This window comes from Ictalurus furcatus, chromosome 1 (assembly GCF_023375685.1).
Source record: "Ictalurus furcatus strain D&B chromosome 1, Billie_1.0, whole genome shotgun sequence".
In the NCBI taxonomy this organism is placed as follows: Eukaryota; Metazoa; Chordata; class Actinopteri; order Siluriformes; family Ictaluridae; genus Ictalurus; species Ictalurus furcatus.
Genome location: NC_071255.1, coordinates 24,385,979 through 24,530,157, shown reverse-complemented (window position 1 = coordinate 24,530,157; position 144,179 = coordinate 24,385,979). Strand labels below are relative to the sequence as shown.

Genomic DNA, 144,179 nt, shown 5'->3' with positions numbered 1-144,179 from the left:
AGAGAATCCTTTTCTTCTGCAGGCATGAAAGACTGATGTCCAGATCTGCACATTTACATTCATTTGATATCCTCAAATATACTACTGATAATATATTCTCAATTGTGGAAAAAAACGTTAAAAATCTATGTTGAATCAGCATTAATTTTCAACCATTATATACATGACTGCCAGAATAAGAGTAGCGATGGAGTGTAGCAGTGGAATATCCTAATATGTCAGAATTTGCATGGTTATGGGAGAATTACATGGTGCCTGACTTAAACAGCTGGATATAACTGGGTGTTCTCTGGCTGAGTGCAGTTCACTCCACAAACCAAGTGGCTGCATCTGACTGAGTGCTTTTTATGTCTCTGCTACTAGGTGAAGGACACAGAGGTGTTAAATATGAGGATATGAGAGTAATATGATAAATTACATTGCAATACCTCACCCTCTCTATTGACGACTGCACTATACCATGCTCCACTCAGGTTAATAGCCTTGGTGTCATTTTAGATAGCACGCTCTCCTTTGCTGCACACAAACATGTTTCTCGGAGCGCCTTTTTCCATCTACAGAACGTTGCAAGACTACACCCATCCCTCACTCAACACAGCACAGAAGTCTTGGTCAATGCTTATGTTACATCCCACATTGACTACTGCAATTCCATCCTGTCTGGCATCCCTAATAAAACTACTTCACCAGCTCCAAATAATCCAAAACTCTGCAGCAAGGATCATTATATGCTCCAAATCAACCAGCCATGTAACACCTCTGCTCATCCAGCTTCACTGGCTTCCTGTTGCCTATCGAATTAAATTCAAAATTCTGCTTCTCACATTTAACGCCCTACATAATCATGCTCCGGCTTAAGTCTGACCTCTTGGGAACTACACCCCTCCCCGCTTACTGCAATCCTCCTCAGCAGGTCTACTAGCAATACCGGACATGAACTTTAGCACCATGGGTGGAAGAGCCTTTGGTCATATTGCCCCTAAGCTCTGGAATTCACTTCCCCATCACAGCCATACCTGTGAATCCATTTCAAGGTTCAAAAGTTCTTTAAAAACTCATCTCTTCAGGCTTGCATATTCTCTGTGACATGGTTACATAATACTTAACTATTATATGTGTTTTAAGTATAATGTATATATGTGCACATGTATAATTGTGTGTGTAATATTATATAGATAGATAGAGAGAGAAAGAGATTTGTGAATTGTATTTGCATGCTATATTTGTGAAATGGCCTTGGATGTCATGAGAGGTGCTTTTTTTTTTTTTTTTTTATTAAATAAAATGCATTAATACACTATACTAAGGACAGCCCAGATATTGTCCATACATTTATATCACTGACTTACTCCATTGGTTTTCAAACAAATACCTGACTGGGAGCTAAGGTAGTTTTGCAAATAATGTGAGATACATTGTATATTATTCTTTCCTGCTCCCCCACAAATAAGGAAAAAAACCCTGAAGAGACATCCCTGTGTCTCAACATTATTATGTCTCAATATTAGACAACCCATATTTCAGATTCAGATGTTAAATGTAGGTGCATCACAATTCAGTCATGGAATACACCTTCAAAGTACACAGTTTAGTGTCTTAGTTGTGCTAACACACTCATGACGGGATCGACCATTAGCGTTCCACATAATCAGGTGTGGTAGGTCAAAGAAAACATTATTAAACTGTGTAGACGGCTCTAGAGCTAGGAAACAATAGTAACAAACAAAGCTGCTCTGACAACAGGGCACAGAGCTTACGCTGTTGCAGCATGCAGCATCATTTGCTGTGCATATATTTGAGTTGCAAATAGCAGAGTCATCCTTATTTAACTATATGGTCTGGATAGCTGATGACAGCAATGCATTCATGTACGTTACACAGGTCTTGGAATTGAAGAGAGATAAGCACAAGTAGTGTAGCACTCTGATTATTCTGCTATCCGGTGTCACTCAAAAGAGGATGGCTTCACTTTTGAGTCTGGTTCCTCTCGAGGCTTCCTCTCTTGCGAAGTATTTCCATGCCACTCTCAGCTCACCTTGTTTCTTAGGGATCTAATTATAAATCGATGGATCCGAATTACTATAAAGCTGCTTTGTGACAAGTTACTGTTAAAATTAAGCAGAACTGAACAGTGTAGAATCACAATGGCATCTTACGAAATAATCAGAATGTGTCTGTTTGCTTTCTTGTGTATGGCAGGTGAGAGGTTTTGCATCATTTATTAAAGAGTGAATAATGGGAAGGTTTACAAAGGCTCACAGACACTCATCTTTCCTTCACATAAATGCCAGAGTAGTGTTGCTTATGACTGGATTTCAGTCTCTTCAGTTCAGACTGCATATTTCAAACTATAGACTTAGACTTATATATGTACATATAAATTGTTAGTAAACACTTCTTTTCATGCACCTGCCTAGATCTTTTGCAGGTGTGGGATAAAATCAAAATAAGTTCTGACATTAGGTTAGTTCATTTAAAAATATTAATCAGTAGAAATCCAAGCTTTAATGCCATTTCTAAAAGAAACAAACCCGTTAGTCACTGCAGCTTTGTCAGCATGAACTTGAGACTTACCGTGGTGTTGTGCAGTATGGCAGTATGGCAGTATGGCAGTGCGCGCGCGCGCTCTCTCTCTCTCTCTCTCTCTCTCTCTCGACAGAAACGCATGTACCGGTGACGCGTGATAAATCACCCGTGCTATCTGCTGCACATCACCGAAATCCAAACCACTACGCGTCTGTGTCCACCTTCGAGAGATCCATGGGTGTGTTGTCGGTGTTTACGAGTGCCTGGGCGGGTTTTACACTCAGAAATCCGCAGTGCTCTGCTCCCCGTTTCCTCCAGTGAGTAGTACACGCGCACACTAACACACACGCGCGCGCTCGCGCACACCGGTCAATAATTAACTGACGCCAGATTTCTCTCAGGCTATTCCACCAGCGCTTTGCGGCTCTGTCCAACACTACATAGCCTATCAGCGTGTAAAACTGTGTGCCTGAGTACACCGTGCAGTGGCACACTATTTGGTGCTTTAGTACGCAGGTTGGGACGCATCCCAGTTTAAAGGAAAATTAAGATCAATTCGCTGGAGGCGGGGTCTGGCTGCCCTGCAAACCGGTGGGCGTGTCAGATTGAGCGGTACGGGCCCTTTTCTGAGTAAAATTTTTTTTAGGCTTTCAGATGATAAATCTTTTAAGATTCAGTCCTTCCGGGATTTCGCGATCACAGCAGTTAGCGCAAAATCAAGCAAACTTCGTAATAGTGGGAGGAGCGTGCAATTTTTCAAAATTACCGCAGAGTTGGGCCATGTGACGTCATCACAACTCACAAGATCACGAGCCCTTTTCTATTCACGTGCGTCAAACATGAGGTATCATTTACCAACAGGCATTACTGGGAAAAACTGTGCAGCAAAATCAAGCATTTTTGGTCGCAACAATCACTGTAAAAAAAAAAAAAATTCCAGTACAGACTGAAGATTATTACTGTCACACTGTACAGTCTGTTATAGGAAAATAAAATGCGGCTGGTCATGAGGAGGAGTTACTGTTACCACCTGAAGTGGATTATTTTCCTATAAAGAATTGTGTTATTCCTCTTGTACCACACCAATTTTGCCAGTGATTTCAGCTTTTTTTTATTAATGAACATCCGTCTATCCATCAATTTTCTGTACCGTTTATCCTACTCAGGGTCACGAGGAGCCTCGGAGCACAAGGCAGGGGACACCCTGGACAGGGTGCCAACCCATCACAGGGCATAATTGCATACCCATTCACACACTACAGACAATTTAGAGATGCAAATCAGCCTACAGTACATGACTTTGGACTGGGGGAGGAAACCTCAGTACCCAGAGGAAACCCCTGAAGCACTGGGAGGACATGCAAACTCCGCAGGCACAGCGCGGACGGTTAGTGTACCCTAACCCTAGGTGGGATTTTGAATCCCCAACCCCCGAGGGTTAGGGATAATCCCCTAACCCTAACCCTAACCCCCAAGGTGTGAGAAAACACGCTAAGAGGACACATTTAGAGGAAAGCATCTACCCTCTTCTGCATGCATGAGTTCACAGACACCAACGATTGGCTATTGTAGCTGTGACTGACAGGGAAGAGGGAGTATCAGATGGCTGTGGCATCATCAGGATTCAGACTCATGATCTGTTGCTAGACTCAGGAGCCGAGGTCACAAGTTTGTTGAATTTGAGGATTCCCCCAAGACAATTCGCTGAATTGTATAGAAGACTGTGTGATAATGTTCTCTCCATGTCAGATCATATAATGAAGATCCTCTAATGCTAGACTGTGATTAAGGAAAATTACTACAGTCTGCTTAAAGTCATCAGTCAGTGTGATCCAGGATCATGTAGAAAATTAAGTCACATAAATAGAAACATTCTTGAGCTTGAGGTAATAAGGATATTTTTCTGTCCATTAATATATTTCAGTTATATTTCACTACTACCAGTGCAGTATGTGGAGCAGTCCCATGAGTTTTGTGTAATCGCATGCCACCCTTTTGGTGGTTTTTAGATTAACAACTGTAGCAGTGGCCACACTGATATTTTAGAACAATTACTGACACTGCCAGAACTTTGTCATGAGCTTACTTTGGTTGCAATTGCACTAATTCTTTCACCGATGAGCATGTCACATTATGCATTCTAACTCAAGGCCGAAGAATTCTTTAACAATTGTACAACTTTTTTTTTTTTTAGCAAAATTGGGCAAAAAATTTTGTAATGTAATGCAAGCTTAAGCATTTATGAAAATTTATGAAATTACTGTTAAAATACAAAGTTCCCAGAAAGCCTGTCAAGTTAGCTCATGTTAGTTAATTGGCTAACAAGTTAACGGTTAGTTAAGAGTTCACGGAAAAGTTACAGTGAGGGAAAAAAGTATTTGATCCCCTACTGATTTTGTACGTTTGCCCACTGACAAAGAAATGATCAGTCTATAATTTTAATGGTAGATTTATTTGAACAGTGAGAGACAGAATAACAACAAGAAAATCCAGAAAAACGCATGTCAAAAACGTTATAAATTGATTTGCATTTTAATGAGGGAAATAAGTATTTGACCCCCTCTCAATCAGAAAGATTTCTGGCTCCCAGGTGTCTTTTATACAGGTAACGAGCTGAGATTAGGAGCACACTCTTAAAGGGAGTGCTCCTAATCTCAGCTTGTTACCTGTATAAAAGACATCTGTCCACAGAAGCAATCAATCAATCAGATTCCAAACTCTCCACCATGGCCAAGACCAAAGAGCTCTCCAAGGATGTCAGGGACAAGATTGTAGACCTACACAAGTCTGGAATGGGCTACAAGACCATTGCCAAGCAGCTTGGTGAGAAGGTGACAACAGTTGGTGCGATTATTCGCAAATGGAAGAAACACAAAAGAACTGTCTATCTCCCTCAGCCTGGGGCTCCATGCAAGATCTCACCTCGTGGAGTTGCAATGATCATGAGAACAGTGAGGAATCAGCCCAGAACTACACGGGAGGATCTTGTCAATGATCTCAAGGCAGCTGGGACCATAGTCACCAAGAAAACAATTGGTAACACACTACGCCGTGAAGGACTGAAATCCTGCAGCACCCGCAAGGTCCCCCTGCTCAAGAAAGCACATATACATGCCCGTCTGAAGTTTGCCAATGAACATCTGAATGATTCAGAGGACAACTGGGTGAAAGTGTTGTGGTCAGATGCGACCAAAATGGAGCTCTTTGGCATCAACTCAACTCGCCGTGTTTGGAGGAGGAGGAATGCTGCCTATGACCCCAAGAACACCATCCCCACCGTCAAACATGGAGGTAGAAACATTATGCTTTGGGGGTGTTTTTCTGCTAAGGGGACAGGACAACTTCACCGCATCAAAGGGACAATGGACGGGGCCATGTACCGTCAAATCTTGGGTGAGAACCTCCTTCCCTCAGCCAGGGCATTGAAAATAGGTCGTGGATGGGTATTCCAGCATGACAATGACCCAAGACACACGGCCAAGGCAACAAAGGAGTGGCTCAAGAAGAAGCACATTAAGGTCCTGGAGTGGCCTAGCCAGTCTCCAGACCTTAATCCCATACAAAGTCTGTGGAGGGAGCTGAAGGTTCGAGTTGCCAAACGTCAGCCTCGAAACCTTAATGACTTGGAGAAGATCTGCAAAGAGGAGTGGGACAAAATCCCTCCTCAGATGTGTGCAAACCTGGTGGCCAACTACAAGAAAAGTCTGACCTCTGTGATTGCCAACAAGGGTTTTGCCACCAAGTACTAAGTCATGTTTTGCAGAGGGGTCAAATACATATTTCCCTCATTAAAATGCAAATCAATTCATAACATTTTTGACATGTGTTTTTCTGGATTTTTTTGTTGTTATTCTGTCTCTCACTGTTCAAATAAATCTACCATTAAAATTATAGACTGATCATTTCTTTGTCAGTGGGCAAACGTACAAAATCAGCAGGGGATCAAATACTTTTTTCCCTCACTGTAGGTCTTTAGCCATTTTTTGAAGTTTTTTTTTTTAAGATTCTGTTGTCCAGCTTGAGGTTTGAAGTTCATTCTACCACTGAGGGACAGTCAGTTTGAAGGTTCTGGAAAGGGACCTCGTGCCTTGCTGAGTAGGCACTACTAAGCGTCAGTCGTTAACTGATCGCAGGTTGTGTGAGGGAACATAAACCTCAAGGAGAGTGTTGAGGTAGGGGGGGGCTGTTCCAGACAAGGTCTTGTATGTGAGCATCAAGGCCTTGAATTTGATGTGGGTGGCTACAGGAAGCCAGTGGAGGGAGATGATGAGGGGTGTGACATGGGTTCTTTTGGGCTGGGTGAAGACAAGACGTGCTGCTGAATTCTGAATCATCTGAAGGGGTCGATGGAGCTGGCAGGGAGGCCCGAGAATAGTGCATTGCTATAGTCCAGTTTTTAGATAACAAGAACCTGGACTAGTAGCTGTGAAGCCTGTTTAGCAATATATCGTCTGGTTTTCTTGATGTTGTACAGAATAAGCCTACAGGACCATGCAGTTGTTGAAATGTGGTCTGTAAAGGTCAAGTTGTCATCAAAAGTCTCCCCAAGGTTTCTGGCTGTCCTGGTTGGCTTGAGTGTGGTTGAGCCAAGCTGTACGGTGAGGTTGTGGTTGATTGAGGGGCAGCCAGGGATGACGAGAAGCTCAGTTTTTGCTAAGTTGAGCTTGGCAAGGTGGCGTTCCCTCACCCAGTTCGAGATGTCAGACAGGCAGGCAGAGGTGCATGCTGAGATGGATGGATCTACAGGCTTGAAGGAGTTTTAAATCCTCTCAAAAATCCTGTCAAGTTGGCTCATGTAAGCTAACTGGTTAGTGATAGCAGTGATGATTATAACAATTATGAATATAACTTAAAATCATCCATGTCAGTTTAGCTCATGCTACCTAGCTAGCTAACAAAAACTCGTAAAATAAACATGATTATATTGTGGCTTCAGCAAGGAAGAAAACTGACCAGGAGACATACAACAATACACGCTCTTTTATTGGCAAACTCAAACTTACACAGGCTTGGGCCACAGAACTGGCTCAATGAAGGGAAAATGGTGGGGTGACAAAGCCCATCTGGCTTCAGCAGAACAGTAACACAAAGAAACATAAATATATGCCAATATGCTGATATAACATCTAACAGCACAGACAACACATTTCATAACCAATTAGAAACACTTAACAGAACATATAAATTTTAATATTTACATTAATGGTCAGGCATGGGGGCTCACAGATGTGCAAATTAGCATCCACTGTATCAAGGCACAGCAACACTACAATAGAATACAAATACTTGAAGGGTTCCATATACAGTGCTGTGAAAAAGTGTTTGACCTTTTGGGAGAATGTTCTGTGGACTGATGAGTTGAAAGTGGAACTGTTTGGAAGACAGGGGTCCCGTTACATCTGGCATAAACCTAATGTAGAATTCCACAAAAAGAACATCATACCTACGGTCAAGCATGGTGGTGGAAGTGTGATGGTGTGGGGATGCTTTGCTGCTTCAGGGCCTGGGCAACTTGCAGTAATTCTGCTCTCTACCAGAAAATCCTAAAGGAGAATATCCGGTCTTCAGTCTGTAAGTCGAAACTCAAACGCAACTGGATTATGCAGCAAGACAATGATCCAAAGCATAGGAGTAAGTCCTAGTCCTATAAGTAAGTGAAAGACTGATCTCCAGTTATTGGAAGCATTTACATTTACATTTATTCATTTAGCAGACGCTTTTATCCAAAGTGACTTACAAATGAGGGTAATTAGTTTTTCACATTGGTGACAGGTGTTGGAGAACTTTTTTTGGCTTCAATAAAAAAATACAAACTGTATTGTGTGTTTACTCAGGTTGCCTTTGTTTTGTGTTGTATTTCATTTGAAGATCTAAAACTATTTAGTTTTAGATATACAGAAAAAAAATTTTAATACTTTTTCACAGTGCTGTATGGATTCAACAACAAACCCACCTATGGTGTTAAAGGCATAGTAAATAAATGGTAAATGGCGCACTTATATAGCGCTTTTATCCAAAGCACTTTACACTGTGTCTCACTCACCCATTCACACACCAATTGTAGCAGAGCTGCCATGCAAGGCGCTAACTTGCCATCGGGAGCAACTTGGGGTTCAGTGCCTTGCCCAAGGACACTTCAGCATGTGGAGTCACGTGGGCCGGGAATCGAACTGCCAACCCTACGATTAGTGGACAACCCGCTCTACCACCTGAGCCACAGCCACCCCAGCTGCCATTTTTGGGTTTCCATTATTTCCATATATGGAGTTGACACACCCACATTTCCACAGATCTTATGTTGATACTATGTGTTATAGTAAAAATGCTGCTACACACACTTACTTAACTCATAGGGCAAGTTATCATAGCCAATGGTAAGGTAGGAGGTGGGAGGAAACCATAGAACCCTGGCAGGAACCTAACTGAACATGGGGAGTGGCATGAAAACTCCACACAGACGGTAATCTGAGCTCAAGACTGATCCAGGCAAACCGTGTTTGCAGCAGGTCACATGTTCCTACAGCTAATTGTGGGCATTTTGTGTATGTGTATGTTTTTGATATTACTATATCTTTTTTAGCTGTCTGCAGATAATGAAATTTTTTTGGTTGAGTTGATTTCCTCATTATGGCGTATGTCATGAAGATATGTGATGGTCCCTGAGAACACCCCTTGTGTTCTCGTGTGGATTAAACAGTGGATTGGAACAGATGGATCAAAATCCTTTGTGTGCAGACAAATTGTTCTTGAAGATAGCACTCTGTGGAGCTAGACAAAGTAGACCCCTCTAATCTTGAAGATAGCATGAGATCAAACAGCTGCAAATTTTAGTTGTCTTCCACAGTTTGAAAGTGAAAATGAGCGACTGTTGGAAATATATCGGCTCAATTGGATCGTCATTGTCCAAGGGGAGAAATCCAACCAGAAATAGCATTTCAACATGTCATCTCCTTATCCTACCTGGGAGAAGGATACCATCCCATGTTTATGTCTCCCTATAGTTAAGTGAGGAACATTTGGTGCTGGAGGGGGAGTCTAGCACTGCTGACACGGGAAAAATGAGTCAGCATCAACTAGTGTAATTGCCAGAATTGTTAGTGCAGCAAAGATTGTGGGCAGCAAATGTTGATGTTCCAATTGAGGCCCAATTTCCAGGAAATGAGTTATGGGCCACAGGAATAGAGGCACATCAGCCTATCAGCCTTTATTCCTGTGGTGATGGATTAGTACCAGATGCTCAGGAAAATTTGGAACATTCCACATGCTCCACCACAATTTAGTTGTGGGTGCTGAAGATGGACAAAGGTTCAATATGCTTTTTGATGAGCAAAAGATGGATGTAGGTGACCACCTAGGGTCCTGTCATAGCCAGAGGGTGGGTTCTTTATTCCCCCTCAGTAAATTGTGTTACATATTACAGTTATTGTATTTCAATCCTAACATAGTCTAGGATGTGAAAAGAATTATTTTTGAAAAATAAAATCGTAATATACCTTACTTAATAGGTATAATTTCTGGTGCTCATAATATGAATGTATTGAGTCAGTGAATATGTCACATACAACTGAGTAGTGCTCAAGCTAGCTAGACTCTAGCATTTGAATTGGTATATTAATGGATCATCAACATCCTCATCACTGCATGTCAATTATTACCAATTTTGGTCCAGAAATGCTGGCAAAATTGTAAGTGCAGAGAAAAGGGAGGGAAAGTTGAGTTATGTTAAGATTGATGTTGGTTATTATTTTATTAGGGCTTCTGCAGTATCTCTTTGAAAAGCTGTTAGCATTAGCAAGGGTGAGCTTGTTAGTTCTTAATGACTAGACTTCCCAGCCATTATCAAGTTTGCTCTTTTTCAAACTGATCTTAAAAGAGAAATTAATGTTAACATTTGTCATATTTACTCAGTTGTATAGAGAGTTAACACTACTAACACTGTTCAAAATCATTTCAATAATATAAACGTAACTCGCTAGCATATTAGCTAAGTTGATCAAATGTATGATATTTTGCTAGCTGGCTAGGTTAGATGGTAGAGGTGGTTTGCGTCATACTTTATAATCTATCAATTAATTTTGTTAGCTTGCATTGGCTAGATGGATGGCTGTTCCTTCTTCAGGAAGAGAGAGATATTTGTGAAAAGACAAAAGTTAGCTATGTGTTAATATTGAATGATAGCTGAACCTATATGCAGGGTTCCAGCAGGTTTTACATTCTGTGATCATGAAATTGCTATAAAAATGCCATGTCTCTAACATAGTATTCTTTTGTGCTCTGTTTGTTTCAGATAGAGTATAATAATGCTGACATTTCTAAATGCATCAACAGCTGCAGAGACAACTCAACCTTTTTCTCATGATGTTCCTTGCACTAGTGGTGAAGGAAAAAGACATTATTTAATTTCCACTTAGGTTAAATCAAAACATAACTCTACTGTCAGATAGCACTACTGTTATATCCCTAATGAGACATGTAAAGGACTTCACTTTAACTACTTTCTCTCTTTGGTGCTTCAGTTATATATTGCCACCTGGTACTGCTATTTGGAGCATTGCACTGTAAAGGAAAGATAATTTAGATAACACACATCCTGAGTCACACAGGAACAATTGTCATACCTAGAGCCTGGAAAGGAAAAGGTACTTATCTAGAGTTTATAAAGCATGACAATCATGTGTACTTTGTTACAAAGTTCTGCCCCAACTAGTTTGTTTACGCCATGTCTGTTGCAGTAAATAGGAATTTCAAAATATATAAGTAAAATGTCTTTTCTATGAAGTGCTTATACTAATAAAAGAAAGAATTCTGTCATGTTGAATGCACTGGTTCAGTGTATAGTTGTGTGTTGGTGGTCCATGGTCATGATCTCGCAGGTCGGCCTTGTGGTCTCTGCTAGTCTGGTAGCCGATTCTACCAGATATTTTACCAGTTTCTGGTTGACTTTAAAGGAAGTTTCCCTTTCCGCTATCTGTCCAGCAGATCCATAGTGTCTGCTGGACACTATCCAAGTCTGATGGACATCAAAATGATAGAATGCATCTCATTTATACTTTGTACTGTTTGGCCTTTATTTCATACTGTAGGACTGACTATTACAAATCCAACTGAATGCATGTACTTTTCGTTCAAGACTACTGACAAGATTGGTTGATTGGAAGATTTAGAATATATTTCTAATTCACATCTTGCTCAGTTATTCAAATTATTACATTATTACAAAATTATTAACAAGTCGCCAAGGTCATGTACGGATTCTTGCGATAAAAAAATTATTATTCACCTCCATAACTGATATTTGCTTTGGCTTTTTGTTGTTGTCGTCACAAGTTGTCTTGCCATGTGGATTGCATTCTGTCATTTGCAAGTTGAATGGCTCTATTAAGGTTTTTAAAAATCCCATTTGTAAGTTAGCAGCTGAAAGGGCACCATGCAATAGCATGCACAGTTTTGGGATTTCCTGACTGAGTATGATTTTTCTGAGAGCGTGGCCTGCTTCAGTAGGTTGTGTAAGGTAATGCTGGCAAACACTACAATAAATGTATACAAAACGGCAGCTACAACTCTTAAAGACACAGTTACAGCAATACAACATGAACCCTATGAAAATCCAGGCTTTCTCTGCATTATATTCTATAATATGCATATGTTAAAATCATCTCCATGAGGTACAAATAAAACTATATATATATATATATATATATATATATATATATATATATATATATATATATATACACAAGAAAGGTGTGAAGGTATAAAAAATAAAAATGAAAACTGCTATTTGAAATATGAAATCCTGATTACTCATCTTTAGGCATGAAAAAAAAAATTAAACTTTATTTTACTTTTACATACATTTTTCAAAAAGTTATTGAAGTGTCCACTCCAGTGGACTGCATGTCTTCAAACCAAGAATTAGTGTCCACTCTAGTGGCTGTTATGCAGTTATTCTACTGAAATGCTTGCAATGGTCAGAAAATGGCTGTAGTGACCACTATGCATGAAAGACGCATAAAATATGACTTAGAAATGAAATGAGATAAGGGTGTCGTGATAAAGTCTTAGAAAATCTGTCAGGCATTATAATTAATTAAGGCAAACCTAACATACTGACTCCACCCTAAAAATAAGCCGCTAGAGAACCTGTATAAACTGTACATATGATTTGATTTTACCCCTCTGTAAATTTCATTCATGGTGTCTCACTCTAAGGATCAGTTAAGATTGATTTCTGAATTATAATGCAATTGATCACATTAGGACCCTTGTTGTTGTTCTGCTGTATAATCAGTAAGTTTTCTACAGGGCTTGAAAATGTTCTCCATATTCAGAGAAATTACATGACTATAGAGAAGGCAGCAGGTTATCTTTAACACTTACTAAGCACACACCCACAGATTAGATAACACACACTGATATCTAACATCAGGTAAGTGTGATAATGCTATAATGCAGGATGCAGGGACCTTGGAGGAAATGAGTAAAAACTAAGATTCGAGATTCAAGATCTTTATTTTCATATGTACTTGGTACAATGAGATTGTTATTTTGTCTGTTCCTCTCAAGACAGCAGTGTAAAAGGGCATAAGAAAACAATATTATACAAGACAAGACAAAAAAACACAATAGAATTGTACACAATACACAATAAGAACAATAAAAATAAGAAAATGGGGGTTGCTCTTATCCTGATGGCCTCGGTGGAAGTGGTAGTGGGTGATGATTGTTGATCAGTCTGATGGCTTGAGGATATACACTGTCCTGGAGCCTGGATGTTCTGGCTGCAGTACTCCGGTACTTGCCAGACTTCAAGAGGGTGAAGAACTTATGAGTGGGATGGGTGAGGTCGCTGATGATGTTGCTAGCCCATTTGTAGGTTCTTTTATTATAGATGTCCTGCAGAGAGGGGAGATTTGTCTCTGTGATTTTCTGGGCCAGCCTTATCACCCTCTGTAGTGCCTTCCTAAATGTCTATTTGTGCATGCAGATCTCCTGATTAGCTTTTCCCCCCTCTCTTAATGTTAGGAAGAGAGAAACATTGTCATGCCTCCCACCAAAATCAGGGACCTTCATCAATAGCCTACAAAGAAACAATTAAATTGATCCCAACTGTTTGCACTCTGCTGTTAACTATGTACCCTTCTTAGTCCACTATTAAGCAAGGTTTATGGCACTTTAAGACACTTAAAGGCCTCACTAGAGTGCTGGCTTTGAATGATGGCAGGGAAGAAATTCTTCCCGATCTTGACATGATTTTTATTATATATTTTTTTTATTGAATAGAATTGTTCATGCCCTACAAACTTCAAATACAAATACAAACTTCAAATACTCCTCTGTATTTGAAATGTATAAAGATTTCACATTGATTAGTTATAGTTATAGATATAGTTATTTAAGTCTGATCATTAAATTGTTGTATTTACAGTATAAAATATGTCACACGCTATACATGCTTTTACTTCATACAAAGTGTTTGTGTGAAGCATTTCCACTATCATAAAGTTAATTTTCACATCTCGTGGCATGACTAGTGCTGAAAATCTTGGGGTGTGGCTTGTCTGTACAGATCCTGCCAGTTCAGTGATTCTCAAAGGAAGTCCACTCACGCTTGCTGATCTTTGCCCTGTTCTCTTACTACAAAAACAAGTATTATACAGGAGAAAGTGGAGGACTTACCGTGCTTTTACAGCTCCACAAGTGTACTGTTCATCAAACCCCTACAACTTAATAGCACATTCTAGAATAACAATAAAAATCTGATATCTTGTTAATCATACATGACTCATTTTTCTTTTTTCATCCGTCTAGTGTCATATATGAAACCACAAATTATTAATTATAGGAATACTAGGATTAAAAGTCTTGAATATTCTAAAGGCTGGTCTGAAACACTGAAATGTACTTTGCAGCATCACATAAATCTTTTGGGGCATCTGATTTTGACACATAATATATTTGCTGAAAGATTCAATTTTATTGAATTTCTTGTTACATTTCATCAGTATTAGTTTATAGCAGGGGCACAATAGGCAAAGGTAGGCAACTGCCTTGGGGCCCCAGAAGCCAGGGGCCTGCTAAAAATGAAAATTAGATAGATTTTTAATTATTAATGCTAAATAACGTATGCTGAAAATTTAAATATCTATGTTAAAACACAGAAATGAGGTCCTTATTATTATAACTTGCGTAGGGCCCCCATATCACTAAATCTGCCCCTGGTTCATAATAAGCTGTGGGCTGGGAGTGTGTGTGTGTGTGTGTGTGTGTGCTGGGTGGGGGGTTAGGGGGTCATAAAGGAATTATGAGCCAACTGTTATCTCAGTGAAACATCATTTTGAGAAGAGGCATAGCTGAATGAAAGAAAACATACATACAGAAAGTCAGGTGGTTTGCTTTATGCTCTTCACTGAAGTGTCATGAATAAATATTATTCCTCCATTGAACACTCAAGCAGATGCACAATGCGGAATTAAACCTACAGGTACCATGAAACATTGTACATCCATATGTCATTCACTGTTCAGAATATAGCCATTTTACAAAACATTGCCCTCAAGTGGACAAATGGAAACGATTCTCCACTGTTTATGAAGTGGTGTGTGAATATTTTTTTAATTATATACTGGTTTGGAATTTATCTATCTAAAATTCAGTTCACCTCAAATTTAGGTTAAAAAAAATTCCGGTAGTAAAAATCCTGTTAAAAAATTTCAGCAGGTTAAAAAAATTCAAGGTGTCAAAAAAAAAATCTGAGAAAACATCTGGGATACTCAGAAAGAGAAAATGAGTCAGGCTGTAACAAAACTCAATCCTGACCAATCACAGTGGTGGCTCAATGGTTAAGGCTTTGGGTTACTCACAAAAAGGGGTTTAAGTCCCAGCACTGCCAAGCTGCTACTGCTGGGCCCTTGAGCAAGGATCTTAACCCTATCTGCTCTGGGGCGCTGTATCACGGCTGACACTGCACTCTCACCTCTGCTTCCTAATAAGCTGGGATCTGCAAAAATAAAAAATAAAAAATTCCCTGTGCTTTAATGTATATGTGACTTTTCTTAACCTGACAAATAAAGGCTTCTTCAACACACATCTGAGCTCATGGAGAGGGGTTTTATTTCTTGGGTTACATTTTGTAGCAGTGTTTTGGTAGTGGTGGTTCAGGTGCTAAGGCTATGAACTACAGTTCAGAACGTTGATAGTTTAAATCCTGGCATGGCCAAGCTGCCAGCACAAGGTCCTTTTCACTCTCAACTCCTCAAGTGTAAGTTGCTTTGGATAAAAGTGTCTGCCAAATAAATAAATGTAAAAGTGTAAACATGGCATGTTCGGAAGTTCTCTTTCAGTTAGACCATATTTTCCACTTAAACACATACAGCTGTATATGTTGAACAGACGCCATTATTTATATCCTGGCATTTCTATACAGTTCTACACATGTTGCAGGCAGGGGCGTGGTGTGTCAGCCAATCAGAACAGAGGTCACTTACAGATGAGTCTTAATGGCAAAATAACAGAAACAGACTATTTTATTATATATTATAAAGAGGGTAAAAAGAGGTTGGCCATGTAAAAATTAATTACAACTGGTTTTGTATGATTTAGATGTGCAATATGGGCCATTTAAAGATGTTGAAGCGTGCGGCCAGCTGCATACTCATCAGATCCACATGCTATACTAAATGCTGTTTTTCCGAATATGGTCATGGCTAGCAATGTGTATAACAATGTCATTATACCGCCTTCAGCAGTGACTTGTATATGCTCATCAGTAACAAACAATGCTCTCTTTTTTTTTTTCACTTATTTCCTCAGAATCAAATGGAGTGTTTCATTTTCAAGTCTGTCTTGAGTCTGACATACTTCCATACCACAGTCCCCCAAACCAAACCACACTTTACATAATGCACTGATGGAAACCTGGCAGTGCAAAACTCTCTGTAATTTACATAAACCTTGTGTGGAAGAAAAAGAGCATAGCCTTGCAGTGACTCATGGACTTGAGAGTGTCATCTGACTGGGCTTCACTTTAGCTAAGAGCTTTGGGTTTCAGTGTCAAGCTTCTTCAAACTATCAATAAATCAATCCACAGCTTTATTTAAAATGGGGAATCCAAAGTGAGAAAGAACATATACTGTATTAGAGGCGATCCAAGACTAGCTCTCTGACTCTGAAGATTTAGGCTTCACATTCTCATTCAAACACTTCACTCAGAGCTTTCATTCAGATGCATCACTGACAGAGTGACATTTTCCTTCACTTGTGAATGCTGATGTTTGATGGCTTGAAAGGTTGCATAGAGAAAGGTGAGAAGTCTGGATGGTGTCACACATGCACAAAGGACAAACTTTAACATCTATAAACTTTGCATGAATTATTAATGAAGTCTCTTTCTCTGTATCTCTTCTATAGGAACGTTTGCTGGGGCAGATGGACACCATCTGCTTGAAGGAAGGTCCTATACAAACATCTTTTGAATCACACACATTCATATATGGCTTCTCATACACAACGTACATACTTTAGCATTGTTGACATCTGGTGGGACTATGTTGCTCAACAGGTTTACATCCTGCAACCAAGTCTCTGTTATATCACAAAAAAGCTGCGATGTGACAATGTCTATTGTTTAAGATGGTATAGAAATAAAATGTAAATAGTGTCACAAGAACCATTCTTCATAATACATTTCCTTTTATAGGGTTGGTTCAGACCAAAAAACTTTAAAAGCGTGCAAAACCTCTTATAGTGAACAAAACTGTTATAATACACAACTGTCATATTGTTTTTAGGTACAAAGTACTGAAAAGCATGACCAGGTAATTGAGTGTTTATTTATCCTTCACCAGCTAAAAATAGAAGCTTCATTAATTCAATGAAATCCCAGCAGTGTGTGTCTAGTCCAGTAGGGATGTGATCCCTGAGCATTGCTACATTGTTTCTGAGTTCTTTCTCACAGCTTGGGGTTGACATTTAGCACGACCAAAAGTCCAGTATCAGACAGCGGTGCGGTTTTGTACTTGCAGGAAGTGGCTTCATAACATATTGGAATTGTGTTCCTGTGGTCTTGATGAGGTTCGACCACTGTAGCACTGAGTGATGAGTTTTCATTAAGCCATGACCTCTTCATGCCTCCACAGTGCTGCTATAATACACTCTAAACTTTACCACAGTCAAACAGTACTAATACAGTACTACTGTAGGAATCTTTTAGCTTGGATTAAGAGCACACGTGTCCTCAGTCATACACACCATTATCCTGGCAGTCATGGACTCATGGTTGCTGTCAAAACAAACCCAACAACATCTTTGAATTTTCTAGTTTCAGGTGACAAATGCCCAACAAATAAAATATAAGATCTATGTTTTGGAGGTGGTTTTGCTGCTTCACAGCTCCAGGTACCACAGTTCAATCCTGAGCTCATGTTACTGTCTTTGTGGCATTTCCTCCAGGTTCTCAGGTTTCCTCTCACGTCCTAATAGAAAAAACCTGGCAGTAGGTGGACTGGGTACAGTAAATTGCCGCTTGTTGTGAATGTGTGTGTGCATGGTGTCCTGTGGTGAACTGGCATCCCATCCAGGCTGAATTCCTGCCTCACATCCAGTGTTCCTGGCATAGGCTCAGACTCCGCCGCGACCCTAACCAGGACTAGAATAAAGTGGTTACTGAGGACGAATGAATGAATAAAAAAGTTTTTTGCGTGTTTAACAGATGTTCCTTTATTACCATAACAACAACAACAGCAACGATAAATGGTCAAATATTGCATATTTTTTTACTAGTAGTTAAAATTTGTTTAATTATATAGTGAGTGTTATAAATATCCTCGAATAATTTGTATGTCCACTATTTTCATTCATAACTTCGTTCTAAATAACCTCATTCATATCTTCTGCTTTACACTGCCTTTTTTTTTTGACAGATCTTTTTTTTTTTTTTTTAACTCTGCCACACACTACTTTTTTCAAATCAGGTCTGGATACTGATAGGGTGATGTTCGAGCTTATTTATGATTGCATTTATATTCGTAGAAATCTGACATTTCACTTCTCACTTCAACCACAAGATGGGGATAGCAGTCTTTCCTAGCTATGCTCGAACCTGTTACAAAACGTTCTTGTGTAACACTACAACTATCAGCTTTGAATTGCAGCGGCCTGAAGTGATGGTTCACTTACTATTCAGACAGATATGAATATATGCTGTAAACCATTCATCACGGCAATCACTTACACATGTAGCTATGCACGTCAGTGAAAAAGAGTGCATTATTTCCAACAGGACTGCCTGGGAGAAGTTTGCTTAAACCTCCTTAGTCTCTCTCTCTCGTTTTTTTCATCATACTCATTATTAGTCCCTGACATCATTCTCTTTTTTTTCTGAAACCTTTCAAAAATCTTTATGGACAATGGCAAAACAAACATATACAGTAAATTGATATTGCCAGTCACTAGAATAAAATTTAAGGTCTTAACCTGGTAAGGATAGAAAAAGCTATGGGTGAGTGCAAAAGATTTCATACCCTTAGCACAAAGTGAAAAAAAGACAAAGAAACGTAAGCTATAACCAGACATTTAGTGTGTTTTGCAGATGTTTATTATGACAAATAATACATGGCCAAATATTGCAAGTTAAATTACTGATAGTGAAAATTAAATCAGTTTGCATTTCTCTTTCTGAATTAGGTGTGTAACACAATGCCACTAACTGTATCTGTATCTGTTTAGCACCCCAATATCTGTATCTCTATTTAAATTTAAACCCAAGGTGGAAGGGGCCTTAACCAAAAGTTTTGTTGTTGTTGTTGTTGTTTAAATTATATATGAAGCCTATGGTCCCATGTACATGTGGGACTGTTTTTAAATCCCATTCGCACAGTTATTATTTTTGTTTTTACTTGCCCATGATATTTCCTAATGTATTTAGTTGTTTTCCCAAAATATAAAGTATCTATTAGCCTAATTTAAACCACCGCAACCCTGACCAGGCAGTTACTAAGGAGGAATAAATGATGTACATTCATGTTAATTAACCTGGTCTTTTGTTTGTCCTGCAAGCATAATAACATTTGGCATCATAAAGTTACGACACGGCGAAATCGGCGCGGCAGCTCACAAAGTGTAGTGCCGCCCAGGGACGTGGCGGAGGAGGACTACACTTCCCAGTCATACCCGCGCTCGAGTTCGCCGGAGTTCTAATTACGAACACCTGTAAACACCTAAGGTTATATAAGGGCCTCCCTAGCATGAGCCGCTTGCGAAGTAACCGCTCAGCAGCCTCGTCGCTGTTTGTTTACCAAGCCGGTTTCATTATAAGTGTTTTTCCTGGTGCTCGTCTTCACGCTCGTCCCTCACTACGCTTTTGCCTACGTCCCTGATATACAGCTTACCTGCTCTGTCCCGATTCGATTCTCGTCCTGTGTTCAGTCACACGCCATCTCTCCGCTCGCCCGCGCTTGTCTCCGTCTACGCTTCGTAACAGATTACTTCGCCGTACTATGGAGGCAGCGGGCACCTCGGATTGGCAACGTGTCGTCCTGGAACAAAACCGCGCGCTAGCGGTGTACCGGGATGAGATATCCGCGTTGCGTGCCGAAGTCTCGCGACTGAGCGTTTCCGCATCCACCAACGCCACGCCCCCGGCCCTCGCGTCACCACTGCCGACCGCCCCAGCGCATGTTAAGCCGATACCAGCTGCGCACATTCCAGCGCCGGCTGTTCACACTCCTGCCCCGGCTGTTCATGCTCCTGCGCCGCCGGCGCACAACCCGCCTCTGCCCACACCAGAGAGATACGCTGGGGAGCCGGAGCGATGCAAGGGCTTCATGTTACAATGTGCGCTGTTCTTCGAGAGTCACCCAGAGATGCCTGAGGTCCGTAAGTTGACCCATTTTATGGAATTACTCTCCGGAACAGCCTTGGCGTGGGCCACGGCTGAGTGGGAGCGAGGAGGTGGTGTCAGACCCTCGTTAGATGACTTCCTTGCCCGGTTGCAGCGCGCCTTTGATCATTCTCCTGATGGCTGGGAGACTGGTGATGAGCTCATGCAACTCAAACAGGGCTCTCGTACTGCAAGAGAGTATGCGCTAGAGTTTCGCACTATCGCTGCCCGAAGTGGCTGGAACGAACCAGTCCTTAAGACCGCGTTCCGCCGTGGCCTCGATCCGGAGTTACTGCATGAGTTGGCCTGTCGGGGTGAACAGCTAACTTTTGATGACCTCGTGGATCTGACCATAAGGCAGGACTGTCTGCGCCGTACCAACCGTTCCATATCACACGGTTTACTGCCAGCTGAGCCGGGCGCAGCAAGCGAACCCATGCAGCTCTTAAGGGCACGGTCCCGCGAGGAGGAGAGAGAGAGAGAGACTGCTTTGGCAATACAAAAAAAATATTTTGTCATGCCACTAAAGCACACATTGAATTGAAATTGAAAATTGAGAGAAATAAGGAGACCGACAGAATCACAGAGAGAGAGAGACAGAGAGAGAGAAGACGCAATGAGTTCCGGTGCTTCTACTGCGGTGAGGACACCCACGCCGTCCGCCAATGCCCGCACAGGAGGCGCCGAGGGAACGGGGGGCGCACTGACAACCCACCTTGTCATTCCCGGGTGAGTCCTAACCAGTCTTGTAGGTCTCACGTATTTTCTGTACCTGTCGTGATAGAACATTCAGGCCGTTCTTTTGTTCTTTCAGCACTCATCGACTCCGGAGCAGCAGAGAACTTCATAGATGAGAAGACGGCGCAGGAGCTCGGCCTTCCCATACGTCCCCTCCTCCATCCTCGTGAGCTCCAATCCATTGATGGGTCGCCTATAGGGGGAGGCGTAATATCTCACAGCACACACCCTGTCTGCCTTCAAGTTAGCGCCCTTCACCACGAAACTCTGGTCCTTTACTTCACGGTCTCCACCAGACACCCCGTTATACTCGGACTCCCCTGGCTGGAACTGCACAACCCCCAAATCTCCTGGACTGACAAGCAACTCACCCAATGGTCCCCGTATTGCTTGCAGAATTGTTTGAGGGGCCCCACGGTCCCTTTGGCCACCACGACTGTGGAGAGTCCCCTGTCGCCTGCCTCAGTTAAAATTCCGACCGAGTACCACGACCTCCATGAGGTGTTCAGCAAGGAGAAGGCCAGTTGTCTCCCACCTCACAGGCCCTACGACTGTGCCATTGACCTCCTCCCCGGGGCCAGCCTACCTCAGGGCCATGTTTACCCGCTTTCCCAAGCGGAGCAGCTGGCCATGGAGGAGTACATTCAGGAGGCTCTCTGGCAGGGGTACATCCGACTGTCCACATCCCCTGCGTCTGCCGGGTTCTTCTTTGTGGAGAAGAAAGGAGGGGGCCTCCGACCATGCATTGATTATCGGGCCCTCAACCAAGTGACTGTTAAGTACCGATATCCGCTGCCTCTCGTCCCCTCAGCCTTGGAACAGTTACGGTCTGCCACCCTCTTCACTAAGCTGGACCTCCGCAGCGCTTATAACTTAATTTGTATTAGGGAGGGGGACGAGTGGAAAACGGCCTTCAGCACCACCTCTGGACATTGAGTACCTGGTCATGCCGTATGGGCTCGCTAACGCCCCCTCCGTGTTCCAGAACTTGATCAACGACGCTCTGAGGGACATGCTAGGAAAGTACGTCATTGCCTACATTGACGACATCCTGATTTATTCGACCTCCCTGGAGGAACATGTCCAGCATGTCCGGCACGTACTGCAACGCCTCCTGCAGTACCAGCTGTACGTAAAGGCCGAGAAGTGCGAATTCCACCAGCACACAATCTCTTTCCTGGGGTATATCATTAGCCCAAGGGGAGTTGCCATGGATCAACGTAAGATTCGGGCGGTTGTGGAGTGGCCCATTCCGCGAACCGTCAGGGAGTTAAAGCGTTTCCTTGGCTTTGCAAATTTTTACAAATTTTTACGGCTCACTCCTCGCCAAGCCCGCTGGTCCTTATTCTTCTCCAGGTTTCAGTTCACCCTGTCTTACCGACCTGGTTCAAAGAATACAAAGGCCGACGCCCTGTCTCGCATTTATGCCCCAGAGCGGCCGACAGAGCAAGCATTACATTATGCCTCCCTCCTGCATAGTGGGCGCCTTGGAGTGGCCCCTAGCACAGAACTTAGCCCGTATTCCCAGTGCAAGAATCCCAGCAGCCTGTCCTCCTGACAAGCAGTTCGTGCCCAAGTGGTACCGTCTTGAACTCATCACCTGGGCCCACACGACTTTGGCCACGGGCCACCCGGGGGCCCGCCGCACTTACCAACTGCTGGCCGAGAAGTACTGGTGGCCCAACATGCCCAGAGAGGTCCAGCGCATCGTATCCTCGTGTTCCTCTTGCGCTCAGTCCAAAGGGCCACGTGCGCTCCCGGCTGGGAAGTTGGTGCCCTTACCCATACCTGAACGTCCGTGGTCCCATCTGGCCCTCGATTTCATAACCGACTTGCCAAAGTCGCAGGGGAACTCCACGATACTGGTAGTCGTAGATCGGTTCTTGAAGTCCCTGCGCTTAATTCCATTACCAGCCATCCCATCTCCCTTCACCACAGCGGAACTCCTGTTTCAACACGTCTTTCGCTACTTTGGCATCCCCAAGGAGATTGTGACTGATAGGGGGCCACAGTTCACATCACGGGTTTGGGCCAGCTTTATGAGGAAGATGGGGGTCGCCATTAATCTCACGTCCGGTTACCACCCCCAGGCCAACGGACAGGCAGAACGGGCCAACCAGGAAGTCATACGGTTCCTTCGGACTTACTGCTCTGCCAACCCAGGGAACTGGAGTCAGTACCTTCCATGGGCGGAATACGCCCAGAACTCCCTACGGCATTCCGCCACCCAGCTCACCCCGTTCCAGTGTGTCTTGGGTTACCAACCGCCATTATTCCCCTGGAACACGTCTCACACGGACTCGCCAGCAGTGGATGAGTGGTTCCGCCGAAGTGAACAGGTCTGGGAGCGTGCCCATCAACAGCTGGTGCAGGCATCCCACATCGCTAAACGAAAGGCCGACCGGCGCCGGAGGGCTCACCCTAATTATCGACCCAGGGACCGGGTGTGGCTCTCCACAAGAGATCTGAGACCCCTCACGGGCACAAAACTTCAACCGAAGTACATCGGGCCCTTCCGAATACTGAGGCAAATTAATGAAGTCACGTATCGTCTGGACCTTCCGAGACAGTCGCATCGCCCCGTCTTTCCACGTCTCACTTCTCAAACCTGTGATCTCAGGCCCCTTGGCCACAGCGGTGCCGGAGGATTCCCCACCGGAACCGTTTGAGATAGAAGGCCGCCCAGCCTACCGCGTCCGCGACATTCTAGACTCCAGCCGGAGGAGAAGGGGACTTCAGTATCTGGTAGACTGGGAGGGGTATGGACCAGAAGAACAGTGCTGGGTCCCAGCCCGAGACATTCTGGACGCAGGCCTGCGTAAGGACTTCCACGCGGCTCATCTAGACAAACCGGCCCTCCCGGAGGGGGGGGAGGCCTCGGAGAACTTCGGCTCCTGGAGTGAGCCCTTTGGGGGGGGGGGGGGGCTCTGTTACGACACGGCGAAATCGGCGTGGCAGCTCACAAATTGTAGTGCCGCCCAGGGACGTGGCGGAGGAGGACTACACTTCCCAGTCATACCTGTGCTCGAGTTCGCCGGAGTTCTAATTATGAACACCTGTAAACACCTAAGGTTATATAAGGGCCTCCCTAGCATGAGCCGCTTGCGAAGTAACCGCTCAGCAGCCTCGTCTCCGTTTGTTTACCAAGCCAGTTTCATTATAAGTGATTTCTCTGGTGCTCGACTTCACGCTCGTCTCTCACTACGCTTTTGCCTACGTCCCTGATATACAGCTTACCTGCTCTGTCCCGATTCAATTCTCGTCCTGTGTTCAGTCACACGCCATCTCTCCGCTCGCCCGCGCTTGTCTCAGTCTACGCTTCATAACACATAACTTTTTCCCCGGAATCCTAGTCCTGATGCAATCATTGGTCGCCTCAAACAATTCTCATCCATGCAATGGGAACCTTCCTATCAAGCTTTCTGAAAAAAGTATCTATATGATATCTGTTTAGAACGCATTAATTGTGCATTAATGAATGGTAATTTGCCCATAATGTATGCACGGAGTCCCTGTTTCTGAATCGCAAAAATATTCTGAAGTAATTTTGCCTTTTTAACTCCGAACTTATGTTTTCTAAACAAGTTTGGGATCATATAAGTCTAATATCTCAGTCTAATTCCCTCCTGTAGCTCTTGCATATTCTCCCTAACGTATCTGGTCTAACTCTGACAGATTGCGTGGCAGTTCTTTACCTATTCTTTTAGACTTATCTGTTATAAATCTGCCAGATGTCATGCACTGCCTTCTTTAAATGAGGTCTGGACCAGAGAGGGTCACGGAATCCTATTTTTTTGCAGTTAAGTAGTAAAATAGATGCACATTTTCTTTTTATTCAAGAATAGATGGGATGCAAATGTTTGCACGTAATTGTATAATCAAAACTCTATGTAGTTAAAAGAAACATTCACTCTGAACAACTTCAATTAATTTTCTTAATTAACATTTGATCTTCAGTCATGTCCAGGATTTATTCTATAATAAAATTCCTGTCTTGACATCATGGACATGGTCTTGACATTTCACTTTGGTCTTGGTCTTGGCATTTCATTTTCACTTTGGTTAATGGGTTCATAAATAACACGTAATGTCATTTGACTGCCCGCTGATAGTGGTGCCAGTGGAAATTAGCCCTTGGTTCATTTCTTCATCAGTAGAGTCTGCTCAGATCAGGTTTCTAAGCTTCAACTGTCATGCTAATACTGCTTTAAACACCATCATGTTTGTCATCTTGTAGATCACTGAGTAGCCGAGCCAAGTCTCTGCCATTGCATTGCATCGTACAGCAGCATTGCATTCTGGAACTTTTACTCCACTGTTTGTAGGGTCCACTACTTCTACTAGTTCTCATTTATATGGCATTGAACATCACTGGAAAATTGTGAGTGAGAAAAGAAGGTCTTGCTCTTTTGTTTTTCAGAGCTAACAGTAAAACCTGACTGTTATTATGTTAGATTGTTTAAAAATTTTTCTTCTATTCAATGCTACTGTAATTTTATTTCCTCTTGTGTTTCCTTTAATTTTATGTCCTCTTGTGATGTAAGTGCAGCAGACAGCCATGAGCTTGAACTGAAAAGGAAAGTACAGCACCAACCCACAAATTAGCTACAGAATTACTAATAATAAACACAAGAATTTCAATATGAACATATCTAATGTGTTTGAGAGTAAAGGCTGACATAAGCACTATGCATAGCTGCTCACAGTAACCATTTAAAAGGTTAAACATCTGGTCAAAATTCTTACAGGTACAGTATATTTTATAAAGTCCTTGTTACAGCAAAAAAGTGACCCAATTTTCACTGATACACAGGAGCTGTATGAAGTAAGTGTTATGTACGGTATATAACTGCAAGAAAAGGCCAGAAAGTATGTTATCTTATTGTAACTGGCTAAAACACAAAGGCTGTATATGTATCTGTTTTGAGCTAGAAATATATATATTTACCTCCACTGCACCGCCGGTGTGGCAGCTCAACCCTCACCATCCATCCTTTTGTTACTCAGGAAACTGGGATAGCTACAACCAACACCCACATTCAATTAAAAGAAGGGTAACTGAAAGGTTTGTAAATGAGGATGGTGGTGTGTAAACTGACTTTATGCACATACAAGAGCAGTGTAGATGAAACCGTGACTTGTAGCCCATTCCATGTAGTTGTATGTATGGTGCTGTGAAAACGTATTAAGATAAAACAAAGGCAACATGAGTAAACACAAAATACAGTTTGTAAATGATAGTGTTATTTATTGAAGCAAAAACGTTATCCAATACCAACTGGGTCTGTGTGGAAATGTATTTGTCCCCGTGGTTACTAATTCCCCAAATCTATGAAACTGCATTCATAATGGGGTATATAACTGAAAGAAAAGGCCAGAAAGTATGTTTTATCTTAATGTAACTTAAAAACCTTTTGGGAGAATATTCTGTGGATTGATGAGTCGAAAGTGGAACTGTTTGGAAGACAGGAGTCCTGTTACATCTGGTGTAAAACAAACCGAATTCCACAAAAAGAACATCATACCTACGGTCAAGCATGGTGGTGGAAGTGTGATGGTGTGGGGATGCTTTGCTGCTTCAGGGCCTGGGCAACTTGCAGTAACTGAGGGAAACATGAATTCTACTCTCTACCAGAAATCCTAAAGGATAATATCCGGTCTTCAGTCCGTAAGTTGAAACTCAAGCACAACTAGATTACGCAGAAAGACAACGATCCAAAGCATGGAAGTAAGTCCTAGTCCTAAGTGAAAGACTGATCTCCAGTTATCGGCAGCGTTTTGTTGCCGTTATTGCTGCTAAGGTGGCACAACCAGATTTTAAGTTTAAGGGGGTAATTAGTTTTTCACATTGGTGATAGGTCTTGGATAACTTTTTTGTTTGCTTCAATAAAATAAATAAATAAATAAATAAACTGTATTGTGTATTTACTTTCTGTATTTACGGGTTGCCTTTGTTTTATGTTGTAAAATGTTGTTTGAAGATCTAGAACTATTTAGTATTAGATATACACAAAAACAATAAACGCGAATAGTTTTTCACAGCACTATATGTATGTGTATGTATGTATGTACAGTATGTATGTAAATATTGTGTGCCTCCTATCTCTATCACATCTCATAACAGATTATAACATATACATTTTGAATAAAGTATTTGTATTCAAATACATCCATAATGTCTATAGTGGCACAGAATGTCAAATATACAGCAGGAGGACGCCCAATGTTGACAACATTTAATATCATAATCAAACACCTGTAGTGGTTATTGTCTCTTAGAGCAGAGAGCCTCAGAGGCTCAGCTGAGAAGGTAAAACCACAATGATACACAGCACAGTGACTGAAAAGTATATTTTACTTCCAAGCAAACCATTTCCTCCCTCCAGCCAGCAGAGATATAACCCACATGAGGTAATTGTGTATCTAATCCAAGAGTCCTGGTTATCCAGAATGGAATCCTGTCCTTCCCATTATTTATGTGAAGTAATAATTCAGTGAACCACAACACACACATGTTCTTGTACACTCTCGCATGCATACATTGTTAAATTAAGTTTTCCCTCCTCAGAAAGCCCATCTGCTGGCTGTATTCTTGACTTTTCCACATGGGAAATCAAGGCCATAAAGTGCAGCATGGAGGATGAGATACAGTAGCACTCCTGGGTCGAACTGCCATAACTCTTTAGAGGAGCATTTATTTTTGGATTCTCTTGTGTTGGCATGCTTCCCTGCCCTTGTTTTTGTTTGGAGGATGAGTGTGGATGATGCCACGGTCAAGCTGTCATCTTCCAGAGTTGCTTTACAGCCACAGCTGTTCTGCCAGCACTGTCTTATCCCGATGTGCAGAGAGCCCTTCGCAGGAAAACAGTCACCGAAGCTCATAAACATAAATACGCTCTGAATATTTCTGCTGTTGCTTTTCTCATCAGTGCAAGTGTGGTTTAAGTTGAGAGACAGAGAAGTTATTGTGTGTTACAGGTGGAGGAGTGCATGGAATATCTGTTTAGCTCAGATTTGTGTTATTTAATGTCATTTAAAAACGTATGAACAGCTCGGAAATGGCTTTAGCTCTGTAAATATAAAACAGGCGCACTCAAAAGCTGGCAAAAGTTACCAATAAAATTGAGGAAATGATCATTTCAGTGTAAGCAATGACTGTGTAAGTTTTAGACATGGTCAAGTCAAGTGGGTTTTTTTTGCCATTTCTCTATATATAACTTGGAACGAAATATCGTTTCTCAACGACCATGGTGCAACACAGAATAGTACACAAGGCTACATAAAGTGCAAATATACAACAGTGTGAGATGACTGCAGGACAATAAATACACCGAACAGATCAATAGATACACAGGATAATAAATACACAGAACATGGCCTGTAAACTGTAAACTATTTTGTAGTGTAGCAGCAATAAATATAAGATTGCAAATTTTCTATTAAACATATTCATTTGACTCTTTCAATTTCTAATAATTCATTTTCTAGACTGTTGCTATCACAAGCATTTAACAATTTCTATTGCACTACCTCTTTAAAGAAATGTATGACATCTGGCTTGTCAATATTATAAAACAAATGAACCCTTAATGTGTGTCTGTTCACAGTGAGTTATTGATGGCTTTATTTTGAGGAAAACAATATCATGTGAACTTATATTTGTGACAGCAATTAACGCTATTTAATTAAAGCTATGTTTTATCACAAAAACCATAGCAGCTGCAACAGGTGTGCCCACTTCTCACACTTATACACAGTTGTTTTTTCTTGCCATTCCTCAGGTATTATCTTCTGTCCGTGCCAGACATTCCAGACCAACGGGGTTTTGGAGTTGGTTGACACCTTCTTCAAACTGTTAAACCAGATTCCTCAGAGGCACTTGAGTGAAGGTTGTGTGACAGGTCAGGTCATTCAAATACACCCAGAACTACCTCCTTCCTCTACAAATATCACTTACACACCACTGAGGCATGTTCAGGGTCATCCTGCATACTCAAACATTTCTTGAAAAGTGTGAAAACAGGCAAGAGAGCCTTTTGACAGGCATTTACAGCTTTTTGTTCGTTCATGTTAAGATCAACATTCACATTTTGTTTGCCACCACATTATATATATATATATCCGTTATAGCGCACATAGTCTCAGTCCAGGCTGAAAGTGGAAACTCAAACATGATTCACTCAGAGCCGATGCATGGAATGTTATTCGCAGTGATGCTTTGAAGGCCAGAGCTAACGAAGCTTGCTTATTTAATGTGCCCCTTCCTCAGCCACAGCTCAAAATGCTGTGTGGCATATTTGACTTTGGAGGTGAAACGAGAAACATCGGCTGTCAGACATGAGCCAGATAGAGGGGCTACAGCAATCAAGGAAACTTAGTCCACCGTTAGGCAAGACTTCAATAAAATACCTCCTGCCCGCTTTTAAAAGCATTAGTCCAAGGCAAATTAAAAAGTAGAGTGCAATTAAAAGAAATCACTGTGTAAATGTTAGCATGTGGAAGTTTTCCTTTCCTTTTTTCAAAGTTAAGAAAGGGCCTGGGGGCTGGGTTGTGCAGCTGCTGAATATTACTACATACATCTGGTTTTGATAAGGCAGTATTATTATCAAAATCATAAAAGTGTAATGTGGTCGCCTCTTGTACATATAGATGTTAGAAACCTAGTACACACAAAGTTCATCTATTCACTACCATATGAATGAATAAAAGAGATGAAGTCACTGAAATGTCTGATGTTCACAGACTTTTTGAGTTGTTCTTTATTAGCCATTAGCAAATGCTTGATTTGCAATTCCCATTAACATCAATCTGTTAAAAGAACACATCTTCAGTAGTGCTTAATAACAGCTGGTCTTATATACTGTATATGTATTGTATTGAGCTCACAATAAACTATAAAGTGCTTGGAGTGGCAGAAATGAGATTGACTGACACTGTTTGGTCTTTTAATTTATTGGAAACTGAATATTCTCATTTTAGGTACTTGATATTTCATATTAGGAGCTTTCATTTGATGTCTAATCATTTATTGCTTAACTGTGTATCCATCCAATTATCTGGGGATTCTAAAGGAGGAAATCTTGCAGTTTTATCTCTCAGACTCTCCACCAAATATTTTGTCAGTTAATTCACTTTCCAATAAGATTAACTATTTATTTCTCTAAATATAATTTATTTTGTTAAGTCAAGATATTACTTATTTATTAATTTGTTTATTTATTTATTGTAAAACAAGTGTATCTGCAGTACCCAAGCTGGTAATGTGTACCATCCAAATTTCTTTAAAGACACCACATGTGCTTCCCATGACCCTTGCATGCAGACTGCTGGGAAAAGAGCAACCAGAAATAAATGAAGATATCTGAAAAGTTTCAAAGGCAAAACAATCAGTGTAAGTGCATTAGATTTGTATCTGACAGATGTTGATGGCATTTGAAGTTGGGAACCTCCAGAGCCTCAAGCTAAGGAGTTCCAAGAAACGGGGAAACGACGTGTGGCTTGAAATACGTATGTTTAGATAGCAAGGATCATGAGTAGTTTTGAATAACCTGGCAAAAATCTTCATCTCTGCTTATTCTTTAGTTCACTCCATGCTGTTTGAGGTGACAGATGTCGCTCCATATCAAATGGGCTATGAGCTTATGGGTTTCCACACACAGAAAACGAAAACGTCTGGCCAGACCGATGTTTCCCTTGCATTACAGTGGATATTTCCGAACTGTCAAGAGGGTGAAGTCTGGGTTTTGTGAATGTCCTCCTGGCAGAGCACTTCAAACCTCTATGCGGTGGCTTGTGCGTTCCTCATGGGTCACGAGCCAGTGCGACTCAGGCCATAGGCTCACTTTTCACTCAGCAGCACACATTCATTTACTGAGACCTGACACTTCTGCTGAGCCCATAATGCAAAAGCCTTTTTCAGCTGAGAAAATATATCATTAGCCCTTTACAGTGTAATACTTGCCACATTACGTTATGAAATGGTGTGTAAAGCAGTTGAAATACATGCAGTTTTCAGAGTGGCTCCCTTTCATCGCTTTCTAGAGGAGTCATCAGTGAGCGGAGAAGATGAAATAATGTGCACACCATTGACTTCTTATAATACGTCTGGCAAATGAAAATGCCCAGTTAACATAAAATGGTACAGCGATGATCCATTTTGCTTTCAAATATGACATGTATAGATTAGAATGCACAGAGGCTAGAGACATTTTCTAACTTGGTGAACTCTCGGTCTTTGATGAATGAAACATGTTCGATTTGCATTGCTCTCTCATTACACTTTAAGTGAAGGGCATTTCTGATGTGATGAGAAGGACTTTTATGGGATTTTCACTTCACAAACATTTTTACAGCTCTGACAGTCTGTAACCTATGAGGCCATGCTTCACAGTTTACTTCCCTAACAACCACCTAAGCGTGCCACATGAGACAGCCGAATATAACTGCTTCCTTCAAAATCACCAGCAAGAGATCTGCATTTGCTTCTGGTTTGGTCGTTAGGATTAATTAACCAGCACAGGACACAGTCAATGCAAATTACAGAGCAACATAATCTTCAGTAGGAGATTGGATACATACAGATGGTGACCATAATGTGTCCAAGTGGACTATTCCATGTTTGGATATATCAACACATCGGGCAATCAGCCCAATCTATTCAGCAATCCTAATCATCCAAAAATTGGCATCACTGTCCAATATTGAATGAGCGTCATTCATGTGGTTGCAATTTGGTTTGCCAACAACCAATGGTGGCTAAATTCCTGACCCCCTCAGTGCCCCTCATATTCCCTCAGCTCTCCTTTGAGTAACCACATCTATGGCTGAGGTTGGTGGAACGTGAAACGGCAGCCCCGAGCCATTAAAAAGGGCCAAACAGGTCTGTAGAGATTCTAGTCAGTGGCAGAGGCCATACCAATTCTACTAAGTAATGAGCCAGACGTTTCTATGCCACATCAAATCCAAGCCACGCCACCTTCTCTGCCAGCTCATGTTGCCACTAAAGAGAGGTAAAAAGTGAAATTTATTCGCATGAGCAGTGCTGGTTGTTTAAGTTTCACACGTTATCATGACATATTTTGGATATTACAATATCTAATCTGCACTTCATTTGCATCTTTAATTAGGAGTTTTGCAGCCATAAAACTGGCTCTGAACAAACCCAAAATCCTCATACAAATTTTATAACATCCTTAGATTATAAAACAGGAAAAGCAGTTCCACATTTGCTTTCTTGGTAGCAGAGAACTTGCGCTATTAGTGCTTGAGCTCCTTTTAAATTGCTTCATTACCACACTAAGAGCAAGCCCTTTGACTCAGAGGAGAAGGCATCATGCGCTTACAGGGTCTCACAATAAAAGTCATGCTCGCTGCAATAAGACCCGCTTTGTTTCCAATACATCCATGGTAAAACATTTATTAGACTAATTACAACAAGCTCCCATTGATTTTTTTTCCCCCTGTGTTACAGATGCCTTGGCAGAGATCCCATGTCGTGTCACAATGTCGTTTTATTCAGGGCCGTGGCAGTGAGTGCAGGGAAGGAGAACAAATTGAGGCAGTATGGTGTGATTCATGAAATGAGGTTTCCCCAGCGCTCATACAGGGCTCAGCATCAGGGCTCAGAAAAAGATGTTACGATTATGGGATCACTAAGGATTCTGAGATTCATGTATGTCACAAGGATTCTCAGATTAAGAGAGAGGCTTCTCTAGAATAGCAAAAACAATGTATATGACAAGCAGTCAGTGATCACCAGTGTGCATGAACATTACAATTAATATGTTTATCTTTAAGCGTATTATTTGGTTAAAGGATAATATTCTGTAACAAGTATGAATTATTTAGCAACTACAAATAAGCTAAAACCCAGCTTACAATTTGTAATTTTCTAAATATTACTTGGACTGAAATCCCATTAAGGGTCACACACCGAGTGTACCCAAGATAGGCTCTGGGTCCACTGCCACCCTGACAAGGATAAATCAATTAGCTTACTGAGTATGAATTAATGCATTCTGAGTAATTTGAGAACAGTTTAATATATCATAACCCCCATTAAAGTGTAATTACAGTGTAATACAGGGCTTAGCGGTTAAGGCTCTGGGTTACTGATCAGAAGGTTCTAGCCACGGCGCTGCCAAGCTGCCATTGTTGCGCCCTGAGCAAGGCCTTTAAACCTCTCAGCTCCAGGGGAGCTGTACCATGGCTGACCCTGCACTTTGACCCCAACTTCCTACGCGAAGAAAAGAATTTCACAGTGCTGTAATGTATATGTGACCAATAAAGACTCATTATCATTAATACTTGCCTCAAATATGAAATGGGGTGTAAAGCAGTTGAAATACATGTAGTTTTCATTGTAGATTTGAATTGAAAGCATTGAAACCTTATCTGCTTTTTAGAGGAGTCATCAGTGAGTAGAGGAGAAATAATGTACGCACCATCAACTTCCTATAATAAGCCTGGCAAATGAAAATGTCTAGTTTTTCTAAATGTTACCTAGACTGATGTGTCCTCTCAGGATGTATTCCCTCATTGTGGCCAGTGTTCCCAGGATAGACTCTGGATCTACTGCAACTATGACCAGGATAAAGTGATCACTGAATATGAATGACTGAATGAACATACATTACTTTTGTTTTCTGAGATCATTCAAGCTTTCAGATTGTCTGACTGATTTGAAAATATGTTTAATAACATTAATATATCATTAGCCCTTTACAGTGTAATAACTTTATTAAATATTCCTACAGTGGTTCTGCAACAGTTTTAGTTTTAAAAATATTAATTCCTGTTATTTTTGTGTTTTACTGGTAAGGTTGTGTGATTGTTTGATTATTATGAAGCAAACCATTATCACAGCAGAGGTTTTCAGAACATTGCAGTGATACCATTAAAAAAAGTTCCATTATAACCTATAAGAACTTTAATCATTGTTACATTTCTGAACATTCAGATAACATTCTCCGTTAGCTGTATAGGAAAGGTATGATGCATATACTGTACATCTGGACCTGCTGATGAGTCCTGGGTGATAAAGGGGTTAAACAACCCAATAGGCACCAAGTGCAGTTCTGAGCTCTTCTAGCAGGTTCTGGTGGACCACTTCAAATAAGAGAATGCTGTTCTTGCTGTTTTGCTGCTTTGAGCATGACATATGCCTGCATATGGGTGTCTCCGGGCCTGTGTGTGGGCACTTCCCTCTTTAAATCTGTAGTGTTTATAATCTTGTTTTGATTGGAGCTTAAACTCCCCCTGCAGAGACTGGTGCCTCGTAGCTGCACTCTCAGACACAAAAGCCTGGAGTGGCGAACTCTCCCGAGAAAGCATTCTCTTTAAGTAGAACAGAAGAGCTGGGCGGGCTGCCAGGCCTCACGCCCAGGCACATGCCCACTGTACGCCCACAGCCCAGCGCAGCCTAAAACCACACAGAGTGATGGCAATGAGTGGCCAGCTTTCTGCTCGCCTGTCTCCTATCCACTTCCATGTGGTTCATTTTATCTCACACAATGAAATCAGCCCGTAATTACAACACTGCTGCTGATGAGGCATTCAATGCAGCCCTTGAAAGTATACAGTCTGTGAAAACGTTGATGGTAGAGTTTTAAAGCTCAGCACGGGCTGGGAGTCAGAGAAGCCCTACAGGATGCTTTGCATTCACTGGTTTGATTAACACACACTGTGCTCTGTTGATCTCTTCCTGAAGGCAGTTAAGGTTATGCATCTGATTAAGGAAATACAACAGCAGCCCTCCTGCTGAGCTCTGCTTCAGCTCTTCCACAGTTCAGCTCTTCAGCAGTTGCTCTATCCCACCGCTTAATGACTGCTACTCCAGACATGTTTAATGTAGAGTCTAATCTCTTTTTCCTCCTTTTCTCTTGAAAATCTGCACATCATAAATATCTAAACGTCCCTCCCAGGAGTCAATGGGAATAGTTAATCTGTTTTAATGGGCTCTAAGAGATGTTAGCGAGCATTATTTACTCCCCGAGCCCCGTTTATGCCATAACTATTGAAAAATACAGATGTCTTGGAGACAGGCACATACACACATTCACACATAGGCACATGGGCATACTCAAAGCATAAACATGCTCTGTAAACACAGGGTAAGGACACACTGTAGTAAAAGGTTTGGAATTAGAGGGTGACACACAGCTACAGCCACTAATCTAGAGGTCTCTGATAGCAGGTATGCGCTCTGAAGGTCTTTACTCACCCCCAAACACTGCCTGTCATTGCCTTTATACACACTGATGAGAAGAAAGCTTTGTTAATGAGGCCACTGAGGCTAAGGGCAGTAAGCAGTTGTAGAAAATTGGCCTCCAAATTACCTCACTGAAATTCTGAAGATCCTCACAAACACAGTGCTGTGAAAAAGTATTTGCCCCATCCTGATTTCTTCTGTTTTGGGGTATATCTCATACTAAATAGTTTTAGATCTTCAAATGAAATTCAACATAAAACAAAGGCAACATGAGTAAACACACAATACAGTTTTTATTATTGGTTTTTATTATTGAAGCAAAAAAAAGTTATTCAACACCTATCACCCATTTGAAAAACTAATTACCCCCTTAAACTTAAAATTTGGTTGTAGCACCTTTAGCAGCAATAACTGCAACCAAACACTTCCAATAACTGGAGATCAGTCTTTCACAGCTCTGTGGTGGAATCTTGGCCCACTCTTCTTTGCAGAACTGATTTAGTTCATCCACAGTGGAGGGTTTTTGAGCATGACCTGCCCATTTCAAATTCAAGTTCAAGTTCACTTTATTGTCATTTCAACCAAATACAGCTGGTACAGTACACAGTGAAACTGAACAACATTCCTCCAGGACCATGGTGCTACATAAAATAACACATTAACCATATGAGATGACACAGAAATAAATAATACTACATATTTCTACATAAAGGGCACATGCAAACATGTGCTAACAACACAGGACATTACAGTACTACTGTGTTTAAGGTCTTGCCACAACATCTACAACTGTTTCAAGTCAGGCCAGTCCAAAACTTAAATTTTTAAGATTCAGAGGTACGTTTGCTCCTTTGCTTTGGATCATTGTTTTGCTGCATAATACAGTTGCGCTTGAGTTTCAACTTATGGTCTGATTACTGGATATTGTCCTTTAGGATTTCTGGTAGAGAGCAGAATTCATTTTTCCCTCAATTATTGCAAGTTTCCCAGGCCCTGAAGCAGCAATCCTTCCCCACCCCATCACATTTCCACCATCATGTTTGATAGTAGGTATGATGTTCCTTTTGTGGAATTGTATGTTTGGTTTTTGCCAGATGTAATGGGCCGTCTTCCATACAGTTCCACTTTCTTCCAGTCAGTCCACAGGACATGCTCCCAAAAGGTAAAGGCAAAATTAAGATGAGCCTTTCTGTTCTTCTGGGTTAGCAGTGGTTTTCGGCTTGTCACTCTACCATGGATGCCATTTTTGCTCAGTCTTTCTGTTAGTGGAGTCATGAACAATGATCTTTATTGATGGATGAGTTGTTGTGTGCTCTTGAAGGAATTTTGGAAGGACAGCCACCTCTTGGAAGGTTCTCTACTGTGCTGAGTTTTTCCCATTTGGAGATATTGGCTCTCCCTGTGGTCCTTTGGACTCCCAGAACCTTTGAAATAACTTTGTAACCCCTCCCAGACTGATGTATTTCAATCACCTTCTTCCTCATCATTTCTGGAATTTCTTTCAATTTTGGCATAGTGTGTTACTGGGTAAGACCTTTTAACCAACTTCACACTGTTGAAAAAGTTCTATTTAAGTGTTGATTTGATTAAACAGGGTTGGCAGTAATCAGGCCTGGTTATATCTAGTCCAGCTGAACCCCTTTATGAATCCAGCTTCATAGATTTGGGGAATTAGTAACTATGGGGGCAAATACATTTTCATACAGGCCCACTTGATACTGGATATACCTTTTTTCTTCAATAAATAACATTATTTCAAAACTGTATTTTCTGTTTACTCAGGTTGCCTTTGTTTTATCTTAGATATTATTTTCATTTCTGAAACTATTTAGTATGAGAGAGACACAAAAACAGAAGAAATCAGAATGGGGAAAATACTTTTTTACAACACTGTACATACATATATAATAGATAGATATAAATGGATAGGTACAGATATATTTTAACATGCATTTATAAAGTTCATTCATTCATTCATCCTTAGTAAGTGCCTGGACAGGGGTTTAAATTAGGGTAAATTTGGTTAAGGAGCTGTCAGAGGCAGAATTTACAGTTCATGCTGACAGTGCTGGAATTTCTAAAGTTTTCCACTGATTCCAAGGTCAAATTGGTAGTGTTCTTAAAAACAATAAATGTAAAAAAAAACAATTCTTCCAATTTATGCCATGCTCACTTAAATCTGAATATAGATGTGGATATTTCTAGCTCAAAACAGATACATATACAGCCTTTGTGTTTTATCCAGTTACATTAAGATAACATACTTTCTGGCCTTTTCTTTCAGTTATATACCCCATTATGAATGCAGTTTCATAGATTTGGGGAATTAGTAACCACGGGGACAAATACATTTCCACACAGGCCCAGCTGGTATTGAATAACGTTTTTGCTTCAATAAATAACATTATAATTTACAAACTATATTTTGTGTTTACTCATGTTGCCTTTGTTTTATCTTAATACGTTTTCACAGCACCGTACATACAACTACATGGAATGGGCTACAAGTCACTGTTTCATCTACACTGCTCTTGTATGTGCATAAAGTCAGTTTACACACCACCATCCTCATTTACAAACCTTTCAGTTACCCTTCTTTTAATTGAATGTGGGTGTTGGTTGTAGCTATCCCAGTTTCCTGAGTAGCAAAAGGATGGATGGTGAGGGTTGAGCTGCCACACCGGCGGTGCAGTGGAGGTAAACATTCCTGAAGTATGACAGTTTCACTACCCCTCTTTCCACATACACCTATTTCCCTCCCTAAATGGCAGTGTTGCGCGCCTTGCATGGCAATGTACCAACATCTCTCCCCCAAGACTCTTAACCGGCTCCCTTCTGCCCACAGCACAAATATGTCCCTTTTCCTCATCTGGGCCATTTGGGTCAACTATGGAATATATGTTACCCTTTAGGGTCCTCACTAGTTATATTACATTTAAGAGGAATTCTCTGAGCATAGTTTAATAAGGGCTGGTTTTGATTAATCTTTCCTTGAAACCTTTTGTTAATGCAGCTACTAGACCCATATAAAGTCCAATAAATGGGGAACCAGTGCCAAACAAATGGGAAAAAAGCAGCAATGATGGAGTTTTTCATTTTCTTTCTAGCAGCTGGCTCGATCGGTTTGCCAAACGTGACTGTTGTGCCCACACAGCACTGTCTGTCCATAAAGGGAATTCCGAGTTCCCGCTAATGTGTTTTGAGCATACAGTATTCAGATCCATTTATAAAGACCATGTGTTACTGATTCTGTGGGCCGGGCCTGAGCTGGAGTCCAGAGATGGGTGGTGATGGTGTGGTCGACTCAAGGCTTTGACCTCTCATGTGATTACGAGACCTTGAGGCCGCTGGGGAAGGAGAAAGGCCTTGTGTGGTTGTCAGACTGAAATAAAACAGGCCGCTCCAAATGGCCGAGATGTTAGCCACGATGGTGGTCACTAGCAGGGAAGTTCGCCATAGCAAAGGAAAAGATGTTAAGAGCAATACTGGAGAGAGAAAAAGCCCAGAATGACAAAGAACATCTGCCAATTCCTCTTCTGAAACCTCATGCCAGTTCAGTCCAATAATTGCTTTCCAGTTGGAGTTCATATGGATACTTTATACACTAGTGCACCTGCCTTTATGAAACCAAGAAGACCATAAAAATTAGACCATAAGTATAGTTTTATTCTCACTAAAATAGATCATTAAGAGTTCCCTAACCAGGTTGCGATATGATCGGCAGCTCTGCTCTATTTTATTGTGTAGAACTATGCAAAAAGTTCTATTTTGTTGCTCGCAGCATCTTTTATTACTCTAAATTATATGTTGACTGAGGCAAACCCTTAAAGCTGTACTGTCTAACTCATTTTCCCATTACACATTAAATCAACTCCTATTAATTCCCTGTATTGAATAAAGTAGAGCGAGTCACACATAAATACCATTCATTGGTGGTTGTATTTATATGAGTAATAAATGTAACTTAGCAACTTTTATTCCTAAATGTGACCAATTTGCTTAAATGGAACAAATACTGGATACGATCAGCCATTATAAGAATATTTGTCCATATTATTTCACTCACTAATCTGGTGCGCGTTGGGTCTTGATAGCTGACATATGGTAAGTCTGTACTCTGCACTGGCCTGAAATGTTGGAGAGCACAGTCTACATCCACACTTTCTTCAGCAGTGCTACATGCCAAGACGTCATATTCAATGAGCGCACTAATGATTCCTAATTTCCTGCGTACCAGAGGGCAACCGATATTTCATTATATGGCTGTTGCAAACAGCAAATTATTGCAGCATTTAACGTTCTGGGCAATGTTGTTTAACCAACAATGTCATAACTTCCATCTTTGCCATCTGCTTTGGAATGAATGTGTCATTCACATAGAGAGTGAAATGTGTGACAGTCTGATGGCATGAGAGACAGCATATAAACACATACAGAGTGAGAGAGAGAGAGAGAGAGAGAGAGAGAGAGAGAGAGCGAGCGAGCGAATATGGCTTCTCAGTCCTCACTTCCTGTTTGTGGTTACTAGTTAAAGCTTTGATGCATGCCATAATAATAGAACTGAATTGAACTAATGAAACTCCATGCTGTCAGATTAAAGGAATCTTTTGACTTGGTTGCCTCCCACCACACACACACACACACACACACACACACACACACACACACACACACACAGAAAATACAGAGGTCCTCCAGAATGATCCATTGCCTTTAAGCTGCCACAAAGTTTGCTGTAGTGGTTTTCTGATGAAAAGAGTAGTGGAGGAAGTGGGGTGGTGTATATATGGATGTGCGATGTCCTAAGGAGTTTAATATGTAACACTCTACAGATAAAAAGATTTAACCCTAGATTCAAGGCTAACTCTTTAGAGTTTCTGTATACAGTGTCTCTGTGGTGATCTGGACTTGAATGAATTTCCCACAGTGTAGTTCTCTTTACAAATGAATCTCCACCTCTGGTGCACTGACATTCTGGTGTTCTGAGATGATGTATGTAAGTAGTTCATTAGGTTGTAACCCACAACAGATGGCTCTTTAAACACAGTTTGTAAGTGTACACATACAGTATGTTCACTACACATTAGCATAATGGACTCCAGAGTAATATCACATATGTCATTATATGAATGCCGACCTTCATTGTTGTGTTTCGAATAAATGTGTAGTTAATATTGTTTATTTGATTTATTAACAACTTCTCTAGTTGACTAGTCTACACATATATTTTTGTTATTCTCATCTTCACTCACATTATTCAACTCAGCCTCACAATCAGCTTTTGCGATACTTTAACTATATTACACTCATCAAAAGGGAAATCCACCCATTCATCCGTTTTCTGTACTGCTTATCCTACACAGGTTCACGGGGAGCCTGGAGCCTATCCCAGGGAACTCAGGGTACGAGGCAGGAGATACCTTTGCCAACTCATTGTAGGGCACACACACACACACACACACACACACACACACACACACACACACACACACACACACACACACACACACACACACACACACACACACACCATGCCAATCAGCTTACAACACATGTCTTTGGACTGGGGGTGGATAAAGAGTACCCGGAGGAAACCCCCAAAGCACAGAGTGAACATACAGACTCCGCACACACACACAGGGAAGAGGCAGGAATCAAACCCCCAATCCCAGAGGTGATGTGAACCACTAAGCCACCATGCCCCCCATCAAGAGGGAATGTGACCTTTAATTTGTGTGTGCTTATATTCATTCATTCTCCGCAACTGCGTTGTCCTGGTCGTAGTCTTGGTGGATCCAAAACCTATCCTAGGAATACTTGGATGCGTGTTGGGATGCCAATCTATCACAGGGCACCGTGCATACACACATTCACACCTTAGGGCATGTTTTTGGGAGTTGGGAGGAAACCGGACATCTTTGAGGAAACCAGTGTAGATATGGGGAGAACGTAAAACATGCAGTCGTGCTTGAAAGTTTGTGAACCCTTTCGAATTTTCAACATTTCTGCATAAATATGACCTAAAACATCATCAGATATGAAAAGTAGACAAAGAGAACCCAGTTAAACAAATGAGACAAAAATATTATACTTGGTCATTTATTTATTGAGGAAAATGACCCAAGATTACATATCTGTGAGTGGCAAAAGTATGAGAACCTTTGCTTTCAGTCTCTGGTGTGACCCCCTTGTGTAGCAATAACTATTCACAAACGTTCAAGCACCACGGTACTGTCAGACAGACAGTAATCCAAGCTCAGGATCAAACCGTGGGACGCTGGAGCTGTGACGCGGCAATGCTATCTGCTGCACCACTGAAAAACACTGTTTACTCAGTACACTGGTAAAAGTGTTTTAGGTTACATCCCTTTCACAGAGTAATATTTAATCATATTTCATAGTCTCATTTTGTCTGTCATAGACAAGACAGTGGTAGCTCTGCAGCGGGGTCAGTGGTTAAGATGTTGGACTACTGATCGGAAGGTTGTGAGTTCAAACCCCAGCACTACCAAACTGCCACTACTGGGCCCTTGAGCAAGGCCCTTATCCCTCAACTGCTCAGTTGTATAAAATGAGATAAATGTAAGTTGCTCTGGATGAGGGCATCTGCCAAATGCCATAAATGTACTGATGATGTACTACTGATGAAATGTCTGTGATCATCCTGTGTGGCAGCTGGGACACTGCTGCACTTAAACACCATCCTGTCACACTTTCCACCTAACAACTGCTTGCTTGAGACTACAAATTGTCTCTTCTTCTTCTCATTTGTTGATTCCCTTTAATTCTGGAAATATTTTCTGACTTGACACAAGAGGATGGAAATCTAGTGTCAAATAGCCTGTCTTTAACCAGTTGATTCATTTGCTATTGTGCATTCATAAGCTGTCTGGCACATTAGGTCTGAAGAATGTTTTCTTTTTGTGTGTAGGCGGTGATTATATAGTACACTACGCTGGCTTAATTTGCCATGACTCACGGTAAACTCCTCCAGCTGTCCGGCAGTTACACTCACATACACGTCTGTCCATTTTCCTTCAGTGATGGGAGGAAGCATAAAAGATTTGTATGCATGGTAGGAGAGGCAATTTGTTCAGGCAAATGTGACACAGAGGTCATGTGACACTCCTATATTTGATGGATGATGCACACATCAGTGTCAGAAAGACTTATGGTCTAGTATGTTCTCCACGGTCAATATGTGCTATGTCCGGTGCTGTGAAAATGGGAAATGTAAAAATGCTTACATTTGTTGTGTTATGCTATGGACCTGGCTGATAAATCTTCTTAATTTAATAGAAATACAAAACAGTATCACATAGGTGGCATGAATTGCATTTTTAATAGAACATCATATATACATTCCATTGCCTGTAATATTTCAGCTGCTCTATTATGGGTCAGTTTAAAGCTTAAAGCATGGAAAGTTCTTCTAAAGAACAGTTATTAGACACATCTGACAGAAACTGGTTCCACTGGTGGAGATATCTGTATTGTTATAAGTGTTCAAAGAATATTTCAGCACAGAGTAGTAACAGATACAGAGACAAAACTGTCAACAAACACAAGAAATACAAAATCAAAATCAATAAATAAATCAAATATATACCATATAAATGTAATAGCTATGTGAAGGCTATGTTTTATTTACTTTTTTTTTTTTTAAATCTTAAATCTGTAGCTGGTATTATAACCTTTTACTAACACAATTAATGGTGAAGGAGTTCAATACTGAAAATACAGTAATGTTTTATTTTAATAATATCATTAGATAAACTCACCAACTATGTACAAATGAGTTTGTGGCCATGCTAGGTGAACAACTAAATTTTTTTTTATTATCCACAATATACAGTTAGAGCATAAAGCAGTCTGGACGTAAACATCTTGTGCCGAGAATAAAATACTTTGCAACTACACATTATACTGGATTACTCTCAAAAAATGTACAGAGCCAACCGAAAAAAGGCATTACATGGCGCACTCTGCCTCCATCAATGCGCACATCATCTTACATAAATATAGACAAGTCTTTCTTCTCAAGACATTATTCTCTCCATCCACCCTCCTTCTATCTATTCTCCTCCCGCTCTCTCTCTCTCTCTCTCTCTCTCTCGCTTGCTCGTTGCTCATCCTCCAATCTTAAAGTCCATGACTCCTTCAGTCCTCATTCAGCTCTGTTTTCCTCATCTTCCAGCTCAGACTGGGTACCGACAGCTGCTGTACGGCTTGATGATGTCGAGAAGGGTCACGCATTGGGGCACCGGCACGACGGAAGCAGCAGGAGGTACAAATACACAGCGCATGTGTGAATGTGTGTGTACAGCTTAAGAGACTGTGAGGAACTGCATTTGTGTTTGTGTGTATATGTGTGTGTGTGTGTGTGTGTGTGTATGTGTGTGTGTATGTGTGTATGTGTGTGTGTGTGTGTGTGTGTGCATGTATGAGTGTGTGTTGAGCAGCGGGTAGCAGCTTTCTGATCTTCGTTCCATGTGGAAATCTCAGTCTTTACTGGCTGGCCCTCAACGAGGCCAGGTGGTCACTGTGGTGGTTCTGAGCTCGGAAGCGCAGCCTCTGCTTGTTGGACTTCTTCTTCTGATCTTTGGGCTTGTGCTTCCCCGATCCCCCTGCAGCAAACACAGACAACAAAATACTTATATTTCACAGCAGCGTTTGTAGCAGAACCTCAAATAAAATCAACTCCTTCTACCCCCCCGCCCCCCTCGCTCTCTCGTGTTCTCATACCAGCGCAAAAGAAGTGAAATGAGAGAAACTTCATAACCTCTAAGCTACTCTTAATCCAGACTTAATGCAGCCCAGGTGTGAGTGCACAACTGCAAAGCATGTTGGGAAAATGAGGACTACTACACAGGGTGCTCCATTGCAAATAGTGGCATGATACACGCGCAGTGGTGACTCAATTCAACAGCAATCGGTTCAAATGAATGTATTTTGGTGTTTGGGTGGCTGCGAGCGTTTTTGATGAAGTCAAAGTTGAGAGTTTAACAGCCAATATTTGGAAAACTAGTCAGGCTTGAGTGGAAAAATAAATGGATATTGAGCCAGCGAGCACTTTCTATAGTTCACACTCAGAGAGAGTGCAGGGAAGAATGCTGCTGAAAATGATCTCCTCTGTAGTCAAGTTTCAGTGCTCAGCTTAATATCTCTTTATTGCACTGGTTCGGGCCGTTTAGCGCAGCAAAAATGAGGCCTGAGTAATGTGTGGTGTGTTTATCTGAAATGAGACTCTCTCACCCATGGCTGGGTGCTTTGGCTCAAGCAGCTGCCCCATTGCCCTTCCCAGCACAGCACTGTAAATTCTCCGAAAATGATTTTCTTAAGTGGAAACAACCCTGAGAATAAGAGTGTGGCTGTTTTAGCTCTTTTCAGTGGCACAAAAATGGAACGGTTTCACATAATGTTCCAAGGGCAATTTCCTGCTATTACTCCAATCACACTATTTTTGGGATTAAAATCTTCCAGTTTAGCAATTTGGCAGGATCCGAAAAAATGTTGTCTTCACGCGATCGCTTGTTATTTGTCCAGAGAGGCTTCCAAAACTTCAGCTCCCACACCATTACGTTCCCCACTTCAACTCATGCTCTTCGGGAAGACATGAAGGTTTCCATGAGCCTCATTTCAAAACACAAAAGCTGCTGAGCTTGTTTCACAAATGTCCCTTTCTATTCTAGTGAGTTACAGCAAGGTTATGACTCTATACAGTCACAGCATACTGTAGTAGAACATCTGGACCATAGGCTTGTTTTTTTTTTTTTCACTAATTGCCATTTAAAGAGGTCCTTTTCATTCGAAACAGTGTTGCTGTGCGCTTTATAAACAGACCTTTGCTGCAATCAACTCAAAAGGAATTACATTTGATGGCAATAAAAGACACAGTTCTGTTTCCACTAGAACAAAACAGAACACATGTTTCTTTCCTCCTCGAATTACAGCAAGACCCTTGTTATGATTTGTCACCCTTTTCATTAAGATCTTATTATAGTCTCTTATTCTAAACTACTGTGGTGTGCTGTGAATATGGCTAATATAAGTTGCACTCAGACTCACAGAGCTTGAATGTTTTCTGAAAACACTGAGGTAATACTTCATCATATTTCATAACTGGCAGCTAGAGGGCAACCCACACCACCTGAATGCTTCATCATTATTTGGCTGAAACAATGCTCAAAATGGAAAATCATATCAAGATGTCCTGAGTATTTAATGGGACTTGTTCTTCGTCTCAGCCATGCACAATAACGAATGAATAAACAGTCATTTGAGAGTTATTTACAATTAATTTGCCAACATTTAATCTCAGGATGCCCTCCCAGGCTGGTGTAATTTTACAATCAGAACACATAAAGTGCGAAAAATGAATTGAACTGGAAAACGACGGAGCAGAAAATAGGTTCTTCGAATGAGTTTTTATGTAAAATAGTGTGGTGGCGTTAAACAAAACCTCTTACTACTTTTCATTTGTACAGAGATGTTAATGCCTGCACTTATTCAAACAAACAATTCAGGGAAAACATATTCAATTTACTCATATACATTAGCTCATTACTCTCAGCTTGCTCAGTCTTCCTTTAGCCACATGGGTAATTGGTTACCATCCACTGGCTGGAGAGTGTGGGTTTGCTTTTGAACCTGTACATCTGTGTGTTAGTGTGGATGTGTGAGGGAGAGAGCGCTTTACGTCTCTCCAGACTGATGCCTTTCTGTATGACAATGTTCAAGTTAAAAGCATATTGTGCGCTGCTTGGTTTCTTTCCTCTTTATTGTATGTGCAGTCTGCAATTTTGCATCTACATTTACTGTATTATGCCGCTCTTGGCAGCACTCTGAAGTTTCCTTTATGCTTATTTTATTATGATGTTATTTGAAATTGCATACTGTACCTTACTCCATGTTTATTTGCCCTTTCTGTACCTTGTAGTTCTTGGCATTGCAATAATTTTTTCCCTTTTTACATCCTACAACTGTCATGCACTAAAATAGAAAATGCTTCTAAAATAGAAGCATAATCATGTAGCAAAGTTGGCTCTTGTCACAGCTGTATGCTTTGGTTGTACTTTTTATACTTGTAATACATTTATTACATTTACATTTATTCATTTAGCAGACGCTTTTATCCAAAGCGACTTACAAATGAGAAAATACAAGCAAAGCGATATATCAAGCAGAGAACAATACAAGATCCATTAATTGAGTTCCGGAAGAAGCAAAGTGCGCAGAGTAGAGGTGTAAGTGCAATTTTAAAAAAAAAAATTTTATGAGTTGGTTAGGTGTTCACAGAAGAGGTGGGTCTTTAGCTGTTTTTTGAAGATGGTGAGAGATTCTGCGGTCCGGATTGAGCTTGGAAGTTCATTCCACCACTGAGGAATAGTTAGTTTGAAGGTTCTGGAAAGGGACCTTGCGCCACGCTGAGTAGGAACTACTAAGCGTCGGTCGCTAATCGATCGCAGATTGCATGAGGGAACATAAGCATTGCGTGAGGGAATGTAAGCTTATACGTAATACACTTTGGATAAAAAAGGCTGCCATATGGAAACATGCAGAGGATTTCTGCAAGACTTCTTACTTATGAATAATATTCGTTCATCCATCCATCCATCCGTCCGTCCGTCCGTCCGTCCGTCCGTCCGTCCGTCCGTCCGTCCGTCCGTCCGTCCATACATCCATCCGTCCATCTGTCCATCCACCCGTCCGTCCATCCATCCGTCCATCCATCCGTCCATCCACCCGTCCATCTTTCCATCCATCCATCTGTCCATCCACCCATCCATCTGTCCATCCATCCATCCGTCCATCTGTCCATCCACCCATCCATCTGTCCATTCATTCATCTTTAGTAAGTACTTTATCCTGCTCAGGGTTGCAGTGGATCCAGACCCTCACCTGGTAAGGAATACACACTAGATTGGATCCATCCCTTAATGGGGCACCATGCACACACACATTCACAGATAACCCACCAACACACATGTTTTTGGGACACGAGAGGAAATCAGAGCACCCGGAAGAAACCCAGGTGGACACAGGGAGAACATGCTAAACTCTGTACAGATAGCAACCCGAGCTGAGGATCGAACTGGAGATCCTGGAGCTGCTGTGCACCACTGTGTTGTTCCATACTACTATCAGATAATGACAATTTCTGTCAAACTTTTGTTAAAACACAATCATGGTTGCTGTGATTTAAATTCACATGCAGTTGCATAAGAGTCCAACTCTCCTTCCTCTAACTCTGATGTTTGCATGCCAACCTCGCCATCCCTTGTGGAGAGCCATCTCTCTTTCTATTACGATTAAACTTGTTAGGTAAATTCACAGATTCTGTAGATGGTTATGTTGTTTCTTGCACAAAGAGAGCAAAAGAAAGAAAAGCAAAATCAACCTGTTATGAGCGAGGCCATAACCTAATGAAAAGAGAACTATCTTTTCTGCTCCAGAGAGCTATCTGGTCTGCTGTCCAACCCAAAGTGACTTCATCTGGATGACTCAAGTAGTTCAGGAATCGAAAGGCCTAATCTTATCAGTGCAGCGTGTGGTTTAAAGCAAATCGATGGCTGACCTCAGGAAAGCATTATGCGAGAGCGGTAAATGGGCCTCTCTGCAAAGACTCTCTTTTCCTTCTGTTCAAAACCTTCTCATCTTTCAGGGGACCAACAAGTAATAACTATCTTCTCCCCTCCTGACCCTTCAAAAAAAAAAGCGGCAAGCAATGAAGAGAGAGTGTGAGATAAAATGGAAGCATATTGAATAATGTTTAAAAGATTCAGGTGGACTCAGGTGGTTAAAGCCAACATTTTTTGGTGGTGCATGATTTTTTCTAAACACACCAATGCAAAGACCATTATTTGTGCATGAACGAGAGGTCTACTGGCGCCAGTGAGATTTGATTCCAGGAGCAGAAATTGGATTAGCAGCCATTAAGGGCCTCCTCACACATACATTTATAATGCTGTGAAGGGGAGTGTAGTTAGAGCCAGCTCCCCACATCTCACACTATGGACTCCTCTATCTCAAAGCAAACACATAACACTCGCAAAGCACTGTGGATGTGTGCATGTGTGACTGTCAACATCAAGGAAAAAGTGCACATGCATTTCACTCTCACACACTGTGTTTCCTTATATCATATGTTCTGTTGTGTGTGAGTATTCTCAGACACTTGACTCAAGGTCCAAATTAGAAATACTCAGTAGAATGAGAGGTTAAAGAAAAATGAACAGAACTCTAACAGAAACAAAATGCGACCAAATCGCTCAAGAGTGTTACATTTTACAAATAGCTAAGAATCCTAATCATCTTTTGGGGGGGGGGAACCCCATGATCCTTCAATGCTTTCAGAAGTTTGTTTCAGAATACTAAATGGACTACTTCTTAAAAAAAAAAGCCATGAGATCAGTTTCACCTGTTAGGATGAAGAAGTTCCATTAGATCACAGCTATTCACCATTGTACCTAAGCAACATTTAGATGTTTTCAACCTAAATAGCTAAACATTTTCCTGAGTTTCCCCTGAACTCCACCAACATATCATCATGGAGTTACATCAGACTGCTATGAAGAGGTTGATTCCTGCTGTCTGGTTCACATCTGGGTCTAAATGGATGGAGCTCCAGTTCTGTGTGACTTAGAAAATGAAACATAATTAGCTGTGTGTGTGTGTGTGTGTGTGTGTTAGAAGGATAGGAATATCTGCCAGTTTTGCAACCAAATCCATTTTCAAGAGCTCAAGAGTGTCACATTTTACATCCAAGTATTCATGTTCTTTTGTGATTCAGTGAAATTTATTTGCAACCACTGCTTCAGTTGCTTTCTTGAGCTCAAATTTGTGTATCTCTCTAGGATGACTGACTATTGGCCCGATTCTGTCAAGAGCTTGACAGCTATTTTGTCACAAATATAATATTACAAAGCCAAATCTTGCAAGATTTTCTTTCTTGCAACATCGAAGAAAAATGGTCATGCAGTACTATAAGAAAACCCTTTCTGGTCAGTCTTGTATGATTTACAGTAGCTTGTGCTAGAACAGGTTGGAGTTGCATCACATGCACATGACTACCGTAAGAGTTATCGCCACCATCTCAAGTTCATAAACCAGGTATAAGGAACATATGTAGTTTACCACAGTCTAGCATTTTTTACAATAACAAACTTCCTTCCCAGACACTTAGATTAAAAAAAAATAAATAAAAAAAAAAAGACTATTGAAAGAATGAAAGAAAACCAGGACAAAGCATGAAGATGAAGATGACTGATAACAGAGACATGAAATGCAAAGACAGCGGATGATCTAGGAGCAGAAGTTCATCTTGCCAGCCAGCTGACAAGAGCATTTTCTGCAAAGCTTCACTTAGCTTAACACGATTACACAGGATACTACTTATCCAACTCTCTCTTTCGTCACTGTGCTCTGCTTAGTATCACATGGTATGACTTAAAACACATGTATTTCAGATGAAAACTTGCCAACGTTGAGATTAGGTGTGTCATTATTTCCTCATTCTATAGAATGTCAGCTGTTCTGTCTGGAGATTAAGCAGCAGGTAAAAAACTATGCTCTCTGAAGATACAACCATCTGATGGGATATCAAAATAGAAAACTGGGGCAGGTTGGGAACAGAGGACACCAAAAGACCAAAAGAAGTCTGAAGAGAGAAGTGTGTACGAAGGGATTGGAATTGACAGGATAAAGCACTGGAAGAGAGGATGACTGAGATGTAATGTAATCATGACACTTGAAAGGAGTTAAACTAATTTATCAACCAAGTCGCATACATTTTTTTTAAACACAGCCTGCGCAGGATAAATATATTTAATTCCATCATGTTATGTTATTTCTCTTGACTGTTTTGAAGCACTTTTTTCTTTTGTTGTTTCTGAGGTAATCATTGTTTAAGTAGTCAGTTTTCCTCTAATTTTCTAGTTTAGCTGCTTTCCTCAGACAAGGTCACAGTGAAAACATCTCCATTGAACCTCTGTTCCATTGTAAACTTGTATGATCACCTATTTATTATATTATTTATTGTTGACCACTCCATCCCCACTGCTTAATGGACAGCCTGCAAATAGCTAAGAATCGCAGTCATCTGTGTAAAAAAAAAAAAAACAACAAGCAAAAACCATGATCCTTCAATGCTTTCAGAAGTTTGTTTCAGAATACTAAGTGGACTACTTCTTACAAAAAGCCATGAGATCACTTTCACCTGTTAGGATGAAGAAGTTCCATTAGATCACAGCTATTCACCACTGTACCTAAGCAACATTTAGATGTTTTCAACCTAAACAGCTAAACATTTTCCTGAGTTTCCCCCGAACTCCACTAACATATCATCATGGAGTTACATCAGACTGCTATGAAGAGGTTGATTCCTGCTGTCTGGTTCACATCTGGGTCTAAATGGATGGAGCTCCAGTTCTGTGTGACTTAGAAAATGAAACATAATTAGCTATAGTTCTGTTTAATTACTGCGTATATGTTGTGTTGCGTTTCCGATGAGACACATGTAAAGCTCTGTCTGATTTATTAAAGACGTTGACATGTTTTTAGCAAGTGTCCTCACAAGGATAGGAATATCTGCCAGTTTTAGCCTGCAGTTTTTTATTTAAAAAACTAAAAGAGCCCAAACGTTACACTTACTACATCAGATAGACAAAACATTCTCTACAACCATAACATATTGTGGGCTAACTGTAAATTTAAAACCTCCTCTTCATGGTTGTCATGACATTGTACTAAAAAAAAAAAAAAATCACCTCTGCCAAGAAGGTGACCTTTTCACACTACCATTACACAAACCATTTGAAAGAACATTTGTTTTTTATTTTACCCCTGAAGCTGCATTGCACATGATAAAGGTGGTGGAAAGCACATACTGTATACTGTGTGTGTGTGTGTGTGTGTGTGTGTGTGTCTCAGCCAATAAGAGCACTACAGTTTTCCTCTTTCAGAGAAACTAGGCCTCCAATTTCCCCTGAAACTATCAGTGTAACTTTCTGAGAACTGCTAAAACAGCACAGACTGATGTTTCCATGCTCCAAAACATTTTGCTTTATAGGAATGAAGGCAACATGTGCTGAGGAATGGTTTAAAGAATGCTGAGTGTGAGAGAAGAGGATTTTTTTTGTTTTGTTTTGTTTGGAGACTTCTGAGAGAACACACACATACAAACTGGGAAACAGTCATGAATGTATATAGTTGTACTACCAGGTATGGTATCGAATAACTGAAATTGATGTATACTCCTGCTATTAGCTTCCGTAGTTCTTTAAATGCTCTGGTTTATATATATATATATATATATATATATATATATATATATATATATATATATATATATATATATATATATATATATTTCTGGAGGTTGGAGAAGTTAATGGACTAGCTTGATTTGTTCTTTATATGTCAGGCCCGTCATACTTGTCATTCATGAGAGCCTAGCAGGGGGAAATCTGCCTTGTGTTTGCAGAAGGAGCAGATTTTACGTTAAAACAGAGGAAGTGGCCAGGAGGCCAAGGGGCCTCTGCTAATCACCAGGCTTACACACTAAAATTGAGGAGAAGGCAGCGCTACATGGGAAACACTTCAAGTTGCTGCAAACACGCCCGATCTCCTTTATATCCTTCCATTTAAAATCTCCCGAACACCTTTCATATGTCAGCATGCTCAAAGCCATATCCTCCTGAGACAAAAACAGAGGAAATAGATTTTACACATCTGTATGAGTTGTGGTCAAAATGTGTGTCTGAGTGTTTTTGATGTTACATCCTAAGAAGTCTGGAGTGAGCATTTATCCCCGAGATGAGACACACTTGAATGCCGGTGGACAGCACTCGTGGACATCTGAGTGAAGCAGACAACTTTTATCAACTACCTGCAGAGCTACAGGAGCTCTGAAACAACCCCCTCCGTGAAAGCAAACACTTTCAAATACATATGGCAAACATTTTCCACTCTATATGTGCACTTTCTCTGCTTTTGACCGCTGTGTCATTTTGGTTGGTGATTTCAAAATGGAGATTCTTGGATGTGGGAACAGAGCTACTGAAACGATGAACCAACAGAAAGATGTTAAGAAATGCAAGGCAGTTAAAGAGACTATTGCTGTTAAAGCTGCATAGGTTAAGGGAAAAACTAAGAGCATGTCAGGGAAAAGATCCAACTGTAACTGCAGGGTAGTGCTGACTTGTCGGACATCCAGGTATTATTCCTTCTAAACACACAAGGTTGGAGGCCAGGGACTTGGAGCGAAGTTAGGAAGAAACAATACCACAAACAAATAAGCACAAAAACTTGAGAAAATGAATGGTATTTGAGTCCGGGGATTTCTTTTATTGCACAGTGTTAACCTTTTTTGGGCACTGTTTAAAAGCCTACGTAAAAAACCTACTTGACAAGTACGAGGCTTCATATCATGAGAAACTGCAACATTTGGAGTGAATCATTTGGAGCAAATTTTTCCAGATAAAGCTTTAAACCCTGGCATTTGTCTCAAGCCCATATGTTTGTAAGAGCAGTGGTGTCTCGCCTGTAATTTGGCATTCTGCTGGAGTGCACATGATTAAAGTGACACAGAGCAAACTCTAAAACTCACATCCTTACTTAACCACCCAGAAACAGGTCTTTGTTTTGACTAGGTGTCTCTTTGAGTGGTCCAGCCCTCTGGACATGAGTGGGTCAGACACCACCACTTCTCTCCACAGGCACATCATCATGTTCTGATTACAAGCTGTGATGTCTCAATGAAGATGGCAGAGAGGAGGGAGGGAACAGACAGAGGCAAGGGAAAAGACAGAGGTTTCTACAACCTGAACTGGTGCAACTGGGCTCCAGATGTGGATGGCCATGCGCTCTCTACAGAAGGCAGTCTGGGTCATGGCAATGCTCAGCTGAAACAAATCCTACATATACACACCATCATGTATACGCATCCATGTGTGTGTATGCACAAATATGCATGTTTATTGAGGACTGAGGAGGAAGTGTGTGGCTTGCTATGTGTGGTGTATAGAGATGAAAGCGTATATGGGGGCCCTATGTAAGGGGCAAAGCAGAGGATATGGCTGGCAGAAAAGCAGAAGACTACTCACTGTCTTCGCACTTCTTCTTAAACTATCACCAAATACTACTCACATGCCCGCTGAACCATCCTGGACACCATATCCTATATATAATATATTCCAAGAATGATTTCTTCCTCTCATAAACAAGAACTTCACAGGACTCCCACGGTGCCTATATTTCACTAAAAGCATTGCCAGATATGAAAAAAATCAAATCTGTCCAGCAAATGAGCCATGGTTCTCCTGGTTTGAGAGGGCCAGATGACGGAGATGTGGAGAAGGGAGCCCTCGTCCACAGGAGCCCCTGTGTTTATGGCTCATGCCTGTGGTATGAAGATGAATTCTCCATATAAAAGCCGGCAGGATAGTCGTGTGTTTCAAATATTGCTCTTTGAATACAGTTGCTGACAGAATGACAGCGGCCATATTTATTTTGGTCAGGGAGCAGGGCACTTTGTGGGGAGTTAATCAGAGGCTCCTAAATCCCCCCCATAAGGAATGTAACCATAGCAAAAAGATGGAGAGAGAGATACACTGTACGTGTGAGAGAAAAAGACTTTCACGTAGTGTTTGTGCGAAAGAGAGAGAGTGAGAAAGCGTGGTCTTACTTTGGAAGATTTTCCAGAGGCCCTCTGAAATTAGCACAGTGTGACTGAGATGTAGAAAATGGGGTGAGAATTTATAGTCTGTTAACTCTGAGAAATAGCTGAAGATGGATGATGCTTAGCGTATTAGCTGACGTGGTATAACATACTGTTATGCTGTGTAGCTATCTGTTTATTGTACACATACTAATGCTATTTCTGCTTTCATATGCTCCCTTTCTAAATAGCAGTATAATATACACTAAGCTACAGTATGCTTGGACTGACTTGAGCACATGAACATAGCATTGTTTGCTCAAGATCATAGCTGAATCCAGTTTTTGGCTATCAGGGATTCTTTTCAGTCTGAACGAAAGACGATGTGGGTTTCTTGTAACCAGGAACCATGAGGACTGCCAGTGGATAAACCTTGAAAGAAAGTCCCAATTAGTGCACTGGGCTTTAACCCCAAAGATATCAGCCACAAACTCAATGCCTGCTAACTGGATTTGAGTTCTTGGATGAGAAAATGCTGACAAAAAAGTCTTTTTGATTTCTGAATTGATCTCCATCTGTCTCAGTTTCAGGAGAGTCATACTAATGCATTGACTTGAACGTTATTTATAATCACTGATAAAAAAAAACAAAAACAGTTGGTGACCTCTGGATGACCTCACACATTCTTCAGCTTCATATTTTTATGTGGCGGATGAAAGGGAATTGTGGTGTTAATGCATGCACGGCCACACCGAGCTCGATCACACAGAGTTGGCTCTCCGTCAGTGCTACAGATTGAGATAATTAAAGGAAGATTAGGCCACAGACCCGGCAGTCACAACAGGCTTGGCAATGGCTGTGAATAATCACTCTGATACAACAGCAGCAAGCTAGTGAGCGGGATTTGTCCTGGGAAAGCGACATGTCCCATGCTCCTGCTGGCCATCGGCGTCTGTTCAGAACTCAGTCTGTGATAATACCTAGACATAATTCAACATTAATCATTCCTAAGTTTTAGCGCCAGGACCAAATCTCATTGGGAGTCATCGTCGATAGAACCCTTTCTACTACGACAAGCCCCATGCTGCTGTGAAGAACATCAAGCAGCCTGACAGCAATCAAATAAATAAGCTAAGGTAGTGGCTCTCTTGCCGTTTCCCTCAGCCTCTCTTTACTAAGTGCATCCAAGAGGTTTTGCTCAGTGATGGCAAAAGTGCAGCGCTTCCTATTTGTTTTGGATGAGTTGGCCTAGTGCACTGCTCACAGACAGGAATGAGTGTACGTGCCAAAAGAAGTAAATTAGCTGTCTGTGGAAGCATGCATCTGTGCTGGCTTGACGGCAGGACAGAAATGAGCATGTTTGACACAAAGATGCTCAAAAATGGATCTGGATTTTGGTTTTCCAAACCAAACATGGGCAGCAAGTCGGATGCCGAACGCATAATTGAAATGCTTAGATGAGGAGGAGGAGAATGATATCTCTCTGTCATGGTACTGAAGTTCTTCATTAACACAGAGAATTCCAGGCGGGACTGTATGTACAGGAAATCAGATCTGCGCATGGTCTGTGTCATGGAAAGCCCAATCCATGACAGATTAAGGGCAATTACTCCTCTCTATCGTCTATCATTCACTGGCTCCCAGACTCACCTGGCATGAGAATCAAATTATTCCCAGCTTCAGACTTGTCCATCCATTCTTACTAACACAGACAGATGTCTATGTGTGCAAGCAAAAGCAGCAGGGTGAGCACTCTGATCCAGGTGTGGAGGCACTGGCAGATGTCCACAGAGACAAACTGTTAAGTGCAAACCAGCTGTGTATAAACCTCAGTTCACAGGCCTGGAAGTGATGAAGATATCAGATCCGGTCTGTTTTGTCTGTTGGTATGGCTCTGATCTGCACGGTTGTGATGGGCCAAGTTCGAATGTCGAATTTTCGCTGTCTATACATTGCGAAGTTAGCTTAGATTATAACTTTCAAGTCACAAAAACGGACACAACTTTAAAAGCCATCTTAGCCGAGTTGCTCTTGAAGTATTAGTCTAGCAGATGGATTAGCTCGACACATCCTATAGTAGGAAAGTAAATTAGTTGAGTGCAGATGATAAGTGAAAGAATGGCGCACATTTCTCCTTTTACAGAAATGGGAAATCGATGGCATCACACCAGGTGCTTCGGCTTGAAGCTAAATCCGGGAGCCATTTGAAGTAATTGGTTAGAAGTGAGTGTCTGTCTCTTACATCATATCATCCATCGCATGCATAGCACTCTCCAAAAGGATTTAATAATGTGTGTTTTCATCACATTGTTTCCTGCTGTTTGAGTAGGATAAAGTTGTTTGGCTACCATCAGTGAAATTAGCCACTGAGTCCACTGGCATATGAGTGTAAAACCTTCTCTTCTCTTCTCTTTCCTGCTGTCAAAGTTGTCAAAATTGCTTTGCTACCATCAGTGAATGAGTCCACTGGCATGTTTGTGTACATCCTAAATCCCTTTAAATTCAACTTCAAGGAATTACTATGAGATTAAGCAGTAACACTGTGAGTTGTTTACACAACAGTTAATATTAGTGATGTAAAATGATCTACTGTGGAGATGATGAGGTACAACTTTTTGCTGCTTATTTTGCTGCAAGGGAAACTTCCAGGAGCCTGACAGGCCTGTGTAGAGTAAGCTGAGCTGGAGGGCTGGAAACATCAGTCACATGCTGGAGGATTACTTAAGGGTGCTGACAGGACTGTTTACAGAGATACAACCATTAAGACTTTTATTTTCTCTAGCAGCCTTTTCCCTAGCAAATCCCTTCTCTTCTCTTCTTAAATACAATCTTCTCTTCTTCTCTAGTGTATTTTCTCTGTTTGATGACGGGGGCAGAGGAAGGCGCAGAATGGAGCTCAGCAGGCGTTTCATTTTCGAAAGCAGTCAAGCGCCTATTAATAAACTGTGTTTATGGGCCACGCAGTAGCCCACCCCAGGGATTCCCGCCACACACTGCCACAATAGGCTGAAGTGCCTGTAGGGGAGCGTTGGCACAGCAACCGACTCCCAAGCTCCAACTCTGAGCAGCCAAGCAACACTGAACTTCCACGCCTGGCTGCTGTGGAATCCTGTAGAATAACTACACCATCATCAGAACATTTCACTAAAGCAAACAATTACAAGCATTTTCCGCATTTTCACTGGTACCCTGAGGGTAGCATAAATCCGGTTGGTCAGATCAAGTGTGAAGCCTGAATGTCTGTAAAATCTGTAAATAATTTGTAGTGGAATTTAAACTGAGAGCGTTGGAAAAAGAATGATGAGATAAACAATGCCAGAAATAGTGGACCTTCATATTCTTAGGCTTTTTTTTTCTCTCCGCTGCTTTCTCCCATTCTCCGATATCCAGTATCCACTTAATCCATACCTATATAGAAGTTCTTTTCTTATGTAACCCAAGCCTGATGTATAGTGTCTGCTTTTAGGCATATTATGGTAATAGTGATATTACCCAGTGCATGTCTCCTCAGTCTCCTGCTTCCTCTCTGCACCAGTGCTGTGTGGTCCACTTGGGACTGTGACATATGTTTAAACATACATGTTTATAGTCTGAGCATAATCCCATTTAGGTCCCTAAATGTAATTTGCTGTATAGGGGACTAAAGCCAATATAATAGGTAGCATTCAGGGATTTATTTACAAAGCCTTTGGAATCCAGTGTAATTTAAGAGGTCAGCTGGGAGGAATACTATCCAGTCCACTGTTTTAACAAAGGATTGAGAAATGCTCTCAAAGCCTAATTCAAGGGCTTTGGCCCTTTCCTGGTCATCTGCATAAGAAATTTTACTATCTGCGCCAGACAGCCATCTGACTATCATGTCAAAGTTCTACTATTGCTTGGAAATGGACTTTAATAATGAAAGCATTAGTAGAAAAGTAGCATTTAGTTGTCACCACATCCATTTACTCATACATAGTGGGATGATGTTGTTTTTTGAGGACTCAATAAGGTCCTCAGTAAGGTCCAATAAGGTCAATAAGGTAATAACATACAAGATATAAAAGGAACACAATAATATGATACCCACTAACTGCAGAGAATAACAGAGCTTGGTGTGAGAAATGAAAATAATGAGCAGCCCCCATGTTTAAAAAAAGAAAAAGAAAATAATGAATACCTTCATTTGACAATTTGTACAAAAAATACAGTGAAAGGAACTGTGCGTGTATCCCACAACAAGACATCAAACACCAGCAAAGATTTACAGAAAGAATCATTTAAAAAGAAACTCCTTGACCTCCAAAGCTGATTTGTAAAGGCGGATCACGACAGTTGGCAGTGTTGTAACAGATACATCAAGAAGAATGGACAACGATTTGCCAAGCAATTTGGCAGAGTTAGAACAGAGATGTCAAGAGGAATGAGCTCTGGGTGGGTTACGGCCAGTTTAATATTACAGCTGAGAGGTAAAATGTAAATTGCAGGCATATAAGTTAAGTAAGGAATAAAATATGACAGGATGTGCTGTTAAAGAAAAATAATCAATGATGAGTGATGATGCCGGCAGACCAGAACAGAGTTAATGTTCCCACCTGAAGTGGATTATCTTCCTATAACAGCATGTTGCAAAGCGTTTTATTGCTCATATACCACAGAGTTACCAACAATTGTCATTTTTAATTTAATAAATAACATTTAATGTTGTGGAATTTCCACAAGTCAAGTTAGTTAGTTACACTTACATTAAAACAGTTATAAACAGCTGTTCCTTCACTAGTCTCTCTATATTTTCCTCTCTCATGGAGTTAATAAGACACAATAAATATGCAACTTATCATGTTACTGAAAAACTGAAAACCACAAAGTCCCATGTCCTGAACATTCCCGTGGAAAAATAACATTACTGTTACAAAAGTGCTGACACCGGAGACTTATTCCATAAATGTTAAACAAACGTCTCCCTATATCAATAACAATACTGTAGGTATTTCTTTGTTACACAACAAAATATTTGTCATTTCTTTATAAATCGCCTTAGATTATGTGGAGTGCCTGTCATACAAGTCCCTGCAAATGAGCTGTTAATATAGAAAATAAAACCTATACAGTAGAAGGTTATATTAATATTAACCTGAAATTTGTTTATTCATTCATCTTCAGTAACCGCTTTGTTCTTTTCAGGGACGCAGTGAATCTGGAGCTTATCCCGGGAACTTGTGGGCTCACCCTTAATATTTGGATTTCTTCCCTATTTACATATTCACCATATAATCATTATGTAATTCGTGATAATCTGGAACATTTGTGAAAACATACTAAATGTCTTATAATCACGTTTCACATATTGAAGATATTGTGCTCTACACTGTAGGTAGGAATAATGATGGTGAGGAAAGGGGCATCACTGGGCAGCAGTGGTACTAACACAACGCTTATACACACAAAAATGTGCATACGTGCTGTCTCTGACCAAAATGATTCATGGCAAACTGACAAAAGAATGATTCTTCAGTGCATTCAATGAACACTTCAACAATAGCCCCAATCACTGACCTCACTGATACTAGATCATACTAGATATGCCAATAATTATGTGTTCCAGTGCTTAATAATAATTAAGGATAATAAAGTCATTTGGGAAATGTCAGGCAGGAGGAACTAACCTTGGGCCTCAAGATGAGCCAGCATATAAGAAAGATAATTATTCTTTCTAACACCAAGATTTTTCTATACTTCGCTGCTACTGAAAAAGGAGACTGCAAACAGCCTATTTCAGATTTATTCATCTAATAAGCTATTTTCATGGGTGTACCCAAAGTCTAGGACCTGTGTGTGCTGAAACACACAGCAGTCTGAAGAATGAATGAAAATCTTTAGTTCAGAGTGATTTCTTTAGCTTCCTCACTGGATGCCAAGAAACAGTTAAATAAATATTGCTATTTGAACAAATGAACCCAGTCCATGTGAACTGTGGACACTTAATTAAAACATCCATCTAAAAAAAAATTCGAAAAACACACTCAAAGTACCGAAAATGAAAACAGCTAGAGTTACAGGAAGTGTTGTTTTTATGGTGAGCTTACATCACAATTATATTTGTGTACTTAGTGTAACAAGAGCATAATTCAAGAACCACAAATGACATACATGTAATAAGGTGAGCAGGCACTAAAAATCCAGAGGGTGGGTAGACATGAATTTTTAATATACATGCTGGCTAATAAAACTTCCCCAAGACGGCAATTACATTCATTAGCAAGTTTGGCCCATCTATGTTAAACAAAGCGCTTCATGAAAAAAATAAAATAAAATAAAATTCTATGGATGTGTTTAGAGTGCAAATAGTTTCCTCCAGACTGGACCTCTCTATTAATAGTGAAGCTGCGTGCAGCACGTACCGCAAATAAGTCTTGAGTAGATGAGAGGAAACAGAGAGTGCCACTGCACTTGCATACACTGAGCAATTCCACTATGAAGAGAGAGGAGAAGCCAAGGGAAAATATACTGCGGCAAAACATCGCATACAGACTAAAGTGAGCATGGAAAAACAGTAATGTATCATGCATGAAAACACACCACCAGCCACTTACAATTCAAATAAAAGGATTGAGGTTAGAGAAGACAGTGTAGAGCAGAAAAAAAAAGATTATAGTAAAACAGGTGAATGCGAAAATGCTGCATATTTGTCTCTTCTTAGACCCTGCATAGGCCTTTAATATGGCCTCTCTCACTGATTGGAAATATATATATATATATATATATATATATATATATATATATATATATATATATACATGATGGCCTCTTGGTAAGTGGCTTGAAATAAAATCATCCATCCATCATCTATACCACTTATCCTTTCTTCAGGGTCCCACGGAAACCTGGAGCCTATCCCAGGAAGCATCAGGCACAAGGCGGGGTACACCCTGGACAGGGTGCCAATCCATCGCAGGGCACAATCAGATACACATTCACACACCACAGACACTTTGGACATGCCAATCAACCTACCATGCATGACTTTGTACTGGGAAGGAAACCCCCTGCAGCACAGGGAGAACATGCAAACTCTGCACACACAGGGCCACAGTGGGAATCAAACCCCCGCGCCTGGAGGTGTGAGGCAAACGCGCTGACCACTAAGCCACCGTGCACCCAGAAACAAAATCAAGGCTTGAAAATATACCAAAAATATACGTCCACTGATTTTACACACTGCCTACTCACTCCATAGCAATGCTGCTAATGTTTTTCAAGGTAAAGTAGTTAATGCTTGCTCAAAAAGTCACTTGATACCATAGGCTAATTTGCATATTCATTCATTTGTCAATGTAATTTGCATATGTTACATGAAAAAGAAAAAGCATATTTCTGAAGACATAAGATTGTGCAAATGCAACTACTTCAGGCGTTACACACTGGTGGTGAGTTGAGCAAAACTGCTCTTTCAACATAACCAGCAGCTGTGATGTGAGCTGGAGAGCTGTATCGAGTACAAGACAGTTACTAGCATCGGCTCAAAATGCAATTTGCATTAGGCTCATTTTTTTTTTAAACTCACTAAAAGGCTCTAAAAAGGTGCAAAGTCTAGCAATAAACTCACCAAGTTGGCCACAAGAGCTTTCAGGCTTTCCTTTAAAGATTTACACCAAAGGAGTGTAAATATATGGCGTATCTCACCTTTCCTGCAGTGTCGCATAGGCATTTTGCACCTCCTGGACTCAGCAATCGTCGGGCAAGGTATCGTGTCCCTTGGCGGTTTCTTCACAATATGCCTTGTGCGAGTCTCCAATCCCCACTTGAAGCCACATGTTTTGTTTCTCCTGGTGCACGTCCCCCACTCGCTCCACTGGCCCACCTCACAGCCCTCTGAAGGAAGGAAAGGATAAGGGTTTAGAAACTACTTCACGGTTAACACACAGCATTACAGCAATTCCTTATAATATGGTCATTTTCACTCCGTTTCCATTAGAGAATGTTATCAGTCATTACTGTTTATTTTAGCACAGCATTTTTGAATTCTCAAACTGGATTGGTCAGTAGATGTTGAGTTTCTAGAACAGCATAGCTGTGACAGCAATTCAGGCTGTGATTCAAATGAGAGGTTCATATTAATGTCCTCATTCCAATACATTATGGTGTCTATAGTAACAGCTCATTCATGGGGACTTTATGGTGGACGCTCCATATAATCTAAATATAATAATAAACGGATTATGGTGACGTCTTCTGTAAGGAGACATTTATTTCATATTTATGGAAGGAGTCTCTGGTGTCGGTGTCATTAAGTTTTCCACCACAGGAGACTCTTCAGGACAGCAGATTTTGTACTTTACGGTTTCTCAATAACATGACAAGCTGTGGGTCGTTATGGTGTGGTGAGGGGATGACTATGCAGTCCACTCCAAAAGTATTGGAACAGCAAGGCCAAATCTTTTATTTTATACACTGAATACATTTGGGTTTGAAATAAAAAGATGAATATGAGACGATAGAATCAGAATTTCAGCTTTCATTTCCTGATGTTCTCATCTAGATGTGTTAAACATCTTATAGCATGGCATCTTTTGTGGCAGACCAACCAATTTTTAGGTGAGCAAAAGTAATGGAACAGACAATCTTAAAGTAAGTTAAAGTAAATAGCGCTTAATATTTGTTTGCATACCCCTTGCTTGCAATAACTTCATCAAAGCCGGTGATCCACTGACATCACCAAACTGTTGCATTTTACTTTTGTTTGTTTTGCGGATTTCTCCCTTCAGTCTCGTCTTCAGCAGGTGAAATGCTTTGGGTTAAGGTCTGGTGATTGTCTTGGTCAGACAAACCCCAATGTCTTCAATGTATAGCGAAAAACACTGAATTGGCCTTGCTGTTTCAATACTTTCAGAGGGGACTGTATCTATATCTGACTCTATCTGTTACGTATATCTATTATAACATGAGCAATAACAGGACATTGTCTCACGGGCATTCCATAACATGACATGCTACTATAAATAATTAAAAAGCATGAGGTTATAATTGTACGTGTTGACAAATCAATGTGGTATACAAAAAAATACAACCCACCAGGCCTTAATATGAATAATATTTATGTTATATAGAAAACAATCTATTTTCGGGGTAGTGAAGGTGCAAAGCATCTATTCTGTTGGTGGATTATTTGAGAATAACAGTATGACCATCAGCGTTTTATTTCTTACTCAATGCTATATCAGTGCTTTCTCTTATGTAGGCTCTCCTTACCCCCACACTCCATGCTGTCATCCAGTGGCGCAAAGCCCTCTGGACACTTCTCATAGCAGCGGGTTTTGTGCAAGTAAAAACCAGGCTTGCACTTCGTACAATGCTCTTTGCTGAAACAGGTCTCACAGTTCTCTATCCTACATCCTGGCAAGAAAGAGAGATAAAAAGGTGGTGAGCACATAAACATTATCGATGCATCTGCATCTGATCAAGGCTGAGTGAGGGACTGTAAAACGATTACGGTTAAAAAGTGGGTTTGATGTTTGCAAATGTCTCCTTGGGGCAATGATAAATTGCAGAATACTCTTTATCCCTGACAGACATGTTTGACTGTGGTCTGTGTGTGTGTGCGTGTGTGTGTCTGCCGAGATCATACGTCGGTCCACTACTAGAGGTCCCGAGTGATTACCTCATCATAACCCCTTTTAGCAGGGGAGGGAAGCACAAAGCCAAGAGGTCCATCTTCAATAATCACTCTTTCACATGTATCTGAAGTTGTGGCTCACATGCCTTATTTGTTTACAGTCTGTTATGTATCATTTATTCATAGCCAGATAGATAGGACATGATGAATGATGTTCTAACCACTAAGTTGTGAAATTCTCCATATTGTGCTTAAATCCAGCTCTGGGTTGTGTCTTTAACTTAGGAAGGGGCGGAGAGAGATATTTGTGAGCTATTGTCCAGTGCCAGAGACCAGACTGGGTGAAGAACTTCTCCTCTTACGGCCCACGCTGTCTCATCCTGTCAGCACCACACCATCAAGATTGGACTTGACAAATAATATATGATTCTCAGGCAGATTACATTAGCTTCACCAACAGGACTATGCACTAGAGGACATGATTAAAAGGAGTTCTCTAGAGTGATCTAGTTATTATGTTGTTTAGAAGCCGTGTGAGATGTCTGATTGTCTGATGGGCTTTGATTCTCAGATTTAAGCCATTTCAAGCCTTTTTCATGCCACTTGATTGGCTCTGTAGTATTGGCACTTTTTAGGCAACATTACCAATTGCAAAGCAGTGACTCACTGTTGCCTAAAGTCAAAGTCAAACTGCAGTCTTAAAATGCCAGATATAGATTCCTTAAATGAAGTTTTATACATGTAGCAGAGCTCGTGCTTTTTATAAACTGGATGCTCCACTGATCTGGGTTCATTGTGTGGATTATTATCATAGTCTGTGAAATTAAATAGGGGTCATTTTATACTTTCTCAGTTAATAAGCAAGCTTCCTTAGGGATTTTACTCCACACCAAGGAAATCCCTACACATTTTAGTCCCAGCCCAAGCAATCGCTCTTCCAAACCAGTCTAAACAAGATATACAGGTCTGAAAAGATTCCTACATTTTGATGCAGACCATTGGTCGCCTTTCTTGATATGACACTCACCTCAGCTACAGGCCTGTACACAACCTTCATATTCACCATTATCTAAGCATCACACACTCCAGCTGTGGAATAACAGACCAGTAAAACATAAGCAGATTATGAGTGGGAGTTTCCCGCCAGAGCAGAACAGAGCATCTTTGAGGCTTTGAGAAGTTTCTTAACAGAATACAATGGGCATTTGATGTGATACGAGGAATGATAAGACCATCCTTGAATACCTCACATAGTTCCATTATGGTGCATCAATGTAGACTGTGTAGTCAGAGTAAACAAATCTTTTCCTCATATCTGTCTCCAACATACTGTCTACACATCGTCCCACCAGCAGACACCACAACAGCTCAGCCCTGTTTGATAAACATGTGCTTTAGCTGGTCAAGTTTCAATGTACTGTAGAGTTCTTGGCATGGAGGAAAAGGCCACACAGGAGGATGTGGTGTACTTTTGTTGCCAGTGTAATGAGAGCTCTGAGCAGTTCAATGTCCCTACATGTCCAACACATGACAGCAACCAACAGCTAATAAATCAGATATATAATTGGACAACCCTCCCTGTCCATTAAACATTAGGCATGGTGAGCCTGTCATCACCTGGTCACATCTTTTACTCCACAGAAAAGGCAAAGAACAAGGGAAAAACAGGTGAAAAAAAATTCAGGTCTGGCATGAAGCTCAGACAGCAGCTTCCTGAGCAACCATCTGTAAACAGCAGGCCAGATTCTAAAATACTGAACATCACCACAGAGGCCAAAAAGCAATCTCACATTTCATGAGAAGTTTTTTTTTGTATTAGACTTAACAGCTTTACTCTATTTTCGTAATACTAAAACTGAAAAGCATAAAACTACTAGAAAAAAACCCCCCCAAGACTATTATTTATTTGCCATGGCACTTTTGTCATAACATTTGAGCCTCACATTAGAATACTCACCAAAATATATATTTTTTCCATTTTTGTAATACTGCTTGCCATTTGCGGAATTCAAAAATGCTGAAACCCTAATACATGATTTCAGAATTATTCAGTTACTGTAACTCCCTTATCAGTAGCATACTGACTAAAAGCGTCACTGTATACACACCTCAGCCCTCAGAGATCTCACTAATACTGAAGTAGTTTTAACCCCAGTTCTGTATACATTGGCTTTCATCTCGACCCACACTGAATACATAATCCTACTCCTGCCATTAAAGGCCTTCCATGATACTTTTCAGAACTCCTCTTTCCATGTACACAGTATGTCCACTAAAATCCTTTGGCCCGGGGCAAAGATATGTCCCCTAGTTTACATTATCCACTTTGGCAAGCAGGTCATTACTCTTAGCACCTGAATTCGATCTCAATCTCTCAGGGATTGCTCTTCCATTTCCTCTTTTAAAGCCAAGCTGAAACATTTCTACTCTCTCTACACAGTATGTTTAATTTGGAACTGTTCCAATGCAGTGGGATTTCTGCATATACTGTATATATATATATATATATATATATATATATATATATATATATATATATATATATATATATATATATATATATACACACATACACACACACACACACACACACACACACACACCACCCTAAGTGAGAATGTCAGAGTATCTCAAATGTGTTGAAAAAACATTCACTGCCAACAATTGCTTCTTGTTAATGGTAGCAATCACTTGCAGCCTCACTGGAGAAGGGAGTGGAGACACCAGTGTATCATTCTTTGGTTGCATTAGGATTATCTGATCTGCCACATTTGTAGGATTAACTGATCTGATCTGCCACATTTAAACTCCATCACAGGTGCTACTGGGAGAATAATGAGGAATAATGAGGTCATCTGATTTGGCACGCACATGGAAGAGTCTGATGCCACTGCTTAAAGAAATGCTTTTTCCAAATCATCTAATCTAATTAAAACAGCCCATTTCACAACTTCTACACACTGTGGAATTGCACAAATGTTTTTTTATTTTTAGTGCATGACTTTGTATCCTTGGTTTATGTATATGTTGCAATATATATAGCACTGTCAAGATTTAGGCAGATTTAGAGCAAATGTTGTGAGACACATAAGTCCTGCTTATGTAGACTAGACACCCACAGGTCAGTTCTTTTTTGAAAAGTAGACAAAAGTTGAAGTTGGCCTGAATTCCTGTGAAGCTTTCAGTAGATGCTTAGTGCAGCAGGGATGTCCGCCCTCAACCTTCTCTAACCACCATGCCGAGGTGGGGGAAAAAAATCCAGCCACATTTTCCATTTTTCCTTCAGCAGGCACAGCGGAGGCAACCTGGCTGTTCTGACCTTTTGCTGGTGAAGGCATATCACACAGACTTCTTGCTCACACCCAGCCATTTCATCTAGTAATGCTGAATGGTAAGGAAAGCCTTTTGTGGTTTTCCCCGGGGCTCTAACAGGGACAGTGCTGACGGTTGCACAGGCAGCTCTGCACATGAGAGTCATATTGGTGTTCCCACCTATCACCAAGATAGTGTGACAAACAGAACAAATTACAAACATCACAGTGTTCCTGGCCATCACTTCTTATGAAGAAACGACTAACTTACATGTTTTTCTTCTTAAATAGAAGCAAAGGAAGCTCACATCCAGCCAGGACAGAAATGGATTAGATACACTAGGTAGTCTCAGTGATCTGTAGATCAGCAACGTGCACAAAACCCATTTAGCATTGCTTCTGCACAGAGCTGTTGATAGATCAGGGACAGGCGCGTTTCACACTGTCTGGCCGAGGTTACATTATGCGGTCGGTGCAGGCACAGGGGCCAAAAGCAACCGCTGTTTTGCAGGTCCCAAATGACGTCACTGTATATGGAACAGCCCATTCATAACCAAAGGATATAGAGCTCTGGCAGCTTTACAGCAGCATTTTGATGGGTTGTGCTGAGTCCTTAATGGTTTTTGGGTACCATTCTGGGCATTGGGCATTTTGTGTAACTTCCAACCCAGCAACAAAACATTTCCAAAATTTCCTTTAAATATACTAAGGGTTAGGACATGATGAAGGTAAGGGAAAGGACTGGTTCAAATGTCCGCATTCTCCAATGTGGAACGAATTATAAGTATAACATCTTAAAATGCATGAGACAAACAATAAGTAGGATAAAATGACTCTACAAGCCAATAAAATAAAATTTACTACAAGCCAAAAGTCAACAATTAAATGGGCATTATTTTCAAGAGGGAACAGACTTTAATGTGTACTATATTATCATATCCATACTCAAAAGGGAGTCTGTTGAGTGATTCTGGATAGTGGGATTATGTACATATACAATATTGAGTCATACAGAGAAAAGGCAAACAGGACTAAATTTGTTGAAATAACATACAATTTAATATGAATCGGATGCTCCTAAAGGCTTGTTCAACAAAATTTGGTAAATTGTAAACATTTCACACGTCACACTTCACAGATGGTGAAGGCATTTTAAGAATAAATACAAGTATATGGAATATTTTCAGAAAAAAACACTATGCTTAAACTAGATACCAAACATTTCCTGTCAGACTGGTTGTTGGAAATTAAAAAAAAAAAAAAAAAGAAAGAAAGAAATTAAAAACAATCTTAAATTTTTTTAAAAGTCACTGTAATGGCAGTGCTGGATGAGCTGTGATATTCATCCCATAATTCCAGGATACTGCAAGTCAAATATACAGTGCCCTCCACTAATATTGGCACCCTTAGTAAATATGAGCAAAGAAGGCTGTGAAAAATTGTTTTTATTGTTTAACCTTTTGATATTTTGTTCAGAAAATTCACAAAATACTCTGCTCTCATGGATATCAAACAATTACAAAAAAAAAACACAGGTTTATCCTAAAAAATATTTGTTAAATATAGATGTGCAACAATTATTGGCAATCCCTATGAATTCATATGAGAAAAATATATTTGAAGTATATTCCCATTGATATTTAATTTCTTTTAGTACACCTGGGTGACTAGGAACAGGAAATTGCTCAACCATGACTTCCTGTTTCAGAGGGGTATAAATATGAGGTAACACATAGGTAAAATTCCCTTAATCATTCATAACAATGGGTAAGACCAAGGAATATAGCTGTGATGTGCAGCAAAAGGTTGTTGAGCTTCACAAAATGGGAAGTGGCTATAAGAAAATAGCACAAGCATTGAAAATGCCCATTTCCATCATCAGGGCAATAATTATGAAGTTCCAGTCAACTGGAAATGTTATGAATCAACCTGGAAGAGGACGTGTGTCTATATTGTCTCAGTGCACTGTGAAGAGGTTGGTTCGAGTGGCCAAAAAATCTCCAAGGATCACAGCTGGAGAATTGCAGAAGTTAGTTGTGTCTTGGGGTCAGAAAGTCTCCAAAACTACAATCCGAATTGATCTACATCACCACAAGTTGTTTGGAAGGGTTTCAAGAAAAAAGCCTCTACTCTCATCCAAAAACAAACCCAAGCGTCTTCAGTTTGCCAGACACTACTGGAACTTCAAATGGGATCGGGTTCTATGGTCAGATGAAACCAAAATAGAGCTTTTTGGTAACAAACACCAGAGGTGGTTTTGGTGCACACAGAGAGGTAGCCATATCGAAAAGTACCTCATGCCCATGGTTAAATATGGTGGTGGCTCTTTAATGTTTTGGGGCTGTTTTTCTGCCAGAGGACCTGAACATTTTGTTAGGATACATGGCATCAGGAACTCTATCAAATATAAACAGATATTAAATGAAAACCTGACTGCCTCTGCCAGAAACCTTCAAATGGGCCGTGGTTGGATCTTCCAGCAGGACAATGATCCAAAACATTCATCAAAATCAACACAAAAATGGTTTACTGAACACAAAATCAAGGTCCTGCCATGGCCATCCCAGTCACCTGACTTGAACCCCATAGAAAACTTGTGGGGTGAACTGAAGAGGAGAGTCCACCAGCGTGGACCTCGAAATTTGAAGGATCTGGAGAGAGTCTGTATGGAGAAATGGTCTCAGATCCCTTGCCATGTATTTTCCAACCTCATCAGGCATTACAGGAGAATTATTGCACACCCATATTTAACAAAGATATATATTTTTAATAAGCCTGTGTTTTGTTTGTAATTGTTTGATATTTTTGACAGCAGAGTATTTTTGTGAATTTTTTGAACAAAAGATCAAAAAGTTAAAGTTAAACAATAAAGATAATTTTTCATAGCCTTCTTTTCTCATATTTACAAAGGGTGCCAATATTATTGGAGGGTATTAGTATTAGTTTCCCTAAAACAATCTTCCCACTCTATTAAGGAAGCATTTCATTTCACTGAGTTTTGCAACTCACTTCTCAAACTACAGTATATTTGGGAACAGGATATTTGTATGTTCTGGTTTTTTTTAGCTTTCAAAGATTTAACACAAGCATTGTGAATGGTTTTATTTATCCAGAGTACCTCCACACCTAACCCGATATGTTACCAGATGGCTGCCTGTCCAAATCAGTATGTTTTTCTGCAAAACAGAAACCCTGACTCTCCTCTATGGGAATCCTCATGGACTGCAATCCAAGTTATACGCATTTCATCGCAACGCAACACTTTGTTGTTAGGCATTTGAAGCACCACTGTTTGTACTGGTTTTAATAATTCATCGTTTTGGATGTTTTATGACTTGCAGTGAAAATGGAGTGTCGTAAAATCACAATGATGCTGAAAATTATTACATTATTTATTGTCCATTGCCCTCTCATGTACCTCTGTCTTGCAGCACTACACCTATAATGAAAGATCGGTTGGACTAACCTACTGAGCTGCTAAGTGTCTTATTGCTGTTATCAGATTCTCCAGTAACTCTAGTTAAAATCTAATTTCCAGTAGAACCGTCTCAGCTGTGAATGTGTGAGTGTGTTTGTGTGTGTGTATGACACTTAAAACATAGACAAAGAGTCATTTGGGAAGAAAAAGCAGAAAACGAGAGGGTGCAAGATCGATGAGAAAGAGGGATTCACTTGACGTTGTTGTGGAAAAACTGACGGCACCTGCACAGTTTTGTGCTTCTGCAGAGCCGCTTTTTTCCACTTTTATCTTTTGCACTTCCTGTCCATCCAACTCTATTTTCACTCTTCCCTCTGGCCCATTTTCCCACGAGAGGAGAAAGAGGGTGGTGGTATGACCCATTTTTTCCTTTGTGGGTAAAGTGTGCACCTGTAGGTTAGGGTCAATGAGATGATGCTCACCAGAGAGCGTTTAGAGAGAGTGCAGTCTGGTAGATGTCTCAAAGCACCAACTGACCCTCTCGCCCCTGAGAAAGGCTCTCTGACAGAGTGTCAACCTGCCGCTCCGTTGCCTTTGTTGTTTTTTTTCCCCCCTCAAAGTCTGCAAAGCATTTTTCAAGGAGATAACATCACACGGACACACTTGAGTGTAATAACGTGCAGCTCTTTAAGTGAATTCAGAGCCGGCTTTTTGTAGCGATTCCCGTGTGCCATTTCCCAACACGTAACTTTTTGCGCTAGTCTTAGTTAGAACATCCCATTATGCCTGACAGATAAGAACAGCTTAGCCAAAGACGAGACTGGATTATGACTGAAATTGGGATCACGGTGGGATCAAAGTAAGCTTTCTGTTGAGATCTAATAGTACGTGACTGTGAGGTTTTGTTCTGGGAGAAGATCTCCTCAAAGGGGAATGCAGATTAACTTGCCGTACATCAATCTGCTTTAAGATCAATATTCACAGATGATACAGATGGCTCAGAGGATCCAGGATTTTTACCGGTAGTTTATAACCAGAGATTTATCACAGTCCAACTTACCATCTATATTTCAGTGCTCACTAAATTTGGAGGAAAAAAAAAATATCTTGGTCTTGGGCAAGGAAGTGGCTTTTTTTTTTTTTGCTGAGGTGTCTGCGGTGTGTCTACATTATTGGGCCTGGAGGTCCTGACATGGTCCTCTGAGGAGCTGTTTCAGCCACGTCTGTCAGAAGCTTGGCTCCCACAACCTACTAGGTTCGAGTTCCTTTCTGTTTTCACATGACAAACTCAGCCAACACCTCAGGCTTTTCACTAAACCTACAAAAGCCCTAGAGTTTCTCCAGCCAGATACAAATTTTAAAATAATGTTATGATGCTGGCCAGTGATTGGGAAGGAGAGCGACATGTTTTGCTAATAGAACTTTTGCATTCTTTCAACAGATAAGCTTAAAATATTGCTATCCTCCATCACCATTGTTTTCAGATTGAGTGCTTAATTCAAACAGCATGTTACTGAGGGTGTTCTCTATTTAGATTTAGGAAACAAACAAACAAAAATCTGCAATATGTTAACTAACAATATCTTAACAATATCTAACCCTTAAAAATCTTAAGCTATGAGCATGTTTTACAAGCTTTAAGGTTTATGTACTGGCCATATGTCATTATAAGGGGTCAGGGGTCAACAATAGGTAGTATTTTATAGCATATACAATAGCATTTTGGTTCTTGTTGTATTGTAGCTCCTGAGCTGAGCTGCTCTGACAATACTGTACAGTGATAATATGGATAGGTTAAATATTATTATGCCTTCAACTTGCAATGACCCCACAGTGACAGGCAGCCAATCAGTTGAGAGAAAGAGTTATAGTGTCTGTTTGTGTGTATATTTGACTGCTCTCTGTTTTAGCTAGATTATTATACAGCTCAGGGAGAACTAAATACACATATCATATACTAAATTACACAGATAGGACAGATTATTTAATAAAAATACACACCAGAAGCAACCAGACATAATATTTTTTGTTCTCAAAACTGTATTTTATCTAGCTAGAGTTAGTGAGCTAGCTCTGTTGGACTCAAAGGTATGCGGGGACATCTCAAATGCAAATAGTAGCATGTCGAGCAAGATTTGCTCGATCACCTGTATTTTATTCATATAATGCTTTTAAAATATCCAGAAATACTTGGGCTGTGTCCCAAACCGCATATACTACTGCTGTCACTAATATTTGGATGAATTCTTTTTGAATATGAGTTGGCTTGGCTATGTTAAGATATACAATGCAGACAGTGATCCTCAATCAGCACTACAGGTTTGATAAATGTGATAAACAGTGGCTTAAGAGATTATTAAAGTCATTTCATCAGCATGGCTTCACATATAACTCTACCACAACAGACTTGACAGGACAGCCTTTAACACAAGAGACAGGAAGTTTCAAAAGGAAGTTTGAATAAATCATATAACCACCAGACATGGATCTGTTATGAATGGTTATGGGAACATAGTGCTGTCATTCAGTTGTTTCCGTCTGTATATGTAACCAATCATATTTCACTTCCATTGATTCCAAAGTGAACTTCATTGGATCCAGATGTCTTTATAGAGCACATGATGGGCCGGACGGGAGGCCAAAATCCAACCCTTTCATTTTGCAATTCTAATGCAAAGATTTACAAAGATTGTGTGTATAAAGTCTTTGATATTGATAATTTCTCAAACAGCCTTTGTGAAACAAATAAAATGACACCTATTGAAGTGGAATGACTGCTTATGGAGCTTTACTACTCTAAACACATTTGGTTCCCATCCAACTTGCCTCACTCTGAAAGATCATTCCTACATCTGTCTCTATATGCATGCTATAGGTGTATTTGTGTGTGGGTGGGTGTGTATGTGTCTATGCTATGCACATGCAATACTAATAGGTTAAAGGGTCTTACTTGAGCACATGTTGATCTCCGGCCCACGGGTGCCGTAGTAGCCAGAGGGGCAGACGTGGAGACACTCGCCGTACTGCCTCATCCTCTCCCTCCTCAGGAAAAGGAAGAGCTTGGGCTGGCACGTCATACACCCATTGTCCTTCGAACAAACTGAGCAGCCTTTGCAGATTGGGTAAACATAGCTAGCTGGAACACAAGACAGAACAAAAACATAGGTTTTACCGAACAGTACTGATCTGCTGCTGATCTTGACATTAACAACGCAACATCTATACACTATTTTTCTTAAGAATGACAACAAAACAGCAAAGGATACTGAATTGCTGTCATAATTGATCTGTGCACTACTGTATTTCATAAAAAAAAAATCTGACTGAAACAAGGCATTCATGTAAACTTTTGCTGCCCTCATCATATTTACAGTAAAAACCACTGTGAATGTGAACATTACTCTGAATTGGTTCTGAGCTTAACTTCTGAATGCAGTGTAGGGAAAGCCAAAACAGTGGTGACTACACGCCAGATTTCGAAGACAAAGGAGCCAGTAATAACTAGACTGTTCCTCCTACTGTAACTACTTAGTGTCCAGTTTACAGGAAAATGTCCTCGGGTGCACACAATAGCTGCAAACAAGAGACAGCACTATTGATTGGAGCCAAGTTTTAAATATCACGTGCAGAGATAGAGTAACAGTCCTAACTGTATGACCTACAACAATGCTGTAGAACATATCGTGCTGTGGGAGAGTGAGCAGAATGAGGTCCTGTCCTGTGCTATATGCCTAAGCAATTTTTGAGTAAACTTGTAGAAAATGTGTGCGTGGATAGTGTCAATACCCATATGATGACTGGTGGAAACCTCAGAGGTATTCAGAGAAATAGAATGTGTATTTACTAGGAAAAAGCTTCTCTTTTTTTTTTCAAAACTGGTGAGTAAAATTTGCTGTCAGACTTATTCACCTGATGTTGATTTTATATATGTAAACCGATCAGCCATAACATTAAAACCACCTGCCTAATATTGTATAGGTCCCCCTTGTGCCACCAAAACAGCTCTGACCCATTGAGACCTGGATTCCACAAGACCTCTGAAGGGGTGCTGTGGTATCTGGCACCAAGACGTTAGCAGCAGATCCTTTAAGTCCTGTAAGTTGTGAGGTGAGGCCTCCGTGGATCGGACTTGTTTGTCCAACACATCCCACAGATGCTCGATCGGATTGAGATCTGGGGAATTTGGAGGCCAATTCAACACCTTGAACTCACCTTGAACCATGTTGCTCAAACCATTCCTGAACAAACTTTGTAGTGTGACAGAGTGCATTATCCTGCTGAAAGAGGCCACTGCCATTAGGGAATACCCGTAGCATTAAGATGTGTACTTGTTTAGGTAGGTGGTACGTGTCAAAGTAACATCCACATGAATGCCAGGACCGAAGGTTTCCCAGCAGAACATTGCCCAGAGCATCACACTGCCTCTACCAGTTTGCCTTCTTCCCATAATGCATCCTGGTGCCATCTCTTCCCCAGGTAAGCAATGCACACGCACCCAGCTGTCCACATGATGTAAAAGAAAATCATGATTCATCAGACCAGGCCACCTTCTTACATTTCTCCATGGTCAAGTTCTGATGTTCACGTGCCTATGTAGGTGCTTTCACCGGTGAACATGGGTCAGTATGGGCACTCCCACCGGTCTGCTACACAGCCCCATATGAAGCAAGCTGCAACGCACTTTTCTATCATAGCCAGCATTAACCTCTTCACCAATTTGTGCTACAGTAGCTCTTCTTTTGAATCAGACCAAAAGGGCTAGCCTTCGGTCCCCACGTGCATCAATGAGTCTGTCGCTGGTTCACCGGTTGTCCTTCCTTGGACCACTTTTGGTTATTCACTTCGCCTGTCAGTGGTTTTAATGTTATGGCTGATCGGTGTATATCCTTTTTTAGTTTGACAATGATGGATGACAAGCTTACTAAGTCATTTGGGGATTAAAAGTTGATATGACATTTATTTCAATTCAGTTCAATTTACTTATTCATAGACTCTTAATAAAGTCAATATTGATCTTAGTTAGAGTGTTTGTTCCTCCACAATGCATACAATCTGCATTCTTCTGCCATCCCCACCCCATATCTATTGCTTTGGCTTGGGAAAAAATAGATTTATGCGAACAAAAATTCAACAGGAGGTCATGTAAAATAATCCATACTATCAAACTATCAGCATGCCCTGCGGTTCTTTTCAGGCATGCAATGTATATACTGCATTCGATATACAATGTAAATACTGCATCACATTCTGTCATTACACATCTTGTTAGAGTAAAACCAACATTTCAGTTTTTGCCTCCTGCAAAACTAAACCTAAATAAATTCCAGTCTGGTATTCCAGTTCTTGAATATGGCTGATACTGACATCAAAATAATTTTACAAAAGGTTATCTTCAGGTTATTTCAATGATAATAATATCCTATACCAATATCCTAAACCAATATCCTAAACCAACATTTCAGTTTTTGCCTCCTGCAAAACTAAACCTAAATAAATTCCAGTCTGGTATTCCAGTTCTTGAATATGGCTGATACTGACATCAAAATAATTTTACAAAAGGTTATCTTCAGGTTATTTCAATGATAATAATATCCTATACCAAATTTTTGTTTAGCTGTGTTTCATATTCCACGCTTACAATACGTGATAAGAAGGATAAATAGGTGCATTTTTATGCGACCACATTGCACATTCACACAGACCTATGGTATACAGTTTTGACGTGTTTACAGTAACCTGACATTTGTGCGCTCTCCTCCCCCACCAGCCTGCACTCTGATTACTATTGTAGCATGAAGAATTGAGGAAATTTGGACTGAAAGTATAAAAAGCAGACAGCCATTGGAGCATTCAATCAGTTAGGTAGTCAGTGGGTGGTATTGTAATCTGTTGCTTTCATTCCTCATCTTTTGTCCATTTTAACTCCATCCAACCAGCAGCTCGGTCATCCATTTCAACAACACCTATTAGTAGTTAAGAAATAATTCATAGCTGTTTCAGCAACACTCACATAACGACACTTCCTTTAAATGCTTGACTGCTTTTAGCGTGACTTACCGACCTATGTGTTTGCTGGGTTTGTGCTTTGTGAGGATTTATTTTGCTTGCTGCATTGTGTAACATCCTATTTAGAATGTACAGTACAGCCCATGCTCTCCACGCACTAAGCTTTTACAAATGGAAAACTCGAAAGCAAGGGTTTCAGCTGATGGCTGAACAGATTAGCTTTCCCTACGATGAGATTTTGGAGCGAGGTCCTGTCTTTGCTCCGGTTCAAACCACAGGTATTTCAAATAGGAGGCTGAGATTCAGTGCATTTCAGTTAAGGGTGTCCTCGAGGACCCAGGGCTTCCACATTTTATGGAAATCTTTTTCACCACCAATTGATTTATACCTGAGGATTTAACAACTATGGTCGGAGTCTCTTATCCCACCTAATATTTTCAATAGTTGCTCGAGGGGCTCACATTTAAGCTCTAAACCAGAAATTATAACTAGCTTCCAATATCACTTTCGAAGACATTCAGCACACGCAGTGACCTAGAGCGGAAACGGCTAAACGAGCCTGTATAGCACCTAATTCATACTGGACACTCAACCCAGATTCATGTTTAACTTGGGATAAATGGTGTAGTTTAAGTTGACTGGTTTTAGTGGCTGAAGCCTCCACTCATAAAGACATCAGCCTTCACCATTCAAACGCTATGCTGCATCCAAGATCTGAGAGCAACAATCTGTACTTTATATATAAACAGCTTCTCTGCCAATGTTTTAAGTCACAGACGAATGCTAGCGATCAAAGTGCATTGGTTTCTAGAAACTCCAGGCTCTGTGTAAATTGCAGTGGATGAAGCTAATTTGGCTGTAAGTAGCTGCTATAGTAGAAAGCATGAGTGTATTTAGATTTTACATCTTTACATTTACGAAAGTTATAGTCCAAGAATGATGGAAATCGTGTTTTTTTTTATTTATTTTTTTTTTATCTCTCACACGTCCTGATTGAATGAAGTAAACAATAAAATACAAAAGGGCATGATGTTATAGGAAAATAATCAAAACCAAGGTGCCGTTTAAATGTATGAATTTTTTATATATTAAAGAAGAACTGTACATAATTTTCTATCCGTTTATAGTGATATTTAATGTTGTGGAATGTCTGCAAAACAAATTAATTCCTTTCATTACTTACATTATAACAGCTATAAACAATTGCTCCTTCATCAGCCTCCTTTTCTCTCTCTTGAAGTTAACAAGACGAAAATACATGTCATGTTACAGAGAAACCGCAAAGCCCTCCGTCATGAAGACTTTCCCGTGTCGGAAAACCTCTGACTGTTCTAAAGTACTGGCTAATTCCATAAATGCTAAATAAGCAGAATAATTCACGTCAACAACTATACACATTTTGAAAATCAGTGTATGTGAAGTCCCTGCTAAAATGTAAAAGAATGAGTGTATTAATATAAACCTGCAATTAGCCCTGTATCCATAAGAAGTGCGTGCTCTTATAGAAAATGCATCTTTCTGACCAATCAGAATCAAGAACTCAACTCTTTCAAAATCCCTGCTAGAAACAATAATAAGCACTTCACTGAACATTGAAAAAGGCTGTGCTTTTAGAAAAGTTAAGACAAATACAGTTAACCATTTTGAATGTCACAATATTATAAACGGAGACCAAAATGATCAAATCAGCCAAAACATCATCTCACTGCTTGTCAGCTTGGAAGGAGCCCATGACAGAAAAGACAAAGTGTCTGGACTAACTGATTAAAGGTATATGTCTGGATATGTGTGGACAGAAAGACTGCAGATCGTTATTCTTTTGAAGATGTTATTTCATTCTTAGCCATGTTTTCATTTCTTTCCCATATTCACCCAATCTTTCTCTCTGGTTTTCAGAATTTATATCTTCTGTCACACAGGCAATACTTACTTTCCTGTCATAACTAACAATAGTGTGCCTTAACCCCGAAGCCATCACCGCACAGGAACACCAGGCTAAAACATTAATAAAGACATGCGGAGCAATGATTTCCGTCTGCCTGCCGTGACACGATGAGAAATGAAATCTAATTTGCAAGGGAGTCAAATATCCTTCCAAATTAATTCTATATTACTGTCACTCTGCCCAGCTGCAGTGGTCATAATGTGGTTCCTTCAGGTAAGGTTTTCTCCTTCGGTCATGCAAATCGAGAGCCCATAGCACGAGGCATGACGCCATATTTGGCCTGCGCTGCACTCATTCAGCCAGAGGAGGCTGGTTTTGAACTGCGACCAAGAGCAATTAGGGCACAAGTGAGAGCCAGCTGAATAGTGCTCCGTTTCAGGTACATTTAATGAATGCTAAACAACCGTGACGGCTGTACGCCCAAGCAGACCTCCTATATTATCTCTCACGCTCTATCTATCTCTATCAGAGACACACATACAGACATGATCCTCCAACACCGTGCTACCACACACTCCGCCTCTCACTGTTCTCAGTGTACACATCGTAGTGTACAATGAGTCATTAAAAGCTTCTGCACTTTTCCTATAAACATAAAAAATACTGCAACTTTGATTGCGAGCTTTGATTGCTCACCCTAGAAAGTAAGTTACCCACATCACTAAGGGTAATTTTCTGTTCATCCAATTAGTGAGAGTTGTGAAAAAGACAGATGTGAGGCATCATTAGTGTAAGCTGCTAAAGAACAACCGAGTCCCCCACCACTACTACAACCACCTCGAATATCCTACTTGGTCTGCAGTGTTTTACTAAGAACCTTATCTATATTAGATTCATGCAGGTTTCAAGACCTACTTTTTTTTTTTAATGAATAAATTGGTCTAATAATCAATTCCAGAAAGGTTTTTCTACCAAGGAATACAAATCACTAATAATATTTTAACTGAAGTTATCAGATGGATGTATGCATGAAGAACTAACCTACAAATGTGCACCTGTTGATAAAAACACACACACACACACACACACACACACACACAAACAAACTGAGTAACCTTTCAATCATGCAAAGCAATATTTTCGACATAAACAGCCAGAGCTCTGGGTAAACCTCAGCCCTCAGAAGCTAAACCCAAGCCTTCTCATGAGGTCTCTGTTCTGTGGTGAAAATGAAGTTTGCCAACAGAACCATGCACTTGCAATGTAATGTCCTTAAAGTCCTTGGGTAATGCACTCCTAAAAAGCAAGACTATTAAAACTATAGTGTACCACAGGGGAAACACACTTTAGTTTCTCTGACTTTGAGAGCTATCAAAGTTCACAGAATCCTTGCTAAGTGTCTAGAGCAAAACACAGACAGATGTATGAGGCTGCCAAAATTTCTAGCCACTTGTCCTGGAAATTGGGAGTCATGTCCTTGCAATAAAGCTTTCAGAAGGTTCACAAAGTCTACACCGGCCCACTGACGACTACCCACTGTGCCACACCGTTAAGGAAAGTATGTTGAAAACGACATTAGACCATCTACATGACTATATACATACATACATACATACATACATAATAGGGGGGGACTACTCATGTTTAAGGGGATATGGTACTTTATGTTCCAGAAATGCATTTCTGTTTCAGTTTATCAGCAAATATGTTGGCCCTCATTTTAAAGTACTTTACAGCTGGAAATGGTCGGGATTTGGAGATTCAGGTCTTTTTTTCCCCAAGTTTACTTTAACAGTTCGCACTGTATGCACATGTTTACAATTTAGAGCAATCACAGCACTTATAATGTTTTAACAGCATGTGCCTGAATAAATGCTTTTCATTTTGCCATATTATTAGCTTAACTGGAGAAGTTCCTGTGCTGCAGGCTTAGCATGCATGCCAGACATTGGTAAATTTGTAGATCGAATCTCCGTGCTTAAACGGTCGGGAGTCGGGAGCTGGCAGTAATACCGTGCAGTCTTCTATAAGAGATAAAGTGGAGGGTCTGCCTCAAAACACTGTCCCTAGTACTTGGTCTTAATGAATTCGCATCTTTATATTATTGTATATAATCCGGAGATTGTATATAATCTCAAGGGTTCCTCAGGGGGTGGCTGTGGCTCAGGTGGTAGCGCGGGTTGTCCACTAATCGTATGGTTGGCGGTTCGATTCCCGGCCCACGTCCTTTGGCAAGACACTGAACCCCAAGTTGCTCCTGATGGCAGCTCTGCTCCTATTGGTGTGAATGGGAAGCAGTGTAAAGCACTTTGGAAAAAAGCGCTATATAAGTGCAGACCATTTACCGTTCTTCCTCATATCATCTAAGGGAGTTTTTCCTTGCCTCTGGCTTGCTCGTTAGGGATAAATTTATATCTGGAATTTATATATTTCTGTAAAGCTTCTTTGTGACAATGTCCATTGTTAAAAGTGCTATACAAATAAAATTGAATTGAATCTCTCATGTACAGCCACCCTTCTAGTTGCAGTAGATATGTTGAAAACTGGTCACTAGAAAACAATGAATAGTGCCAAGCAGTACAATCACAAACCAGCAGATTTTCTCAATTAGCACTTGATGTCCTGAGGCTCATTATGTTATGACCATTAACTCATCCAAAAGCTACAAAAAACACAGAAGGTCAGACCATGCTTTCAGGTATGTACCAAAACAGCAGTGGGGCAGGCGGCCTGATCTCTGCTTATTCTCATCAGACACGCAAGACACACCAAAATGATGTACACAGGTGCTCAGACCATCCTGGAACAGCAGGCAGTGCAATCAACAATTCGTCACAAGAGCCGTTCTCTCTGGTGGAGCGTGCCCAAGCACACACTAACATGTGTTTTAGGTTTCTCTCTTTTAGTAGAAAATTCAGACCTTTCCCAACTTCTGGAATACCCCACAGAGCAGTAAGATCATGTTATCCTCACTAAATCAAAGAGCTAAAGATGAAGGCAATGATGTGAAGGGAATACGAGCGTGGTAGAGAGTAACAATATCTTTTGCTTCTCTACATTTTAAAAGCAAATAGATATAAAAAATATCTATTTTTTATTACTGCAATTTACTGTAATATGGCAAATGACCAAATTGGGAGAAAATGGAGTAAAAGGGTATGTCTCAATCAAAAATAGTCAGGGCACTACTCTTTCTCAAAAGTAGTCAGGGCACTGATCAGGGAGTCGGCCGTTTTAAGGACTGTCTCAATCACAAAAATCCTTCCGGTGCACTGGAACGTTTGCTCCCTAAAAAAAATCCCACAATTCCCCTCAAAAACCAGAAACCATCGATGCTTACGACGTTCACTTATTGGGAATGACGTCGTATTTTCGGAAGCCTTTCAGCTCGAACATATGGGGGACGAACTCTCAGCCAGAGTCCGTCTACAAATGTGAGTAGCTTGTTATCGTAGATGTAGCTCTCAAATGATTACTTACGTCAGCAATTTTTCACTTCATTTGCCGTTCTATATACGGTTTGTTTGACTCTAACAACTTGTTTAATGATTGTTTTTAAAACAATCCACTAGCTAGTGCACGATCCTGCTTGAAGTACCATAGCAGAAATGCGATAACAAATTTAAAAAATGACATATGAAACTTCAATATTTGTAAGTTTTTAATTTTTGGTGCATTTTTACAACGTGATTATGTGGTCATGTTGCTGCAAAACTGATTTATCGGTGTCCCAAAGTGCAGTGAGCCAGGGTCCTTACCAGTGCCCGAACTCATGTACACGATACACTGATTCACAACCTAAGGAGCTGAACGAGACGCCCACAAAATTTCCACAAAAAAGGAGATGATCATTTACAAAGGAAACATCACTATCTTTTTACTTTATCAGAGAAAACTTTATCATCAATAATGACTATGGTAAGAAAGTTGTTAAATCGGTTATTGGTTATTACTTATTCTGAGATAAGATCATGCAATCTGTGATCGGTTAACGACCAACGCATTTGCAGTGTATACTCAGCGTGGCTCAAGGTCCCTTTCCAGAACCTTCACACTAACTGTTCCTCCTTCCAACCTCAATCCAGACAGAAAATTCTTTCACTATCTTCAAAAAACAGCTAAAGACCCACCTCTTCTGTGAATACTTAACTAACCCCTAAAACGCCAACCACACATTATCCTTCCAAAAAAAATTGTAAAAAATAAAATAGAATAAAATAACTTATTCTGGCTCTTACACCTCTACTCTGCGCACTTTGCTTCTCTAGAACGCAATTATAAATCTTGTACGGTAGCACTACTTGTATTGTTCTCCGCTTGATATATCACTTTGCTTGTATTTCCTCATTTATAAATCGCTTTGGATAAAAACATCTGCTAAAAGAATAAATGTAAACGTAAGTAACATTAAAGAAATTGTAGTGTTAATTAAAACTGTAGTGTTAATTAATTAATGGATTCTCATATATTTTAAAAAGCACTTTTGATTAAATGTAAACATGAACATGCACAACAACATGGAAAGATCTGCTTTTTCTCTATTTTACAGAAAAATTACAGACAATTTACTTCTACTTAAGAAGTTTTCTCGTGGTTTCTTATGGTTTCCTTTAGCATTCTCTATTCGTTTCTTTTATTCAACTAAAACATGTGGTTGATTTATACAACAATGGCAGAGATTTAAAAAAAAAAAGATTAAGGGGAAAAGAAATACAATGCAAAGAAAAGATCAGGGACAAATGACAGAGAAAGAGGGCAAGAGAAACAGAGGAAGAGAAGAGAGTTGGGTAAAATGGGTGGGAAGTGGAATGGATCTAATTAGCACACCTGGTGGTAATTTGTCACACATAAATCTCACACCTAATTTTCACACCTGTAGCTGGATGCACTCCCTCACATGTGCTATTCTTCAGGAATTGGCTTTGTGCTCCCTGCTCTGAGAGGTGCAGTTACCACAGCCTCAGATCAATGAAACTCCCTCCAATTTTAGCACCCAATGTCGGAAACCTCCTGTCTGCTATTTCTGCACATACCTCTGCACCCACATGATCAAATAATACTCCAACCCACACATCAACACCCAAAACCTCACACAAACAGGGATTTCTGGCCCCTGAAGGCTTTCACATACACACAGATGAAGCAGACGCATAGCTGAGGTGTAAAGATTTCAGGTTTGACCCTCGCTGAAATATCATATGACAATTTCAAATGTGTATTCAAGGGCAGTTTACATAACACACATACAGCACAGATGATTATATATACACGTGTCACGTATAATTCCACAATTGCACTGTACTGATATTCACGAAAGGTCAACAGTGACTATGTTTACGTGCACGTCAAATTTGGTTTAAGGTCTATATTCAGGTTGCAGCCATATTCTGAATACGTTTGTTTGCACAAAGGCAACATAATATTCATGTATACATGGTTGTTGAGTTGCCATCCCTAAATTCCTAGCCTATTGCTGAGCATCTGTTAGCACCCACAATTCCTTGCAGATTGAACATATGCATATCTCTCCTTTATTTCAAATTTCATATTACAACAGGTGTACTTATTCCACAGGTGGGACTCATCTTAATCTGAATCGGGCAATCGGATTGCAGAGTTTACATTGCCAAATTCAGATTAATATCGGAATACTGATGTGCAGGTAAACCTTGTCAACGTTATCATTATGATTCCCATGTTCAACCACAACAGATGTCAAATGAACACACTCCTTACTTTGTTTCAGCACATTTTATAGCCTACTGGCTGCTCTGGTGAAAAACAGGATTAACCAATCAGCATTACATACTTTCCAGTTTCTGTTTGAAAGCCAGCTAGTTACACTCTAAGTATAACGATATCAAGTTAACAGCAGGATGAAATATTGGAGGATGAGAGAAAAAAGAGTAGGCAGCTTTGGCTTGTAAGGTAAGCTGTCACTTTCCCCCAGTCACTAGCATTTTCAGTAGAACTGGCAGTGGTGGTGTAGTGGTTAAAGGCTTTGGGTTACTCATCAGAAGGTCAGGAGTTCAAGCCCCAGCACTGCCAAGCTCCCACTGTTGGGCCCTTGGGCAAGGCTCTTAACCCTCAACTGCTCAGTTGTATAAAGGAGATAAATGTAAGTTGCTCTGGATAAGAGTGTCTGTCAAATGCTATAAAAATAAACTGTAATAAAGGTATTTTATTTCCTACACCTATTAACATTATTAATATGCCATGATTGGGTGATGGTAGATTATGTCTTAAATAATTAAATGAGAAATTCTGAATACCACCACCACCACTTCTGGTACTGTCTGCCATCCACCCAAATTGCACAAGAAAGCCACAGTTACTAATTTAATTGTACAGATCACCCAGTGATTTTGGTTAGCATATTTCCTCGTCACCCTGAAATTCATTCCGGGCTATGCTACTGAGATGGACAGACACAAACTACACACCCATATGAATGAGCCCTTAAGCTTTTCATGTCACCTTTGCCATCATAGGGAATACAAATACCAATACCTGGTTGTATATCATTAACTCTGTAATGAGACCCCCTGTCCACCTCACACCATACCCTAGCTCAACCCCATGCACACAACCCAGATCAGAAAAAGGTCCACAGGGTCAAAAGTGTGGAACACCACAGGGGTGCGCACAGCGAGTCACGAACACACACTCACATATGGTCCTGGCCACTTGGAGAACACTTCAAAAGCCTGATGCCAAAGATGGGGACTCAAACATCAAATATCATCGCTAGAGATTCATGGCACCTTACTCGAGCTCCACAGCGAACACAGAGGAAACACAGAGGTGATGACAAACAGAAGTCTTCAATTACACCTCATGTTGTTAAGGAAACAGGATATTATCAATTTGAGATTATATCAGGCAAACTAACTTGTGAATGTCTTCCATGACAGTAATATACAAAAGTCAAAGTCATTTGATCAAGTAAACTCAGCATGCTATAAAATAAAATAAAATAAAATAAATAATACATAAATAATAAATAATAAAATAAATCGTAATAAAACAATGTAGGCTAAAATATTATAAAGAAAGTTGATACTGTCTCCAAACTCTCAGAGCTGAAACAAAGCATCTTAATTCAGCAGTGGGTCAGTGGGACTGGGAATGGGCGCAATGGGATCTGGCTTTTGTGGAAGGAGGAAAAAGTGGCACATTCTATTTTTAAACATTATCAACAAATCATTAATCCTATTCAAATGTACTGGCATTTAAATGCACAGACTTCACATACAGACTTTAATACACGGAAAAAGACACACTATTAGAATCACATACATTTATAAATATAAAATTGGTTTCACTCTGCCCACATTTTACATTTTTTCCTACATTTTTTTGAATGTCCATGGAATCCATTGGCTGCTTTTGTCAAGCAACTGTTTGATGCCGTACACAACAGCGCTTCACCTTCGCACATTCGCTGAGAGTAGGCTAATGGTTGAGAGGCAGGAATTTGGCCAATAGGTTCTGTAAGCTTTTTTGAATCGATCAATTGGTGTGTGAGAAGGCGGGAATTACAGAGATGGGTTAAAGCAATGCAAATATGTGCACACATGATGCAGTATTAGACCATAAGCACATCATAATGAAACTAAGGCTGAATCCCGGACATCTTCTCAAATTTAGAAATCCCGGAGGACGTATGGTCACCCTAACAAAAGGATTTCAGAGAACAATGTGTTCATTTCTACCAAATAAACTTTGTGCAGAATGTATTTGCACATGCATCAGGAGCTTGCTCATGTGAGTCACGACTGCAAGAGAGAACCAGAACTATTACCAAACAGCTGTCTATATTATGTCAAAAGATTAATTTTTTTGCTTTTAAATGAATTTTTTTTTTATCCTGATAGTATTCCCATTTTTTACAAAATGTACCTGTAATCTGATGACTTGTTTCCTGATTACGTAATGCCGTTACATGTATTCCTTTACTCCCCGAGCCTGCTAATCAATCACTACAGGAAGTTTACAAAACCTTGTGGATTTCCCAACATACATCTCCACAGCAATATAAGAGATAACGCTGGTGAACACTGATAGAGTGTTTCAGAGAAAGGTTTTCAGAGAAATTTAGCAGTACAAGTTACTGCTGTCCAACAATGGTTCCAAAACTATAAGAAGACACAAAGAAAAAAAAAATCAAGCACTAACAGATGTCAGATATTTTCCTCTAAGAATGTAAGTGGTCGAGGGTAGACGTGATCCCATTCATGAGCATCATAGTTCACTGCATTTCTGACTGCTTGCTCAAGTCTCATTGTCCTCAAACTGCATTTATCCCAGACAACCACACAGCAGTCTTGCCGAGAGCCTGAAAAAATGTGCTTGTGGAGTGGTTGCTCAAGGAAGCAAAGCTGTTATGCATAAGAATAGACAACGGCGCAAACATTGTGGCTGCTGTAAGGAGCTTAGGTTGGCTGTGGCTAAATTGCTTTGGCCATAACCTGCGTCCAGCGGTTACCAGCAGCGTTGCCAGTGAGAGTCAGCACCTAAGCCTGAGCTTCGGGTCTTTGCAAAAGCCTCGTCAGCACTTTCTCCCAAAGCTGGCTAAAGAAGAGAAAGCCATACAGAGTGCAGGAGGAGAGCCATATACTGAGGCACAGATTCATTCTGAATGTTTTTCTGATGTAAAGATGAGTTTATGACAGTCTCTACCATGTCAACAAGGGACAAGTGCGTGTGTGTGTGTGTGTGTGTGTGGGAGGTGTGTGTGTGGGGGGTTTCCCCCATCACAAACACACCTTGTTGACATGGTCGATCCCTGAGAGATTAGAGAGATAAACACTGTAGCTCTCATCCTCTTCATTCTTTCTTACCCAAACAGTATTGGATGAGTCCTGCTGCCTGCTTTCACACAGATAAACCTATTTCAGCATGAACCGCCCTCACAGGCAATGTTTGCTTGGTCTTAGTGGCCGTTATGTGTGGCCAGGCATTACCGAAGCCATCGGGGTGTAAACATGTAAACTACAAGCAACCTCTGCGTGTGCGCACCATTTCCTTGCCACCCCTGCCTGTGACAGCTGTTTACGCTAAATAAGACAGTCTGCTCCTGAGGCCTGGCTCTGCTCCAAATATAATAACACTGAGCTGAAGAAAAGTCAGCCAACATGTAATACAAGTGGATAACTGAGAGAGGAAAAAACAGGAATCTGAAAAATGTTGGTGGATATTTTTCTCCGCCCCACACATTTACTTTACCATGCTCTTTACCGCAGACTGGTCCCTGCTGTGCAACCCAGTTACCAAGAGACAGAATGGAGGGATAAAGAGAGTGTCCAAATCCCCAAATTTATAAATGGACCACAACTAAGGCTGTCTGTGACAAACCATTTAGAAACAGAAGAATTCCCAATTCAAACTTTACTCAAATTAGGGGGAAAAAAAGCAGCATATTGACAATCAAATGAAACATCCTAAATTACACAGGAGTGTTGCCGGCTCATAGCTCCAGAGTCCTTGGTTCGATCCTGAGCTTGGGTTACTTTCTGTGTGGAGTTTTTAATTCTCCTCTGGGTTCTCTGGTTTCCTCCCATGCCCAAAAACACGGCGGTGGGTGGATTGGCTATATTAAATTGCCCCTAGGTGTGCGATAGACTGGCGTCTCTTTCAGTGTGTATTCCTGCCCCTTGCCCAGTGTTGCCAGGATGTACCCAACGCAACCCTGACCAGTATAAAGAGGTTCCTGAAGATGGAAGAATGAATGAAATTACACAGGGAATGACATCAACGATATCAACCATGTCCACACCAAGTCGATCCATATAACGCAGGCACATCCTCCAGGGTTTCTACTCAGCCTAAGACAGCCTCATGAAACATTTTGGTGACAACTAATTGAGTGTTTTATATCCGTAGCCATAACAACGTCATAACCTGTCACTACTGTGAGACAGTTTATTTTATTGACCAATTTAAAGCCCTGTCAAGGAAACATGGAATTCCTTTGCCTGCAGTGTGTGACTGGGCCTAAACAGACAAATAAACTGACAACAAGTACAGTGTTAACACTCCACTACCAATCAGAGAGTGTGTATCTCCAGTTAGTGACCCTTAAAGATCTCATCCATATGTGAGCAACATTCTTAATCTTCAGACAGTGTGTATGAGAGAGAGTATGAGAGTGAATGAGAAGACAGGGAATAGAGAGAATGGAGAGACAATGAGCTCAGCACCACAACTCTCTAATGACTTCCATGCCTGGCTCTGATTGAAACCACACCAGTGCTTCTTAGTTCCACAGGCAGGGGCCAAGCCAGGCACTCTGCTATTCTTCTGCACTCCCCTTTTCTCGACTTTAGATGCATCCGTTTGGCCTAGCAGGACTAAACAAGACCATTGCTACAAGAGATTAGGAAAGATCAAGGAGATGAGACGAGACCCCGAGTCCGTCCGCGTCCTCCGCACAACCACAACCACATGCCATGAGTTCAACTGACCAGCCCACGTCCAGCCCATAGCAAAGAAAAGGCGTGTTGAGTAAAGGTTTGATGTGGGGAGCGAGCATAATTAGAGGCCCCATAACATACAGAGGAACTGAGGAGGCCTGTCCATCTGTTGGGTAATGGAAGGCTGGGGAGAAGTGATGGAAGGATCACACTCCTCTGGTGTTGTTGAAGTGATTCGTACAGGCGTGTTTGTAAATATCAATCAGAATTGGAAACAAGTCCCACATGGCCAGGTCTCTGTCTGGTCGCTGAGGCTTGGGTTTTGGCGCAGCCTCACAGATCGATTAATCAGCGGTCACACTGCATGTGCATAATACCCACCTCTCAAAAAAAGCATGTTCATTGTAATACAAGTGGACATGGTCAAAGGGATTTGCTTCTGGTGGTCTTTATGTTTCCCTCCGCCTCCTCCGATTCTGAACAGGAAAGTTACAACCCTCAATCTGCCAGTCTTGGAAGCACGGGTCAATGGATAAGAGCTTGAACAGCTCGTTATTATTGTTTCGTTGTGTCAAGAAGCTTTTTCTGCTCCTCGGTTAAGTCTCATCTCTTTCTCACAAATAACAAACTAGCTAGCTGGCTATGGTTAGATGTTCACCGAATCCTCCAGGAACATGTCACACCAGGACGCATATAATCGCCTGGTTTTGTCCCGCTCCGGAAAAGAAATGTGCAAGGCGAAAATCCGGTGTGAGCGCTGCGTTAGGGTTGAGTATGACACAGCCTGCGCCAACACAGACACACTATGTAAGAGTTGTGGAGTAGCCAAGAGGAGAACAAGTCAAGTTCCTCAAACTCAACAGGGGCACTTGGAAAGAGCAATTAAATCTTTGAACTGTCTCAAGCACTCAGCTGACACCCCATTAGCCAGTCATGGTGGCTGGCCTTGCAGCCCGGGTGTTAAGGAGGGTGTTGAGGATGTGGCATCTAGCTTGCGGGATGCTGGATGATCATAAAAGGTCAAGTACGGGCACGATTGAGAGGCAGAGAAGACTCGCTGATACGGAGAACTGATATATAAAAGTTGTGCCAGCAGTTAAACTCACTGGCGCTCACATAACTGTCACATGATTTTCTTTACTTCAGCATTTAGTTGAACTCCAAGGTAATAAACAAAAATGAAACACACTCTACAAATGAGGGAAAATCGAACTATTTGTCTCATGTGGCAATCCATGGCATGATGTAGCTCCCACAACTGCAAATGGCCTCATTACTTAAAGTACTAAGAAAACGCAATGAGCCTTTGGGATAGCAAAAGAAGTGCAGTGCAGTCTCATATGCCATATTGGTGAGTACTGTCTTTACCTTCCATGCCATTGTGTGACTCAAGCTGCTATTTTTAAAAAAAAATCCACTGCAAGGTTGTTTTATGCATGCTTTTTGGAAACAAGTCCCACATTCAGAGATTTTATTAGTCAGTAAACTAAAGGGTATTGTACCCAACTAGCCATATTACCATATTTAGTAGCTTTATAAGGAAGCATATTAAGGTATAATTGCTTTGGGAGGCTAGCTATTGAGGGACTAACAAAGGTGAAAGCTAGAAAATCTCACTCGCTTATGGGACACTGGACCTTTTGTCTGCAGCTCCACAGTTTCCAATCACCATGAGGAAATATGGAGTGTATTACAAGAATTATATAATAAGTCCTTTTTATTTTAGTTCATTTCCGAAAATTAACTTTTACAGTGCGGTAAAATGTGGCCCGAAAGAAAACCATCTGTTTGGCATTTAGCATTGCCAGCACGAGGGATTCTCTAATGACAGTGATTGAGGAAGAAAGAGGGAATCTCCTTGTGTAGAGGGAACAAAACAAAATTGTGAAAAAGTGAAATTCTAACGTGGGTGCACGGTGGCTTAGTGGTTAGCATGTTCAACTCACACCTCCAGGGTTGGGGGTTCGATTCCTGCCATGGCCCAGTGTGTATGGAGTTTGCATGTTCTCCCCGTGCTGTGGGGGGTTCCTCTGGGAACTCTGGCTTCCTCCCCCAGTCCAAAGACATGCATGGTAATCTGATTGTCCAACATGTGCATGTGATTGTGCCCTTTGATGGATTGGCACCCTGTCCAGGGTGTACCCCAACTTTTGCCCGATGCTCCCTGGGATAGGCTCCAGGTTCCCAGTGAAACAGTAGGATAAGCAGTATAGAAAATGAATGGATGGATGGATGAAATTCTAAACACATGAATGTTTTACCCACAAAGTGCTATGGCATGACAAATGGGTGGTGTGAAATGGTGTTGCTAAACGCACCCTTTTATTTGCATGAACTGAAAACATCTCCATTCTCCTTCTTAAATGAAGCAACAGCTCACAAAACAGACGTATGGGCTGTTGGTGGAGGAAACGCACCACCCCAAATCCGAATCAGGAGTCTATCGGTCTGGATAAATGAATTAACGCTAACTGGCGCTGTTGAGGAAAGGGCGTGTGGGTGTTTTTGTGGCAAATAAATACAAAGAGAACTCAAACCAGATTTGCCACAGAGGGTCACATGGGGCTTGATGTATCTGTGTGATTGTGAGTTCATGCCAACGCCATTCCCTCTGAGCGAAATCTAGAGGGGTGCCATATCACTGCTGCGCTGTGAGCTGCAGCACTCACTAACAGGCCAGCCGTCCCTACATGATACACATCCACTCCCCTGACGCTACGACCAAAGCCAATAACACATTGATTAAGGCTGTCAAATTATCATTAAACTAATAAATCAACTTAAACAGGAATGACAGGGCTTCATTAGTGCACGACTGCTCACGGATGTTCTGCATCAGAGTGGTGCTGAAACACAATAAACTGCAGGAGCTTGATCTGAGTGAAAAACTAATCAGACCACAAATCTCCTGGTGACAGAGTAAGTGAAGACAGCAGAATCCCTCTCTTCTAAGTACTAGGGATATAGCAGTATACTCAACCTTTAAGTCATATTTAACTTGCATTTCCATCTCCAGTTAACGAATATCAGACAAAATCAGACAAAAAAAAAAAAAACGGGTAAACATTCCCATCAGTTCTGTGCTACCCTTGAACTTGAGACTTAATCCCCCTCAGGTGACGGAGCTCAAATGAAGCCATCTCTAACTGATCTCCTCAAATATGCTCCCCCTCAACCTCTCACTCCGTGCCCCTCTCTCTCTCTCGCAGCCTTGCATGCCCCCCGCCTTCATCAAGGAGCGCTTCTTCCTGTGTGCTGCATGAACCTACTCACATTCTCAAACCTCCACTCATTTTACATGAGCTTGGTAAAAACAATCACACCCTGTTGTAGGGGGACAATCTGAAACGCAGTACACCTTCTACTGAACAAGCATGAGAACTGGTGTCCAAGAACCTGAGGGCCAGTGCAACAGAAAAACCAACCCTGCTACTGGAAAGAGGGGCTATTGGACAGCAGGAGTCTGGGGACTCGTACACATAAACTCGTTGACTCGATGCAGAACATCCATCTCCTGGATTAGGGAGGCACCGCGTGAAAAGCTCTCGTTAAAAGACGTGCCATCTGCAGCTTTTTCACTTTTTCCGAATGGAGAGTGGCAAACGCCGTTTTGAGAAAAAGCTCTTGGAGTGTTCTCTTTCGCTGTCAGGCACTTAATCAATGACTTACACTGCATGAACATACCAGAAGCCAACATTAACGTGTCCACCCATTGACCTGGGACCTTGTTTAAGATTTCCACAAACACAGCGCCACATTTAACAGCTCCTTTCTTTCAGGCCTTTCTGTGCATGTTAGGATTGAATCAACCGAACAAATGTAAACATAAGGAATTCTTTAACAGAATGTGTTTCCTGCTGACGCAAAAGGGAGTTATTAATTTCTCGCTTTTGTTTAAATCAGATCATTCATATGTGAGCAAAATATCAGTCAGCCTTTCAATGCCAGGCTCCTTCTGTTCTCTCTAGCACCTTCACATACTTCCAGCTCAGTTCCAGCAGTCATGGATTTTGTGATGGTGTCTTGGTGTGGTACGGTTTCACTGTAGACCAGAACCAAATAAAAGCATACACCATGCATGACAGAAAAACAAAAGCTGGTGGAAGTAAATTAAATCTCACCATATTGTATCTCTTGTTTGCTAAAAGAACAAGACACAATCTCTGTTACTATTTCGACAATTCTAGATGAAACACAGCTCAGGGACTATCCACCTTTTCATGGATTACAGACCACAGGATTTTCTGGCTGTGTTTTTTTTGTTGTTGTTGTTGTTTTTATGGCATTTTGGCAGACACCCTTATCTGGAGTGACTTACATTTATCTAATTTATACAACTGAGCAGTTGAGGGCTAAGGGCCTTGCCCAAGGACCCAACAGCGGTAGATTGACAGTGCTGGGGCTTGAACTCTTGACCTTTTGATCAGTAACCCAGAGCCTTTAACCATTGGGCCACCACTGGGCCACCATATGCTTCTATTAGTTCCATTATCAAGTGCTTAATCAGATTATTAATCAGAAGTAGCACCAATTAATAGTGCTACTCTTGACCTTCTGATCAGTAACCCAGAGCCTTTAACCACTGGGCCACCACTGGGCCACCACTGGGCCACCACTGGGCCACCATATGCTTCTATTAGTTCCATTATCAAGCGCTTAATCAGACTATTAATCAGAAGTAGCTATTTCTAAGCTTCACAAAGAGAGAAAAAGTGAGGCCAAAGTCATGGTAATGGTCTAAGACCCACAAGACACACATACACAGCAATCTGTTCTTTCACACACACACTTCCTGAGGTTGTAAGGTTCTACAGGCAATTATTAAAAATGTTTATTTATTATAAACATTTGAACATCTCCTGCTTTCAATCCATAAGAAACCAAAACCATATCAACAGATGAGAAGGTTAAAATGATGAAGCCGTCAAAACTTTTTCGCGTTAGGACTGAAAGTGAAAAACTGGTCCAACACCTCAAATCCACAACAATATGCCTACAGCGATGCTTAATGATCTCCTGCTTGTTCTCCATAACAGGTTTAAACTCATGCACTTAAAATTTCATGAAAAAAATAATAACTTGCAGCGAAAACGACTAACTCTAACCCTACTTAACACCTGGCTCCTGTTTAGGGACACGTGAGGCTCCTCAGAACATTAATACATGTGTAATGACCAGAACATGTTTATGAACTTCAGTAAATTCTTACTGGGGTAAAACAAATATATCAGCCTAGTAATATCAATACTACAGAGATTTTCTTTGTCAAAAGCATTTGGAATAAATTAATTAGCAACAAAGGAGTTAACAGCATCCCTTTTACAGATCTGCACGCCTGATTTCTCTCTTCCTCTAGGCTACGCTGGCACATAAGCCTTTTGGGGTTTTTTTATGTAGTCAGCAGGTGGCATCATTAGCCAGGGAATAAAATGAAAACTAATACCCTAGAGTCTAACAATGATATCATAGCAGTGCTTGCTCCACCCCCCCCCCCCCCCCCCCCCCCAACACCCACCCCCACCCCCTCTGTCTGCTCTCTGTAGCATGCAGTGTAGGGGGTAAGGAGGTGTAAATTGGATGTTTCTTACTGTTGGTTTAGTTTTATTTGCACAGAATGAAAAAGATGTGTCGGGTTTGAGGCACAGGGAAAAATGGTGTGCGTTGCCGCACTACTTTTAAGACTAATTCATTATGTTTGAAACATGCCAAATACTCACCAGAGCAGGGTTAATAAAAGCCAAGAATAAGAACAAAGCTGAGTACACATCAAACACTGTAGATTCACATTGTACAGCACATGCTAATTAGGTGTATGGCTGATTCTTCAGGGAGCGTAATTGTAGCGCATGACTGGAGTCTCTGGAATGATTCAAATACCGCTGTACAACAGCAAGCCAGCGAATACTGAGTATAAAGCTGTCACAGGAACCCGCAGGGCAAGAAAAAGATTTGACTGTTTCAGAGTCTATTGAACCATGATTTCTCTCCCATGGTACTCGCAAAAAGCATGATAAACAAAACAAGGAAGCAAATTTAAAGCTTGGCTGACTGCCATGGCATTTCACGTGTCATTCCTGGCATCATGTATATCAGAATAACAGAATCTACTCCCTTTGGTATGCCCCCAAATGCACTCAGATTGCATGGTTCAGGGGTCTCAGATACATATACAAGCGGCATAGCCACGTATGGATAATCCATCTCATACACACGCACACGTACACGCGCGCACACAAAATGAAAGTACACTATTATTTTCTTTGCACTGCAATCACTATTTCTCTCTTTGCCTCACATCCAAAATCCAAAAAAAAAAAAACAGTTCACCTCAGCCAACTTTGATCCCATTAAGAAAATTATATCACGGAGTATCTGAGATCACACAAGTCTCATAGAAAAATAAGGGAGCAGAAGACGTGTGTGTGCCAGTACCCTGCAGTGATGGCCTGATTATTTGCAGATGGGTGCTGGGGAAGACTTGCAGCCGGAATAAAGGTCCCCCCTAGCATGCCATGCATATGATTACACCTAAGATCATGGATGTTATGACCCCCCCACCCCACCATTACTCCTTCCTTTTTTAGATTAGATATTTAAATGTGTTGCAACAGCACAGTATGCAGCTCATTTACTTCCTCTCAAAAATAAAATAAAATAAAATAAAATAAAAAGGTGACAGGACTTATGCAGAACTCTGTAAATCCACTCTTCCCTTAACTATAGAGGGTCATTTGGAGTATGCTGCTTATTTCTGTTTGCTGATAACGCCAGTAAACAGGCTACCTATGAACTGGCATCATAGTGAGGAAACTGAAATCACACAGCTAGTGTCCCATTTGAACTTAATCAGCTGGCAAGGCAGATATGACATTTATCAATCCGATGCTATGTTCAAACAAATACAGATCATTTGTGGGCTGATATTATTATCCATTACTTAAATGTATTCTTTTATGTTATTTCTTATCTGTTAACCAGCACACTAAATAATTATATATTATATGCTACTCATAACGGTCATTAGTTATCCTAGATTTCAATGACCTCCCCAAGTCAGGATATCACAGATCCTGTTACCGAATGTTAATAAATACGGAATATCTTACATGAAGCAAATTGACGATGTGTTATAATTGAGTTGATATGTGTAAGGTAGTTTGTAGAGTCACATTGGGGCTTTTTTTTTCTAGATGAATTCACCAGCAGCATCTAGAGGAGATGTGGATGCAGCGCAAATTAAACTTGAGGACAAACTCTGCAATGTCCAGCATCCCAATGGATATTTTCTATCATTTACGATTTAGAGAAATAAAGGAAGAACAAACATAGTCCTTAGACCTAAACAAGGTGTGGAATACACTTTGAAGACGGACGCTAATGTGCTTGTAGGACTTGATGATATGTGTATTTTTACTTTTTTGTTGGTGGTGGTGGTCGTCATGGAGGGGGCAGGGTGGCGGAACAATGACTTCCGTTTCTATGAACGGTGCCCGATTCAGCGTGTCTACGGTGGTTACATCTATATCACTTTGGCCCACTTCATTAGCTTTCCGAGTGCTGTAGACACAGGTATCATAAATCAACCAGGTTTTCCCTCGCATGGAGCCAAATCCCTGAGTCACTCAAGAAGTGACTGCTAGACTCGAAACCACTGTACCAAACCACAAGTGATTACATTTTCCAACTAAATTTACATGCCCAAAATAATAATAATAATAATAATAATTATATATATATATATATATATATATATATATATATATATATATATATATATAATAAAAGTTGAATAAACACTTGAATCGATGAAACAGGTTCTACCTTCCATGTGACATTATGTATTGTATTAAAGTTATGAGTAATATTAGTATGGAAGCAGCAGTTCCTGGACACGTTGCCTAAGTGTAGTGTTAAAGCTAGATTACAGCCAGGACATGTTGTAAAGGATTAGAAGATGTTAGTTCATTTAAAAAAAAAAAAAAAAACCCAGACAAACTGGAGAACATGTTATGTTTCACGTGACTTTACAATATAAACTTACAAACACATAGATTTACTAACACAGATATCAGGACCCCACAGCATCTACCATGGCATGTAAACCTGGTGATAAACGTGTGCGAGGCAAAGTTGCCAAGAGATCACACAGGAAACAGTATTAGTGTTCGCTCAGATTTGGGAACATATCAATAGTGTTCGTTTGTTAGCTACACGTGTATGCACTGTCCTGGTGCGAATTGTTCTGATGCGGTTGTCTAAAACGGTAACATCAGAACCTAGTCATGTCTAAAGTATAAAGGATTAGGACGTTCTTACGCGCTTAAGAAATGAAATGAAGGTGTAAAGTGGTCCTGGAATGAGATCAATCCATGCGCGGCGTTAGTTCCTGCGCGTAGCTTTACGCGCTTTTACGCGCAGGCACAAAGTCAGCAGTAGAAGCTGAATCAAACGTTAAGAAGTTGGAGCGGCATTTCAAATCAAACATGTATTTATTATTTCCCTTTCAAAAAAACAAACAAACAAACAAACAAAAAACCTCAGAACTGGTTATTTGACACTAGCAACAGACTAGCTGTATATTTTTTTAAGGCATAAAATAGATCCCTTTTTCCCAGTGATGCCTTGTAGTGAATCCCTGCAGTTCGGCAGTACATCACAGAAGCCGTATCCACCAAAAGGTTTTATTATTCTTATGATTAGCCTAAAATGAATACCCATGCGTTAATATCTGACTGGAAGTGTGTGAGGGGATGCCCTGGTGTGCCTCTCAGTCTGCGTTACCTCTTTTGTTCCTTCTCCAGCGATGCGCCTGCGTCTGACAGTAGCTGTAGTCCATGCAGTTCAACACGATCAAAGCAAAGGAGAAGAGTCGAAACTGCATCTGGGCGGCTGTGCGTTCTCTCCTCTCAGTCAGAAGTGCCAAACGTGTCTGAAGTGGGGGGTGTTTTTCGTTTTTCCCCCTGTCTTTTCCGTCCACAGTCCTCAATGTCCGTGTTGAAGCTTTTAATATTGCCTTACAGATTGTTCCTAGAGGAGACTGGGAAGTTTAGAAGTCCATACTTCAGCGTGTCGCTCATCAGACGGGGAAGAGTTTATCATCAGCGACTAATGTCATTTTTTAAATTTATTTTTAAATGATTATTAATAATAAAGCGTATTTAAAAAGCGCACGCACGGGGGTTAATCATAGGCTAAGAAGAAGAACACTCCCGTACCGTATTGAAAGATGAGGTTCTAATGAGATTCTAGTGTATAAGGCAGTGCAAGACGGTGAGCGGATATAAGGACAGCCTATAGCGGAGGATGAAGAACCGTTATTCATCAACAAAACAATCATTTAGCGCACACAACGTGGATTAGAATACATCAACGGTATCTGGTGGGAGCGTGCTGGCGTAACGTAGCGTAGATCGCCATCCGACATGTTCAGCAAAACGGGTATACCTTCAGTATAAGCTAAGACACACACACACACACATGCGCGCGCGCACGCACACTCTTTATCTCACACACACACTCGCGCGCGCGCGCTCTCACACACAATATGACATAAGACTACCTGCGAAAAAGAGAGACGGAGATAAAGAAAGAAAGAAAGAAAGGGGGGAGAAAAGAGTCCGGTCCGGTTGAAGAAAAAAAAAAAAAACCAAAAACAACTAATATCAAGTTCCTTCAGAAGACCAAAGTGGAGCTAGGGCACTGAGCATCCCTGTCGCCGGGAAAAAGTTTCTCACTCCAAACCCCGCCGTGGATCCGTTATTCACAGCTCATCACACACTCTGCGCTCGGAAGCAGCGCGCACACACACACACGCGCCCGCGCGCACACACACACTCTCCAGCGCTTCACGTGCTGCTCCGCGGGTTGAGAGGAGGAAAAAAAAAAGCGCCTCGGGTTTGGTCCTCCGCGAAAAAAAAAAAAAATAAAAGAGAGAGAGAAAAGAAAACACAGTTATGTCGAACACCTGAAGCTAATTAGTGATGGTGAAGGTGTGTGTGAGGTCGCTGTGTGGCTTTCTCCGCCTGGTCAGCACCTACAGGCTCCGGAGCTGCGCTGATGAGGAGCTGAAGCTTAGTGGTGCTGATGCTTGGGCCGCTTTTACTATATAAGCTCAGCGCTGCTGTCACGTGGAGACTCCTAACATCTTGGTGGGGCTTTTTTGGAAGCCCCACCATCTACAAGAGGAGTGTTTTTCACTTTAAAAAAAAACACATTTCCAAGATGATGCATGCCATTAAATCCGAAGGGGCTAATAGAAATTACTTAATGAGCAAGCTCTGGGTCCTAGTGCAGATCTTATATGGGTTTGCGTGTGTGTGTGTGTGTTTTAAAGCATCTAACCTGACTCCACGTGCATGTGCTTACTCTGACTCTTTGCTTGTCCTCCACACTAAAGGCTAATGAGCTCGTTATCTTGATGATCCTGTTTGTTTGTTTGTTTTGTTTACTTTTTTTATGAATGGAAAAGTCGAAATTCTTACAAGGCAGTCAATGCTTTATACATCACACCTAGAGTTCATGTATGAGAGGATACCTGACACACAGCTGTAGCTACATTTAGCTACTGTTCACGCTTGCATGATTAGCAGTATATAGGCTGTAAATTGCACACTGGCTACAGCGTGAACATGCCTTCCTAAGAGATGTACACAGAGACTCACACGCGAGCCCCACAAGTTATTGTTTAGCTGTTCATAGGCGTCCGATGGCATGAAAGTGTCATGTGCTGGTTATGCAGCGTTATGGATGAAGCGTGCACGCGCACAAGGTCGTGTGGAGGACATCCTCTACTGTGATGGAGATCATTTCACTGGAGAACATTGCACCTACTGTACAAATCCCTCACGCCATCACAGTCTCTCTGCACAATTAAAAAAAGAAGAAAAAATTAAACACAAATGTTTTTACCCTGCTTGACCACTAGGTGTGGCACTTAATCTTTTATTTATTTGTCCTTTTTATGTTCCTCACTTTTGCGGATGTGTTTCTTTTCCAGTGAGACACACACACACACACACACACACGATAATAGAGAAAGCCTCTGGGATGAGGTCAGACTCGCTGCTGCTCAACCGCCATTAAGTCACACTGCAATTCCCACAGACTATGGAAAAAGTTTTAGGCCGCATCCTAAGTAAGTAAGTACCTTACATAAGACATAAAAAACAGAATGCCTTATACATCCTGATAGTGCACTACCTGTCCAATAGGGAGCCGAAAGGGTTTCTGACGTCAGTATAACATCAGTGTAGACGTCAGATCCCAGAAATTGTGTCTTGTTCTGTTCAGTAGTACTGTAGACAACCATCAGTTGCCAAGTCTGCAAGAGAAAGTATGCACTCAAAGAGTAGCTAGAAATCACCAGATGACGCACACAGACTAATTTGCATATTCAATGAATTGCCATGATGATTTGCATACGAACACGTGTTAGGTATGAAAAGAACAAGCCAGTTAAGAAATGATATTTCAATACAAAATAATAGATTATCACATTTCTTATAGAAAGAATTCATCTTTGATCAAAGGATCATGATACCACGAGTTATTTATTTATTTACAAAATACTATCATTTCCATCACCAGGGTTGGGCGGGTTACTTTAAAAATGTATTCCATTACAGTTACAAATTACTTCATAGAAATGTAATCAGTAACATAATCCCAAGTATGACAATATGAAAGTAATGTAATCGGATTTATTTTTTTGGAATACTTCAAGGTCGCATATGTAAATAAAGTCAAGAGAAAAGCAAAATGATCTAAAATACTTGTATTTTGAGCTTGTTTTAGAGTTTAAAAACATGTTCAGGGTTTGGATTTGTTTTAATAATAATCATCAAAAAAAAAAAAAAAAAAAAAAAAAAAAAAAAGGATCACTGTAGCTGATGCGGGTAACATTACATCACAAAAGCATTTCAGAGAACAGTTTGTGTTCGTTTCTACCAAATAAACTTTGCACAAAATTTATTTGCGCGTGCACCACGAGGTTGCTCACGTGAGTCACGACTGCGAGAGAGAACAAGAACTATAATCAAGCAGCTGTCCATATTGTGTTACGTCAAAAGATTCATTTCTTTGGTTTTAAATGTAAAAGAATTCTAATCCTGATAATATTCCCATTTTTTACAAAACGTACCTGTAATCTGATTAATTTGTTTTTTGACGTAATCGTAGCAGATTACAGTTACCATTTTTTTTGTTTGCTGACTACGTAACACCATTACATGTATTCCATTACTCCCCAAGCCTGTCCATCACAGACAAAATGAAACCGTGATAGTGAGTGGTTGGTAAATAGACACAAAAGAAACAGTAATGCATGGAATAATTACTTTTATTAGGTGTAAATACAGCCGAGACGAGTGTTTAAAACTGAAGAAGTCTGTGGGTGGGACGAATAACAGTGATCAGTGGTCGGCTGTTGAAAAACAACAGTGATCAGGGATTGGTCACTAACTTTTGCACACACAAAAAAATCACTATTATTTGTCTCTATAATTTCTTGATTTTAAAATAAAAGTCCTCAAAGGGATCAACCAAGTTTTCACTATAGATAACACTCAAAAGGTTTATCCTTGCATGTAAAATATCACAGTACTCTGCTAATGAAGTTTGTTCTATGTGAATAGACTTTAAAGAAAAGTAGTTAGATTGAAGGTCTGACTCAAGAGAAACTTACACAAATTTCCTGCCTACCTCACATGCAGCTCATGTGCAAGTATCACAAACTCAAACTTCTTAAAAGAGCAAAGTACTTATTTAAAAATAAGTGGTGGCTCTGAGTTCAAAATGGCTGCCACCACTGTCATATATTTAGCATGGTACTAAATGGTGGTTTATTATTATTTAGCTACATTAGCTCCAGTGCAAAGCTAAAGCAGCTTTGGTCAGGTTACATTTGAAGTAATTAAAAAAAAAAAAAAAAATCAGATTTGTTTGTACAAGAAAAGGAAACATCAGGTCTGTCTAATCCAGGACTTTGAAGGTTTATGTTAATAATTATTAACGTGAGGCCATGGCTACTCCAGGACTAGCTAAGCTTGAACACGCTCCATACTTTTATCAGTGGTTGTTTGTCTTGGGGCAATGTATGAAAACCTCTTGTATCATATTGCTTAAGGTTAAGGTTGAATTCTTTAAACCTTAGAAGTTTGTCATGTGATTGGAAGAATTTGGTCAGCCAAATTCTTCACAGATGTCTACAATGTACACGCTACACAGAATGATTTCCCTTCCACGATTGGTTAAAACTAAAGGTTTCGAACCTTTAACCAGCATATCCGTTGTTCTTGATGTACTCCTGATTAGACTAAGAAAACAAACTGGTGTCATTTACATTGATGTGGACCTTCATGCTCGCTAATTTGATTTGGACTGTTTAGTGTGATTATTGCAATATTATAATTGAATCCTTACTTGGACAACATTGCAAAGAATTTTCTGTCCAACAGTAAGATAAGCTCTAGGTCTGGGTGCAGGGTCAGCCGCTTGTGAACCCCTGGAGTGTTTTGGGATTAAAGGCTTTGCTCAAGGGCAGGTAGGATAAACAGTAGTACAGGTATGACACTGGATACAGGCCGGCTCTGTCAGCCTCGGCCAACTCTAGGACACGAACTTACGATCCTCTGGTCATTCTTGCAGACCGTTACTCCTTGAGATCCCACATCCCTGAGATCCCTCCATCATATTCACAAAGAACTAATGCATGGTGGTAGAGTAAATCAGTGAACTGTAAATGTCACTGTAACCTTCTAAACCACTTTCCAAAAGGAAAAAACAAAACAAAAACGTTCCTAAATTACAGAAAACTAGTCAAGGAAAAATGACCAGAACAAGCAACAGAACAGTGAGTACCTATTGCAATTACACAGCGTATTTAGCCAAAAGTTCAACCTTTTCAGAGAACAACGCCAAACAGAAAGGTCACGTAGTGGTGTGGACCAAAAACTGCAGTCGACCTTTTGCCTGTTGGTTTATTTATTTATTTTGAGCAAAGTGTCAGGCTTTGTGGTGGAGCGGTTTGCTCACCACATGTCTAATGTTGGTCTGGACTTGGTACTAAAACAACATTTGATACAGCACTCTTAAGGTTCATGTGATAATTAAGGGGTGCATGGGTTTTATTTTTGTAATGTGTCATGGCACAGAACCGGCAAAAGAACCGGTAAACCAATTACTTTATCCACCTCTACCTCCTCGTTTCGTGGCTGGCCGCCTCTCGCTCACTCTCTCTTGCTCACACAGACTGTGGAAGCAAAGGTGATGTCAGCGTTTTAGCTGTCTGGCTACATGCCTGAACACTATGGCAGCTGTGAACCCCCCTTTCACTCATCCAGAAAGACAGTGCTCATAAACGTGTCAGCTGATAGAGAGGCCAAAATAGACAAAGATATGCATCGTGTCTTAGCCGCCACTGTGTGTGAGAGAAAGAGAGAGAGAGAGAGAGAGAGAGAGAAGGAAAGGGCAAACAGAAAGACTGCAACTGTTGTGATGCAGAAAGGATGAGATAAGAAGGAAAGGGAGGGGGTATAAGAGGAGGGGGCATTAAGCTGATTGTGTTGTTGGCTAACGCAGCCCGATGAGTCCTGAGCATCACTCTGTGCATACAGAAGGCATAACTGGCAATGAATTGGTATTGAGCAAGTTGACATCACCTCTGCATGCCTCCTTCCATGATGTTCCTCCAGCGGGTGAGTGGTGGCTCACTATGGTACAGGGCCGTAAAACTCAGCAGACTAAACACCCATTCATCATTATGGCGCACGGATGTGCCGTTTCGCGAAAACGCAGCCTAGAACCGCGTCCCACTCGATGACTCAGCGTGCTCATTAAAACTTCATCTATTACACACAAAAGAGTGTGACCACTTCAGCCTCAACCACTGTTTGTAATGTCCAGAAATAAAAGGCAAGTACGGGGTGAAACGGGTTTTGTAAGAGTCATTTTTATTGAACGCCATATGTACTGAATTGGGGTTAAATAAAAGGTTGCTTTTGTGACACTGAGGTGCAACGAGAAGGAAAACAACGTGTTCGGGAGCAGGATGGGAATGCTGGAGAGTAACAGGAAGTTAATTTGGCAGCACACCGTCTGCTCACAGCACTGCTCAATAGAAGCTTGTGTCCTGAGCAGCCCAGTTTGGAGTCTGCAGGAAGAGAGAAGACAGATGCTGTGTTAATTATGAAATTCACAGAGAAGTCAAGTGGCATGTTTATAGCTGGTTGTAGAGTTTATGATTTTAGCTGACTGATCACTGTGTACAGACAGATATATGGAGTGGGAGAGACAGTAAAAAAAAAAATAAAAATCCTCTCAAGGCGTAGGGTTGCTAAAAACAATGCTGACAGAACAGTAATACATACCTCAACAATAACTTAATTTCTACAAATAATAATCATTTAATGAGGAAAGGTGAAAAAAAATTCAAGGTGCAAACACAAATTTTACTGTGAGTAATAATGGAGTCAGTCAGTTTTATAAATTTACTGATATCTGATTATCTTTACAAAAAGGTCATTTCGACAATTAAAATTTTGTATATGTAGACATTTCTCCCAGCCACACAACAAAGACACCTCTCTCTGTTTGATGTCATAATATTAACACCATGACTTTGTTATTCAGAGCCCTGGATGTTGTATTTGGCAGCATTTTCCCCCTGTGAAAAATGTCCTTTTGTGTTTAGAGGGGTTACTTCATACCCCTTGGCCCTTGAGATGTGTATAAATGTGTACTCGGTCCATTTAGCGAAGATTTAAAACTATTATTTCTTAACACAACCTTACAAATTTAGTCTGAATGCTAAGGTCTGTGAATTAGAGCCACGCAATGTAAAGGTGAATTCTTTTAGGGTCTCAGCAGGCCATTTGACATACACCACACACACACACACAACACAATACACACACACACAAAAAGATCAAACAGTGACTGCCTGGACCCCAAGCAAAACATCTGCGGTGACTCCTAAGTGCAGAGAACTTCAGCTCCGAGTTCAGAGAGCTTGGTGTGTGAGAGTATGTGTTATTTACGCTATAGAGCTGAGTCACTGGACTCGGGCCCTCTTCTTTACGGCTGTGCTGCCATCTACCTTGTTATTAGTGCTTTGAAGAAGAATGGCATGATGAAAGCACTTGCTCTGTTAAACTTGCTCTTACTGGTTTATACCGTGTAAAGATAGCTCTAGGTTGATGGCTGTTCAACATTCTTCAGGCTCTGTTCTCTGGACAAGATCATTTGCGTGTGTAAACTACAGGGCTCGAGTTAAACGGTGAGAGATGAGGCCAGATAAAAGTTGGACAGAGCGTGTGTGTGCGTGGGAGAGAAAGAGAGAGGAGCTCAGACCTCATTCCTGTTGCTGTGGCTCAGCTTCTTCTCGATGTTCATGGCCAGCATCTGGCTACGGAACGACAAGCTCTTGGTCTTCTCGATCACTTGCTGGTACGGCGACACGGCATTGTTACCCATCACCACGTGACCCTGCCAAGAGTATTACACATCTAAACAGACTCTAAGCACCAATCCCTTTTTGGTTCCCACATGCACACCTCCATCACTACCCACCATCTCGACCAACGCTGGGGGTTCATTCTAAGCCATACCATTTTAGAGCCGTGTGATTTAAGAGATTACAGAGGGCCCGCCCCATGGTGGGTTTGTTATGACATTTGGAAAGGCCGTAATAATATAGCTTTCAGGCTTTGGTGGAGGAGTATGTCTGAGGTGAAACCTTTCATTGAGCCACTTGGACAAAGTAATGATTGGTTGATTATGCCTAAGTAACTTTTTATATGAAAGTCAAAATGAGACATGGGAAATGTTCTGATGGGAGGGAAACATGGGAAACATGGGAAATGTTCTGATGGGGGGAAACATGGGAAACATGTTCTGATGTTCTCTATATCAGATTCTCTTGAGTGTTGTCTTGAGTGCACTGAGCACTCAAGACAACACTCAAGAGAATTTGATACAGAGTAAATAAATACGACCAGAGAGCCTCTTACCAGTTTGGAGTCGATTTTAGCATCCAGCCTAGCATTACGAATGAGGTTAACAATCCATCGTTCTGCCTCCTCGGGAGTCATATTCAGCTTGTCTGCCAGCATGCTGCACAGAAACAGAGGCCATTATGTGCTACATACTGAGTCTATGTAACCATGTGTCTCATCCGTGTACCCAAGTACATATGTAAATGTAAATAAAAGTAATATTAAAATAATAATAAAAAAACTGATCTGATGTGCACACTGGAGACAAAAAAAAAAAAAAAAAAAAAAGTCTTGTCAAAATTGTGCTTTTAGAACAGTACTCTAAGAGTGACAAATGAGTTTCATTATGTAAGCAAGGCAATAATGATGATTCACGCCAAGACTAAGAAGCCCATAAAAAGGAATACAATTACATCACTGAGAGGAGATGGAGTGAGGGCGAGGTAATGGTGACAGACAAATGAAAATGCCCTTCCAAAAGTAGAGACGAGATGAAGTGAGTCTCGAGAGTAAGTCCATTAGAGATGGGCTTATACACTGGCCCTTGAATCATCGGGCCATTTTTGAGATCCTCTTTTGGCCCCTAACTCACTCCTCTGGCACGTCAGAGAAGAACTGTCCCTAAGCGAAAGAACGAAAGCCAGGGTTGAGTTCGGAGGCCAGGATGGGGCAGTCATCCAGATGAGGAGAAACTGGAGGATCCAGTGCTTTTTGCTTAAAAAAAAACAAACAAACAACAAAAAAACGACAAAACTTTCAATGCATCTTTCCTCACTCTGTAAGTCCATATCCTCTATGCTATTGTTTAATGCATACATTTTCTTATCATATAATACCTGATTGCAAAAAATTGTTTACCAAAGTAGGTGTGTAATAAAAAAATAATAATAATCATTTAAAAAAAAAAACAAACAAAAAAAACATGGTACACAAGTGAATTCAAGCCGTTTATAAACCCAAGAAACACTCATAACCAGAGCAAAACCCCCCAACAAGAGTGTCCCTGCTGTGCAGAAAATGATCTAGCACCCCAATATCATCAGTGGTCAGTAGGTCCTATAGTGGTCCCTTCCTAGTAATGGACAAGGTAGAGCGGAGGTAACAAACTGTATATAGCAACAGATGGACTACAGTTAGTATAGTAACTGTATACCTCCAATGCGACCTGCATGGTCGGTTTTCTAAATAAATTGGCCAATGAACATATCTACAAGGTAGATGAACCAAATAAACTAGCAACACTCTGAATTCCTAGGACTGCACTCCAAGATATCATTCCTGAAATGTCCTGGAGCCACAGGCAAATGACACGACCAATGGTATCAACAAATTGTGGTGCCATATTGACTGCATAAGGTGTCCTTGAGTCAAGTACGTAGAGGGAGAAAGAAGGGGGGGGGGGGGGGTCCACAGTAGTACATAAAGTTTCCAAAGAAACAAGATGTTTCAGACAGCTGTGCAAGCAAAGTGCTTGTGAAGCTGCAGGAGGTGAAATCATGGATCACTACCATGGATCACTCATCCCTGCAGCCCAAACTGCAGGGGCAGATTACATCCACGTACCTTCAATAAAACACTTTTTATGCAGCCTGGGCTAAGCCTGGCAAAACTGACAGCTGACATAATTTATCCCTGCTCCAACCTGCACAAAATGGCACATGACAAACTAGACTGCTCATAGAGCTCATTATTTAAGACCTAACCACCAGCAAAAGTGGCAGTTGTCAAAATCACGAGGGCCAAGGTTGTGATGGTTAACACATGTCCAAAATTAAGCCGAGACCCTATTGACATTGGAAACGGGAATAGCTGTCAACTCCAGAGGTAAAAGCCAGGCTCTTTCACGTCTCTGAAAAGCACGGCATAGCACACTGTAGCCCGAATACCAACGGCATAACAAAAGGCGCAGGAAACCCAGACAGAACCCTTGGTCCTGAAGTTTGCAGTACTTCTGTCAAAAGGAAGCTGATCTGAACTCTGGTGCTTCACAGATACAGAATCAAAGGATTCCTTAAAAACACCTCCAATTAATTTCAGAGATGGTTGCTTATGGCAGAAGGAAGAAAACATTTCTCCAGTCATTTGATCAGTGAAGTCAGAGACAGAGATTGGATCAAAATAAATATCGTTGCGTGTCTTCTGAAGGCAACAGACCAGACAATGCTTGCACATGCTCAGTGTGGAGATCCAGGTCAGGCCCTGCATCTAGCCACAGAGAGGAGCGGCACGCACTGATCTAATTTAAACCAGGGGGGAACGCACCCAAAACAGCTTTATTAGACCCGATTCTGCTTACACTTATTATAAACATATTGCAATGTGAATTGCCAAAACAGATGGGATAGAAAGGGGGATGGGACTGAAAACAAAACAAAAAACATACACAAACAGGGAGCAAAGTAGAAGTATGAACCTTTAATTTACCAGACATAGTTGCTAGAGCCCGACTGCCCTCTCCTGCTGTAGTCTCATTTTACGCAACCCTAACCCAGATCCTTGGGGAAGGGGCGGCTGTAGGGATCGTTTTCATTTCGACCCCCTTCCCCACACTGGCTCCTGAGCACCGATTTATCCAATTCCAGTTGTGGGGCTGGTGGAGCTGAGGTGATCCGTCTCACTCCAGGAGCCTCACACTTAGCTGAGAGGTCAAGTATTAAGCAGAGGACAGACCTGGTCCCAGGGAGAATGATGGGCTCCATACAAGTGCTCTCTTTAACATAGCTGAGCTTAACAAATGCATTGTTAAACACTTCCATATGAAGGCATTAATAGATTCCAGGCCATTTGGAGAGACCCCCAAGAGCATGCTGCAGAATTGATTTTTTGGACTTTTTTTTTTTTTTATAAAAACCAAAAAATGACTGTGTGGTGGTTTTAATGATTCAACTGCAATGTGGAAACATTCGCATTTTTGCATTGAAATGTTGAGCGGTCCAATTACTTGAAAGGCATGCGCTGACAAGATTATAGAGATGACGCAACAACATTCGCATCTAGTGCGCACAACTGGTCCGTTTAATGTGAAGGAGTGTTCATATTCCCCCGAGTAATACAATCTTATCAGCTAATCAAGTATGACACGAGAAACAGAAAAAGAAAGGGGGGGGGGTGGCTAAGTGAAGTAAGTGAACTTTAACTCTGGAGATTTTACAAGTTTAGACAAAAGGATATACGACTACAATTATCATTCTTAATCATAAATCATGGCATCACACTTCCACTGTGCCTTCCTGCATAAAATTACTCCGCTATTCTTAGTTACATTCTACTTTCAGCCAGCGCTGAGGGTGAAAACAAGCAAAATGTTTTATTATGTTCAGCAGCTATAAAAATGTCTTCATTATGATACAAGCCTCAGATTCATACAAATCCATGCTCTGGTGAAAAAGGGCTTCTGGATAATGTGCTAACGGCACACGGTCGTAAATCAGAAATAGAAAATCTCCAGTTCTCAACAAATCTCATTCAGTAGATGCTAAAACTCACCGCCATGACTTCCAAAGCCGTACTATTCTGATCCTAAAAGAACACACAAAATCATAGCAAATCACAGTTCCACGTTCCACTTTCCACTTCGAATAGAGCTTTACCGTTCACCTTTGCGGTCTTTAACAAGTAAACAGATCCTCCTGGAACAAGGCTGCCAAAAAGAGCCAGGACGATGAATCAATTCCAGACTATTGACAACTCGAGGTTTGGACAGAGACTGATCGGATTCCATGCTTCAACCTTGACTACAAACCTTGTGTGACTTTACATAACTGTCAGAGTGAGAAATCATGGTGTCCCAAGCAATTTGAAACAATTTCTGTGGATGTGTGAGATGATTCATGACGCGGGACGCTATGCAAATCAAACAGAGGTTTTCCTTTTTTATGTTTATAATGAACAGGCTACTGACTTACAATTACCTATTTACGAAGTATGCTACGTTATCAATAAAATATTGTTTCCAGGCTCTGCTCGAGTGTGTGCATGCCAATTCCGGTTTGCAAAAGGGTGTAAAATCCCTTACAATAGTTACAGCCTGTTAACTGAAGCCACTGTAAAGTGGTCAAGTGTTTTCTGCTGCAAATGCAGAAGAAGGAAGAAAAAAAAGCAAAAAAAAAAAAACAAACAAAAAAACTAAACAAAAAAAAAAAGCAATGCTGAACAGATGCTCACAGACTACTAGTTATGAAAAGCTTGTTAAACAATCCAGCGTGTAGTGCTGCTTCCCTGCTCTGTATTCTGTCACTGGAGCACTAATAAGAACCAGGCGGAGGGAAACCAATGACAACCGCCCAAACCTCCCTCTCATTCCAACTGCTTCTTTTCCACCAATGGAAAAACCTGGGCATCCAAAACCATTGCGTGTCTCCTCTGGAAACCTACAATGCTGTGTATATACCATAAAAAAAGAGCAATAAAGCAGAGTAAATAGAGTAAAGTGGCAATAAAACACCTGCCACACTCAACCAAATGTAGGATAGGTTTTGTGAGCTGTCTACAAAACATGACTCAGTGAGAACCATGACTAAAAGTAAGCACTACTCTAGTGCTGAGTTCCAGGCTGTAAATTTATTTAAAGAGAATTCAAACAGGATGAAAAGAGGAGGGGATGGGGGAGAGAAGAGAATGCAAGGAAGGACAAGAGACTAAACTACTGGTATCAGGAAAGGTCTGGGTGCAGCGCCAGGCCTCCTGAGGATAATATGTAAACCCTCTAGAACGGATTCAGAACAGATGAGTAGATGTGTCTGTGATGTCTGGTTCTGTGTGCGTGTGTGAGCCCGTGAGTGTGAGGCCTAGGCGCTGGCAGCCAGTTTCTGGTCATACTTCCTCCATGCTAATAAAAAGGCCTGTGAGTGGAGTGGGAGATCTGAGAAGAAACAGGAAGCAATCCCACATTGTGGACACATTTGGGGACCCACTACTTACCTTTATACTACTGTACTGAAGTAGAAGTACTTATATACACTATATGCCATTTTATTAGGAATATCTATACACCTGCCCATTCCTGCCTTTATCCGATCAGCTCAATGTGTGTGGCAGCAGCACAATGCATAAAACTATGCAGAAACAGGTCAAGAGTGTCAGTTAATGTTCACATCAAACACCAGAACAGTGTGATCTCGGTGACTTTGACCACGGCATGGTTGTTAGATGCCAGGCAGGCTTGTTTGAATATTTCAGAAAACGCTGATCCTGGAATTTGTCTCTAGAGTTTACAAAGAATGCTGCAAAAAAATAAATCAATAAATAAAATTAAAAAAATAATAAAAAGAAGAGCAGCAGTTCTGCCCATGTAAATGCCTCGATGATGAGAGAGGTCTGAGAAGACTGGTCCAATCTAGGAAGGCTATGGTAACTCAAAGAACCACTCTTTACAAGCGTGGTGAGCAGAAAAGCATCTCAGAACCCTCAACACATCAAACCTTGATGCAGGTGGGCTACAAAAGCAGAACCCAGCCTCGGGTTTCACCTCCCATCACCCAACAGGAGTCCGAGGCTACAGTGGGCACAGGATCACTGAAACTGGACAGTTGAAGGTTGCAAAAACATTGTCTGCTATTTTCAGTGCTTCAGAGGGTGCATGAGGTTAAGCCAGTAGATATTCAAAAAAAAGGTTGATGTATCTATACACATCTTGGAATAGTACTGGTCTTAAATGTACTTTCAGGTAACCAGACATTTATTTAATAGTTGCTATCTCCATCCAGATGAAGACTCTTACCTTATGCTGATGCACTGGTGAATTCTGCAGAAGGTCTCGAAGATGAACAAGCGAGCATTTTCAATGAAGTCCTCAAGGCATGCCACCAAGAAGAAATCATTCACCAGCACCTTTGGGAGATGGAACAATTGGCTTAGGGGTACTGTTAAATGGTTATGGGAGTGAGAGAATACAGTTCAGAGAAACACTTACAGTTAAATAAGGACAAAAAGAGCAGAGCATGGTTTATATATTTGATTTTTACAGAAATCAAAACGGCTCTTTTTGCACATTTTGGACTCGAACACTGTAGCAACAGGTTCAAACAGTGGGAAACCAGAACTGCCAAAACGTGTAATAAATGAGAATGTGTACTAATTAAGAGCAGATTATAATATAAAGAATGAAAATGAGTATCCTGATAAACTGGACCATGGGGGCGGGGGGGGCTATTTCGAAAACACATCTATGCAGAAGTTCACTCAGAAATAGTTTACTCTGGCAGTTGTTGAAGGAAGAAAGTCCCATTTGCATGTGGGGTAAAAAAAAAAAAAAAAAAAAAAAAAAAGAAGAAAAGAAATAAAAGAACGATTTAGGGCCATTCTCGTCATGCCAAATCAACCACAAATCTTGGAATTCCACAATCTCCACATGAAACAGAACAGGAACAAAGCCAGCCACCCAATCAGCCACAGCGGCTTTAACTTATCGCTGCACATATCGCCCAGTGCCGCAGGGTCCAGCAAACTCCATGGTGGAACCAATTTACACTGCCACTGCGTTCACACAGATCTTCTACTATGTAAATCACGGTCCTTGAGAGACACACCAGCTGGGCTCTGAGCAACACACACGCCCCCTGCTTCTCTGCATTAGCTTTCCTGTCCTCTTTTTTGATGGGGAGACAAGGGTGGGCAGTATGACTCAGACTTTACAATAAATTACACCAAAGACGACTTTTTTTTTTTTTGCTTGCGTTGTAGGTTCCGTCAGTACTTTTATATCTTTTGTATTTGCGATATGGTATTTTTGCCATGTCGCCTGACAGTTTAGTGCCGCGCATCGCATTCCACAGCGGTAAAGGCATGCAAGAGCTCCTGCTGTCGCGGCATGGTTCATGTACAGTCCTCGTCCTCCAGTTCTGTTTGCTTAGGCTCTGCTCTCTGCTATCTCGGCTGTTCCGACTGAAGAAGTCCCAACTACACGGCTACATCAGCCGGCGCATGTTTTACTGTCGTCAATGCTTATCTTAACCTGAAAGAACCCCAGATGGCTTAAGTGCCATAATTACTGTCATTTGTTTTTCAGGAAAGACCTTCGAACAGATTTTGTAAAAGGTATAAAATGCCCTTTTTTTTTTTTTTTTTTTTTAGACGTACCCTACCACATACCCATAGAGCTGGGGTTCTTAACATCAGGCTTGGACGGTGCAGAACAGCTTCAAGTTCTCTCCATGGCTTGCACTGCTCCAGCTCATGAGAAGCTTTATAAAGAGCTGAGGAGCTGGATCAAGTAGGTTAAGAGCAGGAAAAACTCTAAATGAAACTTAGTATGTTCATTGGACTGTCAATTGATGTAACTAGTCGACTTGGCAAACAAAAACTGTAAATCCAAGTTCTGCATGATCAGACCCAAACCGCAGTCTGTTAGCAGTAACAGTAATATAACAGGAATGTCTCGAGGCTATCTGATATAGGTCTAATTTTATCAGTTGAATCTTTTTCTATTTGTCTATTCGCTGCTTCTGTATTAATGAGCTTAAAATATAACTACTTAAATCAATCCCTACATCAAACACCTCATCAGTTAACAGTCAAGTAGGAAAAATTGCTGACTATTTGGTATTGCTGTACTATTGAGCTCGAGATAAACTCTGAAAACTGCCCCAGCGTCTAACACCTCATCTGTTAAAAGAGTCAAGCAAGAAAATCTAAGGGCTTTTTCATACGTAAAAAAAAATTTAAAAATAAGAATAGCCCAACTTAACGAAGAAATGAGACCCTCACTAAACCAGTGACATGATTTATAAACATTCACTTCTGTGAGGAAGCCCACGCAATCACGCCAGATGTTTTTCATTCCAAACGTTTATCGTCAAGAAGCAGGGATGAAAATGAGACTAAAATCACCCGCAGTCGAGCCTTTTATGTCAATGATCAAACCATTAGGGAAATGTCTATTATGCTCTGCATGCTAACAGGACAAGTCTTCTGAGAGTAGCCGTAATTAGCACACCTGCCTGATATTGGAGTGTAACAGCCCTCTGGCTAGTAGACTTCCCCGAACCAGCTTTGCTCTCTTCCCTACAGTGAAGAGTTCAGGCCGGCCGCCGTGTGAGCGTGCAAGGAGTCGTGACTCTGATTAAATTTGCCTTCGGCATTAACCAGATCATAAGATTTAAAAACTGTTGAAAAACGCTGAACCGAGTAATCGATCATGCAATGAGCAGGCAGCATAAATCAGTGTCGTGTCAGGAATTTTGAATATAAACCCGGCTCAAGCACTTGACCTTATTAACCGTTCTACTTAAGATGAATCCTCGGGACTGCGAATCTGTTTTGTTTACTTCACCCAAGAGTTTCCATGAACGTTTCATTTCTGGACTCGGTCATGGCAACGCTCTCCAAGGACATATATGAATGTGATCCTATTATTAGGATTTGGCCACAGAGTTTGAATGTAGCACATTACTAAACAAATTTAGGTTTAAAAGTCATGTTTTCCAGGGTCAGTGCAGCACCCTGAACGTGCCAGGCTGGCTCATGACCCCAAAACACTGCAGCCAAGAGCTATTACTTACAGGCTGTGTTCCATGAACACGATGATAAACCAAAATACGAGGGGAGGAAAAGAAATATAAGCAAACATCCCTGGAAAGTGTGAAGTACCATGCCATACAATGAAATTCTGTTGTGGGCCCGCCCCACACACACACACTATACATTGCTATTAGGCTTTTCTAAAATTGTTCTGCTGGCACTAAAAGACACCGCTTTGACCGTAAATATAGAAGCGTATGATGCAGCAAATCAGGGGTGAAATCTAATGCAGAGATCAGCACGCAGGCCCATTATACACCAGAGCAAAAATATAAACGTCTGAACCACAGCAGGCTCTTTTCAGCGCATGGGCCGACCTCAACACACCAAAAGTGCTTTTTGTTAACCATGCCGCTGATGGACGATTACTGGGCATCATAAAAAGTTGAGAGACAGTGAGTCAGAGGCTTTCCGACAGGCCTTCTCATTCTCCCGCTCAAGAGTGGGACACAAACACCCAGAGAGAGAGAGAGAGAGAGAGAGAGAGAGAGAGAGAGAGAGAGAGAGCGAGCTCTCAGACCCCAGCTACAGAAAAAGTCATCTGCAGGCAAGTGCGGCTTATGATATAGCATCGGTAATGACTCTTCCCGCAGCTTGGGAAAGTTCATAGGACTCCACTGACCGGCCGCAGCTCTGGGCTGCGCGTGGTTTCATTACAACTCGTCATAAGGTTAAAGCCGAGGCGTCATGGAAGTAAATTGAAAAGTTGCAGGCTTTCTGTGGTCAAAAGTCAAGCTGCATGCATTCAACTGGTTAAAAGGGCTGCGAGACTTTTTTTGGGAACAGAGTCCGTTTTAAGCACCAGTGAGGCCTGTAAAAGATCTCGCTAGGTTAGAACATCGCAGAATCACTTTGTCTTTTCCTGTGAGCATGACGGCTTTGGAAAAATGACCTTGTAAACAAGCTAATAAATACGAATGGCGCATCTGGAACTTACCGACTCGCACTCTCGAAGTTTCTTCTGAGCACCGTCGAAATCAAAGTTCACATACAGACATTCCACAAACTCTGTGATGGGGTCCTTGTAGGTGTACGACTCCTTCAAAAGACAGAGGGGGGGAATGACATTTCTCTTACAACAGCATACATTTATTCTGAATGAATATGTGCCTTAATGTATTTATTCATAAACATCAGTTCTTGGAGTGGCACGATCTAAATTCCAAACCTATAAACCCGTCCAAGATGAAAGGATCAGAGCAATGCGTTGAACAGATGAGCCTTGATGGGATATGCGATACATGTTTTTGGATCTTTCCCTGGATATAAATACCATGAATGCTTGAGAAACCATGACAGTTAAGTGAGCAGACTGGTGAGTGTTTTGGGCCAGATGTTCAAGAGATTACACAGCTGGAGAAGGCTCATATTCAGATTTCAGTGCTACTGATCACCAAGGAAGCTAATCCTGCTGGATGACGAGGCTAGAATCAGGCCGTCGGCCTCCATTTATCAAAACTAACCGGTTCAGGTTTACGGAAGGGACTCAGACAGAACCTCTCGGTTCATGCAGAGAGTAAAGTTCTCACAGACGCACGACACCTACACAATAGTGTGTACAAGGGAATGGTTGTTTGTGCATGAAATGAGAACCAGTGTTTTGCTGATCTGTTTACTGCATAGCCTGATTGAAATCTTTTATAATAAAAAAGCAAAAGAACACACAGATGATTACACCTATGTCAACACTGATTTCCCTGGTATGCTCAGGCCTTTTTTGGCTTTGCTTACAAATGAGCAGCCATGTGAATCAAAAGCATTGTGTTCCTATTAAAAGGGTTGAGTTTTAAGTGAGGTAATCATGAGTTAGCTGATGACAAGGCAGAGTCTACTACCTGCTGGATAACTTTGACCAGATCCTTCAAAACCTGCCTACGCTTGCGCACGTCCTTGTTAGTGATGACTGCTGTGGTCAGGTAGCGCAGAATGTGTGGGCACATGGTCTGAATGGCGTTTAGATACCTGGGAAAAAACAAACACACAAAAGAGGTGGTCAAACACTTTTCAGGAGTCATCTGTCCTTTATGGGTATTGGAGAGGGGGGAAAAAAAAAAGAAAAAAAAAAAGAGCAAAAAACAACAACAACAAAAAAAACAGCAATTGTGAAAGCATCTCTGTTCAGTGGTGGAAAGACAAGGAAAACCCCAGTCTAGCTACGGATCACTGGCCACAGGCCTGGCCAGTAGCTGAAATACTACCCACCAGGGGCTTGTTTTTCAGCTACAGGTCAACTAGCTGTAGGCTGAGTGCGAAGCAGAGCGTTGAGAAGCACCGCTATTACAATCCAATACAGTTCCTTCTACACAGCCCTAGGACAGACCGTATCCTTCTCTCATAAGTGGGAAAAGAAAAGAAGAAAAAAAAAAAGTATACAACAGATGCCTTGTCATAAGTCTGAGAGCTCCTTTTAAGGTGCACTTAACATATCGAGTCGATTCAAAGGACAATATCCGTGTCTGTAGTATCTGAACCAACATCTTTGACCTCCGGCTTCCTCCCCCACCTCCTCCTCCTCTTCTTCTGAGGATCAAATTAAATTTCAAAGAGGAAGTCAAGTTGCTTGGTCTTGGCCGGCCCCTAAAGCTCTTATGAGTCCGAATGGAGAAACACATGTTCTAAGGAGGTGGAGGACTAGCGGATGGTTTAATTAGTCAAAGCAATTAAAGGGATGAGGGGACTGTGGCACTTCAGATGTCGGGGGTAAAAACAGCAGCGGCGTAGCCCTATCCTTCGGTTCCGCCTTTGTAGTGGTGTGAGTCCGTAGCAAACCGCAACACTTTGTACTGTGTTTGTGATTAACTTACACCTACTCCCTCTCCAGAGGGGGTGCTGATTGCCAGTCTGCTCGCATGAGTCAGGATGCTATTTCTGGCATTCACATTCCGTAATGCACCTTAATAGGCCAATAAATCATTAAAAAAAAAACACCACCACCACAATAAGATTTAGGGTGCGAGTTTCTATCAACTTTGTCACTCTGACAGAGTCTACGAAAGCAAGACTTTTCTCAAAACTGCTCTGAGATGTAAATAAGGAAGCACAGACAAGCAAATGGCTGCGTGGGCTGGGATTAGAGGTAAAGCAAGAGAAACACTGAATCTACTCAGCAAGGGTCAGTGTAGCATAACTTATGTATACTCTTTCTTATTTGCACCTACATCATTGGTCATCTTTTGAGAATATTCTCGCTCTAACAGCCCCATGATGAAACGAAACATTTGATAGCCCAAGCTTCTGAATCATCTTCAGTTTTGTTTCCGTCTCTACAGCTTTCAACGCCACCATTAGTTTAAGCGGAGCTCTTCTGAACATCTGCCAGTTAAAACAATCCAGAGCACTGATCACAATAAACGTAACTATAAATTAACGATATTAACCAAACAAGTCTAAAAATATCTTATTTGATGTCAGTGCAAGATTTCATCATGCATAATGTTGCTCTACTCCAAATTAAACCACCAATCAATAGGAGCACAACTCCACTGCTATAACTGATAACTCAATGTATCCAAACACAATAAACTGCCCATTGAGATCATGTTGTTGGACAAAGGTTTATCTTATTTATTTATTTTTAAACGCACAGAGCTGAAAATGAGTGTATAGCACGAAAGGCGAGATAACTTTTTACTGCTATAAAGAATCTGGCCAGGACGGAGAGACGCATGACTTGAAGAGTCTAACCACAAATTAGAAGTACCTATTTGAAGGAGTTTACTGTAGTATAATGAGTCCACTGGTATAATGAGCATCTAAGTCCAAAGTGCAGTTGTACAGCCAGCTGTCTTGGAATGGAGCTGCAGTAAGTGGATAAGGTCTGATGGAGCATGTCGCTGTGGCCTCAGCCAGCGGGTCAAACAACCACAGGTCACTGGCCCACTGGATCCGGCCCAAAGGAAGCGAGCGGTCACCATTGGGAGAAAAAGGCCAAGCCTCACCAAGGTTTTCCAGCCTACAACAGCATAACAAGTGACCTCAAGCTATCCTTACTATGGCCACTATGGTGAAGCACTTATTACTAATTACTGGTCTGGCCTTCCAGTCATCTGTGCTGAAAAAAGTTGCTGAAAGGCAGATAACACCATGCTTTAGATTGAAAAATATACAGATGGAAAGATTCTCTCAATATAAGTGGCATGTACATTTAACGCAGTCAGATAAGGTTTCCTATCTGTAATAGAAATGGTCTAAATTCAGAGGTGTTGGGTGGAATAACAGTAGATATGCAGGAAAAAAAAAATGAGAGAAGCCTTAAAGCTCTTTTATTCACGAGGACTTGGTTTCGTTTGCATAATGAACCCTGCTGTAAAAACTATTGATTTTTCATATGCGGCCCCTCAGCTGAGTCAGAGCTCCTATTCTCAGTCCGTCTGCTAAGACATCTATTATTTTCAGGGCTCATCGGAGAAACTCGATCGCTTGTTTTCACTTTGGCCCCTGGGGTCGTGCATGTTTGTTTGAGTGTGTGTGTGTGCGCGTGAGTTTCTGTGCCTGGAGCAGCGGTCTGAGGTACTGGACTGGTCGGCACAACATCAGCAGTTTCATTTGCGGATTGTGGTGGGCTTTCCAACCTGGACCCACACACGCACACACGCACTCACACTCATCCCACCTCATCCGGTTTTATTAGAACCAACGCCAAATAAAATCTCCAGACGGCAATGTGCAGCTGCTGAAGGTGCTTACTGTGGCTGGTACAGGAAAAGCTCGATAATGTTGTCTCGGCCTTTGGGGTGGTTGAAGAAGACGAAGAGAGACCAGTGGATCAGCCATGTTCTCTGTTGAAGAGACTGGAGAGGAGAGCTCACCGTCTGATATACATGTAAGAGAGAGAGAGGGAGGATTATTCTATGTTAGGTTACTTGGGTTGTTCAATTCACATGCTGAACTACTGACTTCCTTTAAATCAATGGCGCAACTTCAGTTGGCCTTATGCTTTCGGTCCAAGTTAAAAACAGACGTTTAAGAGGTCAGAGAAAAAGGGTTTTCTACAAGCCAAACGTACAACGTCCCCTTGTCTACTGTTCCAGTTAAAATCTAACTCGGTTAACACAACTGTGCTACTGTGGTTCTGCTTGAGGTGTAAGCAGAGTAGGGGGCAAACAAGTGAAATAAACCAGAAGAAACTCATAAGAACGTGGCAGAAAGAGAGCGCATGTGGGGGAGACAGAGAAAGCGCAGCAATAGTAGTGGTGATAGTGTTTTGCTGAAATGTGAGGCAGTCAATATCATGGCCTATGTAACGGAATCTGAGTGCAGTATTGAATTCTGAGTGGTGGGGCATTACGTTGTTATCGATAGTCTCTCTCAGGCGGGTAAGGTCCTCCATAGCGGCCTCCCAGTTCTGCATCAGGATCTCAGAGGCCAGCTTTCCCCACAGGGAGTTCAGCGCGTTTCTATCAGTTGCAGGAACCTGCACAAACAACACAATACACACTTAAGCACAAGGAACAAGGCAGCTTAACAGAAAAAACACACAGACTTTATCTAGTTAAGGTGGGCACTCATTGCTCTTCAAGGCCACCCCACAGTGGATGGGGCTAATGCTATAAACCTCTGGAGCAAAGTGGGGTTAAGTCCCCTGCTCAAGGGCAGAAAAATAAGAGCTTGCAGCCGTACCCAGGATTTGATGTAGAAATCATGCATCAGATACAACTTAGTTTTCACAAAACAGTTTGTTCATAAATTCTTTGAGGCCACATAGTTGGAATGCAGGCAAACTTCAAAAGCATGCCTTCCTGCCGTACGCTGCCATAGCATGAAAACAAAAACCCTGATACTTGGCTGAAGTGAAACCACTTCTGGATATAATAACATTTATTCATTTGCAGTGGACAAACAGATTCAATTAAGTCATCTTCAGGGAACGAAGCCTGACAGGGAGAGAAATGGATCATGAAAGGCCGTTTAGCCTTTTATGAAGCCTCATTTGCTGCACTTTGTGATAAAGCAACCGCTGTGTCACGGACAACAGTTCCACCATCCGTCCAGATTACTGGAGTAACTCAAAGCACATTGGATCTGTACATGCTTTTTCCTTGTTTACTTCTTGCTTTAACTCGCAAACAAGACACGGAGAACACAAAAGGTTTCTAAATGTGGAACGCTTCGGCTTTGATTTATCGTGATTCACGTCGCTTAGACAAGACGAAAATCCAATCGGCCTCACGGTGGGTTGATTTCATTCCAAACAAGTCTCTCTTGCACGAGGTTAAGTTGAAAAGGTCCCTCAAGGTGAAAGGTGAAGGACCGGCTCGTCTGTAGCGTAACGACACGCATTAAACAAGTGAGCACTGACTAAGCTCAGGGTCAAATGCTACTTGTGTCAGGGGAAATGTTCAGTTAGACAGATCAAATTATTGGAAAAAAGGTTCACAGGGTCACCAAAAGGGTAAGGAACTCTAAACAAACCCTCAAAAAAAAAAAAAAAAAAAAAATTCACAGAAACCTGCAACTATAACGGTGAACCATTAAAAGTTCAATTGATCTGAAAACACAAAGGTTTTTGGAAGCCAGTACTTGATCTGTTTCCACGGTCTATGTTTAAAACACCAGGGAAGCCCATAAACCTACATCAAAACAATATCAGTCAAAATATGTATGATGGCCCAGTGACGCATCACTCATTCTGTAACCCAGAGTGCAGGTTTTGAGCTTTAGTGAAGCTAAAATTCTCTGAAGTGCTGAGGTCAGTGCAAGGCCACAGAGCAGTCCCTTCACTCTGTCTCCTTAATGAAGTGTGCTGCTACTGCTGGCCTAAAGACATGTGCAAAAGCTTTGATCAGCTCTCGAACAGGGACGAGGCTGGAGCGAGCGGTAGGACACTAATCAACGTCTCTGCTCCAGGAACAGTGCAGGAAGAACTAACTCCAGACGTTAAGTTGGGGGAGCTGCTGCCTGGCCAGGACTATTTACATTCAATGAGCTACTTAAACCCACTGTGTAGATGGGTGCTATAGCAATTCCACTCTCCTAGCAAGTCTGCTATTTAAAAAAAACCCAAATAAATAAAATTTTAAAAAGAATAAATAAGATTAAATTTAAAAAAAAAAAGAAGAAGAAGAAGAAGAAGAAGTTACTCTGCTCACTGGCCACATCATATCCCATATGTTCACTAGTCTATTCTCACACCAATACCAAGATTCCCTGCAACACTTCACTTCTAGCTTCCGTTTAGCTCCAATCGAAAAATTTACACTTCAAAAAGATCGGATCCAAACAACAGGGGTGACCGATAGCTGTGCTAATCTGTTATACATTTAACACAAAGAGAAAGCTTCCTGTTGAATCACAATTTCAGAGCCATTCATAACCAATTCCCTACACTACTGAAATGTAAACTCTGGTTAACTAGGCTCATCTCTGTAGAGACAATCAACTTCAAAGACATGTAAACTTCTGTTCTTAATTATGACCGAAAAAGACAAAAATAAACAAAAAACGGCAGCAGATAATCAACTGCAGGCACTTCGCAGTGCCAAGAGACTGAGTGCTGGACTTCGGGACACAGGAAGCCGTGATAACGCCACACTGCTGGGAGACGGTGACTCAGGCAGGAAATCAGGGCAGGTGTCTGGGCAGATCCACATCGATATAAACTCAGTGAAGATATTAAAAGTAAATAAATATTTAAAAAAAAAAAAAAAAAAAAAAAAAAAAAAAAAAAAAAAAAACCAACTCACCCCCAACCTCAACACACGCTCACACTGATGAGGCACCGCTCTCATGCAGACTCCATTTTGTGAGAAAAATCTTGCGTCTCTGATGAGATAGAGTGTGTTTCCCTCTTTGGGGCTTACTGGCAGGCTGATAACCCACTTCTAACAGAGCCAAGGCTGCAGTCGGGTCCAAGTATTCTCAACAGGAGCTGGTACTGTGCACCACTGCATTCAATTGGCAAGGATGTTAATGTCTCCCTGTCCGAGGACAAGACTGATGACACCGAGTCAATCAAGCTTCTTGCCTTGAAAGACAAACCTCAAAAACAGCATCTGCGCTCTGTTGTGATGGGGACATGGAAATATGTATCATGCAGATCCACGGACATGAACCAGTCCTGTGGTTGCACGCCATGAATAACATCCGTCAGGCTTGACATGTGAAAGGGGAAGAATCAGTTCATCCCTTTCAGCTTCAGAATTAAACAGAAACCACCTTCCTTCTTCTGAACGAGGAAGTGTCCCCCTTTGAACCGTAGGGTCTAAAAGCGAAGAAAAATGACATTCGCCACAGCCGAACCGATTATATGAGATTACAAGCTGTTGTACTTTGTTTTACTAATTGCTAAATGCTACTCAACTCACGTTGGTGAGTAAGGCGCTCACACGCATACTCACACCAGGGTGTTTTCTCTTCAGGTGTGTACTCGTGCGAGATGCGCTGCAGGTTCATTCCGGTTTACATAGACTACCCCGAACAATCCGGTGTCACCATTTTTTCCATGCGGTGTATTGATTTTTGTTTGATTGTGGCTACTTATCTATCGTGAAATACAAAAACTTTGCTGGAAGATGTCACAGACACCACTTTGGGGGAAAAAAAAAAGCTTTTTTAGTAAAAGTCTCAATAATACAAATGACTGATTTTGAATTGGTGTATGCGTCATGTGCCAAATCAGAAATTTGTTGCGTCCCTTCGTAACGTTTATAAAAGGCTCAATGTACTGAAATCGAACAGCAAAAAAACACTGGTGCTATTCATTCAATTTTGGGTAAAGTGATACAGCACAGCAAGGTCACTTGGGAAGAGAAGGAATGAATACGTGGAACCAAAAAACATGGATGTTTTCCAGTCGGAGGTAAAAATAAATAAATAAAATTATTTTTATTTTTATTTTATAATAATAACAATAATAATCATGCCGCAGTGTCTCAGTGCAATTGGTAGTCGCCAAATCCCTTCTCACTTGTAGCTAAAAAATTCCCTCAACTTTAATGGACACATAGCACACTGTTCCCGAAAATCGCATGGTGGCAAACGTCTTTCCATCTCGAAAACTGTGAGAGATTGAAGAATACAGCTGTGTTTCCAATATAAAGGTCAACGCTTGGTTCTAAAAGTGTTTGTTTTCTTTTCCCTTTTTTTGGAAGGCAATGCCTGCTACATCTGGCGAGGCTCCATGTCATTATGGCAGCTTTCTGTACACTGCCTGGCTTTCAGGGCCTGCCATGAGAGAATAGTTTCAATACCTGGGTTTTTCCAGCAGTTACCTTAAGTTTCCACTGCTTCCCCAAATGGGCACATTTTCACTCGCTGGCCAGCAACAATAAATTGACTGTGCTGCCGATCCGACAGGACACTCAATCTTTATTCTCAACATTCAATCCCAGCATTAGGAGATGATATGAATAAGTTGCTCTTTTCGCGCTGGGCCGACACTGTAACAGGACCTCGGCTCTGGATTTTGTAAGCCTGGCTTCCTTCGTTAAATGACTGCGTTTCCCACGTTAAAGGAGTTCTCAGAACCTAACCTCTCCTATAGTAGCACCCACCTGAGGACATGGGAGGCCCAGCACAAATGAGGAGAAAGGGAGTGAGCAGGGAAAAAGCTGAGGCAGGTACTCGGGCGAGAAAGGGTCGGTGCGATTAAATCCGGGTTTTTACGTGCCGTTTCCATGGGTGTTCCACGCTCTTTGTTCTACAATTGTAAACGAGGGCTCGAAAATCATGCTGTCAAAGGAAGTATGCTTTAGAGCAATTTGGGTCTATTTACACTGAGCTGCAATGCCATAAACAAGTCAGGCTGGTCTTTACTGGGGTCTCATCTACTCCACGCGTTTGATGTGTGTAAAATGGAAATCGATGCCATTTCTCTTTAAAACGGGGGTTCGGTCTCATTAGGTCCGCAGTTTCTCCCCTGCACATGGAGTAAATGAAAATGCCTTTCACTGTAGCGTTCCCGAAATCAATCGAGGGTAAAATATACCATGTTTACGGAAGATGTCTGCACTTGTGCATCATGTCGATCCACTCGGGGCACAACACGAACGTGCTTTCAAGTTATATAGAGTGCGAGTGTCAAATTTCCAAATGCACTTAAGTGGTAGGTACCTTTGAAAATCTAATGTAATCTTTGCTTATTAGAATGCACAATTGGATAACTAGATGAGAGTTAACCTGGCAGTTTTGTGCACTTATCTTGCCTCAAGAAGGCAGACTGAGCCAGATTGTAACGACAAGCCTAGATCACTTTTCCCCAACTGGATCACAAAGCAACTCTTTCAATGTTGTAGGCAAACTGTAAAGCTCTGTGTTGTTGTCAAAGGCTTGCCTCGACACTACTCTAGTGTTTTTCCTTGCCCCCCCCCCAGGCTACACACGTATCCAAACAATTCATTCAAACATCTATTAGAAGTCAAATAAATACAGACATGCAGTTAGGTCATATTTTTAACAATTGTAGTATTTATTACTCGAGATTGCTCATGATGTAAGGACAATTTTCTAGGGTCTAGCACTAATGAATCATTCCTGAATGTGGGCCTGTATGACAGATAGTCTGTATAATGAGCATTACATGTGAGAAGTTGAGTGAAATGGCATTGGGAGAAACACTCTGCACCAGGGGAGTGTGATAACTCAGTGAGGCATGGAGGGTCTCACACACTCCCAAGCTCAGAGCACCACTGACAATGGGCATCTCTCTTCAGCCAAGCCCCTACGTCCTCATAGTGTGGCCTTGAGAAGGGAGAGGGAGGGAGGAAAAGCACGAGCAGGTCAGAGTCTGACTATTCCCAGGCTTTCTCTCAGCCTTCCTCCACCACACACACACACACACACACATACGTTCACCAGACAGAATCGCATGCATCCATACGTTTCGGCCACTCTCGTGCGCGAGTTCATCTTTCACTCGTTTCTCCGAGCGGTGGGAGAGAAGCCACAAATGCCAGAGCCCGAGCAATGAGCCCTTTGTTTATAGAGGAAATAAGAAGTACGCGTGTGTAACGCGGATACTGCCAGTACTCTCGGTGAACTGCAATTATCTTCCCCCGCAAACCTACTTTGGTATTATCTGATTTCCAAAGTATTCCGCTGGTGAAAATTATTTAATCCAAAGTCCTCAACGCACCTCTGTCTCAATCTTACACCAGACGACACACACACACAAAAAAAGGTTACAGTCCAGGTTTAGCTGGGGGATTTTTAACTCTGACAAAATAAGAAGGCCAAAGGCACGCGTCTCTGTGTGTGTTCCACCGGTGTTTTTTTTTTTTTTGCATGAAAAGCTAAGATTAAAAAATTGTGTAAGTTAATAATCCATAAAAACAGTTGGACAACTTCAGGCTTGTAATAAATCGGAATCTAGTGGAACGCCACACAACATTAAAAGAGCTGCAAGGTTAGGGAAACCTGATGAAGTGTGATCTGGCCTCAAACATCAATGGAAAACCCAGTGAGAGCGATTCTCTCAGTAAAAAGACTGCGTGATGAAGGCTGCCACTGAGCTTCAGGCCAGGTTGGGCAACAGGTTCTTCTAGCACGGAGAACACACAGCAATGTTAACATAACCTTTTACCATAACACCCTCAACAGTGATGGGAGAAAGCCAGCCAAACTATCAATGAATGATTTAATTACTATCGAGCATAATAATAATAATAAAAAAAGTACAGCATTGGTATATTCAATACATCAACCTGTGAAAGAAATGACACCATTCATCATTGACTTCATTCATAAAAACACACCTCTAAGTTCATGAATAATAGTTATAACTAAGGCCACCTGGCACTGTCCAGTGCTGAAACGACACAACGTAAAGAAAACTTTATTTCCACGAGACGAGGAACGTGCTTCCTCCTTAACAAGCACCCACAAAGGAACCCTTCATCAAACCCAAACTATTCAGCTGAATGTACTGAAAGACCTACCAGGACCCTGAAGAAGTAGAGATACTCCGCAGCACCCGAGTAATTCCCACACTCATACTGGAACTTGGCATATCTGTAAAGAGTGTCCAAATACTCCTGGCGGAACTGCAAAGAGAAAGAGAAGAAAAAAAGAGAGAGCGAGCGAGGTTAAAAAGACCGACAACCATGTAAAATTTCAACTACTGCAGTTAATGACGTCACTGAATCTGAATATATTCTAAAGCACTTCCCTGAAGTTTAGAAAACGGCGGAGACAGGACTGAACTCTCGAACCTTCTGAACAGCATGTTTGGGAGAAGCCCAAAATCAGAATATCTGACAATGGAGACCACATACACGCCACTCCATTTCCCAACACAGGAAGTCAGACTGAACTATAGGCCAGTGTGAAGGCTGGAAGAGCTGCAGGGCGTGTGGGTAGTGCACGTTAGGGGTGCTGTTTAAGGGCTGTTAAATTGAATGACCCCTGCGTTAGCGCACTAAAAAGGCACCGGGGCCTGTGAACTGAGGTGCACTGAGGACAGGCCACGGGTGAGTGGGATGCCGGGGTGGGAGGGGAATGCCGTCACGTCAAATATAGAAGCCCCAAGCATTTTTGCGGCCAGCCTCACAGGTCTCGGAGCTGTTCGGCTTATTCTTAACAATCCGCCACAGAATGGAAATGTCCGCAGAAAATTTCTGCAAGCCATAAAAAGCCCTGAAAATGAGTTAAGGTTTTGGGAAGTCATTTAACGTCTCCGCGCTCTGCGCCGCCCCTCCCACCGGCCCCCTGAAACAAGGCCGAGTTCATGCAGGAGTCATGAGAACTGCTCGGAGCAGCAGAGGAGACGCTGGAGTTACTTACAGCATGCTTCTCGGCCAGATAGTCAAACAGCATACGCCCGTCCCTAGAAGAAGAAAAAAAAAATACATGCTGTGGTGAGTGGAGTTGTTTAAAGGTTCGTACATGTTCTTGCAGTTGTAATCGGTTTATGAAGAAGTGTGCAACACTCATGCTTTCTGTTAAGGGTATTACACAGGAAAGAGCAAGAGAGGAGATAAAAGTGGCTCAAACCTGCATCAGAACCATAAAGGAAAGCCAAAGACTTCACGCTCAAAGTCACCATCATAGAAAAAAAGCAGAAAACGAGACAAATCGATGCCACAAAATGGCCGTATCACTATCCGACCACATGGACTCGGTCACGTGACTCGGTGCAGATGAATAGGTAGAGGGGACTGGAAACCAGGTTTTCCGCACCACCACCCCCGCCACCAAATGTGGCTAGCCTCTGCAGAACCAGCACACGAAACCGTGCGTCTCGGAACGAGCCAGACAGAAAGAGGAGGTCGCCGGTTTATTTTATTTGAGGGGAGCTTCAAAGGCTGTTTATAAAGGCGTTCTCCTGTCGCACCGCTTCTGTGCCATTATACTGTCATCCAGCACATGCTGCAGCGCCGGGTGGAGAACAAGCTCCCATAATGATTGTTTAAAAAAAAAAAAAAGAACCTCATATCTGGGAGCACCTTTGCTTTCAACTGCCCTCTACATTCAACTCAGTCTCACGACCATCATCCCTTACTGGGTGCTCGCGGTTACTACTTCACACTTCTGCGTACGTTTGTGTGACAGCAGCTCCTCCCTGGGCAGCTGTCCTGAGCAGACCACAGCAGCCTCCCTGTGGAGGTGGAGCCGCTGCCGCTGTGTTCTGTGGGTACGAATACTCAGAGTGCAGCGGTTTAACGCTCATCCGCAATCATACCCTACACCCATGTCATCCGTTCATCTCTGCACCATTCACCATCCCGACCGGGGAAATTGGTCACCTGCTAACCAGCACCGGTCCCGAACGACAGCCTCTAGCAGACAGCCAGAAACAGCTATTCGGCACAGGAACAAATAAATACAAGTTCCAGGCCACATTTCCTGGTTGCGTTTTCGACTCGTGAAACACCAGACACCAAATAATGTCCTTTGAAACCTAAATATTCGGATCGAATAAGTAAACTTCAAAGCCGCTCGTTAATGAGGAGCAGACGAGCAACTGGGTAGCTTAATTAAAACTGCCACAGCTTAATCCTCAACTGCGATAAACGTGTTTCGGTGTGAGAAACGAAAAAGCAAACCAGCGCGTCTACCACCTACCGAGGGCTCCCACACGAGGCTGAGAGGCCACAAACTTCCCTCCTGTACGATTTCCTGAGAACACACCAGTCTGTGGAAACAAAGTGTCTCATTGATACGGAGAAAAGCAGTGCCGAACACTGACCGCATCGTGTTACAGATGGGCACCGACAAAACGGAGTTTTTTCCCCTCCTACTAACACAACAGCTAGCGCTTTCCAACCTCACGCATGCAGACAAAGACCTTGAGCAGCCTTGAGAAAACTTCGAGCTCATTACTCCCGAGAGCTACACAGCGTAACAAGGGCTTGACGTGCGCATCAAAATATCAGTTTAATATCTGTACGACACTGTCGATTTATAAACAATACAATAAATCATTCGATGGCATTCAATAAAAATGGATACATCCTGCCAAAGAACTAAGCAAAGTCCCAACAATCAGTATGTTTACATGGATAGCAATAATTAAATTTTAAGACGATACTCTGATTAAGAAACTAGCATGTAAACAGCGATTATTGATGACCTTAATCCAGCTAAAGTCATACTCGAAGTAAACACAAATGGAATTAAGACATATATAAGTGTTTATTTTTATGGATGCACAAAAAGCACAGAATTAAACTACAGTCCTAAATGAATAATATTTGTTCTGGTGTGTCTCTGTGTGTATTGGGTTCTTTTCAGTCTTATGTAATTGGACAAAAAGGCGTGTAAATTTTAGTCTGAAGTTTATATTTGTAACACTCAGTTTGTGGATTTTATTTTAAATAAACGAAAAAAATGGCACTGAAAACTTGCCCCACCCCATCTGATTAATCCGTGGGGGTGGGGGGGATATAATCAGGCAACTAATCGATTATGAAAATAATCGTTACTTGCAACCCCAAACACATCATGCCTTGGGAAATACACGCGTCATGTACACGTTACCCATTACAGCCGGACTTGAAATAAACCCAACAAGTTTTTGCTATAACTAAGTGCATTATAATACTGAAGTCAATTATATCACCTACGCAGACATGTGCTGTGTTGAACAGGAGTGGAGATACTTATATAACATTGTAGCCCTGATAAACAACTGGTTTCATTTCCTTAACTTAAACCCCTGTTCATGTTTTGCGAGTGAAGATAAGGGAAACAACAATGCATCAGTTGAAGAGGTTATGTTGACCTGCTCTGAAGCGGGTCTACTGCCATGCTCCACACCAGTGGTCACCAACCCTGTTCCTTGAGATCTACCTTCCTGCAGGTTTCATCTCCAACCAAAATCTAACACACCTGTTTTAACTGAGGCAGTGACTAAGATCAAGTGGGAATGGATATGATCTGAAGTTAAAGTCTTCAGGAAGGTAGATCTCCATGATGATCTCCATGATCGTGTGCATGCACAACGGCCATTCAGGCAGCCTTTCCTCGCAGGCTAAAGAAATCTGCACGGTGACTGGGACGCTCACATTCGATAACGGAGAACGCACATCTAGAGCTACGAAGACCTAACATCGGAATAAGAAAAGCCCTGTGCTTCAGACACGCCCACTCGAGTCACACCGGAGAAAGCTTAATTCACATTTAACTTTGTTATATTCTAACGTACAGCTTTTGTTTCATTACACGCTATTAAGAGGCCGTACGGATTACGCGAACCGTCACTATTAAGTTTCAGTTATTGTACTTATAACATTTCTCGTATTGAAAATGTATCATCAAGATGAGACGCCTCCAGATCAAGTTGCAGGCGAATTTGAATTTTGGGTATCATTACACTCCGTATATAAACCTACTGCTTTTCCTTCACAGCTCTGATAAACATTATGAAAAATAAATAAAACTTGAACTACAAACCAGTCACCCACGCTGTTTTAATGGGCTCAAAGACCCTTACATGCTCGAAAATAGAAGACATCAAAAATACTGAGATATCTGAATTAATAGTCATGATATTTTGTGTTCACCTGTTATACTAAGAAATTAAAAAGAAAAAAGGAAGAAAAAAAGAGCTTTGCATAATAATAATAATAATAGCACAAAATTAGTCACTTGGGCTTCTCAGGCTACACAGAAAGCAGACCCGAACAAATGTGTAGACTTAATCCTAGGAGAAACGCACGGGGAAGACGAGCAGCCTGAAACCGATTATGTTCAATTATGAAGGTATAAACATAGTTATATTGGCATATTGCACGTCAATCACAATAATCATGTTGACTCAAACGTCTACTACATGATGTAAATTGTACTAAACCACAGTCTGCATTTTTCTGTGTTGCTGGAGAAACGGATGAAACAGATTGCTGTTCTTCAACGTCGCAGCTCAGAAAAGCTCAGGTATAATCCGTTCGCCTAAAATAAACTTCCTCTCAATTTCATAGCACCATTACAGATGTTTACTTGAGACCCGTATCCCTTTAACTGCGCAGCAGATGCCTGTGAAAGAACAAGCGCTGCATTAGAGACGTAATGGTATGAACATTTCATATCACGATTATCATGACCAAAACGATCACGGTTATCAGTATTATCACGGTATTGTTAAAATGTGCTGACAATGTACAAAAAGTATAGGTACACACACTGAAATCATTTAAACAGGTTTTATATTTGACTATAAAGTGATGGATGGTTGTCACTAGGCTTGCTGCGATAGTTATATGGTGTTCAGCCACACAACAATTACATCACTTATCCACCGTGGCACCACCCCCACTGTTTAGTTCGTTTAGTTCAGCTAAAGAACATGACAGAAGGCAGTGACAGCGCTCGGGAGATTTTACAACCTTCCAAGAGGTTTTGTGACTGCAAGTCATTCTCTTCAAATGCTATTGAGCTTTAAAGTATGGTATATTTTGTGTATGAACCCATTCAGTACTTAAATACATACCAAATTTTACACATGATTTAATAGTTTATTTTAATAAATATCAAAAATCTAAAAAGGTGTGCATTATATCTGACACCTACATGAACACTGTACAGTTGGTTTTATGACCAAGTCATTCTCTTCAAATGCTACTGAAGTTAGAAACGTGTATACCGATGTTGTATGTAACTTTAGAGACCGTTTCTAAATTTGCGAATCTCGATCGTCAAGCCAACTTCACGCCAGTCTTTCCCCCCTTGCTTTTAAATCGTTTATGAATGCCTGTGCAGCCCTGCGCATTTCACTTTCGGATTAGTGGCAATTCGGGGCGGCGACTGCTTTAATGGTGGGTTCATTATTTTTCTTAATGAAAAACATAACAAAAAAGTACAACAACAGTGTTCACCTCACTCTTCCTCCCGTCAGTCAGGTGGCTCGCCTCACTCTTCCTCACCCCCCCCCCCCATCAGTCAGCTCACATCACTTTCATCAGGAGATAAAAGAAATCTGACTCCTACTGATCTGCGCTGCAACTCTGACTCTTGAGCAGACGTGTTCAGTTTTTAATTGTAGCGTCTGTTTTCCCGCTCAAAGAACAATGTTGCATGCTGCACCCGTGTCAAACTCATGCCGGGTGTGTGTGGACAGCATTTATCACGAGTTTTACAAATCACGATAATCGCACACAGTTTTAATGATAATTAAACGTGACACGGTAATACTAACCACCTGGGAATTTTATCATGAAACCAGTAACTGTTTCTTCCCTACACTGCATTATTAAAAAAAACGTTACACAGCACAAATTTACTGATGCACTTTAATTATACTTTGGATCACTGTCTTGTTGCGTAATCCAGTTGCACCTGAGTTTCAACTTACGGACTGAAGACCGGACATTCTCCTTCAGGATTTTCTGGTAGAGAGCAGAATTACTGCAAGTTGCCCAGGCCCTGAAGCAGTAAAGCATCCCCATACCATCACACTTCCACCACCATGCTTGACCGTAGGTATGATGTTCTTTTTGTGGAATTCTGTGTTTAGTTTATGCCAAATGTATCGGGACCCCTGTCTTCCAAACAGTTCCACTTTCGACTCATCAGTCCACAGAACATTTTCCCAAAAGGTTTGAGGATCATCAAGGTGTGTTTTAAGCATTTTGGTTATAAACATAAGTTTGTGCTCATGCATCACTCTCGTGCTTCCGTGCTACACAAGCTCCGCTGTTTAAAGTTTGCAGAGTACAATCTTCTTCGGAGCATTTAATATAAAATTCTCCCACACCTTAGAGGACTTGGGTCGCACACTTTTTTCCTTTAGACCCGGTGACTGAGGTCACGTTGGACATAAAAGGTAACATTGACAAACAGTAAACTGAAGAAATTCATTTTTGTTGACTCTGCATATCGTGTGTCTGACATCATGTGCCATCGACTAGGAAGCAGCTTATACTTCCTGAATTAAAAAAACGCTAGTGTTCCATTTGAGACGATATTACTTTTCTAAAATTCATACACTAGACTGTAGAGTACATAGTGTAAGCATATAGTACATCATTTGAGACACAACTTTGGTCTGTACTCTTTGATGCCTGTTTTCGGAACAGAAGTAACAATGAGTAAATGTATCCTGTGCTGTGTGCAGACCAACTAATCAATAATGAGATTCATGGACAACGATCAATGGTGGATTTTTCATGATTCTACATTAATGGCAAGTAAACACTAACAGAAGAAAAACCCAATAACAGTACATTTTCAAAATATACTGTTTTTTCTATCAAATCTATTTCGAAAAGTTAGTTATTTTTCCTGTTAGTGTTTACTTTTCATTACTGCAGAATCACCGAAAAATCCACCATCCATGGAGTTTTCACACCAAACACAATTTCCTACTTTCCAAAACCTACAATGGTGGAAATGTGTGTTTTCCTGTACGTTTTATTTTGGGTCTAATCTCATGTCCACACTAAATAAAAACCAAACCTGCACATGTATGACATTTGTTTTATTTCATTTCTTTATTAGAACTTCACCCAGGTGATCTAATCTACCCAGCGGAGAACCTGATTACTGGGAAAAAGTCTAGACAAATGTATTAAAACCCCACTGGCAAGCTGATCTGGTAGAAAAGCAAGCGAATGGAACAGGGGATGATGGTGGAAAAATTTGCCACGACGTCGTTTCCACTATTCTGTCGACCGCTAGTGTTTATAGCACTTCTGAGTACCAGTACTTACTCCAGCTCTCAGTTGTGGCTGTCTCTCTCTCTTTACAAGTGGGAGCGAGTTTGTTTGCAGAGCTGCGCGAGTACTAGCACTAACTCACCTTGTCGACTGCATTTGTCTGGTGGTCTCCGGATCCTCAAACATTTTAACAATCGGCTCCGTCTCAGACTGCAGCTGCTTCAGCTGGGCCACAACCGCAGTCCTCTTCTCTCTCAGCGCTAAAGCAAAGGAAACAAAAGTTCAGCCAAATCCATACAGGCTCAACTAACACGGCATTTAGTACAATAGACATCGATGTGGCATAGGCACCCTTAAACAGGGTCACACTTAGAGCTGGGAAATATGGCAGTACGACTATAGTGGGGTCTGACGCTAGTGAAAACGCTTTACAGATTGTCCCAAATATCTCTATACATAGGAGAAATGAACACTTCTTAGCTAAAGGTCTTCCAAAATTTTCCATACTTAATTTATATTATATATATATTTGTTCTCAGATAGCCTTAAAGAATGACAAAGGAAGCACGTATTGAAATCATTCTCATGGCTGGATCGGGAAGCTGTCGCAAGGCTGCGATGGGCTTTAACAGGAACAAAGGCTTTGGGAAAGGCTAAAGGTGCAATTACATTGATCTAAGATTATTACCAGTCACACTGTGAGGAGGAGATGAATTCTAGAGTAGGCTGTGCAATAATGTGTCGTTCATGTCAGATTATATACTGAACATTCTATAATGCATGTTCTGCTTAGATCATCGGTAAGCCTGAGCCGGGTTCGTGTACCACATGGGCAGAAGCAAGTCCTCGATATAGTAGTAGAAATGTTATGCCTAGAGAAAACCTTTTAAAAGGAGAAGAAGTGGAGAAGAGGAGCCGTACATGGCTCGTTATGTGAGGACAACATGGAATGTTCATTCATCAATGTGAGCTTGACTTGTAAGCTTTGAAACTCACCATAACTGGGCAGGCATATAGGCTGCTAATATTATATTAATTACTATCACGTCACATTATACGTTCTTATGCCCTGTTTACACTAGTGCGTTTTCGTTTTAAAATGAAAACGATCCTCGTCCACACCGACGTTTCCGCTGTGTTTCAGAAACGATCTCCGTCCACACGACACGACCGAAAACGCACGTCAAGTGACCATTTACGCACGCTGGGCATGCGCATACAAGTGTAAACAGGAAGTTGGTTGCTAGTCCAAACCAGCGTTCCATGTAGGGCTTACGCCACTTGAAATGAGATTTGTTGCCGATTGCTCTTATAATAGCTCGCCTCTTGCGCATGTACGCAGCTACAGTATTATAAAATACAGAATTTAACTGCACAATAGCTGATAATGACTACACAGCCAGCAAAGCTTGCAGTTCAGTCTCCGTGTTGTTGTGTATACGATCAAGGTAGTGTAATGGTCATGTGGTAGGTGCTTGACGAATCTGACGAATCAGGGAAGGATATGCAATGATTCCGAAAACCCAATCAGGGGGAGAATGTGGGCGAAGCCACGCCTTCGTTTTGGTCTGTTTACACTGAAATGCGAACCCGGAGTTTTCAAACTAAAATGGGGTCTTCGGCAGTCTCTTAAAATGCCGGAGTAGTGTAGACGACAGGCATAACTGTAGCAAAAGTTATGCGTTTTAAAACGAAAATGATCTAGTGTAAACAGGGCCTAAAACAGCAGATCTCAATTCATGAGCAACAAATTTATTTACAATCTGCAATTTTTGTATGCAGCATCCAAATCATGTCAAAAATCATAGGGTGGAAATGCAGCTTTAAGGGCTATACGGTTTGTCCATATGGTAGAATTCTCAGTGAAGTGCCTTAAAACGTTCAGCATTATTCAATGACTTAACGTAATTTCCACTGAAACAGGAAATCAGGGCGGGGCACTGAGTTACTCCTCCCCTTTTAAATAGCCAAAAGCATTTCACTTACCTCACAGCCCGGGCTAAGCCATACTTGACAGTTATGGTGTGTCCAGGTCCTCCTGGGAAGTTAGTATTTACGAGTTGGGAAGTCGTAACTACGACGTCAGGTACGTTTAAGTCACTTTGGTCGGAGCAAGATGGTGGTGTACCTTCTCTTAATTAATTACAAAAAATACAGCAAGTTTTTAACTCTACTTCTTGAAAATTAAAGAATGCGCTTCAGGAGGGTGTTTTTTCATGTTTTGAATCAATTTATGAAGCCACTGTAACATTACATATTGTATACATATTTTACTGGAAATTTAAAAAAGCCTAACAGACATGTTAAGCAATTTGCTGTATTTTCAATAACTATTGCATATACCAAATACATAACTGAAATCAGCTTCAGGGGCAAATAAACGTTCAATTTCAACAAATTTACCATCAACTACAGACGTCGCATCCATCGACTCCAGCGTGTTTTCTTACTGACGCGACCTCAACTCGGAAACTCAGGGCTTAAAGAACATCCAGAGTTTCCCCACTCGTAAGTACAAACTTTCCGACATGACTTGAACGCACCATTAGTATGGACGCGAGCCTGAGCAATAACGATGCATTGGATTCACGTGTGGAGAATTTCCTTCTTAGCCAACTCTCAGTTGGAAATCTGAGCCAAACAACCCGTGCCTGCTGATAGGATTTCTCTCGCTCAACGATGACAACTTATGCAAGTTTTTTTTGTAATGTCAGGGGCAGGACACTTCAGATTCTACAGAGTATTTGATTGGACAAAAAATCTGACGAGAAGCTGAAGTGCAGAATGAGGTCATCAAAACCGCTGATCTGTATTGGTGGTCGAGCGAGACTGTATATATCTTCTAAATGTGAATGTTGTCATTGTTTTGGAGCACACTAGCTTACAGATGGATAGAGGTTTTATTTTTTGGCCAAGCTGATCGTTTTAATAATTTAAATAAACATGTGGGGCATTTTGCCTCAGATCTTCATACAGAGACACAGAACTTTAGAGTTATCTTTGATTCTTACTTAAAATTTGACAAACAAAAAGTCTGTGGTTAAAGGAAGCTTTTTCCAACCAAATTAAAACCTTTAAGGATTTAGAGATTGTAATTCTTGCTTTTATTTCCTCTGAACTTGACTACTGTAATGCACTGCATTTAGGTGTTCCTCAAGCATCACCGTCTTGTCTTCAGACATTGCAAAATGCAGCTGCGAGGCTCTTATGGGGATCTAATGCCACCTTTCCACTGCCCGGTATGGCTCGACTCGGCTCACTTTACTTTTCCCAGCTTGCTTTTCCACTGTGGTTTAGTGCCGCCTCAGCGCGGGTGCCATCTTCCACTCGCCTTCACGCAGGAATAATGTTGTATTATCAAAGCCTTTACAAATACACGGTCAGGCCGTATTCCAAATGCCTTTCCTGTTCACTGAACATGGACCCTATTAAGGATGTAAAATAATGGCATTCTAGATCCTACGTAGTGCTCGATATGACTAAGATAGATTCAGCCGTGTCAGGAGTGACTTAAATAAACGCCTGGTTTCTGAGAGACAGAAACCTTTGCTGTATTTTTATCTATAATGAGAGAAATGATACATTACAGAAATATTACCTTATTCAAAGTATGTATTAAATGACAATTATACAGGCACAATACAGAACCACTTGTTAAAGAGAACCCATATGATACTGTACACCAGAAGGAAGATAATGCCTACTCCCTCAGCACGTGGCTCGGCTCGCTCAGAACCTCGACCGAGGTGGTACTTAAAAAAGTACCATGTACCAGGTACTATTCACAGTGGAAACCCCCCAAAAAGCAAGCAGAGTCGAGTCGAGCTGTACCATGCAGGGGAGTGGAAAAGTGCCACAAGACACCTGACAGTGTTTCACCGGTCCTAGCGTCATTGCAGTGGTTACCTGTTTTTTATAGGATTCAATGTAAGGCCCTACTGTTTGTATATAAGGGTCTCCACGTGCTTGTACCACTTTATATCTCCGACTTTCTCCACCAGTATCAGACTCAAAAGTCATTAAGATAATCACAAATGCCGCTTTTCCAAAACATGAACTTTCCCCAGGAACTAGAGACTTTTGGAGGTACTCTGTGTGTTTCCACAGCAGGGACCAGGGTCTAAATTAAGCTCCAGGTAAAATAGTCAGCCCTCGCAAAGTCCCTAATCGGGAGGTGGTACTTTGGCGGGTGGGACTTGGGTGCTGAACATGCTGCAGCATTTTTTAAAGTCATTTGCGGTGCGTACAGTAACAGTTGTTTATTGCGATTCTAAATCAACACAACAGAGTTTCTTAAAAAATACGACCGATGCACCTCGTTGTCAGTCCAGGTCTTTTTAAGTATTTATGCTGAGGACGAAATACAGCGGGAAATGGAACCGGCGACATGCCATGAAAAAGTGTACTTAAAGATATTAAGTGGGTTAAGCGAGCTGGCGTTTCACACAGGAAAACTGTATCGCTTGTGCATGCGAGTGTCTCAGTCATCTCAGCAACAGTTGATCAAATCTGTTTGCAGACTTTAAAGCTAGCGTTACGAGCATTCTGGATTTGCTTTACTAGCACCGCTCATCTCTCTTACACTGTCTTCTCAATTACCTCTTTAGCAAAGTAGTACATCACAATCAACAGCAGCACAGCTTGACTCTCCTCAATCCTTGGTTTTGCTGCAGTGTCGTTGGCAGATTTCAGAAGATAGACCGTCCTTTTTTAAAACACGAACCTTTATCCAAAGAATTTTTTTTAAAAAATGTAATACATTCCATGACCGGGAATCCAGCCTGCACCGCATCCTAACCACACCACCAGTACAGTTGCAGCAAACTCTTTTGGTCCTGTGCCAACGGTTTGTGTTCCAATCAGCACCTGCTACGCCTATTTATGCTACGCTTTTTATGAGCAGAGTAAACATTTTACATGATTACATCATTAAAACCAGCCCACTGTGTGTCAATCAGTTTCATTGTAGCATACTTCGAGGCTTCATATCCTCACCAAGGGCTTGTCACATTCAGCCGTACATCACCAGACTAGTTTGCCTAATCTTCATGGTAATTTTGACCGCGATGGAAATGCAGACAACGAAGGTCTGGAGAAAGCAAATAGTCCCTTGAAAAAAGTTCCCAGGATTAATCGTTCCAGGTAATTTCTGTGGAAAAGCGGCTAAAGTCTACTGTTGAGTGATCCAAGGACTCGTCTTAAAACTATGGGTGACTGCTCGTTTTCTGTTATGGGCCCTCGCCTTAGGAATGCTTCACCTTTATCGATTAGGTCTTGTCCGACCTCGGATCTTTTTTAATTCTCAACTAAAGACCCACCTGTTTTTTCCCCTTGCTTAATCAGCAGTTGTAATTTATTGTGAGGTGCCATTTTTTGTGTTATTTTTATTAATCTTAACTCTTCTTACTCTTTATTATATGTTGCTTACTTTTGTACAGCACTTTGGTCAACTTTTCTCATTTTTACATGTGCAATATAAATACATTTTGATCAATAGATAACCTTGAGGCTGACATATTCATACTAGTAGCCACTAAACTTCCATTTGGATTTCATGGGGACTTTAAAGCTCCTGTATGGAGTCCTGCAGAACAGGGGTTCACTTTCCAAACAGCAACAACAACAGCAGGCTGCAAATAGAGTTATTCAGCTTTAGGAAATCAGAAGTTAGCTGAAGCAGCAATAAGGCATGAGTGTGTTTGTGTGTCACTGTGGGAAAGTACTCACAGTTTGGGATCTCTTTATCCAGATATAAACTCTTATACACGTCCATGGCGAAGTCCACCATGTTGGTGTCGCTGAGAAGATCAAGCTTCCCGTGAAGAAGCTCGGTCTCATTGTAGATCTGTTGTGACAACCGCGTAAACAACACATTTGAAAAGAGAGTTGCAGTACAATCCGTGTCTAAACGGAAGTTTTAAAGACACATGTCTTTCATAACACAGATGCTAATACGTGACTAGTTTACTGGTCAGTTCTTTTCACGCTTCTGACACGATATAAGCAATAAAGAGCGCGTATTATTATCATTATTATTTTACTCCGTAAGATAAACGTCAGTATGCATAGTTAGCATAAAGAATGTGATCTCTGAGGTTAGTTATATCGTGCTAGCTAGTCACTAGTTAGCTAATGCTATCGGCTCGGCTACTCCAGAAGTCACGCACACGTGCTTAAAACACCAGTTGTGTGTGTATATAAACACTCCCGTACAACACCTTTCACTGAAAAACACAAACTTTATACCTACCTCTTTAACAGACAAGAATTCCAACAAAGGAAACACGAGATGTCGGTCCAAAAAGTGAGCAATTTTTGTAGTCAGGTCGTACTCCGCCATGTTGGCTGCGGAAAAGGATCCGGTTCAAAACAGTAGAACTTTATTAGTTCAAGCTGCGAACAAAAATGACAGTGCGCGCGGGTAACGTGTGGCGACGAAGAGAAACAAATAGAATAGCATGAACATGAATATTTACATATTATGTGTCTTTCATGTGGCATTTGGTTGTCATTTCAATAGATTTATAATGTATTCATGTTTGTAGATTGTTTTGTTATTGCTTTCTGAACTTTATTATTATTATTATTATTACTATTATTATTATTATTATTATTTGGGGCGCACGGTGGCGGTTCGGTTCCCACCGTGGCCCTGTGTGTGTGCATGTTCTCCCCGTGCTGCGGTGGTTTCCTCCGGGTACTCCGGTTTCCTCCCCCAGTCCAAAGACATGCATGGTAGGCTGATTGGCATGTCCAAAGTGTCCGTAGTGTATGAATGGGTGTGTGAGTGTGTCCTGCGATGGATTGGCACCCTGTCCAGGGTGTACCCCGCCTTGTGCCCGATGATCCCTGGGATAGGCTTCAGGCTTCCCCGTGACCCTGAAAAGGAGTAAGCGGTATAGAAGATGGATGGATGGATGGATTATTATTGTTAGCTCTGTGGCATGGAGAGCTTGCTCCACGTACTCTAGTTTCCTCCCATCTTCAAAAACAGAGGGAGAGAGAGATGGAGAGAGAGGGTGAGAGAGAGGGAGAGGGAGAGGGAGGAAGAGAAAGAGACACCTGTGCTGAGTGTCCTGTTAAGCTGATCAAGATAAAGCATTTACTGAAGATAAATGAATAAATAAATGACTACATTTGTCCAGTTGTGATATATAAGGAATATGCACATTTAAAATGTAATTAGGAAGTTTTACTGCTCTAAAGCTTCCTTCTGAACGTGTTTTAGTCTATGGCTCATCTTTAGTCTCATCTGCTGAACGTCTCTGATGCTAGTCCCATTCTCAGAGTAAGATAGGTCACTGATTTGTGTAAGAGCTGCTTGGACATTAGGTATACTGTTATGCTTCAGAATTGGATTCTTTGCATTTTTATATTTTTAAGGAGCCAATATATATCTTGAGCTTTATAATTAAAAGTGTATGCAACCCTTATTCTTTGCTTTCAGAACAACTGTTGTGCAATAAGGATCGGGATTATTACACACGGCACAGTTAATACAAATTATATACAGTATCAGTGAAATATCCCACTAAATCATGTAGAACAAGACAGAAGATTTTAAAAAGCAAATAAAATGCACAGCGTTTTATTCCTTGTTTGTGCAGCTGTCTCATAAAGATGCCCATGTGCTGGCCATACTGTGCAGTGAAGAGCCAATATCAGCTCCTAAATGGTCCATCTCTAATAGGTTCCACCAGTGCCATGTTTTCCTGAGAGCCACATGCTTCCCAATCCCACAACAATTTCCCTCTTGTTACACTGAACTGGCTTTCTAAAACCTGACCTCAGGTAGGAATGAGTCATACACACAGTAGGCACTATGGCTAAGTTTACTTTTACTAGGCGGGGTTAATATACGAATCCGGGAAATCTAGATTGTTGTGTAAAAAGTTTTGTTTGGTTGTTTTTGTATGTGTTGTATGAGTGTTTTCCTCTATAGGATATTGCTGCTAGTTGGCCATTTTCTAAAATAAACGTATTTAATGTTGTCATTTCTTCTTGCAGCATTTCATGTTTATTTTATAATGCAGTGACTTTATAATGTGCATGAACATAGAAACATTCTAGATCAAAACATACAGAGCTTTGGTATGTTTGAAATTTAATTTATTTAGAATAATTGGTGTTTTTCTTTTGTCATCCAAAAGTATTATTGTAATACACTCCTGACATGGGGGAAAATAACAAAAAGGGTGTTTTAGTAATGTATTTTTGCTTTTTGTTTCATATGCATATATAAGAAACGGAATTAATGGTTTATATTTATTCAATAATTTATTTAAAAAAAAATATTTTTACTTTGTAGGATGATTTGAATGTTTGCATGTGTTGCATGCTGTTTTTATTTCCATTTACTTATATTTTACACAGTGTCCCAACTTTTTTGGAATTGGGGTTGTATTAATGAATGACATATCATGCTTTTTGACCATAGCTACATTGGTAAGTAACACTACAATAATCATGTACGTTTAGCAGAATTAATAATTACTTAAATATGGACTGACGATGAGTTAAGGCATGTACTAATCAGGAACTAATGAACCTTAACTACGCTATGAGTCTTCTGATGCAGAAAAGCAGTCAGAATAAACACAGCAGCATCTAAGACTAAAACACAGGAAAATAATTTTCTAGAACATATAAGATTAAATAAATGTTACTGTATTAAGGATCAATGCCCCGGGCCCTGGCCACCCAGAGCACATAAAACATACTACACATACAGTGGGATTTGAAGAGAAATGGATGGAGAATGACGCAAAATGGGTTGAGATGAAATTATTGGTGTTTATTATTAGTGCATCTTTCTTTGTTTGATAAGGAAGATCAGTGAAAGTAATCCAGCACCATCCAGTGATGTTTGTGTATACAACTGCATATCATAAATTATATAAATTACTTGAAATTATGTACATTTCATTTATATTTATATAGAGCAGGTTTGATTTAGTTTACCCCTACGTGTTAATTACTACATTAACTAACAAACATGTACTGACATGTACTTAAGGTGGTCTTTATTCACGCTTGAATTCACAAGACTCATGTTGTACTTAAGGTTAACTCTTCATTAATTTGTGATTAATACATGCCTTAACTCATCATTAGTTTATATTTAAGTAAGTATTAATTCAGGTATTAGTGCATGATTATTCATGTACAGTTATTGTAAAATGTTACTGTTCCATTAAATGTTATGGAACGTCCACGAGCTATAAACTATCATTCCATCACCAGCCTCTCTTTTTTTGCTTCTCTCTTAAAGTTAATAAGACAAAAAAACACACCTTGTCGTGTTACTGAAAAACAGCAAAGCGTAAAAGTCATCCGTCCCAAACAATTTCCCATGGCAGAAAACTTACTGACACTGGTTAAAAAACACTGACGCTGGAGACTCCTTCCATGAATACTGAAAAATAATCATCTCCTTACAGAAAACGTTTTTTTTTTAATTATAATCGGATTTAAATTATATAAAATGTCTGCCATAAAGGTCCCTGTAAATGAGCAGCTACTGTAGAAATGATAAAATATACTGTAAACCTTGTCACAGCCATGCTACACCTTCTGACCAATCCCGTTAGATTATTTCAACTCTTATATAGTGTTGTGCTACAAAACTTATCTTTTCATCTCACCGGCCTCAATGTTTTGCCAGAATTGACCATTTTGGTTTTCGTATTATCAGATTTATGTCTGTTGATGTCTGAGCATAATAATCCCTAGCACACGTTCCACAAACATGCCAATTACAATTATTGTGAATCCTCAGCGCATGCAACGTGGTATAGTGCACGTAGGCATGTGAATAATATCCAATCAGAGTTCAGGAGGCACCATTTGGTGGAATACTGTTCAGGAGAAAGGATGCTACAGACATGGCTTCAAAATTGACTTCCAGTGCCAGGAGGGATTTTCCCAAAATTCAAACCGGCAATTCTTGCCTTAGAGAAGACAGCGATGCTATTGTGTAGTGTTTGTACCACTACTAGAAGCATGCACTCCAACCCTCATGTTAAGTGCCTCTCTTTGTTCTTCATGCACTTGTTTCTCGTTAATTATTGGAACCTTATTTCTTTTTCCCAATTGACTTTACAGCACGTTTATCACTGTCAGCTCCTTTAACAGCTAGATGCCTGAATTGTATTCAGGCCTCACATTTAAGTCATTGTGAATAAAAGCATACGCCATTAAATCTAAATGTAAAACACATTTTTGTAGTAGCCTTGTAATTTTGTAGTAATGTGTAAAAGAACTGCTTAAATATACTTTGTGATACTTTTAAGCTGCCTTGTCAGATTTTCCTTAAAAAACTTGCTCCGCATAAGACTGACACGTTACCTAATGATTAATAACACATAAATCAGGGCATATTACAGTTTGTGGTTACAGACGCTGACACAACCTGCACATGAAATCCAATAATTATTACAGGTCACTGCAAACATATTTAAAGATGGAGTCATGGAACCCAAGAAAAGACGGAATTGGCGAACACTGAGGTCCAGTAAAATACTGGCATACAAAAACACTATTCGTTAGGTTTCAATAATTCTTCATAGCAGCTCATTTCTCCTCTAACTGTGCCATTTAAAAGAAGGAAGCTTTTTTTTTTTTTTTTTTTTTTTTGGAATAGTGAATCATACCTAATTTTGGTTTGGTTTGGTTAGGTTTGCTCCAGAGGGAAACTGTGAATGCTAAGGTGATTAACATGTTGACATGCTATTGAGGAAAACACTTACACTGCCACAGTGAATAGGAAACCTGTCTGTGTCTGTGCTTTAAAGACGGTAATGAACCCGGGTCCCTTTAGACCTCTATAACTCAAATTCTTGAAAGAAGAACTAATTCTTACTTTAATTTTTATAAGCTCATTTGAGTAAGGAAGTGTTGAATGAGCTCATGGATCAGGGTGTAAGGTTCTCAGTTGGCGCAAGTGAAATGAATTTAAAAAACAGGCACAATATTTAATAAAAAAATTTAAGAAAAAAGGCTTCTTGA

At 41.1% G+C, this 144,179-nt stretch overlaps 2 protein-coding genes across 4 annotated transcripts; both read right to left on the bottom strand.

Annotated features, from left to right (window-relative positions):
• Positions 1-42,821: 42,821 nt before the first annotated feature.
• On the bottom strand, positions 42,822-99,620 carry rspo2 (R-spondin 2). 3 transcript variants are annotated; one of them, XM_053633733.1, is made up of 6 exons: positions 98,196-99,620; positions 97,418-97,673; positions 73,281-73,466; positions 63,238-63,381; positions 61,672-61,860; positions 42,822-43,978 (listed from the first exon to the last, which is right to left on the bottom strand). In XM_053633733.1, the coding sequence occupies exons 2-6, from the start codon at positions 97,515-97,517 to the stop codon at positions 43,860-43,862; spliced, it is 738 nt and encodes a 245-aa protein (XP_053489708.1). In that variant the 5' UTR covers positions 97,518-97,673; positions 98,196-99,620; the 3' UTR covers positions 42,822-43,859. The 3 variants fall into 3 exon arrangements, with proteins under 3 accessions (XP_053489708.1, XP_053489700.1, XP_053489717.1); XM_053633725.1 differs by having other exon boundaries at positions 97,418-99,620; XM_053633742.1 differs by lacking the exon at positions 98,196-99,620 and having other exon boundaries at positions 73,281-73,462; positions 97,418-97,519.
• A 3,947-nt stretch (positions 99,621-103,567) lies between these two features.
• On the bottom strand, positions 103,568-139,559 carry eif3ea (eukaryotic translation initiation factor 3, subunit E, a). The gene is made up of 13 exons (XM_053633492.1): positions 139,423-139,559; positions 138,900-139,017; positions 133,315-133,432; positions 126,862-126,904; positions 126,018-126,122; positions 119,432-119,557; positions 118,831-118,955; positions 115,980-116,106; positions 115,082-115,183; positions 111,347-111,456; positions 105,643-105,745; positions 104,984-105,118; positions 103,568-103,784 (listed from the first exon to the last, which is right to left on the bottom strand). Exons 1-13 carry the CDS (start codon positions 139,510-139,512, stop codon positions 103,746-103,748), a joined length of 1,341 nt encoding a protein of 446 aa, XP_053489467.1. The 5' UTR covers positions 139,513-139,559; the 3' UTR covers positions 103,568-103,745.
• Positions 139,560-144,179: the final 4,620 nt, after the last annotated feature.

Bases quoted from the DNA above. Each gene is read 5' to 3' on its own strand.
- rspo2 (XM_053633725.1), bottom strand. From the start codon at position 97,517: ATGCAGTTTCGACTCTTCTCCTTTGCTTTGATCGTGTTGAACTGCATG. The intron at 73,467-97,417 runs GTAACGCAGACT...CTTGTGTTCCAG, and splicing joins CTGGAGAAGGAACAAAAGAG to CTAGCTATGTTTACCCAATC. The intron at 61,861-63,237 runs GTAAGGAGAGCC...TCCTTCCTTCAG, and splicing joins TGACAGCATGGAGTGTGGGG to AGGGCTGTGAGGTGGGCCAG.
- eif3ea (XM_053633492.1), bottom strand. From the start codon at position 139,512: ATGGCGGAGTACGACCTGACTACAAAAATTGCTCACTTTTTGGACCGA. The intron at 119,558-126,017 runs GTAGGTCTTTCA...TTGTTTGTGCAG, and splicing joins TCTACTTCTTCAGGGTCCTG to GTTCCTGCAACTGATAGAAA. The intron at 118,956-119,431 runs GTAATGCCCCAC...CATGTATATCAG, and splicing joins GAGAGACTATCGATAACAAC to ACGGTGAGCTCTCCTCTCCA.